Source organism: Heloderma suspectum, chromosome 7 (assembly GCF_057233095.1).
Source record: "Heloderma suspectum isolate Gila_16-S chromosome 7, 16-S_ref, whole genome shotgun sequence".
Taxonomy (NCBI): domain Eukaryota; kingdom Metazoa; phylum Chordata; class Lepidosauria; order Squamata; family Helodermatidae; genus Heloderma; species Heloderma suspectum.
The window spans coordinates 5,171,687-5,312,532 of NC_139464.1; the positions used below are offsets into that span (position 1 = coordinate 5,171,687).

Sequence of the window (140,846 nt, forward strand, 5' to 3'; positions counted from 1 at the left end):
TTCATGCAGATGACGTGGTCATATGTACAGAACAGCTGATAGCAGCCGCAGCTAAACTTAAATTAATTCTGGCTGATTTTGCACAAGCAGCAGGGCCTACGTGTTAATTATTCAAAATCAGAGGCCATGTTTTTCAACACAGCACCAAAAATACAACACCAGTTCTCTGATCTGATGGAGATCCCAGCGGTCCATACTATGCTTCGTTATCTAGAGATACAAGTTACAAAAAATCTAAATGAACTCTACAAAGCAAACTATGGAAAGGTCTGGAAAGAGATCAACAGGGACATACGGCAATGGAGGTTAATGAAGCTCTCTATAATGGACAGACGGACGGCAGTAAAGATGGCAGCCCTCCCTCGCCTTATGTTCCTCTTCCAAACACTCTCAGTTTATATTCTTCAGAAGCATTTAAATAAATGGCAGAAAAATATTATTTCTTTTATCTTTGCCACAAAACACCCAGGGATTAGAGCAGCCCTACTCCTCCTGCAAGCACGGCAGGGGGGTTGGGGGATACAGAACTGGCAACTGTGTTATGATGCTTGTCAACTTCAGCAGGCAATCCCCATGCTTTAAAAGATGAGGGAAAGCAATGGGTTTCAATGGAAAACACAGAGATAAAGGGAATATCGTTAAGCGATCACCTATTGCTAAAAAATAAAACTAACCTTAGGCGCCTAATTGAAAATAGGTTTACACAAACCACTTGCTGGAGCTGGACAAGGTGGGCAGCGAAATTGTCCCTGGGGACGTTGCCACTACTCCCAGTGGAAAATTCCCCTAATTTCCGTACCAAGGCCAGGACACATAATTTCACTGAATGGAAAGAAAGAGGGCTCCATCGGCTGTACCAATTTTATGAGGAGGGTCAACCAATAAAAATGGAGGCTTTAAAAGAAAAGTTGGGCAATGTAACATTGCCCTGGCTTTTGAGTTGCCAACTCCGGTCCTTTTTGAGTTACCCTACAGTGAAAAATTAGCCACCAGAAGCCTAACTCTGTTTGAAAAATTAATGGTAGGGAACTCAGGAGAGACCCGGGGATTTATTTCTGTAACATACAAACAGTTCCTGCACTTCACATTTGATTTAACCACTCCACAAAAAACTTGGTGGGAAACAAACTGGAACTTTAAAGTAGATGACTATGACTGGCAACATCTATGGGATAAGCCTCCGTATAAATCAATATCAGCCCGAACTAGAGAGATGTCACTGAAAACAGTCCATGGGTGGTATCTGACTCCAAGGCATCTCTCGCTTATGACACACTCAACCGCTCCTCAGTGCTGGAGGGGGTGCCAGGAGCCAGGCACGTACCGGCACAGGTGCTGGGATTGTGCAGAAGTCCAGCCATTCTGGCGAGCCACGGCAGCAGAGACTGGCTATATTACAAACCAAAATATCCCACATATGCCAAGTCCAGCAGTATTAAATTTGTTTATAGGGAGGCCAGTATTTAAACAATAAGGAGCTGATTACTCATTTACTTGTAGCTGCCAGATCCACGATAGCTAGGTTTTGGAAGGGATTCACCTTCCAGGGATTAGATTATTGGTATGCCATGGTCTGGCAAATTGCCGTAATGAAAAAAATATTGCACACGTTGAAGGTGGCCAGGGGTCAAAGCAAACTCGATTCATTCCATGTGATATGGTTTGACTTTATCGCATATAGGAACAGAACAGAACATCAATATTTGATTCCCTTGCACTATAAAACCCTATGGCTTCTATAAGGAAGAAAATAGATGAAGGATAATCTAGAGTCCGTCTGATAAAAGGTCTAGTAGCACCTACAAGAATTACCCGTGACCTCTGTTTACCCATTAAGATATAGCTGTATGGTAAGAAGATGTAATTCTGATGGAATTTGTTTTATTTTGGTTTCTATTTTTGTTTCGTTTTGTTTTATTTTCCTTTGTTAATATTACTGACATTCAATAAAAAATTGTATACAAAAAAAAAAAGATAAAAGAAAAGTCCTTCCTTTTATCTGTCCTGAATCTCCCACCAATCAGCTTCATGGGATGACCCCGGGTTCTAGTATTTTGAGAGAGGGAGAAAAATGTCTCTCTCTCCACATTCTCTCCACCACACATAATTCTCTTCTGTACTCCTCTATCATGTCTTCCCTTAGCCTCTTTTTTCCAAGCTAAACAATCTCAGCTGTTGTAACCTTCTCTCATAGGGGAGATACTCCAACCCCTCGATCATTTTAGGGCGCAATCCTATGCATGTTCAGACAGAAAAAAGGTCTACAACTCCCAGCATGCCCCAGTCAGCCATACCAGCTGGGGCATGCTGGGAGTTGTAAGCCTTTTTTCTGTCTGAACATGCATAGGATTGTGCCTTTAGTTGCTCTTTTCTGCACTTTTTCCAGCTCTACAATATCTTTTTTTAGGTGTGGTGACCAGACCTGTACACAGTGTTCCAAGCGTGGTTGCACCTTACATTTGTATAACAAATTGACTAACATTCTGGCTTGGTCTAAGCCTTAGACCAAGCTGGAGACCGTTGGTCAATCTAGTTCAGTCTAGACTCTAAGGCATTTTCATAGATTCCTAGCAAGCCAGGACACAGTGGCTGTGTGGATTTTTTTGTTCACTAGTGCTGTAATTCAAGCAGATTCATGTGACTGCAAACAGATTCTGGGGTTTTCTCCCTTCATCCTGAACTGGGGAGCACAATGCAGAGAGAAAATAAGCCCATGGCACAGGTATTCATTTGGGCCTGCTCCCTCAGTATAATATTTCTACCAATGGGGTGTTCTTTGTTAGCTCCTGTAACTCTTGCCCTTTTCTTTATGGGTTTCTTCCTGTTGCAGCGTGCTGCACGTCCTGAAGACGCTGGCTCTCCAGGTGGAACATACCCTGTGCTGTAACCGTGGCACCTACATGGCTATGAAGGCCTACCTGCACCATCTGCAAGGATGCTACAGCGAGGCTTTGGGAAGTCTCCGAGAAGCAGAGGAGGTTCTGAAACAGGACCACCCAACAAACCTCTCCTGCCAGCTCCTGGTGACGTGAGGGAAATACGCCTGGATTTATTATCACTTGACCAATTATGACCTGGTGGAGCTCTACCTGAGCCAGATTCATGAGATCTGCCAGTCCCTGTCCAGCACCGAGCCATATTCTGTTCTGATCCCTGAAATCCATGCCCAGAAAGGCTGGTCCCTCCTGGCTGAGGGTTTCCGGAATGGGGAGGAGGCTGAGAAGTGCTTCCAAATGGCACTGAATGGAGACCGATCCAAGGAGGATTTCAGGGCAGGTTTGGCAACCTCTGTTTTTGCCTCCTGGAGTCACTCTAGGAGTGGTTATCTTTGGAGAAAGGCCAAGGACTTGCTGGAAGAGATTGTTTCCAGGCAGCCCGAAAATTATGAAGCCAAAATGCATTTGGCCAGTCTGCCTGACAAGATAGACAGGTGGAGAGTAAACAACCTTGTGGAGGATGCTATCCAGAACAGCCTGAACCCGGAAGTCCTGAGAAACACTGCCAGGGTTTGTAGGCCAGAGCACCTCTCCTGAGCCATTTCCATCTTGGAGCGGCCTGTCGCCCTAGATCCCAGCTACCACCTCCTTCACTATGACCTCGGCCTCTGCTACAAGAAACAGATGGAAGGAGCATCACCAAATAAAAGAGCCAAGATGCTGGTGGCTGCTATGGAGAGTTTCAAGCGGGCTGTGGAAACGGATCCTTGGTCAGTGTTTGCCAGGTTGGAGTTGGCTAAAACATATGGAGAAACGTCCCCTGCTTACGAGGAGGAGATTTACCTGAACCTGATGGAGGAGCTGCCGAGCGCCAGCAAGCGGTGCCAGCAGGCTGTCTATCTGCACTGGGGGGACTTCCTCCTCCACAGGAAGGGGCTGAAGCACGAGGTGCTGGAGATGTACGCGGCAGGCCACAGGATCCCAGGGGGCCACTTCAAGGAAAGGGGTCAGCTGGAAACCCGTCTGATTAACCAGGCAAAGGTGTTCCTGAAAGACTCTGAAACTGATCGAGCCGATGCGGTCTACAGCTTCCTCCGTGCAATGGAAGGTCAGGCTCCAGCTGACAGGAGGAGAGGTCTGTGGTGGCATGGCCGCAGAGCCTGGAGATGAAGGATAGCTGTTTCTGGCTGTGGGATTTCTGCAGTCCAGAGATAACGGAAGACGCGACAGTTCACGTTGGCAGGGGAGTTATTACTTTCCTTGCTAGCAGCTTGGAAATCTTTTCTGGCTGTCTTCTTGTAGCCTGTGAACCCTAGATCAAGTTAACCATGTTGGTTTTTTTGCATTGGAAAAGCTGTTTTCTGGGGAGTTGCTCTCCATTTTCTCCAATCAAAAGTTTCTGATTCTCTCTCTCTCTCTCTCTCTCTCTCTCTCTCTCAGAGAGAGCAAGTCGCCTGTGGAAGTTATTGCATATTACCTATACTTATGCCTGACCAAGATAACTAACAGTCAAACTACATGTTACGTTAATTGTGCAGCGTATAGATAGCTAAGCCGATTTTTTACAAATTTAATTTTTTTTTTAAATTTGTGGCTTTGTTTCCAACCAGGACCAGCATGCGCTGGGAGGGGAGCATTAAACCTTTCCCCCCTTATATACTACTTAAATTCGTGCTTCCCCCTTTTCAGTGCAGAGATTTTTAAAAAAGGAAAAACAAACAAAGGAAACATTGGAAATTTGGGGAAGCAAATGGGGTGGCGGGTGGGGAGGTTTAATCCTCTCCCAGTGCTTGCTGGTTCTGATCCAAAATGGGGGCTCAGCAACACGCTGTACAATTAACATACTGTGTCATTCGACCCTTAGAAGCTGTTCCAGTTGTACTGTTTTAGAGGAAAAGAAAAGGGGCAACCCAGCAGAAACCTCCCCTACATACGCGTCATTTCATTGGAACTTGCCTAGGAGAACCATCCAGTGGGTTCTGCCCATAAGCTCCTAGGGTACCTTCTAACTAGTTTAAACTCCTGCCATTTTGTGGGATTCTCTCCTGACCTTCAGGGATAACTGGCTTTGGGGCTGGGGGGGGGGGGGAGATGAAAATGCGGGAAATGTAGTGATGCCAGAGTACAATGTATACAGCGCTTAACTACTATTTCCTCACTCTTCCCTTTGTTTCATTGAAAATGTTAAATAAAACTCTGTGGCAATAAAAACACATGCTCTCTCTGTGTGTTTCTCCCTTTTAATTTTCTTTTTCAAAGCAAGGTCTTTTCAGTTGCCTTTTTGGAAGTGGCATTCTGGAGTCCCTGGGCCTGGGTCATCCTGTTTCATGTTCAGTAAACTCAGCGGCTGCAGCCGAAGGACGGGCTGGGCCGCTGCTCACAGTGGTATGTGAACTCACCCATCACATACGCAGCTCTGGGGCCATAAGTGCCCCCCACCCCCGGTAAGGCCAAACATAGACTTGATAGTATCCAGATAATCAGCAATTGTCTGAATAGTTTCTAAAGTGCAAATGGGCATGGGGTGCAGATCTGGATCTTGGTGGGGGCTTTAATCCTTTGCCCCATATGGATTAGGGCCCCTGAGCCTGCTATATACATTGGGAGGAAAGCTCTCCTTGGTGCCAATGGGAATTTATCTTCCAACACAACTGTTGTGGGGGAGCGGAGCGGGACCACAGTGAGGGGCTCCCTGGCCCTCAGCCCTCCAAACAGCTTCCATTTCTCTGTTTCTTTACTGCCAATACTGCGTGGCTTCCCCTTCCCCTAGGCCTCACGTGAGCTTTTTCCCCAGTCCTGTTTTTGCTTGGACTGGGGAAAAAATCCCACAGTCCTTTACTGCCAACCATGCTGGCTGGGCCTGATGAGACCTGAAGTCCAAAACATTTGGCAGGCACTACAGGTTACCTCCCCCTGCTCTAGTCATCCTCTCTCATCTGGGAACATATGTAATTTCGTGGCAAAATTAGTGAGAAGTGGAGATGCACCAAGATTTCCCATCAACGTGGCCCTGCTCACACATTGATTCAGCGCATGAGCATTTTGTGGCTCAAGAAGCTGATGGGTTTGTTGCAGATCCAGTGTGTCTCTGTTAACTCTCTCGTTTGGATCATAGCTGTGAGGACATAGTCAAGATGGCCGCCCTCGCATCAAGGGCTTCTTCCACGGAGCTTCTATCCTGCTATTGAGATGTCTCTGTTACGGAAGTTTGCCTGCCATTTCTCCCAGCCTATCCCGTGTTTTCCCCAAACACAAAAAAAGTTGTATTTTTTCCAGACCACGGAACAGGAGCGCCATGACCTCCTCGTGAAATTCTCCAATAGTGGAAGAAACCGTCTGTGGGCATTTGTTTTCAGTTGTTGGGGGCGCGGTCAGGATGATGAAGGCATTGAGAAGGGGCTGCGGGCAGATTTATTTATTTAGAACATTTCTATCCCGCCCTATATCATTAAGATCTCAGGGCGGTGTACAGATAAAATCAATTTAAAAAGTATAAAACAATACATAATTTAAACACCTAAAAACATATTAAACTATTAAACAAGGGAATACCAGTTAAAATCTAAAACAATAAAACAGTTAAAACAATGTGCTAGGGAATGCATTTCGCCCTCAAGGCTTTGGTAAAAAGCCATGTTCTTACTTGGCGCGGAAACAAGGCCAATGTCTTCGCCCATCAGGCCTCCAAGGGGAGGGCATTCCACAACCAGGGTGCCACAGCAAAGAAGGCCCTCTCCCACGTCCCACCCTAGTGTATGTCTTGTACTGGTGGGACACAGAGGAGGGCCCCTCCAACAGATCTCAGTTCTCGGGCAGGCATACGTAGGGAGAGGCGCTCCCTCAAATATCGAGGTCCCAAGCTGCTTAGGACTTCAAATGTCATCACCAAAACCTTGAATCCCGACCAGAAGCATATTGGCAGCCTGTGCAATTCCTTTAAAACTGGTGTTATATGGCTTTTATGAGGTGTTCCATTCAGCAGTCCAGATCTGACAGGCGCGAGGGCTTGTGCTCTCTCCCTTCCTTGCAAGGAGGGGAGGTCACGTAGTTTGGGGGTGACTTCCGCCTCCAGTCAAGTCTTGCTGAGGAAGGAAAGATCTGTGCCCAAGCCTCCCCCTCCACCGGCGATTTCCCCCTTTGCTTTAAGGCGATCCGCCTGCCAAGCTGCCCAAATCCGGGCTGCAGCGCAGCGTGCCGCCCGCTCGGCAACAGCAGCATCAGATGGCGCCGAAGTGCACTGCTGTCAAACCAGGGCTCTGCCATGTAAATGCTTGAGCACATTTCTCGATTGGAGGGAGAAGAGGGTAAAATGCCTCCCTGCAACGAAGGGAGACAGATCTGATCCTCTACCCCACCAAGCTCAGAATCAGCGTCCTCTGTGGATTCAGAGTACCCCATTAAGTTCAATGGGGCTTACTCCCAAGTAAGTGTGCGTGTCAGTCCCCATCTGCCAGTAACGTGCAAGGGGAGGGAAGGGGGCAGGAACCAGGGAGGAATTATCGTCTAAAAAGAATGACCCCGTCCTGCCATGATACTGGATGGGGGAAGAACCGGCATTGATGTGGAATTCTCCACCCATGTGATGGAGCTTCAAACAGAGCAGCCCCTCAGTATGTATTGGACTTAATTTGTTGTGATGGCTCTCATAGAGAAGGTCTTTGCATAAGCTACAAAGCATTCTTCCGATTTGCAATGGACTCTTATTTTTTAGGTAACCCCCTGACAAATTAGAATCACCTTTTTTTTTTAAAGAAAAAAGCTTCCATCTTCCACTTTTCACCGGAGGATTTCCATGTGCCAAGAGAAATTCCCCTCTACCTGCAGATGCTGGTGCCCTGAGGATCTGTAGAGGAGCAGGCCAGAGCCCCCTCGGAGCACTTCCTTTAAAGACATGGGCACTGGCTGTGGGTGAGGAGTTGGCATCTTGAGTTACCACCATCATTGCTTCCCTCAGAATCATTTTCACTACTGTTGTAGAGCAATGTGGGGTGACCTGGCAGCTGTACAGAGATCAATTTGTCCTTGCTTGTAGAGTTATTGCAGTGATCAGGTTTTGCCTCATGTCTTTAAAGCAGGGGTGGACAAGTTCCGGGGGTCGCATTGCCTCTCAGGATCCCACCGGGGGCCCAATTCACCCTGTGGGGTAGGTTAGGCTGTGAGGTAGCGATGGGCCCAAGGCCACACCATTCACCTTCATAGCCAAGTAAGGATTTGAAGCTGGGTCTCCCCAGGCCAAGACAGATGCTGTAACCTCTATGCCACACTGATGGGCCACAGAATGATTGGGCCGGTTGGAAGGAGCTAAAAGGGCATGTACAGCCACCATCTGCTTCTGTGCAGGAGCTGCTACACTCCCGTATAGACTGACCTTTCTTGGCACCTGTGACCTTAACTGGAGGGCGACATCACCATTGCAGATGCAAAGCTGTTGGAGGCCTGAAGATTAAAAAGTCTTCCTGGCATGGCAGTAACCTGTCAGCGGCTTATCTTTGGCCTTCACTGGTTCCAACAGCTGCTGGATTACTCACCAGGAAGCAACAAAATGAATTCTGCAGAAGACGTACCATATTCACTCTGACCCAAGAGGCTGTTAAAGAACTCAGATGGGCAGAAGGACTTTGTTGCTGGATTTGCTTGGAGGGTGTACCAAATTTTGTCCAAAAGGTAAACACTGCTAAGCTAGGAACAAGTTCTGTACCCCCGTGGCTGCTGAATTCACACAGGCAGCTACCTCAGAGAGTGGTGTGGTAAGGCTTGCCCCTGGTCTTTCGCAACCACCAAGGGCACATCATCACAAGGGTGCTGCTGTGATCACTTCTCACAGAGCACCCAAGAAAGAGGTTGTGTGGCTTGCATGCTCTGCGTTTCCTGGGTTAAGGGAGACCACTAAGGGAACCTTGTCCAAGCACACACACACCCCAATCCCGGAACTGGCTCTGTACACAAATGTTCTTGAGCATTGTGTGACCACACCACGCTGAAGTGACGTCCACGGATCTTGATGTGCATGTAAAGGGGGCCAAAGTTCAGTAACCCTTGGGCTGCTTGCAGCTTTGGGCAGTGAAAAACCAGAAAGCCACACAGCACAAGTACACGTTATGGATGCCATAGTGCTGCCACCAGAAGTGGCCTCCATTTGCATCATCTCTCAGGTCCTCAAGCATGTGGACTGGCACTGTTCTGTTAGGAACAGAGGAAGTGGCTGTCTCCTGAGTCAGCCCATTGGTCCATCGAGCACAGCCTTCCCAACCCGGTGCGTTCCAGGTGTCTGGCACTAGAGTTCCCATCACCCCAGGTGGGGTCAAGCACATCTGAGACACAACACGCCGCAGCCCCCCATTACCCCAGTTGGAAGCTGCATGTTCAAAACAGCAGCCACACGCACCTCACCTGCACTGCAGCTAACTGAGACTTAATTAACCAAGATTAACTTGCTGTGTTGGTTGAAGCTGGATTACAGATACACTCCTGGGAGTCAAATTTGGAGTTTAAGCTGTCTGTAAAAAAATATATCCTACATCTGTATTTTTATCTAATCTGTCTGTCTGTCTGTCTATCCATCCATCCATCCATCTCTGAAAGATCTATATAATATCTAGATCTAAAGATCTATATATATATATAACTTAAGACTGACAGCATCCGGATCCAGAACTTCCTTGTTGCTTTGCTGTTGTGCCACTTTACACCTCTCTCTCTCTCTCTCTCTCTCTCTATATATATATATATATACACATACAGTTTACTGACCTTCTATTATTTATTTTAAACATTTCTACCCCATCTCTCCAAGGCTTCCAACAGTTGAAGATAAACTAACAATAACACATAATGAAAAAACAAATACAGAAGTAACTGTAGTCAATAAAATACTTTCAACTAACCATAACCACCAAGGAAACAAAACCAGGTATGGGTTGATGAGAGAAATCAAGGGGAGAGAAGGCTCCTATAATTTAACAACCCTGAGAGCTCAAGGCAGATTTAAAAAAACAAACATGGCAGGTGACCTGATAAAACCAGAAATCATTAGTATTTCTTTCTGTTTCCATTTTCTGCAGAGGGAGATGGAACAACCATTGACTGGGGCTATGAAAATGGGGCCAAATATTCCTACATTTTTGAACTATGGGACCAGGGCTACTAAGGCTTTGCCATTCCTGCTGATCAGATCATCCCAACAGTAGAAGACCGGCAGTAGCACCCCTGAAGATTATGGAATACGTCCGGGACCATCCCTATTCACCTTAATGGGTTTTGGGCTGGGGATGATGGGAGATGTAGTCAAACACATATCTGGAGGGGACCAGGCTGAAGAAGCCTGTTGTAGTGGAACTCTTGTTTTAATAACAGACGTTTGGACAGACATCTTTTTCTGTAATAGAAAGTTAAATATTATAATAAATAAGTTTAATTTAATTTGGTGATTGCAAGGAGTAACCTGCACACATTAAATAGCAATAACATTATCACCGTCTTGTGTGTGTGTGTGTGTGTGTGTGTGTGTGCTGCCTTGAACATTGTTGGGTAAGGCAGGATACAAACTTTCCCAATAAACACAATAATAAGCATTCCTCGATAGATCGGGGGACCCCATAGACTGGCGGGCTGGAAGCTGAAATGTGCGTGCAGCTGTTTGATCTCCAGCTCTTGTGCTGAGCCCATTCACAGCCCAAGTTGCAACGTTGCTCCTTGGGCTGTGAATAGACACCCTTGGACAAATGCAGCTCTCTTGTGCTGTGGGGCCACTGATCCACTAGCCCACAGCTGACTATTCCGACTGTCAGCTCCCAGGCAAAGGCCCGGCCCCCTGTGACCGGGGATGTAGAAGGTTCTGCATGCAAAGCAAGTCCTCTGCCCCCTTACCTTGCTGGTCAATAATGGAGGGGGGCTGGAGGAAGAGGACAAAATCTGAGATTGTTTAGCTCCACACCTTGGGTGGCTCTTTTAGAGTTCTGACTGGTTCTGACTGAAACCCGGAGCAGACTCACTGCGAGACTGACAACAGAGCCACCAGCCTCCACAGGCATAACTCCTGCTCTGTTCTAGGGTTAAATAACCCCCGCATGGTGGGTTGTCGTGTCATGCGAAATGGCTCAGTGAGTAAAGCAAGACAGTCCCTGCCTACAGGCGTACAGTCTATAAAGGCATGGCACACGAGGAAAAGGGGACGAGGAGGGAAGAGGAAAAAATGGAACTGTCTTTTAGCAGGGCTGGTGGAAAGAAGGCTCCGCTCCCCTTCTCATCGCCCTCTGCGCTCCCCTGGAAATCCCCCCCCCCAATATGGACTCCTCACGTTGCCGTCTGGTGTAGGCACACAGAGACATCTGAGCTAGCCGCAGGGCAAAACCTCCGACCTCAAAGCCTTTCCTCTCGCTCCCAGGCATGTGCATGGGCGAGTGAGGGTCACTCGCTGGTGCTGGTAACGTTCTCCCCGATCATGGACAAAAGCTCCCTCTTCCTCACCTTTTCCTGGGCGCAGCCATTGCTTTGAAATTGACGGGTCCCCTCCGGGCCCGAGAGGCCTGACGCCCCTTGGCGCCATTTAAGCCCCACGGTGCGGTGTGCCTCTGCTTATCTCCCACCTGCGTGGCGTGGAGGATTTGCTCCTTCCTTTGCAGCGTGCCAAAGCCTGGCGAAGGTGAGAGCAAACATTCCCTCCCCCCATCGAGGCAGGTGGCGTGTTCCCCAGGCATCAGTCACCACAGCGGTGGAAGGGTCAGCACTTTTCCGACAGAGCCGTGGGAAGGAGGACAGCTGGCAGAGGACGGACCGTGCTGCCGGCTGGGTCATGCACGAGCTGCTGCCACTTAGGACGGTATATAAGGAATCCCAAAGAAGTCCCCAGTCCCCAGTAGGCGTCCTGTTCTGCTGAAAATGAAGGGCCTCTTGGTGTTTGCTGCCCTCCTGGCGGTCGCCTTCAGCACTGAGGTCTTTGTGGGGTATGTAGACACAACCTTAGCATGGGAAAATGGCTGTGGCGGGTCTGAGCAGAAGTGCCCCAGCTCTGCTCGCTGTCTCCAGGGAACTTCTCTAGTCTGGGATGACGACAAATATCAGACTCTTGTTTTCAGATCCCAGGATCTAATCCAGAGGGGCTGTAGCTCAGTGATAAGAGTGCCTGCTTTGCAGGCGGAAAAGCCCCTGGCATTTTTTATGGGAAGGAACATGAGTAGCAGCAGAGCAGGATTAGACCCCTTTTGTCCTGAGACCCCCGGTCAGCCACTGGCAGTTAGAGTAGAGACAAAGTTGGGTCAGATCAGCCTCCCCCAACCTGGTGCCCTCCAGCTACTTTGGATTACAAGTCCCATTACAGCCAGGATGATTAGGACCAATGGGGAACTGAAGTCCAAAACATCTGGAGGGCACCAGGCAGGGGAAGGCCGGCCCTACCATGAGGCAGAGTGAGGCGGCTACCTCAGGCAGCAGATGAGGGGGGCAGGCATTATTCACAAACGGGGGCAGACATGCGAATTTATAAAATACAGGTCCGCCTCCCAGTGGTAGAGCACATGCCTCAGTGGTAGAGCTTCACCTTTTGGACTCCATGGTAGAGCCCCTGCTTTGCAAGCAGAAGGTCCTGGGTTCAGTCTCTGGCATCTCCAGGTAGGGATGGAAAAACTGAACCCATGGAAAGCCGCTGCCAGTCAAAAGTGCAGACATTGCTGAGCTGGACCAATGGTTTGACTCAGGAAGGATAAGGCCACTTGCTGCGTTCCTTACTTGAACAGCCTATGGGCCTTTAGTCTCCCCATGAAAAAGGGTGACTAAGGGGAGGCTAAGGGGAGACATGACAGAGGGGTACAAAATTATGCATGGGGTGGAGAATGTGGATAGGGAGGCCTTTTTCTCCCTCTCCCATAACACTAGAACCCACTGGGGTCACCCCATGAAGATGATCAGTGGGAGATTCAGGACAGAGCAAAGGAAGGGCTTCTTCATTCAGCACAGAGTTAAACTATGGCACTCGCTGCCACAGGATGTAGTGATGGCCCCCAGTTTGGATGGCTTTAAAAGCGTATTGGACAAGTTCCTGGAGAAGAATAAGGCTATCCGTGGCTACTAGTCCTGGTGGCTCTATGCTACCTCCAATATCGGAGGCAGTCTGCCTGTGAACACCAGTTGTTGGGGAACATGGGTGGGAGGGTGCTGCTGTGCTCATGCCCTGCTTGTAGGTTTCCTGTGGACAGCTGGTTGGCCACTGTGTGAGCAGAGCGCTGGAACAGATGGACGCATGGTCTGATCCAGCAGGGCGCTTCTGATGTAGTCATTTCTAGGAAAATAACCCATGGTGTAAATGTCTCTAATCACAATTTGGTACAATCCTTTCAAAATCCTAGCGCATGATTACTTTTTTTGTGGTTTTCTTCATGGCTAGTAATTTGTGCATAGTGTATTTCTTGTAGTCTCTTAGAAAGGTTCTCCCACCCTAACGTAGATAATAATGGAAAGAATTGGTTGTTGTTTGTTTGTTCCAGAGATGTCTTGCATTCTTCCACTAAGTCATAGGCCGAAGCACACTGCACTACAGCAGCACCTAGTGACAGAAAAAAGGCATTACAACACAACTTTAGCACAGCAGCAAAACATGTATGGGGGGAGCACACGCATGTGTGTCCCATTCTAGAAACGATGCCTGTTTCAACTAGCAACCACTGAAGTTTGTGCACAAACCCAGCCACAGAAAAACAACTGTGTCTATCATTCATGAAAGTCAACTGTTAGATGTGCCTGCTTGGGGTGATGATAGCAAAAAAAGAGAGAGAACATCCGAACATCAGAAGAGCCCTGCTGGATCAGACCAAGGGTCCATCTACTCTAGCATTCTGCTCACACAGTGGCCAGCCAGCTGTTGACCAGGACCCCACAAGCAGGGCATGAGCGCAACACATTCCCACCCGTGTTCCCCAGCAACTGGTGTACACAGGCTCACTGCCTCTGGTCCTGGAGGTAGCACACAGGCATCTGGAGGACTAGTGGCCATCGATAGCCTTTTCCTCCAGGAATTTGCCCAGCCCCCTTTCAAAGCCGTCCAGAGTGGTGGCCATCATAACGGCTTGTGGTAGCAAATTCCAGAGTTTGACTCTGCGCTGTGTGAAGACGCCCTTCCCTTTATCTGTCCTGAATCTCCCACCAATCAGCTTCATGGGGTGACCCTATTGGGGGTCATGAGAGGGAGAAAAATGTCTCCCTCTCCACATTCTCCACACCATGCATCATTTTGCACACCTCTATCATGTCTCCCCTCACCCTCCTTTTTTCCAGGCTAAACAAGCCCAGCTGTTGTAACCTTCCCTCACAGGGGAGATGCTCCAGCCCCTCGATCATTTTAGTTGCCCCTTTCTGCAATTTTTCCAGTTCTACAATATCCTTTTTTAGGTGTAGTGACCAGAACTGTACACAGTATTCTTATGTGTGGTCGTATCATAGATTTGTATAAGGGGAGTGTGATCTTGACAGTTTTATTCTCAATTCCTTTTCTAATTATGCCTAACATGGAGTTTGCCATGAGTGCTTTGGCTATTGGGTGGTATAGAAATCTAAAAAATAAATACATACATCAGAACAAAACAAAACACCTTCATATAATTTGCCTCTGCAGTCAACAGGTGCTAAGGATCTTTGCTGCTGATGACTTCCAAGTGGAGAAGGTGAAGGAGTTGGACGCATTGGATGATCTTCAGGTAATGTAATGGAACAGAATTGGACCCAGCACTTGATCCTTACTAATGGTTTATTGCTTGAACTGCTGCGGATGTTGTCATAGAATCATGGCACTTGAAGAGAGTAGAACAGGGGTGCAAAGCCTCAGACCTGCAGATCTAATCCAGCCCTCCAGGGGGTCCCAATCCAACTCCCTGGGATTTCTCATATAGCCACACCCTTTCCCTGGCCCCTCCTCCTTTCCCCTGGCCACGAATTGTTTGGTGGGTCCCTGGCTTTTACAGTCCCCCCCCCCTATTCTAAAAGGTTGACTCTGGGATTTTGTGTATTTTTGGCCCTGCCCCTTTTGCCTTTGGCCCCACCCACCACTGGAATGCAGCCCCCTAGAGCTTCTCCACAATGGAATTCGGCCCTCGGGCTGAAAGAGGTTCTGCACCCCGGTGGTAGATTCCCACATCAGTTCCCTTCCTTTGCCACGTGCAGGGCCGCCTACCCGAGGACTAACCCTGGCTGCCCCATGCCATGCCCGATGCTGCCAGCCAAGGGCCTGTCCCCTGCAGGAAAGGTCTAGGAGCAGGCATCTCCTCCTCCTTCTCATGTATGGGAAAAACTTGCTTACCCTGGTGGGTCCCTGTGTGGGGTGGGAGTCCCTCACCCCCCATTCACTCTCTCTCACACTCACACAAAAAACACATCCTGCTGGACTTCCCCTCTGATCTGCCCCAACCAGCTGCGCAAGGCCCCCTCAGGAGAGAGGTTGGGAGCCATTGCTTGCGCTGGCTGTGCAAATGGCTTGGGAGACTCTTTACCTCAGTCACTCCCTCCTTTGGCTTCTTCTGGGGTCAAAACAGACATTGCTTTAAATCCATATCTAGCAGCTATGCCTCCCCCCACCCATTTTTACTTTGCAGTAGATGCAGGACCCCCGATCTAGATCTTAAAAGCCCCCCCCCCTGCCCCTGCAGGATTTCAGTCCCGATCAGGAGCCCTGTGCCTCCTCCAGAGTAACAGTTTAAACAGACGCCGCTAAATACGGATTTAAAGTAATGTGCATTTTGACTCCAAGTATTTCCTCTTCTATCCCGCCAGCTTCATAGAGAGCACCATCACCTCAAGGGGCAGGCCAGTAGGGTTCCTTTAAGGAGAAGTGCTTGAATAGAAGGAGGGACTCATAGAAGCCTAGAATCATAGAATAGTAGGGTTGGAAGGGGCCTACAAGGCCATCGAGTCCAACCCCCTGCTCAGTGCAGGAATCCAAGTTAGAGCATCCCTGACAGATGGCTGTCCAGCCTCGTCTTGAACGCCTCCGGTGTGGGAGAGCCCACCGCCTCCCTAGAGAATGGGTTCCATTGTCGTATTGCTCTAACAGTCAGGAAGTTTCTCCTGATCTTCAGCCGGAATCTGGCTTCCTGTCACTTGAGCACATTCTTCTGTGTCCTGCACTCTGGGATGATCCAGAAGAGATCCTGGCCTTCCTCTCTGGGACAACCTTTCAAGTACTTGAAGAGCGCTGTCCTATCTCCCCTCAGTCTTCTCTTCTCAAGGCTAAACATGACCAGTTCTTCAGTCTCTCTTCATAGGGCTTTGTTTCCAGTCCCCTGATCATCTTTGTTGCCCTCCTCTGAACCCTCTCCAGTTTGTCTGCATCCTTCTTAAAGTGAGGTGCCCAGAACTGGACGCAGTACTCCATATGAGGCCTAACCAGTGCTGAGTAGAGGGGAACTAGTACTTCCCAGGATTTGGAAGCTATGCTTCTATGAATGCAGCCCAAAATAGCATTGGACTTTTTTGCAGCCACATCACATTGTTAGCTCATGTGCAGCTTGTGATCGACAACAATTCCAAGATCCTTCTCACTTGTAGTATTGTTGAGCCAAGTATCCCCCATCTTGTAACCATGCATTTAGTTTCTTTTTTTTAGGTGCAGAACTTGGCATTTAACCCTATTAAATTTCATTCTGTTGTTTTTTGCCCAGCATTCCAGTCTATCAAGATCACTTTGAATTTTGTTTCTGTCTTCCAGGATATTAGCTATTCTGCCCAATTTTGTGTCATCTGCAAATTTGATCAGCATTCCCTGCACCTGCTCCTCCAAGTCATTAATAAAAATGTTGAAGAGCACTGGGCCCAGGACTGAGCCCTGCGGTACCGCACTCGTTACCTCTCCCCAGTTTGGGAAGATCCCATTGAGAAGCACTCTTTGAGTCCAGTTCTGTAGCCAACTGTGGATCCACCGGATCGTTGCTTCATCTAGCCCACTTTAAGCTAGTTTGCTCATCAGGATATCATGGGGCACTTTGCCAAAAGCTTTGCTCACTCCTCAAGAGGAAGGGACTCCTCTGGAGCAAGGCCTGCAACGAACTGCAGCTGAGCCCTGGCTGGGGCTCAGGAAGCTCTGGCAATAAAAGCCTGCAGTATCACTCTACTTATTGCTGGAAACAATGTCTTCTAATAACCCTGGTGCCTTGTTCCTCTGACCTTACTCTGTGATTGAGCCTTTGTGCTATTGACCTTGGACCCCTGCTTGACTCTGCTTCTTGGGCTGTATATTGTATCTGCCTGTTTATCTGTGTTTGGCCCCTGGGTGCTCTTCGAACCTCTCTTTTGGAACTCTTCCTCTTGCCTGGTAAAATGGTGCCTTTGACCATTTCCTGCGTATTGACCTTCTTTGGATCTCCCCTTAGTTCAACCCAATGCTAAGCCTGATCCAGCTGTAGCAGGACAGACTGGTGTAGATAATACTGAACTACATCACCCAATGGTCTGACTTGGTAAAGGTTGCTTCTTCTGTAGAAAGCAGCTTTCCCCAACCTGGTGGTCTCCAGATATCTTGGATGACAACTTCCGGTGTTCCTGGTCGTTGGCCATGCGGGCTGGGGGCAGATGGGAGTTGAAGTCTGGAGGGCACCAGAAGTGGGGAAGGCTGGTGTAAAGTTTTATAGTATTATACATGGCTGGAGGGGGTGGAAACAAATCTTTCTCCTCCTTCCATACTATGACCGCTCATGTCACATCCACAACTGAAAAGGAGATTTCCCAGCAAGGTTAAGCCAAGTTGTTTACAGGTTGTCCTTGGTAGTAGAAGGCTGAGTTCTCTCATTTTGGGGACCAGGTTTCCAAAGAGAAATCAATTTAACCCAGACAAAATAAAGCACTTCTTCAAACAAGATGGAAGGACCTTGTGGTGATGGCTGCCACCTTAGATGACTTTAAAGGGGAGTGGGCCAGTGAATGGAGGAGGAAAGGCTTATCAGTGGCTACTGGCCAATGGGGGTCTCTGAGTTCACAGAGGGAGCATGCTACTGAATACTAATTGCTGGGGACCAATGGGAGGGAAGGGCATGTGAGCTTCCCAGACACATCTGTTCCTTCTGTATGTCTTCCCAAAGGGATCTGTCTGTCTTGCCAAAAGCGTCTGTCTTCCCAAAGGCATATGTCTGTCTTCTGTCTAGCATCTGTCTTTCCAAAGGCATCTGTGGAAAGCAGGTTGCCAGTAAGGGAATGCTTACATCCTTAACTAGAGCACTGTATGAGGTATCACAAAACATCCTCCATGCGTTTATATAAACACAGACATTTCTTACTTTCATGACCAGCTGGATTTCTGGCAAGCTCCAACTCACCCTGAGAAACCCATAGATGTGCGTGTCCCATTCCCCAGCCTCCAAGGGGTCAAAGTCTTCCTGGAGTCCAATGGCATCCAGTACAACGTCATGATTCAGGACCTCCAGGTCAGTGCCCTGCTCAGGTGGAAGAAAAACAGGCACGTGGCTTGTGGAGGGCTGTGTGTTGTGAACCCAGAGGCCAGATGTAGAAACTACCTGCTTGTCTACAGGATGGGATCGTGGTATTGTGGAGCTGGCAGGGCTGGTCCTATCATTTGGCAGAGGGAGGCTGTGGCGGTAGCAGTGGCAAGGTCTTGGAGGACAGAGCTGGGTGTGCCCCACAGCCTGCCCTGCACCCATCTAAACTCGCCAGCTGCAGTTGGGCATGGCGGAAGACACCGGCCTGTAGCCAGTGCTGAAATAAGATGCAGCTGCCAGTCCAGCCGGCTTCTGTGCATGAAATGGGGGGGGGGGCAGCATCCTCTTGTCCTTTCCCCTAGGCAGAGGAATGTCTTGGGTCAGCCCTGGGGCTAAAGATTCTCCAATTCAATACAATAGCCATGGAGGTCTCCATCGTGCACCAGGCTCTCCAACCCCATCCCAGCTGCTGTGCTTCCTTACATTAGAACGGGGTTCTCCAGCATGGTGCTTGTGGCCACCAAGGTGCTGCACGGACATCTCATTTGGTGCATGCCAGGCTCCTGCCTCTCCTGATTTTTGTTTTATTTCTTAAGATTTTCTAAACTTTTTTTTTTCAAGCTTCTCGGAGTAGTTGCTTTTCTTTTAGTCTCACCAGTCTGGCTTCTGGGAAATGAATGTTCTGTGACCAGCTGTGCCCACCATGGTGGCCATTTTATGAATGGGCAAGGTGCCCCATGGCAGCCATTTTGTGAGAACACCCATGGCGCTCTCTCCTGTGCCCATCAACCCCCAAAAGTTGGGGACCCCTGTGTAGCCTGTGCGGAGGCAGGAGGTATTGGGCGTTATACTTCTGAATGGACAGAGGATGAACGATGTGGAGCTTTTGCATGACTTGTGCAACACCCCAGAATCATAAGGCGGCTCTGAAATCCAAGTGAAATTATCTGTCAGAGGGAAACACAAAGCAAGGCGGAGCTTTGCTTCATGCTGCATTTGCATGGCTGATTCTTCCCCTTTCACTTGTCCCTTCTAGTCCTTGATCGACGAGGAAAAGCTTCACATGACACATCAACGCTTTATGCCCCGATCAAGCGAGACCTTTAACTATGGCGCATACCACAACCTGGATGAGGTAGGTGCAATGAGTTCATATTTGGACTTGGTTATGATTGTGCCATGTAGTCTTCCATTTAATTGGGGTGGGGAGGTATGACAATAAGGATTTAGAGGGCAGCAAGTAAAAATATTTCAGAGTTAACATTATGACAATGGGAATATTCACCTTTCTCTGATCCTATTGGGTCATTGCTGCTTTAGTGATGTTTTCCTCTCCTCCTGATTACTGCTTCCTTCCTTTTTCCTGGATGCATGATCCCACCTGAGGAGGGATGATGTGATGGATGGGATGCCATCACAGCACTAGTGCTATATAGTCAATATGATTGGCCTACATGATGTCATCACTGAAGGTACACCAAGCTAATTGAGAATGAGGGCAATGCTTGCTGGATGAGTTACATCAGTGATGCTAGCCAATCAGGGATCACACAGTGAATGAGATGTACTTGGCCAATCAGTTGTACATAGCCAGTTGTACAGTGGAGGTGCATGATAAGATCCACCTTGGGTAAAGCCAACTGAGAAAGAGAGGACATTGTAAACGAAGAGGTGAACACTTTTGCAAGTGTTACTGAAAAATCATCAAAGGAGGCAGGGGTTTATTGGTATTGCTGAAAACATTCCTGAAAAACAGTGAGTGGATCTGGCTCCACTCTCATCTAATTCAATAGCAATGTATTCTGATTTATTTATTTATTCATTCATTCATTTCATTGCTATACCGCCCAATAACCAAAGTTCTCTGGGCAGTTCACAATGATTGAAACTGGCTGGGCCAGTTCCAAAGGACTGGAGAGCCTGTTACAACGGAGGCATCCTAGTGCCACCAGATTTTTCTTAGTTGTCCGTTCTTCATTTCTGGGCATCGCAGCCTCATAGAAATGTCAGGTCCTCAAGAAGTGGTGGTGAGTGCAGGCCACCACACTGTCCCTGCGTCTTCCCCTTCCCGTCCTCTTACCATTGCCCCAGTATCCTTCTCTGTTGGCCACCGTGGTGCCACAATCCTGATTCATGATGATTTTGTCCATGATCTCATAAAGAGAGAAGGCAGTATCACTGATGTGCCGATGGCCTCTCCCCTCCTAACCAGAGGATGTGCAGTGGCCCTTAGGTAAGACATGGCCAGTCAAGTGCCATCCCACAGTTTAATTGACTAATTCTGCCACTTAGAAGGCAAATAAATAAATATTTGCCTTCTAAGTGGCAGATAACTGGAAAATAAATCCCTGGGTAGTATCCAATAGTCTACATAGAGTAGACCCATTGAAATGAATGTGGCTAACTATGTAGGACTAACATTGGATACTAGCTCTGATTCCTTTCTCAGGACAGAATTTCAGAGCACAGACTCTTACAGAGACACACACAATGTGGCCTTACTCAGCTCTTCTCTCTGTCTGCTAGATCTATGCTTATATGGACCTTCTAGTGAGTGAAAGGAGTGACCTGGTTAGTAAAATCCAGATTGGCAAGAGTTACGAGGGCCGCCCAATCAACGTCTTGAAGGTAAGTCACCCCCATATTTGCCAATGTGGAGCCTTCTGTCTTTCTTGATACTGATTTCAGTGGGATGACCCCTGGCTGGGTACTTGCAAAGTGGATGTAGGAGTGGTGGTAATCCCTGGGTGTAGGGTGAGAAGTGAGTGGAGAAAAGTGACTGCATCAAGATGGCACATCTGATAGTGCCAAATAATGGCACATCGTTGGTAAATCAGGGTCCAAATAGACGGTACATGGCAAACACATACAAGAGCCTCTCAATGGGTTTCAAGAGCATTAATGGGAGACCAGAAGTCTAAGTGGAGGAATAATGAGGGGGAGGAGGCTGCTTAACCCTTTCCCTTCCAGCCATTTTCAGCTCAATCCCCCCCCCCCACCAGCTGCATACCTGTCTACAGAGGAAAAATCAGCCAATGAATGGTTAAAGTCAGAACATTTTATATTCCTGCTCAGTTTTTGGTTTTTTTTAGACAAACCTAGCGCTGAAACAGGAAATGGGACAGAGCTAGAAACTTCACAGCTGGCACCAGTGGACAAGGTTTTGGCAGAAACTGTTTATTTTTCGTTATGTAACTTGCTTACACTTTCCGAGCCTTTGAGATTGTAAAAGTCAAGGAAGCAGAAGGTGGGGAGTTGCCCAATTCCCTGCAGTGTCGGCCATGGGCAAAGAAATTACCCAGCAGACTGCTACCACCCTTTACGTCTACCTCAGCTGGAGCCAGGGACTCTCAGACCTTTCACACTTGGGGCACAGAAATAAAGTTTCAAGCCGACACCCTCTATTTCAAGCCCGAAGCCTAAAATTCTAAATAGCAGCAGGACCAAACAGAAGGCTCTGAATTTAGCACTGAGGATTAAGTGGAATAAAGCACACACAAACTTTGAAATAGATGTGAAATGTATTTACAGTAATGAAGGGGAAAAGGGGTACAACGGTGTACAAATAACAAAGAAAATCATAGAAAGCCCAAATAAACCCTTTGGAACAGGCAAAAATAACGAAGCAATACCTAATCCTATCCTATACGTCACCTAAGTAAGGGTCTTCCAATAGGACAGGGCTCAGTTCAGGATCCGAACTCTCATGGGCCCGAAAGCCAATTAGCGTAGGCAGATGTGAGGTGAGCCTCCATAGCAAATCACTGTCAGGCTGAATAACTTCCTCAGCTTTCAGGAGGGGATGTGGGGGGAGTGAAAAGCTCTTGCCACAGCTCAGCTGACATTGTTCAGTCTAATTTGGTAAGAGTTCACCTCTGGCCTTGGCGAGCCTGGAGACTAGAAAAATATGTTAAACCTGCATGTGTTACCATGAGAGCGTTGCAGGCCTCTCGTGAAATGGGGCTTCCTCCCTGGCAGCTAAATCTTAACAAGAAAATGTATTCCTTGACAGTGAGGAATTCTGAGGCCTAGCCAAGTGCTCAGTTTCATGGGATTGTGTTTCTGGAGCTCAAAAGAATTGGGGCCCAAGCCCATAGGTCACAAGTCTGTATTAAATCCACACATGCCTATTTATATATGCGAATTTAGAAATGATTACTAGGATTTATATGTGTTTCACAGAAGGCAAAGCCATCCAAATTAATTTCCCATCCAAGTCACATCCAGTAAAATAAACTCTCTCATTAATTTCCACCCCACCCACAGGTCATCCTAAATCAGCAGTTCTTCGTCAACTACATTTAAGTTGTGATGGTTGTGAAAAAAATCATCACAAAAGAGTGGTTGGTTAATTTTTTCTCGTACCCTTTCACTCCCACCCCACAATGCAACTAAGCTGAGGGGGAAAAGCTTCCGTTGGTACCATTGGCACTCAGGGCTCTGGGGAAAAAATCTGGGGCACTGGTAAATAAGTAATTGCGGGGTTGGGCCCCAGTCTACCAACACTGCTGGGACTGGCAGATGCACAAATAAGGTTTCCCTTCTTTGCTCTCCACACAGTTCAGCACAGGGGGAATCAAGCGGCCAGCGATCTGGATCGACACGGGCATCCACTCTCGTGAATGGGTCACTCAGGCCAGTGGAGTCTGGTTTGCAAAGAAGGTATCGACTGCAAGTTCATCTCAAAATCCTATTTTTCGTAAATGGGAGGGAAAGCACAGGAATGGGTGCATCGTTGGCTACTAGCCCTGACAGTCAAAATAGCTGTGTAAATTCAAGTATGGGTAATGGTCACAGGCAGGACTCATCAGCCTCAGAATCTCAGCATGTATTTATCATTAAAGTTTCTAGTCCTCAAGGCTGCCAATATAAGCTTGAAAGTGTGGAAGAAGATGAAGGGGAGGAGGCTGTCCAGGATTATCTTCACCCTGCATCGTCTTTGCTGCTCCCCTTGGTTATCAAAAGTGAAACACGTTGTCCAAAAATGCAAATATATTCAAATATATTGCTTATTTGGTTTCATCGACTGTAGAATTCAGGGTTTCCAGCCAAGCCAGACTTTGATCTCCAACATGCTTCTCATTATAAATGATGCGCTGTTCACAGCTCTGGCAGAGAAATGAACCTCAGCTACAGATGCATCCCCTGCTCTTTTACCATAAATTCTCCTCTAGAACGGACCTGTGCGCTCTTGAGCAAATACACAATTGATGCTTGCATCTAGGGATGTGTGCTAAGAGTCATCTGAGCCCTTTTTGTTTATCACATTCAGATCGTTGATACTTATGGCAAGGATCCGTCCCTGACCTCCATACTGGATACGTTTGACATCTTCCTCGAAATCGTCACGAACCCTGATGGCTTTGCTTTTACCCACACCAAGGTATCCCACTCCCTTGTTTTGAACTGGGATTGAGGCGGGTAGATCGCACGCACACAGACATACAGCACGAAACGCTTAGCTTCGAGAGCATCTCTGTGGCTTCTGAAATGGGTCGACGGGTTCTTCCTTTTACAGAACCGCATGTGGCGCAAGACCCGGTCTCACAACAGTGGGTCATCCTGTATCGGAGTAGACCCCAACAGGAACTGGGATGCAGGTTTTGGAGGTAAAGGGGCTTTCTTTTTTTCCTGTGGGTGGATTCAGACAAGGGAGTCTCTCCTGTCCCTGTCATCCCCCCACCCTCCTGCACTGGAAAGACTGCAAAGAGGACACCAATTTGCATAACTTTGACACGTGTGCATTTATATGTATAGGTCCATGATTAGCAATAATTAGTATAACTTAACAGAGAAAGAGTACATCTCACCATAATGGACGAGACTGTGATCAGCTGAGCTGTGTGCTCGCCTACTGAGCCTGCTGTCCAGGTGCAAACTGTTGATGGGAAACAGATCTTATGGTTATTTATCTTTAAACTGGAATTGGACAGGAGAATCCTTTCCACAGAGAACACCTTCAAATAGAGGACTGTTCAGCAGAAGCTCTCCAAAACAGAAGACTGTCCTCTGTAAAGTAGGACACCTGGCCACCCTAGTTGGGGAAGCCTGCCTTAAACCATAAGACCATAATGTCTACAGGAATAAAGTACGAGTTTGCGTCTGCTGCCCCAGTGCTAAACACGTTTTGTTGCTGTTCAGTCGCTAAGTCGTGTCCGACTCTTCGTGACCCCATGGACCACAGCACGCCAGGCCTTCCTGTCCTCCACTCTCTCCCGGAGTGTGCTCAAGTCCATATTCATTGCATCGGTGATGCTATCTAGCCATCTCATCCTCTGTCGTCCCCTTCTCCTTTTGCCTTCAGTCTTTCCCAGCATCAGGGTCTTTTCCAGGGAGTTTTCTCTTCGCATTAGTTGGCCAAACTATTTGAGCTTCAGCTTCAGTATCTGTCCTTCCAATGAGCACTCAGGGTTGATTTCCTTTAGGATGGACTGATTTGACCTCCTTGCAGTCCAGGGGACTCGTAAGAGTCTTCTCCAGCACCACAGTTCGAAAGCATCAATTCTTTGGTGCTCAGCCTTCCTTATAGTCCAGCTCTCACAGCCATACATTACCACTGGGAAAACCATAGCTTTGATTAGACGGACCTTTGTTGGCAAGGTGATGTCTCTGCGTCTTACTATGCTGTCTAGGTTTGCTTTCCTCCCAAAGAGCAAGCGTCTTTTAATTTCATGGCTACAGTCACCGTCTGCAGTGATCTTGGAGCCCAAGAAAATACAATCTGTCACTGCTTCCATTTCTTCCCCTTCTATATGCCAGGGAGTGATGGGGCCAGATGCCATGATCTTAGTTTTTTTAATGTTGAGTTTCAAACCAGCTTTTGCACTCTCCTCTTTCACCCTCAACAAGAGGCTCTTGAGATCCTCTTTGCTTTCTGCCATTAGGGTGGTATCATCTGCATATCTGAGGTTGTTGATAATTCTCCCAGCAATCTTAATTCCGACCTGTGATTCATACAGCCCAGTGTTTCTCATGATGTACTCTGCATATAAGTTAAATAAGCAGGGCAACAATATGCAGCCTTGTCGTACTCCTTTCCCAATTTTGAACCACTCGGTTGTTCCATGTCCGGTTCTTACTGTTGCTTCTTGACCCTCATACAGGTTTCTCAGGAGACAGGTAAGGTGGTCTGGTACCCCCATCTCTTTAAGAATTTGCCACAGTTTGTTGTGATCCACACAATCACAGGCTTTAGTGTAGTCAATGAAGCAGAAATAGACGTTTTTCTGGAATTCTCTTGCTTTCTCCATGATCCTGCGAATGTTGGCGGTTTGATCTCTAGTTCCTCTGCCTCTTCGGAACCCAGCTTGTACTTCTGGTAGTTCTCGGTTCACATACTGCTGAAGCCTAGCTTGTAGGATTTTGAGCATCACCTTGCTGGCATGTGAAATGAGCGCAATTGTGTGGTAGTCTGAACACTCTTTGGCATTGCCCTTCTTTGGAACTGGAATGTAAACTGACCTTTTCCAGTCTTGTGGCCATTGTTGAGTGTTCCAAATTTGTTGGCATGTTGAGTGGAGCACTTTAACAGCATCATCTTTTAGGATCTTAAATAGCTCAGCAGGAATACTGTCATCTCCGCTAGCTTTGTTGTTAGTAATGCTTCCTAAGGCCCACTTGAATAATAATCATTTGGTTGTAGAAAACATAAAATAGTTTTAAAGTAAAAATAATAAAATATGCATCTGTAACCATATACATGCCTAGCTGGATGCCCCCCTGACCATAAAATGTTTGTTTTTTAAAATAACAAAAGGCTGATGCAACCAGCGTCCACCACCCCAGTGAGCCCTGGCATGCTCGTGGTGGCCTGGCGTTGACGCTGGACTGTCTTCTGCTGCCCCCATCTCCTGCTGCTCTCTCGGTGGTCTTGGGGGCAGGGGCTGGATGTAATTCCTAGGGTCCAGCTCTAGATGCTTCCCTGGGGCAGCCGTGAGGTTGGTCTCAAATCGACATTTAACTTTAGATCTGCCTTTATAACCAGTGGAGGCTGGGGGCTCCAATGTCAGAGGGGCGGTGAATTTGCTCTGGGTTTCAGTCAGAACCAGTCAGACTTCTAAAGGAGCTGTCCGCACCTTGGAGGGCTCCTTTAGAGGTCTGACTGAAGCCTGGAGTGGATTCACCGCCCCCTGACATCGGAGCCCCCGGCCTCCACTGGTTATGACTCAATGGATCTTAAACAGGTTCGGGAACGGCTGCCCCTCTGCAGCGTTTGACTGGAGTGGTTCCCAATCGGCAGCTATCAGACTGCTGTGCTCTCTCCTTCCCAGGGCCTGGCTCCAGTGGAAACCCCTGCGCTGACACTTACCGTGGCCCCTATGCCAACTCTGAGTCGGAGGTGAAATCCATTGTGGACTTTGTGCAGAGTCACGGCAACATAAAAGCCTTCATCTCCATCCACAGCTACTCCCAACTTCTCCTCTATCCTTACGGCTATACCAAACAGCCGGCTGCTGATCAGAAGGAGCTGGTACGTCTTGGCAGCACAAAACTCTCCTTTTCCAGCTTCTGATCCCCTCCAGTGGGGTACTGCTACACTTTGAAGTGCAGGCGCTCATCGTGGGAGTCCCCAGAGCCACTCCCCCAAGAAGAGTCCAAAAATGCAGATGGCTACAGTGGCCCACATCAGCACACCAGATCTAGCACTTCTCGTCGCCCCCTCCAGCAGGTCTTTCGCAAAGCTAACGGATCTTAATTGCCCATTCAAGACCAAGCCACCCCCAAATACATGGTATTACAACAGGGATCGCTCGCAACTATATACTGTTGCTGGGAAAATCTGTTCCCCCCACCCTGCCCCAGCTACTGGGAGGATTGCCGGTAAGCTCAGTGGGAACAGGGAAGTCTGAGGGGGTTGGCAGGGGATGTCATCGCCCCTGCTAATGAAAACATCCTGGCGCTTCAACCCTGCGAGCCCTGGCTGATCACCCCTCTGCAAAAAGGATGCCATAGAGCTGGAAAAGGTGCAGAAAAGGCCAACCCCGACATATCTCTCCCCCTCTCTCTCTCAGATTTGTATCCTGCATCTTCAATCCCCCTTAGCGGCTTACAAAACTAAAATAACTTAAATTACAGTAGTAAGTAACAAAACCACACTAGAACTGTATTGGTAAACAATATTTAAGCTGCAATCCTATGCATGTTTAGACAGAAGAAAGTCCTACAACTCCAGCATTCCCCAGTCAGCTCTTTCTTCTGTCTAAACATGCACAGGATTGCAGCCTTATTTCCTTTTTCTGACTATCTGAGACCACCCAATAGCCAACGCATTTCATAAAATAGAGGTTAAAACGATAAAATAAAAAGCAGGCAATAAGAATGACAATAACGTTGCTATAAAAATACACCATGGTTTAAAAGGGTTAAAAGTCCCTGGGGGTTGGAGGGAGTTTCTTTGGCACTGAAACCCCCACTTTTAAGTGGGGGATGGAGCCTCCCCTTTCTCAAGGAGGCATTTGTTACTCCTTGGACCTAATCTGACATCCTCACCTTGCTGGATGTAGTCAGTCAAGAAGGGTTAAATATACAGGTCATTAGGGACCCCCCAGCACAACCATTAAAACTCATCGCAAAGATGGAGGAGGAGAACGGACATGACAGGAAAACAAATGGTGGAGACAAATAAAAGCGGGTCCAGCAAGACTGGAGAACATTCAAATTACCCAATGGAATAAAGAGACAAAGTCTCAGGATGTTGAAAAACGTTTTGGAATAAAACTACGTGTATTTTTTCAACGTCCTGAGACTTTGTCTCTTTATTCCGTTAAGAGACAAAAGCCACAGAGTTCAAACTGGACTCGGCCTTTGCCCAAACTAGTGCCCTCCAGATGTTTTGGGCTACAACTCCCAGCATTCCTGATCATTGGCCATGCTACCTAGGATGGATGGGAGTTGAAGTCCAACACATCTGGAAGGCACCAGGTTGAGAAAGGCTGAAATAGGCCTTCACACACCATGTTACACATTCCCCACTTTTCCCGAGAGCTGAGAAGTTCCAGGGTGGTGCTACAAGGTTGAATGTCCTTTGGATGAGAAAGCCAGGGGACTTAATATTATATTTGCAGTTGTTCTTTTATTTACAAAATTTAAACAGTCTACTGGAAGCCAGCAGAGTCCTAAACACAGCCAGCAGATCTCCAGAGGGCAACTTGTGCAGTCTCTTCACAGGCTGTCTCCCCCTGGCCACCTTCCCCAGTTTCAGTCAATTCTAGCTAGAAACTCTGAGCTGCAGTTCAGATTTATTTTAAGATCTTTTCTACACAAGGCTGTGAATTTGCTGTATCTACTTTTGGTTTTGTCACAGAATTGACTTCTGAACAATACACCAAGAGCATTTCCTTTCCTGCTTTTCCACTACATAAGCTCTAGGTGGCACTGCACTATAGCAGAATAGTGCAAATACACAAAAGGAAATTGTGCTTTCTTTTGCTTTCACAATTAAATGCTGCATTTTCCCTGCTCTAAAAAAAAACTCACCAGAAGTTCTGGTTAGATACAGAAGTGCAACTGGAGGGTCATGATATCATCTAAAGGACCTTTGAACAACCGTGAGTAGGGAATGACAAGCTCATGATAAATGCCTTGTGTAGAAAAGCCCTAAGTGCTTTTACCCTGCTGTTCAGCCAAAAAGGTTCCCAGCGTGGATTAGATATGATCAATAATGTGAAATGCTTAGGGATTTTTAAAAGTATTAAGTATTTTAAGTAATTAAGCAATATTAAGTATGGAAGTATTATAAATACATACAGACATACAAGACTGTCATGGCCTCAGGCATACAACCAAAAAAATGCAACACAAAAGGAAAAATGGGATGGGGAAAGAGGGGCAGGAAGGGAAGAGAAAAGCAAAACTCAGGCACCAGTTCTTAAAACTTGTAATTCTTATAACAACCAGCTGGGATGGCATCAATTCTTTGCCCAGCCTCTCAGCTGGATGGATACCACCTTCCACAAGCTTTGATGGGTGTCCCATGCCAAAATCTGGATAGAGATCTCCAGCGAACAGGAGACCATGTCCTGTCATTGACAAAACTTCAGCGAAGCATTCTGGACTATTAACAAGCAATCCGCTTTAACAGGAGGCTTGTAACATCTTTTTGAAGACCCAAATTGATGGAAATATTCTAAACATGGGCAAAGCATTCTAGGGAGGAGATACAGGAGAAAAGGAAACAACTGGGAGATAGCAGAATAAGTGGTGGTGGTGGTGTGTGTGTGTTGCAAGGAAGGTATCACCAGAATAAGAGGGAGTATAAAGTGTCCAGTATATCCTGCTCGAATGTAGTGCTCTGTAGATGTGTGGGCTACGTGGCTGGCTGGGACATGCTGGGAGTTGTAGTCCAACATGTCTGGAGTGCATCAGGTTTGGGAAGGCTGGTCCAGAGCATGGAAACATTTGTATGCAAAAAAATACTAATTTTGAATCGTGTTGGGAAATGTAAGCTGACAATAGGACAGAAAGGAGAAACAGGTAAAGCAGTAAACAAGATAGAGTGGGCAAGTGCTGAATTTAAAATAGAAGCGTGGGGGGAAATATCAGACTACATTCTCTCTCCCCAAGCCTGCATCTCTTGGCTGCACACCCCCTCATCTTCAAATATATTGCAGAGAGATCCTTAGTCTCCCAAACCCCTGTATTTCTGAGCTTTCTAGATCTCATTTTGCCTCCTCTTCCTTTCTTGTTGCCTTCCAGGATGCTCTTGCTAAGAAGGCCATCGATGCCCTTGCTTCTCTGTACGGGACCAAATACAGATATGGGAGCATCACGGCTGCCATCTGTAAGTTACTCAAGTGAGAAAACATTACAAGCATAGTCCTCCAAGCCACAAGGGGGTACTCAACTATTTTGAATTGAACTATGTTAGCACCAAGACGGCTGTGTCCGCAATGTCAGCCTTCCCCACCCTGGTGCTCTTGAGATGTGTCAGACTACAACTCCATCTTCCCTGACCATTGGTCATGTTGGCTGGGATGATGGGACTTGTAGTCCAAGACGCCAGGTTGGTGAAGGCTGCATTACATAGTTTGCTTCTAAGGCTGTGGTGCTGGTCATGTTTTGATGTGCATCCAACCCACAGTGCTCTGTACCATCCCATAGCTTGATTGCACATTGACTATGTCTACAAGAAGTTCTTGTAGATGCCAAGGCATGGAGACAGATTGCTCCTGGGCTGCAGGCTGGTCCAATGTCAGATGGAACAGTAGCTGAGCAACTGGCCCATGGGTTGCCTGTGGATGGGTAGGGGTCAGGGCAGGACTTGTATTTACACAACATGGTTGAATTACACAATTTGGCTTTCCTAGACACAGAATGTCAGTCTTTTTGCACAAATGCTTGGGCCAACTGTAAGAGCATCCACTGAGGTTAAGTGTGCAGCTTGCAAGATCGATGTGGAAGGGTGACTGTAGGAGTGCTTGAGAGATAATTTAACTGGATTTTTCACTGCCCTATAATTGAGATGCCTTGTTGGAGATTCCTCAACAAAAAGTTTAATTTCCTGTCCCAAACATGTTGTTTGGAAAAAATAAAGTGAAAGGAGCATGTGGACGGAACTGGTTGGGGAAGAGATGAATTGCAGAAGAGCTAAGTCCCATCCTGGCCCTTTGGTTTGTAAGGATCTTTTAAAATTTTTACACATGTTCAGGGTTTGCTCTGTGACCAAGAGGATTATAAACCCACTTTTTAAAAAATTTCCAGCTTCTTCAAAATTTGTGTGCCAGGCTTTATAATTTCTGGTGCAAATGAAGCCAAATGTACCTACCTGGACATGATAGTAAACAGTCCAGGGCAGTCTCCCCAACCAGATGCACCCTCCAGATGTGTTAGACTACAAATCCCATTATACCCAATCAATATGGGCATACTGGATGGGGATGATGGGAGTTGTTTCCCAAGACATCTGGAGGGCAACTGTTTTGGGAAGGCTGCTCTAGGCTTATGTCCACCATGGAGTTGCCAAGAGAGATTATGCTGCGTCTCCCCTTTATTTTCAATGAAGCATATTGAGTTTTAGTAGACACAGTGTTTAATTACCATTTTGTGCAAAATTTTCTATATGGGAGAAGGAATGATAGTTGTATACCAGAGAGGCGATATGGCTGTGTTAAAAAAAAAAAAGTGTACCCATTTCCTTTATCTAGACCCAGCAAGTGGTGGAACTATTGACTGGACCTACGACCAAGGCATTAAATATTCTTATACGTTTGAGCTGCGAGACACAGGCCGTAATGGGTTCTTGCTCCCTGCCAACCAAATCATCCCTACTGCTGAGGAGACGTGGTTGGCCCTGATGGTCATCATGGAGCACACACAAGCTCATCCATATTAAAACCAGAGCAGAGGCACTGTTTTCTCGGGAGGCAACCTCACCACCAACACATGCAAGCCTCCTTGGCCATAATAAATGAATGAAGTCACTGTTTTGTTATCTTATTCTTGCAAATAAGTCCTTCACATTTCATTGTTGTTGTTGTTGTTCAGTCGTTAAGTCATGTGTGACTCTTTGTGACCCCATGGACCATAGCACGCCAGGCCTTCCTGTCCTCCGCTCTCTCCCAGAGTGTGCTCAAGTTCATATTCACTGCATCGGTGATGCTATCTGGCCATCTCATCCTCTGCTGTCACCTTCTCCTTTTGCCTTCAATCTTTCCCAGCATCAGGGTCTTTTCCAGGGAGTTTTCTCTTCGCATTAGGTGGCCAAAATATTGGAGCTTCAGTTTCAGTATCTGTCCTTCCAATGAGCACTCAGGGTTGATTTCCTTTAGGATGGACTGACCAGACCTCCTTGCAGTCCAGGGGACTCGTAAGAGTCCTCTCCAGCACCACAGTTCGAAAGCATCAATTCTTCTGTGCTCAGCCTTCCTTATAGTCCAGCTCTCACAGCCATACGTTACTACTGGGAAAACCATAGCTTTGATTAGACGGACCTTTGTCGGCAAGGTGATGTCTCTGCTTCTTACTATGCTGTCTAGGTTTGCCATAGCTTTCCTCCCAAGGAGCAAGCGTCTTTTAATTTCATGGCTGCAGTCACCGTCTGCGGTGATCTTGGAGCCCAAGAAAATAAAATCTGTCACTGCTTACATTTCCTCCCCTTCTATATGCCAGGAAGTGATGGGGCCAGATGCCATGATCTTGGTTTTTTTAATGTTGAGTTTCAAACCAGCTTTTGCATTCTCCACTTTCACCCTCAACAAGAGGCTCTTTTGATCCTCTTCGCTTTCTGCCATTAGGGTGGTATCATCTGCGTTATTCCTCTTTCACTAAAAAGGATTCAAGTGATGGGAGTCCAGAGGAATATAGTCATTTTAAACTCTTCTGTGAAATACTAGAAGAGTCTTCTTGGTACATGGGTAGGAAACAAAGATCCTCGCTTCCCTGTAGTGTTGGGTAACTTTACAAAGGATGTTTCTCTTTTAGGCTGTTGTCTCAGGACTCATTCACATGACCACCTGTGTTTGATCACTGTGGGGAAAACCTGTGTGTGGTTGGCTCTTGTTCACAGGCACCCATCACATGCAGGATTTGGTTATGAGCATGTGCTGATGTGGGAGCCATTCAAGGAAGACTCCCTTTCCATTTTGATATGAAACACAAAAATATTGAATGTCTCAAGAGACATTTAAAACCTCACTTCAAATCAATACAGTTCCTTTGGCCATTAATATCTGGCAATGACCTGACTGATAACCCATGATATTAAAAGGTTCATAGCTGTAGTGAATGGTTATCTTTTTATTGAGCTGGAAACAACATAAAAGCCGAACTATATACAAACAACTAACCCACTCCATTCCAAAGCAGCAGTACCAAACCATTCGACATAATTAACCTACTGAGCAAAATAACCAAAATCTACTAAGCCAATAAGAGCATCAAAGGCATGCTGAGCTCTTCTTCCAGTGTCAAGGATTAAACAGAGGCTCTTCTTCAAAACTGAGGAATTGAGAATGTCCCTGTCTTTTTGTTACACAAGACGGTTTTCACAAACTCATTGTCAAGATAGTTCAAATCTTGGTATAAGAGCTACATATTTGAAACAAACAAAAAAGACAGTGAACCATCCAACGTAAAAGGAAGGAACCTTTGCCTTACGAAATAGGTTCCAATCACACAGAAACACACACAAATGCCTGACATTTGTAAATGGACTTAGTGATGATCTTGTTTGCTACTGATACTGTCATTTGAAGCAGTTGCACAAAATTAAATAGTATTTCAGATTAAGAAAAAAATGAAGACATGGTATCAGACTAGTGCACATCTGTCTTAAACATTAAATTGATTTCAAACCAATGTGCCCTCCTGGGTTTCACCAAGGAATTCTGAAAGTTGTACTTTTGCAAAGCACTGAAAGCTTCTGTTAGATAACCCATTGAGAGAGTTTCCAGGATTTCTTAGGGACATTCCAGATGGGTTTAGCGTACACAGGCCCTCATATATTAAAAAACTTACATTAAAAGATGCACACTTTAAAAAAAGACTAAGTATTGCTAGGCACACCAAAATTCTAGCTTGCAAGAAAAGCTCCACATAGAGCAGTTTACTTTCCATAAATATTAAAACAGTGCATGTACATGCGGGGGTGGGAGGGGAGGAGGGATCATTGCAGACCAGGCGAAAGCACATACACCAAGAACAAATGTCAACCAACCAACAATCAGTCCTGTCATTCATAATAAATGTGACATTTAAATACAACTCATTTCAAACTGTGAAGTCATCATTGCCAGACAAGACAGAGTAGTTGGGTCCATAAGGAACACGGGGGTGGGGTGGAGAGAAGAAACACAGGGAAGCTTCCATGACTTGGCTGTGTTAGGCCGCAACCTCAACTGAAGAACTCCTCATACAGGACAGAACCATCAGTTCCCAAGTCTTGGCTCACTGCAATTAACACCAGCTGTCCCTGGACCATCAATTTTAAAAACTGCTCAAGGTGGTCATTCAAAGAAACCAAATAAAAATCAAATAGGAGAACTGGTTAGCAAAAATTGGGCAACAACGTTACTGCGAAATCAGTCTTTAAGCAGATGCCTTCCAATTGCTGAGGAGTAAGATGTTCTCACAGTCAACCTCCCAGTTCATATCTTAAAATCCTGCTGACCATACAGGAAGAATGACCCGAGGCTAGTGTCCAGCAAAGGCAGGGTGAAAAGAGTCATACGGCTGAGGAGCGCTGATCTTCTCAGACGTCATGGGTAAACCTTGCTTCTCAAATGTTTAGATCCTGCATTATAAGTTCATATAAAAATAGATACCTTTACAAATCTGTATAAAAAGAAACCCCCCAAAGGCTAGTTTATTGGACTGGAGATGGTGGAGAAAAATGCACTGGATTGGAATGCGTCTGTTACATGAAACGCTTTTCAAAGTCATTGCCCTTAAGATTTGACATCCCCTGTCCGAGGCAAAACTGAGGCCCCAGTGTTGCTTCTAGAAGCTTATGAACACCAATGGGAACTCTAATGCCACCAGTGGAATACTAGTGGTGTTCTAACTACTTTGTAGGGTTGACTGAACTCCAGTTGCGACTTGAAGGAGAAAAAAATTCTCTCCTGCTTGATTAGGTTTTGTATCTAGAGTTTGGGAGTCATCCTTCTCAAGGCTGGGTTTCCAAGTGCTGTTAGTGTCTACAGAAATTGTTTTGGAATGAACCCCATGGAGATCCGCACTTGAAGACAGCTGCACCACAATGGGCTCAGTGAATTTCACATATGAAAATCAAACAACACTCATGTGATGGCGAACAGTACAGGCAAAAGAGGCACCTCCTGTTCACATAACATCCCCACTTGCCACCTCTTGGATGCCAGCAGCAGCGTCCACTTTATACCTCAGTCTTTACCATCTCCTAGAAGGAACCAAATGAAAATGTTTAGGGCCACGCTTTATGGAGAAAGTGGAAGTGTGCAAGGTCTTGGAAAACTGTAGCAGGTCAAAGTTTCCAACCTGAAAGCAAACAGCATTCCCTACCTCTATGGGGAAACCAATATATCCCTATAGAATCAGCAGCTGTAACTGAAGTGGCTGAGACAAAAGGGGGCTTTATAAATAAAAAGTACATAACACAGGTAGGGATAGAGCCTGTGCCTCTGAGGACACCTAATGGAATATCTTCTTCCGTGGAAAATGCTTGTGGAATGATCTGCACATAGGAACACACTGGGAAAGCAGTACACTGGAATTGATACTCTTGCAGATTTTCTTCTGGAAAAAATCTGTGAAGAGGGAGCCAGCTAGAGTCCAGCTCTCAGATCTTTCCGCAAAATTGAACATGTTTTTTTGTTCCACGTGGATTCTTCTAATGGAATCATTCCAGTAGCAAAACACTACGCTGGAACTGTCCCTTCAAAACAAGTGGTGCTCATAAGGTTGTGGAGAGCTCTCGGTTACTGGGAACTCTAGAGATCTCCAACTGGCTCACATCTTGGAAATAAGGCAAGGCAGGTCCTATGCTGGGAGCAGGAGAGAGAGGAGAGCGAAGAGGCTAGGCCAGAGCAGGCTGTAAGACCTGACAGTGTTAAGTAGGATCAGAGTTACAGCAATATGCTCTCCTTAAATGACCTCTGGAGAGGAGATGTCCATGACAAGGTCACTGGCATTCTTGTTTAAGCCAAAGGATTATTGCTGCAGTTTCTGTTCGACATGGACAAGAAGCCAGCTTGTCCAGACTGCTGTGTTTGGGAAGCACGGGAACATCTCTGTCACCTGCAACAAGACCCACAGGCAGAAGGGAGGATCTGACACCACCACTGCTCTGACGGCATCTGTGTGCAGATCACAGCAGGGGCAATTCCATTTGTCCCCACAAAACAATTTGCAGAAGAGAACAGCAATGCACTGGCAGAGAGACAATGTGCAAACAACCTGTGGGTCTGTGCCATTGAGGAGAATCCCAGGGCCAAACTAGATGATATGCAGGACATGCATGAAGAGCCTTCCAACTTCTTTCCCTTCCTTTTTTTCTTTCCCTCCCTCTTTTTCCTTTAACTGAAAAGCAGGTGCAGGAGGCTACTAGTTTCAGCGAAGGAATGGTGGGTGGGGAGGGGCTGCTTAACCTCTTTTACCTCCCACCATTTTCCTATTCAAAATCACCCTCTCCAAACTACCTCTCCCCCCCCCCCCCGTCCCCATCTTTCTCCCACAGGTAGGGCAGCAGTTGGGGGAGGGATTTTGAGCAAAACACCAAACAAACAAATAGCGGGAGGGGAAAGGTTAAACAGCACCTCCCCACCCCACCCCTTCTTCTGCTCCTGTTTGCAGCCCGTGATGCTGCTTTTCATTAAAAAAAATGTTGGGAGACTGTGCTGTTTCCTGCATAGAATCCAGTCTGGCCCACAGAAAGGCAACAGTAGCCAGAGGAATAGCTGCATGACCCAAACCAGGCCTGCATACGTGACCACCCACGATGTTGATGGGGAACAGGCAGAAGACCAGCACAAGATAGAATCATCAGCACTTGTGGTCAGCGGAGGACGTATACCCATCTCCCTTCAAAACTGACATTTGATGTACCATTTTCAGCTGTCCTATCTGGAGATAAAGAACTTTTTATGGGGACTGGGAGGAAGGAAGAGAAAAGGGGTCAATGTACTCCCCTTTCTGACAACACAACATGCCAAGCAACTCTGCCAGGAACTCTTCTTGTGTGAAAAGTTGCCCTTTTTCAGCCAGCACCCATCTCAAAACTGCCTTGGGGAGAAGAACACACTAGTCCATCATGGTGTTGGGCATCATCCTGAAAACACAACAGTGCTAAGAGCGAAACTATAAAATTGGACAGACAGGTAGCCTCCCAACACCGTAACTTCTGGCTGCTCTCAAAATTGCAGAGATCTTACTGATGAGAGATTTAAATGAGATTACAGACCGGCTCAGCTAGTAGCTCTGGTCCTCTCCATTCTATAAAACTCTCCTTACACTCAGGAACTTTCATGGTCTGGCTGCCAATGTTGTTCTTCAACCTTACGGAATGAAGCTTTCTCCTTGGTCTACATATTCACAGCATAGCCTGTGATGGTCCCAGTAGGGAAACAGTCAGCCAGTAATGATTTAAGGTTGTGAAAGACCAGGGAGGGAAGTCTTGCATTCTTTCTCCACTATGTACAACTGCAATTTGAAGACTGAACTCTGGGTGGAAGGCCACAAATTAAACACTCAAATTGCTCACTCTTTACCTGACTGTACCACAAACTTGAGTTCAAACTTCTTCAGTTATTAAAACACAAACACTGTACAGGTCTCACTCTCTATCACTTTTGCTACTCCCTTTCTAATTTTATTTGCTATTTCTGTTAAGTCCAATAGTATTTTTTGATACCTCTGGTTTTCATGGTCTCAGGTGCCAGTACAGTTAAAAAATGCCACCTCTTCTGCCTTCTGTGGGGTGGGGAATTACAAACGCCGGCACAAGTCTTAGTTGGGATGTCTTGTTCCGCCAGAAACTTCCCTTCTGTACCAAAAATTACCTGCCTATGGCTAGTCCATACCAGGCCCACAGATGCTCCACCCCAAATGGTGCCCCTCTTTGTCCTTTGCATACCACCTTCCTAAAAGCGAAAGACGGGCTGTAGCGATCAAAGGGCCCCAGAAACGGGGCTCTCTTTTATTCAGTGGAAAAAGACACCGGCTATCTCCATGGCTTGCTTTGCAGACTGCTGCTGCTGAGGGAGCGGGTGGTGAGGGCCATGGCTGAGCTGGCGGTGGGCAGGTTCTGGCTGCTCCTGACGGCAGTGGCCTTGGCGTCTCGAGCTGAAGAACCGCGACTAAGACGGCCTACAAGAGAGGGACCAGACAAGGATGAGTGAGGCAAGGCCAGGTCCTACTGCACAACCCAGGACATTCCATGGTGGGAAGGGCAGCTCCAAGCACAAACACAGCTTGGACTCATCCAGACCTGGCTACTTTTTCTTCTTCTGACCCTTGGCCAGACAATTTCCTGGAGTGCTGCCCATCACAGAACTGGAATAAGAGCAATACTGTATCTATAGCTCAATGGTACAGACAGGCTGTGGGATTTTGGCCAGTACAGCACAGTCTCAATTTGCTAAGAGTGGGGACTTACTGGCAGTATCCAAAGGAAGCTGCTCCTCTCCTAGGTAGTACTGTATCTTTTGTAGATCCTCTGCTGTAAATCTCCATTTATTCTCAGCGGATGGGGGTAGTGGTTGCCTGGGAGTGGGTTTCTTCCGGGCAGTCCCAGGCTGGCTGGCCAACAGGCAAGATGTGGGGAAGGAGCCTGTCACCAGGCCTTCAGGGATCTTCTGAGCAATGACCTTGAGACCTGGGAGGCAAGGAAGGAGATTCTGATAGTGAGACAGGATGGTGGCATGAGCGTTCCTTAGCAATATTACTGTTGAACTCTCTCTAGGTATGGGGTAAATCAAGGGGGACCAATCCTTACTTCTGGTGCTACACTAAACTTATCAAATGGCAAGCATATAAAGCAGGCTTCCCTAACTAAGCTGGGTGGGGATGATGGGAATTGCAGTCCAGCACATCTAGAGGAAGCCACGTTGGGGAAGACTGATATAAAGGCTTGTCCTGTAGAGATGTCAAACTAGCATGACACCCCTATTCACATGAACTGCAGATTTTCTTTAGCACTGAAAGTTGAGGCAGTGCATCGCACTACTTTTTTCTTAGCTCTGTTTGTTGGGGGGTGGGGTGGAGAGGAGATGGGAAAGAAGACGAGTGCTTGTCCGCAGGAGCACTGTGGAACTAGGGGCCGCTTCCAAGATTCCACATAATGCACTGTGCTTTGGAGAAGAGAGAAATCCAAATATATGCAAAATGTGATTTGCATCACTGACATGGGCTGCAGAAGCTGGCTTATCTTGCAGCAGGGTGAGAAGTAACTGGTGTGTGGTTTTGACTGAATTAGCCTAGGCTAATTAAGCTGATTTGATCTTTTCTGGGATTTAGTCCTTTAGCCTTGTCCCTGAGCAAGTACAGCAACAAGAGTCCTCTACGGACCATACCACAAGGTGACCGGGGCCGGGGGATGGCTCTGAATATATTAGCAGGAAATTAGCATGACCATTCCAGGCCTTCCTACCTCCAGAGAGCATGAACAAGTTCTCGAAGCCCCGCTCACACATAGTGGTGGCCGCTTGGCTGGCCACTCTCTCGTCGTCGTCGTAGAGAATGATGATCTTGCCATGAGAGTTTTTCTGGGGAGTGGACATGCTAAGGCTCATGCAGCCACATGAAGTGGGAGCAGAACAAGATGGGAGCACAACCGCCCTCCTGGTGCTGAAGACACAACACCCACCACCTCACTCCATCATGAGAGGCGTGGTGTCCAGTCTTTGAGAAATGAGTCTTGGACACACGCGCCAATCGTTTCTAAAGAGGGAAATGGAGGTGGGCGGGTGCAACATTGGATTGCTGTCATAGACTGGCACACGCTTGCTCTCAAGGGCAGTGAAAAATAGAACAAAACCCAAATGCTTCTGTTCAGAAGTGAATGAACGTAAGCAACATCCCTAGACAATTTAAAGGGGAAGAGAGCATGTATTTCTGATTTGTCTGTTGGGGGTGGAGAGATCATTATTGGGCAAGGAATAGGATGGTGGAGGAAACAGTGGGGAAGCCACAGGAATTGATTACTAATCCTCCCCCCAAATAGTCAAGGGAGGAGGTATTGAAGAGAGACGAGGGGGTAGGGAGTGGGTACGGTAGGAGGAGATGGGTGCAGCAAAAGCTCTACTCTGGACACTTGCTTGTACAAACTGCATGTTGCACTGCAGCCTTGTGACATGGAGCCCCAGGAACCCCTCCCCCTTGCAAAGTGCCCTCACGAGAGACTGGAGCGCTTACCCTTTCCCCTGACAATCACTTTCTCCCTGAAACACCCCCCACCCCCGCCAATCATCTGCTTTTACCCCCATGGGGTTCAAAACCCACATTTGCAAGGTAAACACAGGCCTGGAACACAGGCTGGGGGAAAAGCAGCTAAATATGATCACTAGACCTGAGCATGTTGCAAAGGCTGCCAGCTGGGCTTTCACCACAGTAAATGCTATGGGCCTGCAAGTATCACTTGCCCCGGGTCAATGTGCCCGATCGAGCTTTGCATTTGATGTAGAAATCCTGCCAGAAAACAGAGATGCTTCGTGCTTTTGCATTCAATGAAGGATACGTATTCCAAAATGTTGTTCGTATAGGGATTCATGGTTCTGGATAGAGTGGCAATGGGGTAGGAATAAGCTGAAAGGCAAAAGAAAAGCAAGCTTAGAGAGGAAATATTAATGCTTTAGAAAATGGAGGGGCAGGTAGTCTTGCTAGAGAATGAAAAGCTCAGCTCCCAAGAACAAGAGAGTGACAGACTAAGGCTGTTTGCAATTTCTACAGCTACACAAAGATCCTGGTATTTGAATCATCAGCATTCATTTTGGGACTGGCTCTGACAGGTGCAGAGGTAGGCAAAAGATCTTGGGCAAAGCTGGAGTGCTTGCAGAAGAGGCTTTTATTGTCCTATTGCCCTGCTCCATTCACAGAATTTTATGGTGCTGGTGGTAGTGGGGGTCTTAATCTATTCGGCACCATCCTGTGTTTCCCTACCATTTCTTCTGTCTTTTTTCTTAACGTCCAAAAATCCATCAAGGAAAAAAAAGACAGAATAGCTGCACGGTGCCTTCTGGGAAAGCCCAGACAGAACAAAGCCTCCCCAACCTAGGCACTGGTGGAGGATCATTCCTCCACCTGGTGTGTCAGCTGGGGAATCCTCACTGTTACCTCTGATCTGTGAACGGAGATAACAGCGGGTATTTCTCTCCCTGCGTCCTCCCCAAGCCCCTGGTAGTCTCTGGGGGTAGGGCTTGTGGCGGGGCCCATGGAAGGATGCAGAGGCCCCAAGAGCAGGATGCAGAGCTTCTGCAGGTCAGAGGTTCTGCACCCCTGCCTTATGTCTCTAGCTCTAATCTTAGTACAACTTCTGAATTTGGAACCTGGAGTTTTGATTGTATACCTCTGACAACCCAAGGATCTTTCCCCTGTGTGCCAGACTGGTCTTTCACACTATACACTTTGACCAAGGGGAGGTAAGACGAAAACAGGTTGAACTCATTCAGTGATGACTAGCTGGGGAAGTGGCTGGTAGTCCTCCTGCCCCCGGGTTGGGAATTAACCCCAGCTCTTAGAGCTCCTCTCTTTCAGGAGCTGGGCTGAACTGAGTGGTTGTGGCTGATGTAAGCTGGGATACTGCAGGTTGGCCCCGTCTTCAAGGCACGCTGGGCATCTCTACAGCTATCTCTGGGGTTGGGGGGAATGCTTCCTCCATTCCAATCTTCTGCATGGAGCTCAACATCACCCAGGAGAAAAGAGTACTTGTAACCCGCTTCACAACATTGCATATACTTTTCTGCATGTAATCCATCTCTGTGCACCCCATATGAGGTGACCCTTGGAATCAAGGCAATGAGGCTCCACCACTCATGCAACCCCAAGTCCACCTCACCTCCCACTATGTGGCATTGCTCATATGCATCCCTCTCTCGCACATCCAGCAGCAGGAAGGGGCAGTCAGGATAAGGTCCATCTTTTGTATACGTCTCTGTTTTCTTTGGGGCATCTTTCCCCAGGTCCAATTCGCCCACACCACTGATCACGCTGGGGGGAAAGAATAGCCATTACCTCACAATAAGGGCCTCAACTCTACCGCTAGACCCACTCATTCAGGCTGGTGTGTTTCTTTGGTAACTGTCGTCAGGTGGAAGCTGATCCAATGAGCCAGAAAACAAGAGGGAAAATGATACTGCCCTCAAGGCCACAGGAGTTCAAAATGGAAAGCAATATAACCCATAGTTTTTGGGTTCACACATCATGAAACAATCCAGTTCTTGGGTTGTTAATGAAATTGGAAATGGCTCATGCACAGCACTTGTCCCTAGGAATTGCCACCGTTACATGAGAACTGGGTCTTTATCTTTTTGTGATGCCACTTTTGCAGGTAGTTGAGGGAATCACAGCAGGCGGAGGGAAGGAAGGAAAGACAGACAGACACTGAGCATGGAGATGTGCTATTTATACCTCTGTAAGGTGGAGCGATGTGACTCCCCAGCTCCGGTGTTGTTTATGAACAGGATGGGACTGGCTGGTTTCTCCACAGGGCTGCCTTTGCCATTGGTCTCTGCTGCAATGTCAACGTTGTTATCTGCAGGAGAAGCATCACCCTCTGAAAGGGAGACAGACAATGGACACAAATTACTCGCAGACACTTTTCCAGAGCAAGTGGGCTTGTATGGACAACATTCCAGAGATGAGAAAGCACCTTTCTCCTCTGGTAATGCATAATAACAAACATTTATTTTCCATACTATGCTTTGCTCACTGGAAACCACATTTTCAGGACTTCTCTGGAATAAGTAGCTGCCAAAATCCAAACCCAGAAGTACGACAAGAAATGTTGTGCAGTGTGCACATACTGGACAATGAATGCAACATTATAGATGAGAAGACATAAGCACCGCCATTGCCAACTCTGATGTGCAGTCTGGAGACTGTTTTCAGTATTTCAAAATTTGGTATTCCTTTATCACATAACCACTCAGAGAGCTTTTTAAAATAAGAAAAAGTAGTACAGGGTTATCTGCATGGGGAGAGGCCATAGCTTAGTTGCAGAACACATGTTTTGCATAAAGAAGATCCTAGGGTTGATACTTGGAAATGCTTCTTAAACGGATCTCAAGTAGCAGATCAGGGAAAAACCACAATCAGTCCAAATAGCCAGTGCTGGATAGATCAGGGGTGCAGAAACTCAGGCCTGGGGTCCAAATCCAGCCCTCTTGAATTCCCCAGATGGCCAGGCCCCCTTCCCCTTCCCCTGGCCCCACTCCCTGTCTCTTAACCATCAATTGTTTGGTGGCTTCCCAGGTTTTGTGCAGCCCCCCACCCCACCATTCTAAAAGGTTGAAATGCCTCTTCTAAAGCTCAGTTACTGACACTAAGGGTTTTAAGCTAAAAATATGCTGTTCTTTGGCCTCACTCCTTTTGGCTTTGATCCCACCCACCACTGGAATGCAGCCCCCGAGAGCTTCTCTGAAATTGAATTTGGCCCTCAGGCTGCAAAGGTTAGACACCTCTGGACTAGATGGATGACTGGCCTGAACATACAAGGCACCACCTCATGACTATACGCCTTTCCCTGCAGCAGAGCCCTGCCATTTCAATCAACTTTTTAAAAACATGTATTAACTAAAAGCTCAGGACATTACCGTCTAGCTTCTGAATTTCCTCAGGTGGCACTTCCGAGTTTTCGTCAGACAGAGAAGCAACCTGGATCACCTATGTGTGGAGAAGCAACCTGTTAGAAGCAACTCATCAACAAGGGCACTCGATTGGCTGGGACTCAGTAAGCAGCATCAGCCCAGAGGAAGACCGCCAGTGAGAATTTTCACGTTTACTAATGGCGGTGGGTGGGAACGGAGGTGGTAGTGGTCCTCCATGGAGTCTAAAGCACTCTGCACATATTCAGAGGTATTTTTATTCCTGCTTCACATATTCTGGAATTCAACTGCCAAACCTGCTTTTGATATCTGGGCTGAGTCCTGCTGGTCTTTCACTATGTTAAGTGAAGGAAGTTCTTATTTTCAGAATGATAAACCCACAGATCCTACTGTCTGCTATACAAGAGCTGTGTGCGCGTATGTGTGTGTGTGGAGGGCACATAGCATCTTATGTGCTCTGTGCTCATGAGCAGTGAGAAACTTTAGAACAGGGTCATGGAACCTTTTCTGGTGCAGGGACCAGACTGCCTCCCCAGGTGGGCAGGGTCCATCCCTGAAGCCCCTCCCCTGACATCATCTGCCCCACCCTGCCCATTTTCCCTCCCTCAGTGCAGAGGGAGGCACGTAGAAAGGGGCTCGGATAGCGCTTGGAGGAGGGGTTCACCCCAAGTGCTGGCTGAGCCGGGCGCCTCCTTCATGCATTGTCCTGGCTGGGGTGGTGAGTGGTGTGGGAAGGGGCTCGGCCAGCTCCAAGCAGCAGCTGAGTCCCTTCTTCTGCGCAGAGTACAGCACGGAGGCTTTGAAGTACAAGAAGAGCCATGCCCTGTGTAACGTGAGAGCATAGCCAACAAGAATCGGCACAGCTGATGCAGAGATTTCCAGAATCCAGAGGGAGGGACAGCCTTACATACCAGCTGGGCGAAAGTTGTCACTTTCAGTCTCTTGAAGAGCTCATCTTTCTTGTACCTGTAATCTGGGAAAGAGGAAAGAGGTGCCACCTGTGAGGTAACTCTTGCAGGATCACTACAGAATCTGATCCACAGAAGCCTGAAAGTTCAGGAGAAGGTCCATTCCATGGATTACACTGGTGTCCTGCCCTTCCCCCAAGGCGCTATGAATGGAATCCTAAAGCTTCTGAGATATGTGAATGCTTATGAACAATTCTTAAAATCTAATCTAGATACATTCAGTCCAGCTGGAGACTTGGCCGGCTTCAGGATCGTTAATGGAAGGGTACAGCTTTTATGTCTTCAGGCTTTGGCTTTCAGGAGAATGAATGTTGCTGCCTGTTTCAGGCAGCCTAAGAGAGAAGGGTTGGCTGGTGCCCATCCAGTTCTCAGCAGCTCTCACTGTCATCACAATCTCCTTCAATCAGTTCATTTGCCAGAATATTCAGGAGGGCGCTAGACTAAAGAACAGTTCACAGGCACTAGGGCTGTAGCAGCCTCTTGTAAATCCTGCCTGTGGCCAGCCAGTTGCATGCAGCCATGTGGGATTGGGCTTTATTTGTGCTTTGTCAAACAATCAACTTTAGCAGAAGGCCTTCCCATTTAGCCCCATTCATTTCAGTAGAGCCTGCACTGGAGAAATTCCTAATGGATTCTGCCCTCTGCCTCCTATTCCTGTTTTACAGATGAGGAACAAAGGGCGAGAGAAACCACCTCACTCAAGACCATTTTAAATGAGATGGTGCTTCAGCAGGGAACTGAAGCCAGGTCTCCCAGATCCATCCAACTCAAGAATCACCTGGCCTCCAAGACCAATACTGTATCTGTTGCTGCCCTCACATAGCTGGAAGACGACTTCCTACCCAAAGAAATGGCCTTCCACCCCATTAGCTGCCCGCCCCTGTCCCCGAGTCAGTCTATGTCATCCAGACTGCACCAAGCTATCAGAAGGCTGACACACTGAAGCATGAGGAATGCAAAGCATACAGCTCCAGACAACATGAGCAAGCAAAGCAAGTGTCACTATCCCTCCTTTATTTTCACTGTGTCTACATCCACCATACTTGCAAAGCTAAACAAGACTAGCCCTTACTTAAAACTGCCACCAGCTTAAACCAGACAACTCCTCCCTGAACACTGAGATGTGTTCATTCATTTCCATGTCAGGTCCTGTTCAAGACATTTCACTGCTAAAGGCACCATAAAGAAGAGTGATAATAAATAACAGTATGCTAATCTCTACCCATGTCTATGATCTGCCACCTGAGGGGGTTGCCTCTGCCTGCCTCAACTGGAGGTAATGGCAGTTGCTCTACAGAAACACTTTAGGGAGGATAACTGAACAGTCCACTTTGTTCTGCATCATCAGCACAACATACCTGGAGCTAATCTGGAAGGTCCGTTTAAGTTTTCAGACATCCTGAAGCAAAGACCCAGCGAGACCTAAGTGATGTCTGTTTAAGCGTGTCTATAACACCTCAACAAGCAGCAGTGCAAGATTTACAGAGAGACGAAATCTTGGTTGTTTGTTTCTCACCCTCGTCTGCTCGGAAGGCAAATGAGGGCTGTGTCTGCGGCTCCTCAGTTTTGATTTTGTGAGCCTTGCGGCTGTTTCTCTCATGTTACACAAGAGACAGAAGCAACACTGTACTAGGCATTTAAGGTTGTGTCCAACCGGTGTCATCTATCCATGAGAAATCAAGTCGGTTTGCAAATGACCTGAACCACACAAGGTGCTATTCACCACAGGCCCACTGAGAGCGCTTCCAAATCTAAGCTTCTTGAAGTGGGATTTAGATAGAAGGGTTCAGCACAAAGGAGATACTAGTGTTGCACAACAGAGAGTTCAGACCAAAAAAGACAGAACAAGATGACACCTCTGCTAAGATTTCAGTTCTCAAAAGCAACTGGTTAACAAAAGGAGGTTATGAAACAAAGTAAATTTATTTCTAGTTGACCAAAGCAATCACAATGTTTTTTTTTTAAAAAAAAGAGGGGAGGGGGATAACAAAAACACTTTTCTTAATAAAAGAAGCTACGCTCGAAACTCTTTTGTATTCCAAGTATGTAATCTGATTTGCCATCTGAACTGTACAAAATTTTAAAGGGCACTGTCATCAGGCCTGTTTACATGTGCACACACCAGAATTAAACAGAGAAGCTTAGCGTTAATTTTGGAAGGTTTCTAGTCCTCATTGTTGCACAGGATAATGTGGCCAGATAATCACACAGGGATGCCATGGTATGTAGATGATCCCAAAGCATCACGGTTCCTGTATGGAGATGTACTTAATTTGGCTTGTGAGAAATCAGAAAAAAAAAGAAGGCAGCTCCCTTCTTGTGACTGCTCCAGGCCATCTTGTGCCAGTGAATGAAAAGCTGCCATTGTATGCTACTTGTAACCAGACCCTCTCCCCCTTTGGGTGAGCTGCAATCCCTAGGCATGTGACAGGCCCTCAAAGTTCTGGACCCCTCATAACAGGTTCACCACCATCACCAGCCTGGTCTGTGGCCCTGAGGGAGTAGATTACAAACACCCAAGTTATCATTGTATCATACATTACTCACTTCTCTTGATCTCTTCCAGTTTTTCAGTGTATTTGGTCATACTGCTACCTGTGAGAGAACACATACCTAGTAATGCATCTTTCTCTATGGAGGATGTACAATTAATGAATTCCTCAACAATAAGAATGAGGGCAGAGGGCTGAAGTCTTAACCATAGCCAAGATTTCATTGTATCCCACCTGTTTATACAAAGTCAATCTTGTACTAATAATTACTAAAGTGGATTAGTAAGGCTGGAAAATCATATGCATCCAAAAATAGTTAGTGCTCGCTCTGAGAGGCTTGAAATATATATTTGATTTATTTAATTTTTCTCTTTTTTCTCCAAGGAGCCCAAGGTGGCAGATATGTTTTACCCTGTCGCACTTTATTCTCACAACACTGACCTGGTTTGGCACGGGAGCGAGCAAGCTGACTCCTGACCACTTGCCCACTTCCATGAGGTGTGAACCTGGAACTCTGGGTTGGTGAGGGAGAAACAACCCAGAGTTTTAACCCAAGATCAATCCATGGGTTACTCCCTCAACAACCCGGAGTTCCGGGTCTGCATACCATGGAGAACAACCCAGGAACAGGGGCCATCCCTGGGTTGTTTAGCAAAGCGGAAGCCGGCAAGCAGGCAGGAGCCAGGACGCACGCTCCTTCACAAGAACAACTCATGGTTAACAGACCATGATTTGTCTGATTGTCTGAACTGGGCCTAAATGTGTTTGACACATCAACAGATGACATTGGCTCAAGGCCGCTCAGTGAACTTCAAGGCTGAGGAAGGATTTTAACCCAGGTCTCCCTGGTTCTAGCCCAGCATTCCAGAAACTCCATCTCGAATGAACATACATGGCACGGGTAGGCAGGAATCAAGTTTCAGCATCTTTGAAAAGGGTTGCTAATATGGGTTAAGAGATAACTAGCCCACATTAACTGAACTTGAGTATGCATCAGAAAATCTCTGCTCATCGTACTTCCTTTCTCCATTGACAAGGAAAGATGGTCCCTCGTTGCTGTGAGTAAGAAGTGTAGTGACAACTACATACAAAAGCCAGCAAGATTACCCACGTAATACACTCATGGATTTGTAAACTGACAAGCAAGTAGGTACTTAATGGGTTTTATGACACAATAGTGTTGTGTCACATTACACCAAACATTGGAGCATGTGAGGAAGTCGCTTCTAATTTGCCTTTCTATTCAAGCACAGCAATTTTCTACCAGCAAATAGGTATCACGTGTCCCCTTACAAGGAGAAGTCAACACAAGTCAAACAGTAGAAGAACAATGCAAGGTATGCACACTGGTGGGGCTTTCCCCTTCAACAAGTCCTGCTGTGTGCAGACCCCATGTCCAAGCAACAGTTTTGATTGGACATGGGGCCTGTGCAGAGTGCCATATAATGCTGGCACTATTATTGCCAGCATTATATTATTTGAATGTCTAGCTCTCCTGCTCCCACTTCAAAAGCTGGGATAAATCTACTCTATCCTTGCCTTGCATATATGTCCAGAAAAGTTACTAGCTTTATTTAGTACTAGAAATAGCTCTAGGTCTATGTACTGGAAAGGTTACCCATGTGCCCAAAGAGAATTGTATTAGCGATTTGCAGTCTAAAAGAAATAATACATTTTTCTAACAGTTCCATTCCTGATTGCCCCAGGGTGTTCTTACTCTTCATAGCGACCAGACAAGTGGTTATATTCTCTGTCCCACATTTTAACAATATTGCCAACTTGATAGTGGTCTGTACTAGTTAAGTTCACACTGGGAACTAGGTCACCAATGCACATTAACAGCTCGTGGTCAGACATCAGAGTCCACACAAACTCTTGATAAGGTTACATCCTCTTGTACATACAAAACCCACTCACTGGGGGTAACAAGTGAGAGACTACTGTCTCAAGTACTTTGCTTGGATCCAAACATTCCCCTCCCATCAGAGATACAGATGTTCACTAACCTGTGTCAAGGCGAGTTTTTACATGCTGGTATTTAGGATTCTGCGGGATCCTTTTGGTCAAAAACTGTTTTAAAAGAGAGAGAAGCCCTTCAGTATACACAGCAAATAACCCAAATATGGAGTGGAGAACCAACACTCCAGATGAGGCATGCAAATAATTGTTGAACAAAAGAGTGCAGAAAAAGCAGAGAAGGAGTGGCATGACTCCTAAACTGTAGAGCCAATACACTAAGATCTTCAAAGAACCAAGAGGCACAAGATAACTTTCTATTACAAAACACACACACAATCTATTTCTTCCTCCAGTCCAGCCTCCATCAATTTATTTCGCAGGCCACAGCTTAGCCAAAGGGATCCTTAAGAACGTAAGAAGAGCCATGCTGGATCAGACTAGGGGTCCATCCAGTCCAGCATTCTGTTCATATAGTGGCCAACCAACCGCCCACAGGAAACCACAAGCAGGACAAGGGTGCAACAGCACCCTCCTGCCCAAGTTCCCCAGCAACTGGTGTACATGGGCATACTGCCTCTGATACTGGAGGTAGTATATAGCCATCAGGACTAGTAGCCATTGACAGTCTTCTCCTCCAGGAATTTGTCCAATCCCCAAGTCATCCAAATTGATGGCCATCACTACATCTTGTGGTAGTGAGTTCCATAGTTTGACTATGCAGTGTGTGAAGAAGTCCTTCTTTTTATCTGTCCTGAATCTCCAACCAATCAGTTTCATGGGATGACCCCAGGTTCTAGTATTATGACAGGGGAACAAAAATGTCCTTACTATGAGGACTTACTAATGTTTCCCATTTCTCCTCTCAGATTCCCTTGGCCCAGACATGGGGCTGGGAGAAGTGGAAAGCAAGTCTATTATTGTAACTCTTGTGCCCAATCCACAGTGTCCCTGTGCCACGGAGTACTATAGATGGTGCTCTGTTAATACCACAGAGACCCTAAGACTATCGACAGAACCCAAGCATACACAGGATGAGATGATCTCACAGCCCAGCTGCACTGCTTCTTTCAGCAGTAACAATGCGACAGGGAGAAATTATATTAATAGGCTCTCAGCTAGAAACAACAAGCCCAAGCTACCATATTGTCTGGTTAGGAAATGCTGAGTCTACTTTGACCATGGGTTGTTGGGGCTGCGTGGGACTGAGCGCACTGATTCCCACGTGACATTTCCACTTTGCATCCCCTTTGGGAAACAACCCAGGAATGCCCTGTTTCCGAGTTGTTTGATGTGACGTCCGAACCTGGAATTCTGGGTTGCTGAGAGACAAGCAACCTAGAGTTTAAACCCATGGTTTGTTGTTGGGTTAAAACTCTGGGTTGTTTGTCCTTCAACAACCCAGAGCTCCTGGTTTGGATGTCACATCAAACAACCCAGGAATGGGGCATTCCTGGGTTGTTTCCCAAAGGGGATGCAAAGCAGAAGCAGTGAGGACAGGGGAGGCAGCATGCTCGCTCTAGTGCAGCCCTGCCATTCATGGGTGAACCAACCCATGAACTGATATTACATGCAAACCAGGTCATAAGGGGATCCTTTTTTAAAAATAGGGTTGCCATAGGACTGCTGCTCCCAGCTAGGTGCTATTCAAACTGTTCCTCTCAGTTATAGCAGCTTGACTAGAAGAAATATATTGGCTGGACAGCTTGATTTCGTGACTCCAGTTGTGCCTGGGGCTTACTGGAGCACACAGAAGCTGTAGGCTGCCCCTGGCAATTTTGTGCACTGGAAACTCTTTTCAGTTTGATCCCTGCTGACTTTCAGTAACTTCCCTTCCGAGGGACATATGCCTTGCCCCTTCTAACTCTAGCATTTAGGCAGTCCTAGAGGACCTTCCTCTTCAAGGCTGCCTTTGGCTGATAATATAGCTTATACTGGCAGACCAACTTCACAAAGGAGTTTTGGACATCTGTTCTCATGTGATTGTCATTAAATTGTACCTTGCTTCTCATTTATTTTTTGTAAGTTGCTTTGGGAGGGCATTGCCTTAAAAAGTGGTTTTAAAATACTTGAATAAAATAATTATAAAGTGTGAGGCTGAAAAAAATAATCCAGACTCCTTAGATCCTGCATCAAAGTTCTTGGTGTCTGGACAAAGAGGATCATGACAGCGTTATTCACTTGTCAGTTTGGTAATGGCCTGCTGTATAAACCTGCTTCAAGGATCCATTCTCATGATCCCGTTTAAATGGCAAGGCTTGAGTTGAGTGAATTTGGTTTAAATCTCTCCCCTCCCACTCAGGTTGCTTGGCAAAGTGTTTGTCATTTCTATACACATACACACAGCTTTTTCATCTCATACCAACATTTTATTACTTCACCATTCAACCCCCTTTTCCAAAGCTTCAGAGCTGGGCAATAATTTGGGTTCTGAATGCATAACACATGTTGATTGCTTCAATACAAGCCCAGGAAAGCAAGACTATGTGCATTCCACCCACATCTAAACAACTAAATTCGGTTGTGCAAAATAGGTGTAATTTTAACAACTCCAGAATTCCCTGTTTGGATGAAGTGTGGGTTGATTCAACCTGTGCTAAAGTCAGAATCAAAGGCTAGACATGCTACCAAAATCTTACCCAAGTAGGGTGAACAGCAATGTAAAAACTGGGGTCTGAGTTCACGGAATTGTTCACAAATCAGTTTTTTCCCAAAACAGATTTTGAGCCGGGTGGAAGATGAGCAGTCTTCAGGCAGTTAGCAGCTAGCTATGAGCCCAGATCATGTGAATTAGCTCCAAATCAGTCTTGCGCAAGGTCCAGCAAAGTCACCACAAATTCGGGCTCATATAAAAAATGGGAACCTAGGAAGCTATCATTGGTCCATTTAGCTCAGTACCATCTACACTGACTGGCAGTGGCTCTCCAAGATTTCAGGCAGGAGGTTTTCCCAGCCCTACTTCGAGATGGCGCAAATTGAAACTGGGACCTTCTGCATGCAAGCAGGTCGACCACTGGCTTACAGCCCCTCTCTAGACAAAGAGCCCCCAACTAATTATTCTAGGGGCAGCCTGATAACATAAACAGTGGAAGTGGATGCTTGGCAGTGATGTGGGGTGGAATTTTCTGAATCCCCCCCCCCCATGCTTAACTTTTCCATGAAAAGAATTCTGTTTTATAAGTTCATTAGTTAAAATAGTATGCCAATTGCAAATACAACATTAGGCAAACTTGGCGGTTTCAAAGTGGTAATTAAAGTCCTCTAGGAGATTATAATTAACGTATGTATATGTTGTTGAAATACATATATTTCAAATGAAATGGAACTCAAGAAAATGAAAGTTACAGCAAAACTGAAGGTGCCCAAACAACCTTAGCTGAATTCTGTTGAAATACACGAGTGGTTGTCAGCATATTATGCACATTTCCTTGGGCCGCTAAAATTAATTAGTGTGTCAACAGTTTTCAGTACCTTTCCCCCCCTTACGTTTAAACAATGTAAGAGAAACACATGCTATTGATGTTAAAGTTTTACAAGCATTCTAATAAAAATGTCTACATAATATAACATTTAAATCACATTGTATGCTTCAATTTTCTCCCCTCAAATATTTCAGGTCATATATTTCTGCTGTATTGGGACAAAAAAGGCACCCCTTTTTTTTCCATCAGGCACCTTTTTTTTTAGCATTGTTTATTAAATACAAGTAAACCAAACATATGAATATTAACTTGAGCACACTCCGGGAGAGAGCACAGGACAGGAAGGCCTGGCGTGCTATGGTCCATGGGATCACGAAGAGTCGGACACGACTGAACAACAACAACAAAACCAAACATGTCAAACTATATCTCCTTAGGGCAGGGACAGGCAACTTGTGTACCTCCAGCTGTTTTAGCCTATCTAGCCACTATAGCCAATGGTGAGAGACGATGGGAGTTGTAGGCCAAACCATCTGGAAGACCACAAGTTGCCCACATCTGCCTAGGGCATCAGAACATTTTCTGATACAAACAAAAAAATTGCCTATGCAAATGACCCTATGCAAACCAAGCTAATTTGCACTGGAAATTTCTGGAAACGTTTCCAATTCAAATGCCAGAAAACCCACATCAGTGATGCTTGGGTACAGTAATATTCTTGGAAATCTCTACGACCAACCCTATCATCTCTATCTTGATTCCCAATAAGCTATGGCAGTTAGACAATGTCAACAATGAATCGTAGTGCTTCTCCACACCTGGCTTTTTATCCCACAACTTTACCAGGGCTTCTGCTTCCGGATTCTTTGTGGAATTAGGATTGGCTCCTTCACACACACTTCCTCTCCACCACCTCAGGATTGTCTTTATCCGCAAGTTCTATATGTTTCATTATACAGCCACTAGATGGTGCTGCTGTTATACCACAACTCTGTCATTACACGCTTAAATTCAAATCAATTCAAACTACCATTTTTAAATAGCTCATTATCCCCATTACAAATAAAGCCATGGAAATGGTCACAAAGCATAGGAGAGGCCCTGGAGGGTGATGGCCTCATGTAAAGGATCCACAAACTTCCATGAATAACCAATCTCAATCTCTGGATAAAAGCCCCTGTGTGGAGAAGCCAGTAGAATTGGAAGTCTAGTCTCATCCAACTTCCTGATCCTTGCCCATCTTGGCTCATTATGAGCTGCAGAGAGAGGCTGGGTGAGGGGATCAGGGTGGTGGTGAACGTCTCCCTTGAGGAGGAAGTGATGCCATCAGCTCTCAAGGAGGCAGTGATAAGACCGCTCTTAAAAAAGCCCTCCTTGGATCCCCAAGTCCTGAACAAATTTTGCCCAGTTTCGAATCTGCCATTTTTGGGCAAGGTGATTCAGCGGGTGGTGGCGATGCAGTTGAAGGCACACTTGGAAGAAGCTGATTATCTAGACCCATTTCAGTCAGGCTTCAGGCCTGGGCATAGGACAGAAACGGCCTTGATCGCCTTGGTGGATGATATGAGGAGAGCTCTGGATAGGGGTGAATGCTCCTTCCTTGTTCTCCTTGAACTCTCAGCGGCTTTTGATACCATTGACCACGGTATCCTCCTGGACCGCCTGGAGGGGTTGGGCATTGGAGACACCATATTACGGTGGTTCCGGTCCTTCCTCTCCGGTGAGTACCAGAGGGTAGCACTGGGAGAGGAGGTTTCAGACCTGTGGCTGCTCACTTGTGGGGTGCCACAGGGTTCCATCCTCTCCCCGATGCTATTTAACATCTATGTGAAGCCACTGGGGGCTATCATCAGGAGGTTTGGGGTGCGGTGTCATCAATATGCAGATGACACGCAGCTCTACCTCTCATTCAAATCTTCACCAAGGTTGGCCGTAGAATCCCTGTCCAAATGTCTGGAGACAGCGAGTGGCTGGATGGGGAGGAATAAGCTGAAGTTGAAGAGAACCAGAACCCTAGTTTACAAGACATTTTCTTTAAAAGGCTGAAGATGGGTGGCAGCAGCATAGTCCTTTGGGAGCCAGAGACCTGGTGTGCCTGCAACAACAACCCTGAGTATGGGTTGTCATTGAATCCTGAGTTGTCGTTATGTGCGATTCCTGCACTATGGTTTAACTATGGACTTTTAACCACAAACAACCCAGGAAGAGAACCCATGGTTTGTTGTTAGGTTGTGAACTCTGGGTTGTTCATGGTTAACAACCCATAGTTAAACCATGATGCAGGGGTTGCACGTAACGGCAACCTATGATTCAACAACAACCCATACTCAGGGCTATTGTTATGTGTGAACCAGGTCAGAGACACATAAGAAAGAATGTGTAACAGCAGCCCTGCTGGATCAGAGAAAGGTTGATCACATCTAGCATCCTGCCTCCTGTTCTGGCCAACTAGATACCTCTGAGAAGCAGGGCATGGTGGTAACAGCCCTTTCCTGCTGTTTATCTCCTGGCTGTTGCTACTGGTCGGTATACTGCCTCTGAACAAGGAAGTTCCATAGAGCCATAATGACGCATGGCTATTGACAGACACTTGCCTCTCCCTCGAGGAATATGTCCAGTCCCCCTTTGGGAAGCCTAAATGAAGGGTGGGAAGAATGAACCCGCCACGACCAAGATTAATGAGTAAGAGAAACTATGGGGGGTTCGCTCTTGACCCAAATCCAGGGTTAACTGGGAGCCCTAAAAACAAGGGATGGCAAAGAGAAAAAGCCCCTCCCCCAGATTTTGACAGGGAACCAAGGGAGCCGGGTCAACTGGGGCGGGGGGGCCCGGCAACCTCTTTTGGGAGCCCCTCGAGTCCAGGGCAAGTGTGGGACATTACTGGGGGAGGGGGAATGTATATAGGGCGGCTTGGGATGCACGGGGGAGCCCTAAAGAGAGAGGGCAGAAGGGGGGCTGTTTTGGGGGAGGCCACCAAGTGGGAGCGGCCGGGGGCTTCCGGAGAGGGCGCGGCGGGGCGCCAACATTGGAGGAGGCCCCGTTGGCAAGCGGGGAGCCCGCGCGCCGCCTCGACCGAGGGGTGCCGCGGGAGGCGCCCGCCCCCCAATCCGCGGGGTCTCCCGCCCGCCCCTCCAGGGGCCGAGCGCCCCCTCACCTCAGGGTCCCCGATGCGCCTCCTCGCCGACATCCTGCCCAACTGTCAGCGCCGCATTCCTCCAGCGGATTGCGCGCACCCCCGCCAATCCACACCTCCCCGACCATCGGCCCGGCGCTCTTATTGGCCGGCCTCCGTGCGCAGTAGCCAATCAGCGCTCGCGCGCGCTCTCTCCCACTCAAACCTCCGTGAGGGCTTTTTTCTTTTTCTAATTTAAAGTCCCGGCACGTATTGCAGGCGCGCGCCCGCCCGCCTCTCTTTATGACCAAAGGGCGTCAGTGGTTGCTGGGGAGACGCGGATGCGTCCGCTTCGGCTTATTCTTCCCCAACGGCGCTTGGGCGGCATTGTGACGTAATGGGGCTTCGCGCGGCCGCTGGGTAGCGGTATCCTTGCGACGCGGCTCTTGCCTGGGAGGGAGGGGGCGCGCCCAGCAGCAGGCAAATAGTACCCCCCAATTCTCCCGCGCCCGCATTCTTCAAGCGCTCTTCTGGAAGTGCAAAGATAATAATAAAGATGTTGATAATAATGGCTGCAATCCTACGCAGGCTTCTGTGGAGTAAATCCCATGGAACTCAGTGGGTCTTTTTCTGAGTAAGCAAACATAGGGCTGGCGGGTGCATGTAAAGCTCCTTTTTCTTGATCATCATAGCTTGGCTGTGTGATTGAAGCATCTTCGGCTGTCTAAACAGCCCCAAATCCTGACCTTTCCAGCTTTCTTTTCTTAAGTTTCTAGTCCTCATCACAAATAAAAGTTTGAGAATACAATCCTTTTCTTATGTTTTATTCCTCTTTCAGTTTACCTCCTTGTATTTTTTTCCTGTTTTTTTCACCCTCCCACCTCCCACATAGTTTTAAAAATGTGGCACCTTTTTCTTTTTTCGGTTCTTTGTCTTCTCTCTTTCACTCCAGCCCTAGCTACATCTCAGTCCAGATCCAGTTACGATCCATATTTAAGCCCCATTGAAATCAGTTATGTTAGCATCTAACTATAGGCCTGAGTCTCATGTATTTCAGTGGGCCATAAAATTGTAAATACCTTTAGGCTGCAGTCCTATACACCCTTACCTGGGAGAAAGACCTATTGAACTCAGTGGAGCTTCTGAGTAAGCAGGTGTGTAGGATTGCATTGTTTGATACCTAAAGAAGTTTCATGGATTTCAGTAGAGCCTACGTATTTCTACTTCCCTGATTCCTAAGATTTCTGATGCCTGGTGAACTCAGATAACTTAGGGAACAATCCTATGGCTGATAGTCAGCGGCTAGACGGCCATAGGATATCTGGTTTTCCAGAACCGACCTTCCCCCTCTTCCATGCGCCTTGCAGGCAGTGCAGAACAGACCCATGCACCACACTCGCAAGAGGAGCGTGGAGCTGCCAAAACGGGGCGTTCCAGGCAGCATTTCGGGGCACGGAGAGCGGAAATGCCGGTAGGACACATCCTATGTGTCGTCCAGCAGCCTCCTCCCCCACTTCGCCCTCCCGATCCTCTCCGTGCTTCTCCTGCCCTTCATTGGATAGGCGGTCACCTCCAAGTTTGGAGGCGGCCGCCTATCCGCATAGGATCATGCCCATAGAATTAAAGAATTCTAAGCCCAGGAATTTGTTCTGAGTACCAAAACTGAATGGAAATCCCAGTCCTTCCACACAAAAAACCACTTTTGGTTACGCCAAGCTTTCTTTATTCCCGCAGTATAATTTAGGATTGGAGTGAGTCATTTTGTTGCTGCTATTGTTAAATAATTGGGAGTCAGAAATCTTTGCCGATGTTCTTCAAACCACCCAGATGGCCAACGCAGATCTACTAAAATGAGACAATTTCATGACACCATCTGTATCTCAATTTTTTATTAGCCAGAGCTGAGCTGGCCGAACAGGTAGTTGCGTCACACATTTCACAAGTTAATCATCTAGCTGCAACCGAGCAGTTTTAAAAATACAATCCCGGGTTTCTCTCACACACCCTAGATCAGTGAGAATCTCGCCAGCCAAAATCTATTCAGCTACATACGTGCCTGGCCTGGCCTGGGAGAAGGCAGCTTCTGATGTTCCCGTGCAGTGGTATAGCTAGTTAAATGAAGACCCTGGGCTTAATATATGGGGGTCTCCCTTTAGAAGACAGTTATGTGTATTGTTTTAGTTTTGAAGCACACAATTAACATTGATTTTCTTCTTTCCTCACTGTCATTCCATGCTTTACAACTGTTTCTGTATTCCTGGCACCTTAGAGCAAAACCAAGTACCAAAATCGTTTGCCAACCCTGGTTTTTTATTTATATATATATATTGTTGTTGTTGTTGTTGTTGTTGTTCAGTCGTTCAGTCGTGTCCGACTCTTCGTGACCCCATGGACCATAGCACGCCAGGCCTTCCTGTCCTGCGCTCTCTCCCGGAGCGTGCTCAAGTTCATATTCATTGCATCCGTGATGCTATCTAGCCATCTCATCCTCTGCCGTCCCCTTCTCCTTTTGCCTTCAGTCTTTCCCAGCATCAGGGTCTTTTCCAGGGAGTTTTCTCTTCGCATTAGGTGGCCAAAATATTGGAGCTTCAGCTTCATTATCTGTCCTTCCAATGAGCACTCAGGGTTGATTTCCTTTAGGATGGACTGATTTGACCTCCTTGCAGTCCAGGGGACTCGTAAGAGTCTTCTCCAGCACCACAGTTCGAAAGCATCAATTCTTCGGCGCTCAGCCTTCCTTATAGTCCAGCTCTCACAGCCATACGTTACTACTGGGAACGTATACATATATATATACATATATATATATATATATATATATGAACGTGTACATATATATACACACACACACACGCAGAGCATGTGCAGTTCCACATTTAAAACTTGCTTCAACCATAGCACCATCGAGAGAAACAGGATTAATAGAACGGGAGTTTGCTTCTCCTGCCCTGATACTAAACACATTTACTTGGGAATAAGCATAATTTTGTTGTAATATAGAATAACATAGATTTTTAAGTAAAAAATAAGAAAATGAGCATCTGTACGCATCTACGTGCCCAGTTGGCTGCCCCTTGACTATAAAATATTTGACAAAATCATAATAAAAAGGGTGCCTGCTGTGAGCAGTGCAGGAACTTGGCACACAATGGTGGCTCGAATGCCGGCGCCAGGCTGGTTTGCTGCTGCTGCTGCTTTCTGGGTGGTCATTTGGAGGCCTGTTGGGCTGCAGGGACCCTGGACCTTGCCCTGGGTACTCCCAGGAAGGTGGGAGTGGAGAAGATCCCGGGAAGTACTAGTTCCCCTCTACTCAGCACTGGTTAGGCATCATCTGGAGTACTGTGTCCAGTTCTGGGCACTGCACTTTAAAAAGGATGCAGACAAACTGGAGAGGGTTCAGAGGAGGGCAACGAAGATGATCAGGGGACTGGAAACAAAGCCCTATGAAGAGAGACTGAAAGAACTGGGCATGTTTAGCCTTGAGAAGAGAAGACTGAGGGGAGATATGATAGCGCTCTTCAAGTACTTGAAAGGCTGTCACAGAGAGGGAGGCCAGGATCTCTTCTCGACCATCCCAGAGCGCAGGACACGGAAGAATGGGCTCAAGTGACAGGAAGCCAGGTTCCAGCTGAACATCAGGAGAAACTTCCTGACTGTTAGAGCAATATGACAATGGAACCCATTCCCTAGGGAGGCGGTGGGCTCTCCCACACTGGAGGCCTTCAAGACGAGGCTGGACAGCCACCTGTCAGGGATGCTCTCACTTGGATTCCTGCATTGAGCAGGGCGTTGGACTCGATGGTCTTGTAGGCCCCTTCCAACCCTACTATTCTATGATTCTAAGATCAGCCCCGGAGCTCTCCCTACCAGCTGCTATGGTAGGGAGAGTTATTCTGCTGTTTTTATTTGCCTTTTGCAACTCGTGGTTGTTTTGCAGGGCAATCCTATACCCACTTCTGGATGAGTAAGCCCCATTGAGCTCAGTTGGTTCACACGGAACAACAGCCCAGGGCACAGTTTGAGTATGAGTCATCCTTGCATTGTGGGTTGTCATTGAATCGTGAGTTATTGTTATGTCCCAAATCCTGTATTATGGTTTAATTATGGGTTGTTAACCACAAACAACCCAGAGTTGACAATGCAGCACCAAATCATGGGTTCTTTTCCTGGGTCATTTGTGGTGAATAGTGCAGGGTTAAACCATAATGCAGGGTTTGAACGCAGTGCAGGGTTGGACCATAGTTCAGGATTCGCACGTAACAACAAGCCACAATGTTGTTACTAGGTGTGAACCAGGCCAGTGGGCCTCACCTCTGAGTAGACACACAATCCCAGGTGTGTTAGTATTTTTAATTGCTAACTGCCATAAGGCGGCAATCCTATGCACACTTACCAGGGAGTAAGCCCCATTGCATAATGGGGCTTACTTCTGGATAGATATTCGTAGGACTGTGCTATGAGTTCATTAACAGAAAGGCAGTATATAAATGCAGTAAAATGAATTAAAATAATTTTTAAAAAGCAAGAAAGACCTGCAAAAGAGAGAGGTTTGGAGCACGGCCATTGCTCCAGCAGAATGCAACAAGGTAGCATGGCGTTGTGTACCATGGTATAGACAGGGGTGTACTGGTGGCAGGTCCTGCTGGGGCTTCGCTCCTGCGCTTTTATTGAAGCCGGCTCCCGGCCGGGTCACAGTTTGCTGCGGGAGGAGGAGGGAGCAGAGGAGGGGAGTGTGGGCAGCTGGCGGCTGCCTCTCGCCTAGGCCAGACAAAGGGGGCGAGAGAAGGAGCCTGAGGAAGCGCTGCAGCCTTCTCTCAGCGCCCCTTATTCTCCTCCTCAGCACTCAGCTTCTCTGCCCGCTTCCGCTCTGAGCTGGTGCACCCGACCGTGCCCTCATCATCCTGCAGCACCGGCCAGGCCACCCGTTCAGGGCTGCTACTGCTGCTGCTGGCCATGGCAGGAGCGTGGTGGTGGTGGTGGGGGGCCGCTACCGCCACTGTTTACTTGTGGAGCAGGGCAGGTGGCTGGAAGAGCCCTAGAGCAGTTGCTGCTGCTGCTATTGCTTGCAGCAGCTGCTCTCCCTGAAGCACCGGGCGTGGGATAGGAAGAGTGGCCAGTTCTCCCCCCCCCCATCCTGAGAGCCCGGCAAAGGGTTAATTTGCCCTCTCTTGCAGCCCACCTTCTCTCACTCTGAGATGGAGGAGCTGCCCACCGTGCCTGCACCTGAGACTGCACCACTGCCATCTGGCTTCGGAGAGGGACGGGAGCACGTGGGCCAGGCTAAGGTGCTTGCAGGAGACACTGACCCTGATCGTCAATCCTGTGCCCCCAGCAAGCCCAGCCAGTTGTAGAGGACGGCAACCCAGCAGGCATGGGCTGCTGCAGCGAGAGACACAACATGCCCCGCACCCCAGAACACGCTGGCCGACATCAGACTCAGATAGGGCAGCTCAGTCAACCTGTTGGGTGGTGGTGGTGGCAGCCAAAAAGGGCAGCGGGGTGTGGGGTTGGGGCATGGGTTGGGCAGAGAGAAGAAAGAGGAAATCTATATGAGTGAAAAATAAATGAAAATAAATTAAAAAAATTAAATTAAAACAATAAGAAATACCTGGGAATAAACCCCATTGAAATCTATATTCTTACTCCCAAGAAGACATGTACATGGATATCAGCCGCCTCGCCTGCCTTCGCACAGCCTGCACATCTCTGGGCAGGGGCCACAGAACTTCTCATTGCATCTCTAACCCAGCCTTTCCCAGCCTTGTGCCCTCCAGATGTGTTGGACTGCAAATCCTATCATTCCCACTCCCAGCCAGCATAGCCAATATGCTGCCTGGAGCTGATGGGAGTTGTCGTTCAGCAAATCTGGAAGGCGCCAGGTTGGGGAAGGCTGCAGCCTGCTGCATTTCTTCTTGGCTGTTCCTGCAGAGGGTGAGGGCCTAAAGTGCACGTTACCAGCAACCCAAATGGTCTTTAAATAAATTTAAGTAAAGCAGCTTTTTTCTTGTTCTCCCTCTCCACACACACAGTCATTTCTTCCATATATTTGCTTTGTGCTTACTTGAGAATAAGCCCCCATGCTTGAGCGTAAGCCCCATGGCCATGAGGCTTTATTCTATCCATATGATAGGATTACTATTTTATCTGAGGTAGAAAAAAGGCCGCGGTGGCTTAGTGGTTAAGAAGCTGAATTGCAGACTGGAAGGTCAGCAGGACAGCAGTTCGAGACCCGAGTGCTGCGTGACGGAGTGAGCTCCTGTCTTCAGTCCCAGCTTCTGCCAACCTAGCAGTTCGAAAGCAAGAAATTGCAAGTAGATAAATAGGTCCCGCTTTGGCGGGAAAGGTAACAGCATTCCGTGCACCTCGGTGTTCAGTCATGCTGGCCACATGACCACGGAAGCATCTTCGGACAGCGCTGGCTCTTTGGCTTAGAAATGGAGATGAGCACCACACCCTAGAGTCGGACACGACTGGCTGGGGACACCTTTACCTTTAAGAAAAAAATACATCATCATTGTTGTCCATATCTGATGTATTATTTATTTAATTAGGGCACAATCCTATGCATGTTTAGATGGAAAAAAGGCATTTAATTCCCAACATTCCCCAGCCAGCTTAGCTGGGAGTTGTAGGACTTTTTTCTGTCTAAACATGCATAGGATTGCACCCTTAATTTATTGGGTGTATGGTTTACTTCATCCCAAAGGCTCAGGGCTGGTAACAATATGCTAATCAATCTTTATCTTTCCCTGTTGCTGGTCACCAAAAGACAGTTTGAATAAAATATGTCTTCAGCTGCTTCTAGAAGATGCACAGACTTTGGTTTTTACAATATATGTGGTACTTTACAAAGAATCATAAGGAAAAATGTCAGGTCTCTGCCCCTAGAAGCTTACGATCTACATTTAAATTTAATTTGTAATCTTGTTGCAGAACCCAGAGTCAGAGAGACCACGGAGTGAAGGAAAAAGAGATTCTTTATTTAACGCGCGGGCTTAAGGCTGGAATCGTTTCCAAAGAGCCAGAAGCCCCGATTTACATTAGCACATTGGTTTTATAGACATTGTGACATATATGAAATGGCTCCTCCTCTCCCTCCCGCATGGGGTTGCAATCCTCAACATTTTTCCTCCTAGCACCATTGTTTATAATACAAGAACTGGGTTATAGGGTAGCCATGATAAGGAGAGAACAGCAGAGAACAAGATATACAATTGTATGACCTTTGACAAGATAAGGAATTCCTGTGTCTCGTCAGCTTACAACAATATATTCAAGGGAGAAAGAGCTCAGCAAGAACATGAAGCATGAGACTGCATGAGGCTACTTAGTCTGACCCCCGATATGGCTGCTACATTCCCCCCTTAAATGCATAATTTCATTACAATTATAGCATTTTTGATAACCATACAAAGCTTTTTGTGACATACATATTACTTAGCCTCTTGTTGGGCTATTAGAGCATAGAGGGCAGCAGTTTTACTAGCTGAGACATAAAACAGATTGGTTAAACAGCGCATAAGACAAGGAACGCAGAGACATAACAGAACTTTTATGAACAATACTGGTAGAATTAGGATGAACAATGCTTTTAAGCTAGCTAAGATCTGGAAGCCAAGGGGTTAACTGATTGAGCTAATTGTTTTGTCTTATTGTTTTGTTAGCTACTATATTGTGCAGCTTGTTGATCTGTTCATCTACAGCATTGCCATTATCAGTTAAGTTAAAACAACAGAGCTTTTGGTGTGTCTCACAACTTAAATGATGAAGAAGGAAGAGGTAATCTATACCAGCTCTATTTTCTAGAACTGCACCTCTTAGATCACGCAACTCTTTATTTAACAATGACAATGCTCGTGAGGTGGCATTTATGCTTTTGGCTAAGCTGCAAGCTAACCGGTTGATTTCCAGACCATCAGCCAAGGCTAAACCTGGAACCTTAACCAGTGACATTGCTAAGGCCAATTTTTCTGAGTCAGAATATAACTGCACATGACTATTACAATTTTTAGTTAGTTGGAGTGCTCGAGGCTGCCGTTGACGGATTTTTTCAGGCTACAGGGGAAGAATTGGCACCAGTTCAATTAGCGGCTGAGGCAACATGGGTGGTTATCAGACAAGTTGGCAGGAATGAATGACCAAGTGCGGGAATTACATGTCTAAAACCATCCATGAGGCAAAAGTATGTGGGCATCATTAAAAGATATGTTTTGAATTTTATTACAGTGGAAGGGGGCCAGGGATAGCTTTGTATTTTCTGGAAAAAATTTTGACAATTAAGCATTTGTGCACACGTAGCATTTGTTTCAGCAATGATGGGGGTGCGTAGAGTGAACTCTGTAGGGGGTAGGATCTTTGCAACCACGCCCCAATTAGCATTTTGGGAATAAGTTAAACTTACACCATAAACTTTTAACATGGTATCTTTTTGAATTTTCTCAGGATGTCTACAGACAGGTATTAGGCAAGAGCTAATAAGCCTGTTTGCAGGTATACCTCTTGGCAAACAAAAATGTTTTATTTTCATGATGTTAGCCAGGTGAAGCCAGTAATTATCAGCAAATCACTGGGACAAACTTCTCCTTCCAGGGGCAGACCCCCCTTTTTGCACCTTATTAAGGAAACACAATGCAGCACTACTAACACTACAACACGCATGTTTGATCTTCTTTGGGATCTGACCGTACGCTGGGCAGCTATTCACCTGGCAAGCTGCAGTAGGGTCTAGTCCCCTTCTTCAATTCTCCAGTTGCAGGTCTGACCGTACGCAGGGGGACAGTTTCCCGGTGTGTCCACAGTAAGGTCTAGCCTGAGTCTTCTTACTGCTTTTTCAGAATGATTTTTAAAGGATTTTCAGGATTTCTGTTTATGGTCTACTTTCCCCCTCTCGCTCTCTTGACTCGTGTCCAATGTATCCAGGGTTTAACTCCAGCTGCTTTCATAGCTGTGGGGGTGGAAAGTATGACAGTTTTCAGTCCTCTCTATCTGGGAGTCAAAGGGTTATTTTTTTCTCTTTAACTCATACTTTAACTCTTGGTTGGAAAGGATGAACTTCTGTGATGGGAATGGCTTATTTTCTAAGACAAAGCGACGCTGGGCTTGAAGAACTTTGCTCAGTGTTTGGACTTCTTGTTGCTTGCTTTTGATGCTGCTCCAGTGTCAATTATGAAGTCAATGTCACGGCCCCTCTCAAGCTGTCTCCCTCTTCGCCCATTCTGGCCCCTTTGGTTTTCTCTTTTGTGTATTTGATTTATTTTATTTGAGCATTCATGCCACTAATGTCCATCTTGTCCACACTGGGCACACTGGTTCTTTTTTAAGAATCTTCTGCCTCTGCTGGGTCTTCTTCTTTTTTCTTTCGTCCACGTCTTTTTGGGCCTCTGGGCTGAGGGAGGGGGGTATACTGGCGATAGGCATTTGAAAGACGCTCCAAGTACGCTCTGGGGCCTCGGTGGCACCTTGCAGCACTTTAGACACTTTGGTCATATTAACTGACTTCTTCATACCTGCTTTCATGGCTTTTAACAGCAGGGTTTGATACTGGGTGAGGCGCTCTAGCCGCACTTGTGTTTTGGGATTCCAGCAGGGGGGGGTTACTTACAAGGAGACTTTATTGGGTAACTTACAGCACACAGGCGTACTTAATTTTTGGATCAGACAGCTTCTCTGAACCACGAGCTATTGCGCTAAATGGGTTTTTATACTATACATGTTACCCATGAGGCAGCACAACACTAGCAAGCATTTTCAGCATAGGCTAGAAGTGCTTGGTTCTCAGGCACAGCTTCCTGTAAACAACTTCGCTTCCCAAAGTGCTTGATAACACTTTTTATTTATTAGTATGGGAAGACAAATTTTTTCTCTTTCTTTTGCTTTCTTTTTCTTTGCTGATCTGCCTGTATTGCAGATCATGTTTCAAACTTTTTATATAAAACTTTCTGCTCCATGCACCAGCCTTGTCTCTTTATTTGTCTTTTTCAAGTTAAACTTACTTAAACTTTTCTGCCTTACACTAGTCCCACTGACACACATTTGGGATAGGCTCTTCTTCTCCTTCTAGTTAGATTTTCTTTATCTTAAAGAACTATTACATTATTGTGGCTACTTTACCCCAGGTAATAAGCTCCAGGCACAATCAGCTGCTTTTAATTTATCATGGGGGCAACTATGGCCACGCTTCTTTTTTATAAATGTTTTTTCTTTGCCTTTTGCCTTTTCTTTCTTTTTTCTTCTCTATCTGTCTTCTACTTTCTCTATTCCTTCTTTTCTACTTGCTTTTGTCTTTCTTTCCTTGTCATCCATTGGGAACCACACTTAGTATCATTTGGAGTTGCAACTAACACTAATCTGCAAATATCACATATATTTTATGATATTTAAGAAATCATAAAATATACACAACAAACTTTTTCTGCAATTTAACACAATGAATGGAAAACACTTCTTGCATGGTAAGGCATGATGGAGCAGATCCAGCAATCATACTGCTCTTCTGGCTGAAAGCTCAGGGCTCATTAAAATCAAGGGACGGGCATACCCACACACGCAGAGTTCTAGGTCACCATTTTTGCATCGGCAACTCTATGCTGCATGAGTTCTGGCAGAAGGAAATCTAAAAGTCACAGATCAAACTCAGCCTGCTGTACACTGAGCTGACTACAAACACAGACACATGGTCTACAGCGATGAGAGTTCAAGTTTATCCAAAGCTTCACAGCACTGTCCATGGCAAGTCTTTGACAATTTAAAATTTTAGTTCATGTGCAGAGTGTCTCTAAAAAGCCCAGACATTGATGGAAGCAAACAGAGACGGCTCTGGGCAATGAAGATGTGATGTTTCCAGCAAAGGCTCTCTACTTTTGCATGAGTTTAAAAAGGGAAAGTGTGGCCCTACACCCCTTTTGACAGACAAGGGCCTTTAACTTTTTAGCAAGGCCTCTGTCTAAACAGAGCGGCACAGCTCAGCTCTCTAGCCGTGACGCTTTAACCTGGGCAACTCCTCTGTAAATTTTATTCTACTTCTGTCAGGTTCTCACAGACATTTTAAAAACTTACTCTTTTTTTTTTTTTTCTTCTAACCTGGTACACGAAAGCACTGAAACACTGAGTGCCGAAACTCAGGACGCTGGGGGGTGATGGGCATCGCTTTATACTTGCATTTTTCAGGCAGCCATTAATCTTCGGGGAGGCGGTGGGGTGATTTGCAGGACTTCAAAGGCAAGCTTCTCAGTTTGTTTGTATTTGTAAATCCCAAGCTCAAAACAGGACACGATGAGGTACAGGGCCACCAAATTCTTGCTTTGGCACGGGCAACAAATAACTCGGGTCAGCTTTCTTCGCTGGGGTCTCAAACAGGAAAACAGTCTTAATTTAAAGTTGTAACATCACTGACAGCGTCAGCCAGCCAGCTACACAGATCTCATTGTTTTTTAAGACAGTTGCTCCAATATTTTCTTTTCTTCTCAATCAGGTTGGGTCTCCCAGCTTACACAGTTTATTGCAGCTTTCAGGAGCATGGTAGTAGCGCGATTTTGGCTTGGCCAGGAACATGCTGTCTGGTTTCTCGGTCTCTTTAGCACACACACTTAGGCAGTGTAACACTGGACACTCGAATCAGTGAGATTTCTTCATTGCAGGGAATCCCACGGCAAAAGCTTAATGGTTACGCTCTTCAGAAATCATATAGCTGATGGTCAGTAGCTACAGGCTCTATGCAATTTTAACACAGTTCAAAGCTAAACACGGTTACCTTGACAGAGATCTTCAACGTGGTCTTTCCGCTTCATTCTGCTTTGGGACAGTCTTATGGCACACTTTTCACTCGAAGAGGGGTCTAGCCTGTGCTCTGGGGGCTGATTCTTCACCTTTATTTTCTATTTTGCCTTCATCTTCTGGGTCTTCATTTTCAGTTTCCATTTCTTAGGGATTTTATCTCAATTAGGCGAGGTGATGATGTTGCACAACTCAGAACGTTGTGGGCAATTTTCCTGCCCCCCCCCTCTCGGCACGCTAGGCTAACAGCTACTTCTTTGGCCTTACACTCTCACGCTCCCACGCTTTGTTAAAAGCCAGACTGTCCTGCAACATTTTTCTAATTAACAGCCTCAGATCTTGTTTTTTTTCCTCTCAGCTCGACCTTGAGCTTTTTGCTGTTTTCTCTCTCTATTCTGAATCTTTTAAAAAAACCTTTTTCCTTCTTTGTTTGACATACATCTCAAGGGGGTGCAAGGTTTGCTTCCCCCACCACCCATAGCCTCCCTCCTAAATTGAAGACAGACACAATTAGGGAATGGGAATTGGTCAGTGAGTAAGGGGTCTCACTGGCCGACACAAGAGGATTTTTCACACCACGCACTTTGCTACTGGCCTGGGCACCCGGACGGTCAACGGTATGCTTCAGAAACCGCAGTAGCCACTCACACAATCATCAATCTCTCCACTACATCCATATGTCCCTGCCACCCACTTTTCCCACTTTTTACCAGAGCGGAAAACGGCTTCCCCAGCTTCCTCAGCTTCCTACTGAGTACTGGCGTGCTAGGTACTGGCGCCCACTCGGGGGTGTGATCAGGCCCCCCTTCTACCCGCAAGGAGTAGGTTCTTTTGTATACGTATACCACCAACACTGACCTTCTTCATAAGGCGGGGCCCTCTTTTTTTCTGCCCAGTGGCCTTTCTCCCTAAAGGCGGGGCCCTCTTTTTCCCATATACTTGCCTTTCTCCTGAAGGCTTCCAATGTGGGTTTCAACTCAATTGCAGCTGCGATATAGGCAGGGCTCAAGTTCCTTCCTCCGCTTCCCAAGGTTCTCTTGCCGCTCGCTGCCGTTTGGGCGATCCCGGTGCAGGCTTTCTCCCATTCACTCGACAAAAAGGTCGGTGGCGCCAAGAAAGGGAGGCATGCGCCGAGCTCGTCTTCCCGGTGCGGCGATCAAGAGCAGGCAACTGCCACCTGTCTGGCTCAGAGCCTGCCACATCCGAGTCACGGCACCATTTATGTTGCAGAACCCAGAGTCAGAGAGACCACGGAGTGAAGGAAAAAGAGATTCTTTATTTAACGCGCGGGCTTAAGGCTGGAATCGTTTCCAAAGAGCCAGAAGCCCCGATTTACATTAGCACATTGGTTTTATAGACATTGTGACATATATGAAATGGCTCCTCCTCTCCCTCCCGCATGGGGTTGCAATCCTCAACATTTTTCCTCCTAGCACCATTGTTTATAATACAAGAACTGGGTTATAGGGTAGCCATGATAAGGAGAGAACAGCAGAGAACAAGATATACAATTGTATGACCTTTGACAAGATAAGGAATTCCTGTGTCTCGTCAGCTTACAACAATATATTCAAGGGAGAAAGAGCTCAGCAAGAACATGAAGCATGAGACTGCATGAGGCTACTTAGTCTGACCCCCGATATGGCTGCTACAATCTAAAGTTACATAGCTGTTTGAAACTTATTTTTTGATTATACAAATTGTTGTTGCTGTTATCATTATTAAGTTCTCCTTTTTCCTCACTCCATTTAGATATAATGTGCCTTTAGGAAGTAAGGGTGTGGAGATGTGAATGGCCTAGAGCCGTGTCCTCCTCTTGAAAATATGCTCCCATTGTTTAGTACCTAACAATGTAAACTCTGGGGGAGAGTGACCATGTTATACTGGAGTTCTTGGTTCTAAGGGAAGCAAAAGCCGAGTATAGCCAAACACATACCCTGGATTTTAGGAAAGATGGTTTTAATAAACTCAGAACAATGATCAGTAAGGTCCCATGGCAAGCAACTCTAATGAGAAAAGGAGTCCAAGATGGGTGGGAGCTTTTAAAAAAGGAAATTCTCAAGGCACAATTACAAACAATTCCAACAAGAAGAAAAGGTGGAAGACAACAGAAGAAGCCAACGTGGTTTCACAAAAAGCTTAGAGATGACCTGAAAACAAAAAAAGACACATATAGGAAGTGGAAGGAAGGCCAAGCAACAAAGGAAGAGTACAGGCAGGTAGCACAGAATTGCAGGGATGGCGTCAGGAAGGCTAAAGCTGAGAACAAGCTGAGGTTAGCGAGGGAGGCTCAAACCAACAAAAAGGCTTTGTTCAGATACATGCATAGTAAAAGACAGAGGAAAGAAATGGTGGTTCAGCTATTCAATAAGAATGGAAAAATGATAACAGATGACAAAGAAAAGGCAGAGGTGCTCAATTCCTACTTTGGCTCAGTCTTCTCCCAAAAGAGGGTCTATGACCCCCCTGGCAAAGGCAAAGTACAAGCTGAAGGGGCAGGATTGCAGCTTGAGATCGATAGGCATGTGGTCAAGGAACACCTAATTACTTTGAATGAGTTCAAATCTCCAGGGCCAGATGAACTGCATCCTAGAGTAATAAAGGAACTGGCAGAAGAACTCTCAGAACCGCTGTCTATTCTCTTTGAGAAATCATGGAGGATGGGGGAAGTGCCAGATGACTGGAGGAGGGCTAATGTTGTCCCTATCTTCCAAAAGGGCAAAAAGGGGGAACCTGGGAACTACACACCAGTCAGACATCAATCCCTGGGAAAATTCTGGAGCAGATGATAAAGCAATCCATCTGTAAGGACCTTAAAAACAATGCAGTGATTACTCAAAGCCAACATGGATTTGTCAAGAACAAATCCTGCCAGATGAATCTGATCTCATTTTTTTGATCAAGTAACCTCCCTTGTAGACCGTGGGAATGCCGTAGACATCATATACCTCGACTTCAGCAAAGCTTTCAACAAAATGCCCCATGATATCCTGATGAGCAAACTAGCTCAAAGTGGGCTAGGTGAAACAACGATCCAGTGGATCCACAGTGGGCTACAGAATCGGACACAAAGAGTGCTTATCAATGGTATCTTCTCCAACTGGGGAGAGGTAACAAGTGGGGTACCGCAGGGCTCAGTCCTGGGCCCAGTGCTCTTCAACATTTGTATTAATGACTTGGAGGAGGAAGTGCAGGGAAAGCTGATAAAATTTGCAAATGACACCAAACTGGGTGGGATAGCTAATACTTTGGAAGACAGAAACAAAATTCAAAGTGATCTTGATAGACTGGACCACTGCGCAGAAAGCAACAGAATTAAATTTAATAGGGATAAATGCAGTGTTCTGCACCTAGGAAAAAGAAACCAAATGCACAGTTACAAGATGGGGGATATGTGGCTCAACAACACTACAAGCGAGAAGGATCTTGGAATTGTTGTAGATCACATGCTGAATATAAGCATATTCATATGAATATTTGTCTGCATTTTAAGAAGGATGCAGACAAACTGGAGAGGGTTCAGAGGAGGGCAACAAAGATGATCAGGGGACTGGAAACAAAGCCCTATGAAGAGGGACTGAAAGAACTGGGCATGTTTAGCCTTGAGAAGACTGAGAGGAGATAGGATAGCGCTCTTCAAGTACTTGAAAGGTTGTCACAGAGAGGAAGGCCAGGATCTCTTCTCGATCATCCCAGAGTGCAAGACACGGAAGAATGGGCTCAAGTGACAGGAAGCCAGATTCCAGCTGAACATCAGGAAAAACTTCCTGACTGTTAGAGCAATACGACAATGGAACCCATTACCTAGGGAGGCGGTGGGCTCTCCCACACTGGAGGCCTTCAAGAGGGGGCTGGACAGCCATCTGTCAGGGATGCTCTGACTTGGATTCCTGCATTGAGCAGGGGGTTGGACTCGATGGCCTTCTAGGTCCCTTCCAACCCTACTATTCTATGATTCTACCTTTTATTTAAAAACATACATAAAGCTGATTTACATACCCTTAACTGAGGTTCGTGGGGGGGGGGAGTCATTACTGCATCACCCTTAAAACTCCTTAAACTTGTTCTTGACATTTCTCCAAACTATACCCCAGTACTAGCAGCCAGAGCACCATCCTATCCCACTCCCACAATTACAGGGTAGGAAAGGAGAACAGGGCCCTAGCGATACACCAGCTCCCTCAGTAAGTGCATTTAGGATTGGTGCCTTTTTGTGCTTTACGGGGGGGGGGGTGGTGGTGGTCTGGAGAAATGTTATGGAAAAGTTTCTTTCACATCTTGATGAACATGGAAAAGATGGACGCAGATGGGTGGTGCAAATGAGAAGCAAGATGATGCCTTGTTCAGCTATTGAAGTATTAATATTCATTGTAAGAGCTGGTTTGTGCCAGTGTTTAGGATTTATCACACAATCCCATGCATGTTTACTCAGAAGTCAGTCCCACTATGTTCAATGGCCAATTGGGCTTTCTCCCAGGTAAGTGCGCCTAGGTCTGCAGCCTTAGCTGCCTTCCCAAGCTCTCTGTGAATTTAATTCAAAACAAACACCCATCGGATTGCACTGTTAATTCTTGAACGTTGATTTCTACAGTAAGCAGAGTTGCCAAATGCAACCTGCTCTGTCAGCTACACTTTTTGGCACAAGGCTGGCCTGTACCTGGGCAAACAAACCCTGGTGGAGGGGAGGGAAACAGGGGAAAACCAGGGGGTGGGGGGAGCGGAGAAAGGAGGTGTGTGTGTGTGTGTGTGGTTCAGTCCAGCTGAGTGTGTGGACGTTTCTGTTGCGGGACGGGAGAGATGTAACGAAGGCACTCAGGGTAGGCTGGGTTGCAGTTAAACCTCAAAAAAACCACGATTATGGCAACCACCTTGATTGATAACTGGCAAATAGAGGGAGAAAACGTGGAGGCAGTGACAGACTTTGTCTTTCTAGGTGCAAAGATTACTGCAGATGCTGACTGCAGCCAGGAAATCAGAAGACGTTTACTTCTTGGGAGGACAGCAATGACAAATCTTGATAAAATAGTGAAGAGCAGAGACATCACACTGACGACAAAGGTCCGCATAGTTAAAGCAATGGTATTCCCCGTAGTAACCTATGGCTGCGAGAGCTGGACCATAAGGAAAGCTGAGCGAAGGAAGATAGATGCTTTTGAACTGTGGTGCTGGAGGAAAATTCTGAGAGTGCCTTGGACTGCAAGAAGATCAAACCAGCCCATACTCCAGGAGATAAAGCCAGACTGCTCACTCGAGGGAAGGATATTAAAGGCAAAACTGAAGTACTTTGGCCACATAATGAGAAGACAGGACACCCTGGAGAAGATGCTGATGCTAGGGAAAGTGGAAGGCCAAAGGAAGAGGGGCCGACCAAGGGCAAGATGGATGGAGGATATTCTGGAGGTGACGGGCTCGACCGTGGGGGAGCTGGGGGTGGCGACGGCCGAGGGGAAGCTCTGGCGCGGGCTGGTCCACGAAGTCAGGAAGAGTCGGAAGCGACTGAGCGGATAAACAAAAGGGCAGGCTGATGGGCAACGCTGGGGCGCTACGGGCGTGCAGGGGGCTGTTTGACTGAGAAGGGCTCTGTCCATGAGAGCTGTGTTGAGAGGGTGGCACGTCCATAGAGGCTCATATTTTGGAAACCTAAAACGTTTGCGAGCGAGTGAGTGGGTGGAAAAGATTTTGACACCGGAGGTCCGATGGGCCCCCTGCCCCACTCTCAGCGGCGCTGTTTTGGACGCCCGTCGAAGGCCGCGCAGCTTGCGAGGTTGGGCAGCCTGAGAAGGGCGCGGCTGCGGCGCCAGGGAGGCCCTGCACTTCTGGATGTGCCGCCGCACTGCTGCGGACAGAGGCCCACAACCGCCGCGGCCGAGGCAAATCCTGCACATCACAGCGCGCCGCGGCTCCTCCGCGGGCTGCAGCCCCTCCTCGCCAGGGGGCGCCGCGGGCGAGGTTCCCCGCGCCACGAGAGGCGCCGGCAGAGGGCGCGCGGCCGCCCAGCGGCGCCGCGACGCGCATGCGCCTCCCCGTCCGAGCCTTTTCCGAGGAGCAGCGTGGGACGCGCCCGCCTGCAGCCCCCAGGTGAGCGAGCGCGCATGCGCGCCCTCCCCAGGGAAGCGGGGAGGGCCGCATTCTTCTCAGTGAGCGAATGTGGCGGGGGAGGGGCCATTTTGAGATGCCCCCCTTTTCTCGAGGGGGGGGAGGAGAAAGAGAAGAAGTGTGGGCTTCTTTCTTTGCAGCCGTGGGGGTGGGTGCACTTCCAGGAGGGGGGGGGGCTCTCCTCAGGCGGCGCAGGAGAATTATTTTGCTCCTGGGGGGGAGGCCTTATTGGGGGGGGGACAAAAAAAGGAGGAAGCGCTGCTTACTAGAAGGGGTGCCTTGTGGGGGGGAGGAAGGAGAGGCTTATTCCTTCGAGTTTGGCTGGGTGGGGGTCTCACCCCGGGGAAATAGGGGCGGGGGATTTCTCCTTGGGAGGCTCTTGTTCGCAAGGGGTAGCATGAGAGACGCTTGGTGTGGGGAGGAGGGAGAGGAAGGGGCCTGTTTCCCCCGTTATTGGGGTCGGGGGAGAGCAAAGAGAGGTTTATTCCCTAGAATTTGGGTAGGTGAGTGGGGGTCTCACGCCTGGTAACTGTTGGGGGGATTTCTCCTTGGGAGGCTCTTGTTCGCAAGGGGTAGCATGAGAGACATTTGTTGCCGGGGTGTGTGTGAGTGAGAAGAAAGGGCTGTGCTTCCGCGTTTATGGGAGCGGGAATCAGAATCGTAGAACAGTAGGGCTGGAAGGGGCCTACAAGGCCATGTAGTCCAACCCCCTGCTCAATGCAGGAATCCAAGTCAGAGCATCCCTGACAGGTGGCTGTCCAGCCTCGTCTTGAACGCCTCCGGTGTGGGAGAGCCCACCACCTCCCTAAGGGATGGGTTCCATTGTCGTATTGCTCTAACAGTCAGGAAGTTTCTCCTGATGTTCAGCTGGAATCTGGCTTCCTGTCACTTGAGCCCATTCTTCCGTGTCCTGCACTCTGGGATGGTCAAGAAGAGATTCTGGCCTTCCTCTCTGTGACAACCTTTCAAGTACTTGAAGAGCACTATCATCTCTCACCTCAGTCTTCTCTTCTCAAGAATAAACATGCCCAGTTCTTTCAGTCTCTCTTCATAGGGCTTTGTTTCCAGTCCCCTGATCATCTTTGTTGCCCTCCTCTGAACCCTCTCCAGCTTGTCTGCATCTTTCTTAAAAGTGTGGTGCCCAGAACTGGACACAGTACTCCAGGTGAGGCCTAACCAGTGCTGAGTAGAGGGGAACTAGTACTTCCCGGGATTTGGAAGCTATGCTTATATTAATGCAGCCCAAAATAGCATTGGCCTTTTTTGCAGCCACATCACATTGTTGGCTCATATTCAGCTTGTGATCGACAACTATTCCAAGATCCTTCTTGCTTGTAGTGTTGTTGAGCCACATATCCCCCATCTTGTAACTGTGCATTTGGTTTCTTTTTCCTAGGTGCAGAACTTGGGATTTATCCCTATTAAATGTCATTCTGTTGTTTTCTGCACAGCGCTCCAGCCTATCCAGATCACTTTGAATTTTGTTTCTGTCTTCCACAGTATTAGCTATCCCTCCCAATTTTGTGTCATCTGCAAATTTGATCAGCATTCCTTGCACCTGCTCCTCCAAGTCATTAATAAAAATGTTGAAGAGCACTGGGCCCAGGACTGAGCCCTGCGGTACCCCACTTGTTACCTCTCCCCAGTTTGAGAAGGTCCCATTGATAAGCACTCTTTGAGTCCGATTCTGTAGCCAACTGTGGATCCACCGGAAAGTAAGCCTCACTGAGTTCAATGAGACTCATTCCATTGCAGCTGTGTATAGGATTGCAGCCTTAGTTGGTGGGTGGATGGGTGATGTGGGAGGATCTGGAATGATTTTGTTGTTGTTCCCATGGGAAAAATGTGACCCTTGGTTTTTGCCACGCTCCACTGTGTGTTGAGGATGGGAGGGGGTGCAGTCAATTCTGAAGTGTAGAATTTTTATTTCTAAATAGAAAGTGGAAATCATTCATTTTAAAGAAAACTGGGAAGGGGTGTTCTCTCTCTCTCTTGCCCTGCTCAAGTAATAGATGTTTTATTCCTTGTTAAAAATCCAAGCATAGGAGGCCCCTGGACTTCAGAAGTGGGAAATTGTACTTATGGCTGCGTGCAGCCTTGAATACATTCACTAAGAAGTCCCATTTGGTACGCTTGCCTCTTCCACTTTTACCCCACAGCCCAGGACTCCTGGATTGTTCAGGGGCTAAGCAACCCACCAGTTAACCCATTGTTAGTTGTTGGGTTAACCACTGGGTTGTTTAGCCCCTACACAACCCAGTGGTCTAGGTTTGGATGTCATGCTCCACAGCCTACAAAGGAGCTCATCATGGGTTGTAGGGTAAAAGTGGAAGAGGCAGGTGTGTTGCAGGGAGTGTGCCCGCTTATGCACGACAGCCTGTTGGTTGACCTTATGTGTGAACCGGCCCAATGTCAGATTTGTGGGTCTTTAAGTGGTTTTCTTGAATGGAGTTGAATCATTTAGCTTTTATAATGTTGGAAGGCAAACTTACTGTTAAGTGTACAACATGGTCTATAAACCATACATTATGTGTGCTTTATAATGTTCTCTGCACCTCAGAGAACATTAGAACAAGGAATAAAGACCAGGACTGTGGATTTCTCTGCTAGTTATGGACCCGTGTTTGATTTTTGTTTGTCTTTCTCTTCTAGAATGAGAGAGTGGTGGATTCAAGTGGGCCTCTTGACTGTGCCACTCATTGCTGTATACTTGCATATCCCACCCCCGAAGTTATCACCAGCTTTGCACTCATGGAGGTCATCGGGAAGTTACTTCACATACAAAAACCAGAACATATTTTACAGAGGTTCTATTAATTTTCTTAATTCTGAAATTTCTACCCCACCTTCCTATGAGGCAGCTTACAATAGAAGAGCTACGAAAACAACACAATCATGAACAATACAACACCAGTGACTAAAAACTGTCAAAAGGCAACAGCAGTCAAAGGTTTACGGAGAACAATATTCTGTGGGTGCCCATTGAAATAAAGCAGCCTTTGCCCTTCTAAAAGTGAGCACTATTTGGCCGTGTGTGCCTTTCCTGGGGTGTGGTTGGGAAAGGAGCCAAAATCTGCCCAAGACACTGATGACTCTGCTAGCCACAGATGGGAAGGCTTTGCCCCCAGCGCAACGGGGTGTCTGAGTGCACCTCTTTACTTCCTTCCATAAAAGTGGGTGGCAGTTGATAGGGCCGTCCTGCTGAGGTGGGGACAAAATCTACCGCAGCCTTGACTTTGGATAGTCTGACCTCTCATGTTTGTCTGGGTATGTGCGTGCGCATGGACACATACAATGCATAGCGCACAGGTGCATGGTTTTCCCCTGGCTGCTCAGTCCCTGCCTCCGCTTATATAACAATGAGCATTTTGCTGGTTAACATTAATAAATTACACATAATAATGTTTTCAGTGTCGTAATGAGAGCCAGTGTAGCGCAGTAGTTAGAGTGCTGGACTGGGACTGGAGAGACCCGGGTTCAAGTCCCCACTTGGCCATGAAGCTCACTGGGAGGCTTTGGGCCAGTCACTGACTCTTGGCCTAGCCTACCTTACAGGGTTGTTGTGAGGATAAAACGGAGAGGAGGAGGAGGACTGTGTATGCCCCTTGGGCTCCTTGGAGGAAAAGGTGGAATATAAATGTAACAAATTGCATTTCGTTCTGTTCTTTCTTCTAATCAGATTCCTCTGGTGCAGTTGGTAGTTCAGACATCGTGGTTCTCTTGCACGGCTTTCCAACCTCCAGTTATGACTGGTATAAGGTGAGGGGATCCAAATAAATGTTACATTGGAAGTAAGCTACAGAGACCTTCCTATTAACTGATAGGTGCCTTCTCCCTTTTTTCTTCTTTTTCCCCTCTCTACAGATTTGGGAAGGGCTGACCCAGCGATTTCACCGGGTGATCGCTTTAGATTTTGTAGGATTTGGCTTCAGCGACAAACCTGTAAGCAAATCTTGAAAGATGATGTGCTGTTTAATTCCTCCTTTTTTTAAAAGCAAAAACAAACAGGGTGCAAGCCTAGAGAAAAAAAATCCCAGTACAGTACAGTAGGACCAAGCACTAACTTCCCCCTGATTGCCAGGCCTTTGTGCAGTTTTTTCCCCATTCTAAATGGTTGAGATGCCTCTCAGGTTTCATTATTGGCTGTACAAGCTTTAACCTAAAATATGCTGGTATTTTTTGCTTTTTGCCCTGCTCCCTTTTGCCTTTGGCCACACCCACCACTAGAATTCAGCCCCTAAGAGCGTCTCCGAAATGGAATTTGACTCTTGGGCTTATCCCAAACTGTGCCAGTTGAGACTGCAGCTGGAACTGGGCCAACTTGAGCCCTGCCAAAAAGAATGCCTTGTGTGTGGAAAGCTAGCATATTGGGAGAGGGGTTTTGCCTGGCATACCATTTTTCTGTGGCAATGGAGCAGTCTCATGGGGCAGCATTGAAGCATCGAGTGTTGCAGTCCATGTAAGGCATTGCTAGTTGTATAAGCTGGGCCTAAGTGGCTGAGGTGTGTGTACATCTTGGTGCTCTCACTGCAGCTATGCTCTCCCTTTGCTTTCCAAACAGAGGCCCCATCAGTATTCCATCTTTGAGCAAGCCAGCATCGTGGAAGGGCTGCTGAGCCACCTGGGCCTCCTGAACCAACGGATCAACCTTCTGTCTCACGACTATGGGGACACAGTTGCACAGGAGCTGCTCCACAGGTTACTGCAAAGTACTACAGCTCTGAATTGTCATTGACATCCTCCACCAGTTGCCGAATAGCCAAAAAGCCTTCCAAGTTTGTGCTGGGTTTGAGATGGGCATCAGCCTTTCCCAACCTGCAGATGTGTTGGATTATGGGAGTTGTAGACCAATGCATCTGGAGGGCTCCAGGTTGGGGAAGGCTTATCTATCTATCTATCTATCTATCTATCTATCCATCCATCCATCCATCCATCCATCTATCCATCTACCTACCTACCTACCTCTGTTCAAGGTTCTTGCCATTTTCTGCAGCATTTGGTATCTGTGCAAAAGCTTGAGTGCATGCAGGGTTTATCTCGGTGCCTGTGCTGCAAAGTAGTCTTTGTTTCTATAGCCATGGTGCTTTGTTGTGTAACACTGCCATTCATGTTACTGTTTGTGGGTGATTGTAGAGTTAGGGTGTGTCTGGTGTTGCAAGTGAGGCCTCTTAGTCCATAGAGGTGAAGCCTGGAAAAGAGGAACAAGAAGCCAAAGAGCCTTCTGGAGGACAGGTAAAGTGCCAGATGATTGGAGGAGGGTTAATGTTGTCCCTATCTTCAAAAAGGGCAAAAAGGAGGAACCTCGAAACTACAGACCAGTCAGTCTGAGATCAATTCCTGGAAAAATTCTGGAGCAGATGATAAAGCAATCCATCTGGAAGCACCTTGAAAACAATGCAGTGATGACTCGAAGCCAACATGGATTTGTCAAGAACAAATCCTGCCAGACGAATCATTTTTTGATCAGGTCACCTCCCTTGTGGACTGTGGGAATGCTGTGGACATCATATACCTCGACTTCAGCAAAGCTTTCGACAAAGTGCCCCATGATATCCTGATGAGCAAACTAGCTCCAAGTGGGCTAGATGAAACAACGATCCGGTGGATCCACAGTTGGCTACAGCATCGGACTCAAAGAGTGCTTATCAATGGGATCTTCTCCAACTGGGGAGAGGTAACGAGCGGCGTACCGTAAGGCTCAGTCCTGGGCCTGGTGCTCTTCAACGTTTTTATTAATGACTTGGAGGAGCAGGTGCAGGGAATGCTCATCAAATTTGCAGATGACACAAAATTGGGCAGGAAAGCTAATACCTTGGAAGACAGAAACAGAATTCAAAGTGATTATGATAGGCTGGAGCGCTGGGCAGAAAACAACAGAATGACATTTAACAGGGATAAATCCCAAGTTCTGCACCTAGGAAAAAGAAACCAAATGCACAGTTACAAGTTGGGTGATACTTGGCTCAACAACACTACAACCGAGAAGGATCTTGGAATTGTTGTCGATCACAAGCTGAGTATGAGCTAACAATGTGATGTGGCTGCAAAAAAGGCCAATGCTATTTTGGGCTGCATTAATAGAAGCATAGCTTCCAAATCCCGGGAAGTACTAGTTCCCCTCTACTCAGCACTAGTTAGGCCTCATCTGGAGTCCTGTGTCCAGTTCTGGGCACCACACTTTTAAGAAAGATGCAGACAAACTGGAGAGGGTTCAGAGGAGGGCAACGAAGATGATCGGGGGGCTGGAAACAAAGCCCTATGAGGAAAGACTGAAGGAACTAGGCATGTTTAGCCTGGAGAAGAGAAGACTGAGGGGAGACAGGATAGCGCTCTTCAAGTACTTGAAAGGTTGTCACAGAGAGGAAGGCCAGGATCTCCTGTCGATCATCCCAGAGTGCAGGACACGGAAGAATGGGCTCAAGTGACAGGAAGCCAGATTCTGGCTGAACATCAGGAAAACATTCCTAACTGTTAGACTAATATTACAATGGAACCCATTACCTAGGGAGGTAGTGGGCTCCCCCACACTGGAGGCATTCGAGATGAAGCTGGTCAGCCACCTGTCAGGGATGCTCTGACTTGGATTCCTGCACTGAGCAGGGGGTTGGACTCGATGGTCTTGTAGGCCCCTTCCAACCCTACTATTCTGTGATTCTATGAGGCTGCTCCAGGGTAGAGGGGATGTACACTGTCCTGCAGTTTTGCCCTGAAAATTCTCTGCATTTTTTGCTGCTGGAGTTTGTAAGTGAATAACCTGTATCTGTTTTATCAGCTGAGCAAACTGCTTATTCAAAGGGGCAGACCCAGAAAATTGGAGGAGTATCCCCAGTTCATAGTGTCTTTGTATGTGCTATAGGCTTAAAAACTGGCTACTGCTTGTTAGCTTGCCTGCCTCCCTCCTCCTCTTTTGTTCTCTTTTGTTACTGGCTGAGCTACTGTGATGTCAGATAGCTGTTTCAGAATAAGAATATTGTCAAACTGATGCAACTAACTGCTAACTGACTGATGCAACCTAACTGCTCTGACTTGGTATCTGCCAGGTCCATAAAAGTGATATGGTAATTTATATTGGCATTATATTTTTATAGCTGGACTGCATAGATTGGCATCCTCCTTTGATTGTTATATGTTCAGAAGTGGCCCATTTCTGCATTTACACCTACACTATTCTTTATTCTAGGATGCTACAAATGGAATGCAGGAAATACAAAGTTTTACCATCTTAGAAATCCCTGTAAAAACTTGGAGAGGACTAAAAGGCCACTTGGTTTAGGACAGGGGTGCAGAACGTCAGGCTCAGGGGCTAAATCCAGCCTTCCAAGGTTTCCCAGATGGCCAGACTCCTTTCCCTCAACCACCAATTGTGAAACCCATCTTTTGTGAAGCTTTTCCCCCATTCTAAAAGATGGGCATGCATCTCCTAAGGCTTGGGAACTGGCAGCAAGACCTTAAGGGAGCAATCCTATCGGGATAGGCGTCTGCCTTCGAACTCAGAGGCAACCGCCTATCTAGTGCAGGGCAGGCAGAGCTTGGAGGGGATCTTCTCCTCTGTGCTCCGGCTGCCCTGCATTTGCAGCTAGATGGCCGTTTTCAGCTGTCTAGCTGTGGGACTTTGAAGTGAGGGGGGAGGCCAGACAACGCATAAGAAGCGTCATACCGGCACTTCTGCACTCCCTGTCCCTGGGAACACCCCCTTTTGCCCCGCCCCATGCTGCTGTTCAAAGTCTGGAGCCTGCCTATGAGGTGGCAGGGGAGGGGTTTTTCCGGGAACCAGCCTCGGAGCATGAGGTCGGCTCCGAGGTTGGTTCCTGAAAACCGATCGATCCTATGGCTGTCTAGTGGCCATAGGATTGCACCCTAAAGCTAAAATAGGCTGGTAATTTTGGCCTTGTCCCCTTTTTCCTTTGGCCTCGCCCCATTGTCCCTGCCCTCCACTGGAGAGCACCCCATGAGAGTTCTCCGAAATGGAATTCAGCCCTCGGGCTGAAAGAGGCTCCACACCCTTGGTTTAGAACCTGGGCAGGCCCATTTAATAGAGATGGGTAAGAAAATTGCAAACTGGCCTTGGAGCTACTATTCCGGTTCTGATGAAAGGTTCATGTCATAGTCTTATTATTCAACAGTGTCTAGCCAGGTGCCATTGAGAGGTCACAAGCAGGACATGATGGCAGTGGCCCTTCCGTGTTCTGTGTCTCCAGTACGTGGTTCTCAACTGCCTCTGAATGTGGAAGGCCCATTCAGCCATATCCATACCAGAAGTTCAGCTCCATCCTCCACCCCCGACTCTGCAATCCTCTGCCGTTTGATTTAGCTGTTGATAAAGAGGATACATGTGGTGGTGAGCAGTTGTAGAAAAAAAGAAAACTCTGCCTTCCCACAGGTGTAAAGAACAGCCCAGTCATTACAGCTGGCTTCACAGGGACAACAGTGAAATTATACATTTGAGGATTGTAATGGAAGTGTGTAGTCGCTGCAGACCCAAGCCTAAATCACATTGGTCGGTGCAAATTAGTTCTGTGTGTTGTTAGTTTAGCTCTGTCTCATGCTGTTCTCTGTTCTCAGGTATGAGCACAACAAAACGGGATGTGTTCTCATCAATAGTCTGTGTCTGTCAAATGGAGGTAAGGAGTTTACTGCCAAGAGCTTTCACACCTTTTTCTTTTAAAAAATGCATACAAACATAAGAAGGGCACTGCTGGGTCAGACTAAAAAGTTCGTCTAGTCTACAAATACTTAACGCTGTGATGCATTTGTCAGTCTTTAAGGTTCCACAAGGCTCTGTTATGTCTTTGCTGTAACAGACTTAACATGGCCACCCCTCTGGAAACCTTTCCAAGAACAGCCAGCCAGATGCCCCTGAGAAGCCCACAAGCAGGGCAGGAAGGCAATACCTGTTCCCCGTTGTTTATCCTCAGCACCTAATCTTCAGAGATGTACTGGCCCCATACATGGAAACTCCAGCAAACTACTATTGTTAGTAGCTGCTGATAGGTCTGTCCACTGTGAATTTATTTCACCTGTTATAAGAAGATATGGAGGGCTATTGGTGGATGAGACTAAAATTCCATCTAGTCCAGCACCATGATTCCAACAGGGGTCAGGTGGATGCGTCTGGGGCAACTCACAAGCAGGGCATGAAGGCAGCAGCTTTGTCCTGCTGTTCCCCCAGTAACTGAGATTTACAGGTAAACTGCCTCTGTACATGGAGGTTCCATGTAGCCATATCACATAGCCTATCCCACTCCATGAATTTGTCTCATCCGCTTCGGAAGCCACCTCTGATAGTTGGCCATCACTGCAACTTGTGACAGTGAATTCCATAAATTAATTACGCAGTGTGCGAAGAAGTATTTTCTCTTGTCTGTCCTCTGTCTCCTGTTCATCATTTTCATTTGCTGGACCCCATGTTCTAATATTATAAGGAGAAAAACTCCCACTGCCTTTTCTACAGCACGTGTAGCTGTATCAACCTCTGTCTTGTCCTGACCCATCCCAGTGGCCTTTTCCCCAAACTAAAGAGCCCCAAACTCTTTTAACCTTTCCTTGCGGGGTAGGTGCTCCCAACAAGGGAGCATCTACCTTAATCTCCTTAATCACTTAAATCACTTTGGTGCAGCCATCCAATTGCAGTTTTTTTCCCTTGGTACAGAATTTTAGGCACAGCATAAATGCTGACATAGGTACAAAGGAAGCTGCCTCACACTGCATCAGGACACTGGTCCATCTAGGCCAGTACTGCTTATGTTAATCTGACTGGTAGCTGGTCTCCAGCCTGGAGGTGCCAGGGATTGAACTTGGGACTTCTGGAATGAAAAGCAAGTGCTCTGCTACTGAGCTATGACCTTTCCACTGTCTTGGGTTTGAACATGTCTGCTCAAATTTGGTATGTGACTCCTTGGATAAAAGTTGCTTTGGTGGCATGGAGAAGAGCTGCAATGAAACCGTTACTTATACCGCCCCCCTTTGACATCACTTCCAGGTATTTTCCCAGAAACTCACCATCCCAGATTCATCCAGAAGGTGAGTGGCTTTCCTCTTGGAGAAATACATCAAACGTATTTTAAGAACAGAGCTGTTCTAGTCAGGTATCCGGTGGGAACATACATTCTCCTCTGTTCTTCTCATTTTGGGGTTGTCAAATAGCAAAAATAAAAACCCAACTGTCTGGATTATGCCTGGAAACTTTGGCGCAGAATGTTATTGCCTCCAGCAATCAGTGTTTATTTTTTTAAAAGCAAATTTATGGGAAGTGCTAGGAAAAAAATATTGGTGGTGGAAGAGGTTGAACTAGATTCTGAGGTTACAAGCTCCGTTTCACATATTAAACCTCCCACCCCCACAGTGAAATATCTTTTCACATTAAGGCTCCAGTCTTGAACATATTTACTCATAAGTAAGTTACAGTGACTTCAGGTATGTATGTTTAGGCTTGCAGCCTTAATTAACATTCTGATTAGATTCTGGTCTGAATTTTTAATAAAGTTGTAGTTTGTAGGTACTGCTAAAAATGCAAGTCTTTTTTTCCTAAAGAAAGACAATAACGGGAGGCCTTCCTGATTTGTCTCATAAAAGTAGGTCTTGTTCAAGTGGGTTTTGTTTTCACAGCTTCATGATAGAAATTCAGCGGGGATCTTCCCAGCATTGTGGAAAGCTTGACCTGTTGAATTTCATGCCTGTTGTGTAGTTGTCAATGGTACAGGATCCATGACAGAATAAAAGTGGCAACCAGAAAAACCCAAATTGTCCTGAGAAAAGGTTCAGTAAAACCTTTTCAAGTAAGTGAGCCAGTTAACACGACTTTGTTGTTGTTCAGTCATTCAGTCGTGTCCGACTCTTCGTGACCCCATGGACCATAGCACGCCAGGCCTTCCTGTCCTGCGCTCTCTCCCGGAATGTGCTCAAGTTCATATTCATTGCATCAGTGATGCTATCTAGCCATCTCATCCTCTGCCGTCCCCTTCTCCTTTTGCCTTCAGTCTTTCCCAGCATCAGGGTCTTTTCCAGAGAGTTTTCTCTTAGCATTAGGTGGCCAAAATATTTGAGCTTCAGCTTCAGTATCTGTCCTTCCAATGAGCACTCAGGGTTGATTTCCTTTAGGATGGACTGATTTGACCTCCTTGCAGTCCAGGGGACTCGTAAGAGTCTTCTCCAGCACCACAGTTCGAAAGCATCAATTCTTTGGTGCTCAGCCTTCCTTATAGTCCAGCTCTCACAGCCATACATTACCACTGGGAAAACCATAGCTTTGATTAGATGGACCTTTGTTGGCAAGGTGATGTCTCTGCTTCTTATTATGCTGTCTAGGTTTGCCATAGCTTTCCTCCCAAGGAGCAAGCGTCTTTTAATTTCATGGCTACAGTCACCGTCTGCAGTGATCTTGGAGCCCAAGAAAGTAAAATCTTTCACTGCTTCCATTTCTTCCCCTTCTATATGCCAGGAAGTGATGGGGCCAGATGCCATGATCTTCGTTTTTTTAATGTTGAGTTTCAAACCAGCTTTTGCACTCTCCTCTTTCACCCTCAACAAGAGGCTCTTGAGATCCTCTTCGCTTTCTGCCATTAGGGTGGTATCGTCTGCATATCGGAGGTTGTTGATAATTCTCCCGGCAATCTTAATTCCGACCTGTGATTCATCCAACCTGGCATTTCTCATGATGTACTCTGCGTATAAGTTAAATAAGCAGGGCGACAATATGCAGCCTTGTCGTACTCCTTTCCCAATTTTGAACCAATCGGTTGTTCCATGTATGGTTCTTACTGTTGCTTCTTGACCCTCGTACAGGTTTCTCAGGAGACAGGTAAGGTGGTCTGGTACTCCCATCACTTTAAGAATTTGCCACAGTTTGTTGTGATCCACACAATCAAAGGCTTTAGCGTAGTCAATGAAGCAGAAGTAGACGTTTTTCTGGAATTCTCTTGCTTTCTCCATGATCCAGTGAACGTTGCCTCTTCGGAACCCAGCTTGTACTTCTGGTAGTTCTCGGTTCGCATACTGCTGAAGCCTAGCTTGTAGGATTTTGAGCATCACCTTGCTGGCGTGTGAAATGAGCGCAATTGTGCAGTAGTTTGAACCCTCTTTGGCGTTGCCCTTCTTTGGAATTGGAATGTAAACTGACCTTTTCCATTCTTGCGGCCATTGCTGAGTGTTCCAAATTTGTTGGCATATGGACTGCAGCACTTTAACAGCATCATCTTTTAGGATCTTAAATAGCTCAGCTGGAATACTGTCATCTCCGCTTGCTTTGTTGTTACTAATGCTTCCTAAGGCCCACTTGACTTCACTCTCGAGGATGTCCGGCTCAATTTCAGTGACCGCACTAACATGGCTATCAGGGACATTCAGATCTTTCCTGTATAGTTGTTCTGTGTATTCTTGCCACCTCTTCTTAATCTCATCTGCTTCTGTTAGGTCCCTGCCTTCTTTGTCCTTTATCATGCCCGTCTTTGCACAAAATGTTCCCTTGAGATCTCCAGTTTTCTTGGAAGAGATCTCTAGTCTTTCCCATTCTGTTGTTTTCCTCGATTTCTTTGCATTGTTCATTTAAGAAGGCCTTCTTGTCTCTCCTTGCTATTCTCTGGAACTCTGCATTCAGTTGGATATATCTTCCCCTTTCTCCCTTGCTTTTCGCTTCCCTTCTTTCTTCAGCTATTTGTAAAGCCTCATCAGACAGCCACTTGGCTTTCTTGCATTTCTTTGGGATGGATTGAGTTGCTGCCTCCTGAACAATGTTACGGACCTCCGTCCATAGTTCCTCAGGCACTCTGTCTATCAGGTCTAATCCCTGAAATCTATTCCTCACCTCCACTGTATATTCATAAGGGATATGATTTAGGTCATACCTGACTGGTTTAGTGGTTTTCCCTACGTTCTTGAATTTAAGCTGACATTTTGCAACAAGAAGCTCATGATCTGAGCCACAGTCAGCTCCAGGTCTTGTTTTTACTGACTGTATAGACATATATATATATAACATATATATATAACACGACTTGGCATACCACTAAGGGAACTCTTAACACAAGATATCCAGAGAGAGAAAAGGAGGCAGTGTTGAGGTGAAGAGAAAACATTAGGCAAAGGAGTGAAAAGTGAGGGCTAAAGATGCATTGAAAAGCTCCCCTTGTATGCAAGATCACATCTTTTCTATATTCCAGGGATGAGCAGAAGGTAGATCTGGATCTACTGGCACATGATCTATGGGTGATTTACAATAGATCAGCAAGGAGTTTGACCCCCAGTTTCTTAACAATAGAAGCAACAAAATGCCTCCTCCCCCTTCTGAAATGAAGAAAGCTTGGGGTGACTAGTTGTGGATTGTTGTGTGGATGGGCTATGAGCTCCATTCAGTTCTGGTACTGAAAATGAATTCCTGGGCTCAAAATTCTTTCATATTAAGTGTGTGTGTTTTGCCCCTGGCTGCAGTTAGTGGATGTCAGGATTCTAGTAAAAAACCAAGTAGATTCCTGAAATCTGTCCACCCTTGCTGTATTCGACTCCTCAACCTTGTTAGAGGGGTGTTTGCTTTTTAGTCCTTCTGCATTCGGACTTCTTTTGGAGACCCTGAGTTGCCCTGAGTTAAATGCTCCAGAACATCCAAGCCTCTAGAAGGCAGACGATTAAGACGACCTGAAGCTGGTGGAGGAAATCTTGAACTGCAACTGCTGTGAGAATCTGAAACTGGGATATCACTTCATTAGCAGCTGAAATTTCCCCCTCCACCTTTGCTGCCTCAGAACTCATATATTCATCTTTCTCTTCCTCCCTCCTCAGGCAAAGTGTAACAAGCGGCTTGTAAGAAAATGGTTTGCCTAGACAAGTCATTTCTCCCCTTTCTTTTCTTTAAAGATTCTCAAAGATGGCGGCTTGCTATCACCCATTATTACTAGGTTATCGAACTACTTCTTCTTTGCCAGAGGGTGAGTTGGCATTTTAGAGTCTTGAATTCATACCATTCCAGAACTGGAGGTTTCCAATTTATTATTTATTAATTAAATTTATTAATTGCCCATCTGGCTGGTCACCCAGCCACTCTGGGCGATGTACAACAATAAAAACAGTTCATACAATAAGATTCAACATTAAAAACATCACATTTCTAAAATTACCCTAGCCTGTCCCAAATGGTGTTATAGGTCTCCCTGAGATGAGGAAAAGGGAATATTTAAGCAACAAAGGATACAATCCAGTTTTGAGAACCCCACCTCTAGAGCATCCATAACGCTAACCTTGTGGGTACGAGTGGATGCCCTTCTGTAGTGATCCTTCCATCTCTTCTTGGAATCTTCTAGGCTTGCGGCTGTCTTTGGCCCTTACACTCAGCCCTCGGAGGCGGAGTACTGGGACATGTGGACAGCAGTCCGGACAAATGATGGAAACCTGGTGATTGACAGGTAAGGCCCCCAGATCAAAAATGTCAAGATAATGGATTCATGGATGCTTTGGGTCTGCGTCTTATGGATTGTTGCAGAGCGAAGCAAGCTGTAAGCATTATATTCCATGAATGAGCTTTGGGGTTGTATCCAACGTTAGTCTAACTTAAGTCCTGTTCATTTCAGTGGACCTACTCTCAGTAGGACTAACATTGGAAGCAACCATCAGTCTCTGGAGTGGAAGTTGTTTCCTTTTTGAATAAGGGACATCTTGATAGTTACACAGTGCAGTCAGATGTTTCTTGGGCTGCATTAAGTGCTTCTTTTTTCAAGAGGGGAGTTCTCAAAAGGACGGGTAAACCTGGCTTCGGTAGTTTATGCTCTGGTAACCTCCAAGTTAGATTTCTGCAATGTGCTCTACATGGCGCTGCCTTTGAAGACTGTTCAAAGGCGGCAGCTTGTGCAAACCAGATCAGCAGTGGGGGTCTGAATATTTAACACCAATTCTGGCCCACTGTACTGGCTGCCTGTAAGTTTTTGAGCGCAAGTCAAGGTGCTGGTTTTGACCTATAAAGCCTTACACAGCTTGGGACCGCAATACCTGATGGAGTGCCCCTCCCAGTGTGAACCTACCTGTATTCATCATCTGAGACCCTCCTCAAAGCACCTCTTCCAAGGGAGTCTCCTCGGAGATGGGAGCAAGGGAAAGGGCCTTCTCAGAGGTGGCCTCCATTTATGGTGTTCTCTGTGGTGCCAACATCGTCATCTTTTTGGCACCAGTTTAACTTTCCTCTGCTTCCAGGCATTTGACAGTATATGATAAGGTTTTTAATGGATCCTGGAATTTATTGTTGATTGTTTTAAAACTGTTATATTTTTGTGCATTGGTTTTATATAATGTATTTTTAGGGTTTTAATCTTTATAAACTGTCTGGAGAACTTTGGCTGTCAGGCAGTATAGAAATGGAATGAATGAATAAAAAATGACAAGTACTCTCCAAGTTAAGAAAGCAGCCATTCAGATCTAAGGAAAGGAGAGGTGGGGTGATGTGAGGAATAGGAGCTCTACGTAAGTGAGCATGGTTTTAGGATCTTTGGGGCATGGCCAACCTGCTCTAATCACCCAAGCATAGAGGTGTACTTGGGCTTTTTAAAACATTATTTTATCTCATTTTTGACAAGTTATCACATACTACAACATTTATTAAGAGAAAAAGCAGTTTTCTGTTTTCCAATCCTTGTTAGATGCCATTTTTCCTTGGCTGATGCTGCTTCCTCCTTCCTGGACTCATCACTCAAATCAGGCATCGCATAGCCAGTTAGATCTGACTATGTGATGATGTCATTGAGGGTAATTAGAGTAAATAAGCAACCCTTTTTCACAATGCTGATTGCAAGCGACCTGTACTTCTGCACCACTTGTATATATTTTTAAATATAAAACTATTTGGCAGAATAGTTGTGTATTTAGAAAATATGTAAGTGGTGCAGGAGTATAGATTTCAAGAGCATTTTTACACTGCCAGCCCATCTGTATATATACATGACTGCTTTCAAAACTCTTTATGTTGTTAAATATTATTTCTTCATGTGACAATGAGTTCCATGGTTTCTGAGCTTGTGCTTTCATTAAACTGGCTGCACAATTTATATTTATGCCCTTTTTACTCAGCCATCTTGAGAGAAACACAGAAGTTCGTGTTGCTTGTGCAATTAGAGTGTTAAGGGTGTCGTATGTTCCAGCCTGTGACTCGCCTTTCTGTAGACTCAGGTCCTCCTTTCAGAGCACTGTAGGCAACCTGGCACCTGGGCTATCCTGTTTCAGTGATCAGGCTTTGCTTTGTGTTGGAGGCTGGAAATGAGCAGTTCTGCTGGGTTCTGTTACTGTTACCTGGAATAACCTGGTGAGTTCAGTTAAATAATCAGATGAAAAGCTGGTCCTGGTGGAATGTTAAGAGACACCAATGAAGAGGTCCACTAAGTACCTCCCAGAAATATGGGGAGTGTCTCAGCTGAGCCTTGGCTCCCCCTCCCCTTCCAAACATACTTATTCAGGATGCTCTGACCCCTATCACTTACCTGGCCCCAAAGCTATGCATGTTGTGGGCTCAATGGTCACTTCTCAGTACTGCGCTTGGTCCCAGGATCAGTCCCTAACCTGGGAAAAAATGCCATCTGGATCCCGGGCACACCACTGCCTGTTGGTGTAACTGTAGATAATACTGAGCTCAGTGGTCAGACTTTGTTAGGAAACTTCCTACGTTCCATTTCACTCATGCAGGTTGTGGGCACGTAGGAACCAATTGTGCCTTACATGCTCCACACTGAATGAGGAGAGGCCAAGGCAGGCAGGGAACTCCCCCCCCCCCATGCCCCAGAAAAAAGGCAGTTTTGGAGATGCCTATGTACGCCAGTTGCTGGGGAAGATGGGCGGGAGGGTGCTGTTGCACTTCTGTTGTGCTTGTGGGTTCCCAGTCGACAGCTGGTTGGCCACTGTGTGAACAGAATGCTGACTGGATGGACCCTGGTCTGATGCAGCCGGGCTCTTCTTCGGCTCTAGATGCTCAGCATTAATCGTCAGACTGTCTTGATATGGAGGCTCTGCTTTTGTCTGTTCTGACTAGTGGCGACTGATACTTTACTTTCCAGGTGATATTTTCCCAAATGTGCAACTCTGAGTGGCTTTGAAAGCACAGGCTTGCTCTCAACTTCCCCAACCTGGTGCCCTCCCAATGTTTTGGGCGGCAGCTGTCAGGGATGATGGGAATTGGAGTCTAAAATATCCAGAGGGCACCAGGCTGGGGAAAGGCAATTGTATGGGATATGACTAGATGGCCACGACTGAAAAACAAGCTTTGAGTGTGCATGTGTGCGCGCACGCATCTCAGAGCCTGAGGCATTTCTGAAGGCGGGTCCTGGGCAGATGGGAATGGGCTGCTGCAGAGCAGGCCTGTTAGGATGACTGGTGCTTCTGCCCTGGGCTCCGAACAGGTTTTCATTAACAAACTTTGTTCTTCAGCATTTTACAGTTCATCAACCAACGGAAAAAACACAGAGACCGCTGGGTTGGAGCTCTGACATCTACTTCTGTTCCCTGTGAGTAGGAAATAGCTCCCTTCTGAGTGAGACTCTGAGGGGTTATAGTTACATCTCTGGATGGAGGGAAGAGCCTGGAAGCATCTTGCAGCTTAGTAGGCAGGTGTTTGTGTGGAATAGCTTTGGAACCTGTGTCCTGGAAACTAATGAGGACTCTCCATTTCACTGCCACATGTGTTGATGCTGTTCTTTCCTCTTACAGTGCATCTGATTTATGGGCCTCTGGACCCAGTGAATCCATACCCAGAGTTTCTTCAGCTCTACAAGTAAGCTTGTTGTGGCCAGAAGGTCACCAAATGATGCTTCAGGGCTCCACAGATAAATGCTACTTCATCTCTTCCTCTATTGATCTGAAGCAAAACAGCCTTTGCACATCAGGAAGGATCTCTAAATACACAGTAGGGTGGGCTGTTGTTCATCTGTCTGTCTCCCCTCTAAGATGCTCCTTACCTTTAACAGCTACATGAGGCAGAAATTTAGCAGGTGCAGCTTCTACCCTCACTACATTGCATGCTGGGGAAAGCAGCCCCTCTTTAACTCCTGCTTGCGAGAAGCACAAAGCCTTGCCACTTCTTTGCAAGACAAGCTAATATTTAGGTGTAGGAGAACACTTACATCACTGCTTTTCTTCCAGCCAATGAGGGACAGAGCAACAGCTGAGGCCTGATTCAGAGGCCTGGGCGACAAGGAGTTGTTGCCTAGGGGTTGGACTCGATGGTCTTCTAGGCCCCTTCCATTCCTACTATTCTATGATTCTATGAAGGAGAGCCACTTAAAAGACAGTGGTCAAATGCACCAGTACTTGCTACCCTTCCCTGTGTGACCTCCCCCTTTTAGTGAGGACACAGCTTTGGTAGCAGCCAAGTTGCATGGTATCAAAGATCTAGTTTGGTGCTATGGAAAATGACATAGATAAGCCTGTCATAATGTAGACTACTGTGTGCCACAAGCAAGGAGTGGGTACGCTGTAGTAAGGGGCTTCCAGAACAAACAACTTGGAAGGACTCCAGCCAGAGATCCAGGCCATGCAGTTCGGAGGGACAGCTGGACAAGCCCTCCAGCGTCTTTTGCCAGCTTGACCTGGAGTGAAGTTCCCCAATATGGTGAGCCTATCCAGTGAGGGCCGATTTAGATGTAGAGAAATAGCGCGTAGCGCACTCCTTCTCGGAGAGGGGCCCTGATGGAAGTTTGTTCTCAACTTGAATGTCCAAAGAGAATAATTTTGGGTTGTATCCAGTATTAGTCCTACTGAGAGTGGATCCAGTGAAATGAATGGGACAGAAATTAGACTAACACTGGATACAACCCTTTATTTTAGCCTTGTCGCTGTTGCGTGGTTTTCCCACAGGGAGCAATCAAACGGGCAATATTCCTCCCGCAATCTGAAGTAGTCCAGGAAGGACTATACCATATGCAGTTGCCCATTTAAATAGGAGAGGGGTCCTCTTAAAAGGAAATTCTACCTGGGACAGTTCTGTGTGATCCAACATGTAGACTAGAAATAGCTGTTCCTGTCTTAGATCAGTTGCAGCCTGAGGTGTCAGGAGAGAAGCTACAACGTTCTTCGTGCAGTTTGGCCTTGAGCCAGCACTCGCTGCCTTTGTCCCCCCCAACAATTGTGGGGTGTCCTAAGAGTCGTTGCTGTCTTTCCACAGGCAAGTGCTTCCAATGTCGACTGTGTCTGTGCTGGATGACCACATCAGCCACTATCCACAGCTGGAGGACCCCATGGGTTTCTTGAATGCCTACTTGAACTTCATCAACTCATTCTGAGCCACAAGCAGGATGGGGGACAGACAGTACTCCAGCTCCAAGACATTTTTGCACTCAAGAGGGCTAGACTGGGGACTTGGAACTCCTGACAAAAACTGCTCTATGCAACAAGTGAGGAACAATTCCAGTGTCTGCCTTGGTGTGCAAACCTACAGAATCCTGGTTAGCGGCTCTCTTGTAAGAAGAGGCTGAACCATGCAAGCAAGTAGAAGAGCATACTGGGGCAAAAGGGAAGAGGGCAAAAGTAACAGAATAATAAACTTCTTGTCCCTGCCCGCCCTTGCAGTGTTGATACCTGAACCAACCCTCAAAGCCTGGAAGTTTGTGCTGGCAATGCAAAGGTCACCCACCCCTTGCTGGCTTCTGTGGGTGAGACAGGCTCATCTGCATCTAGGGAAAGGGTCACATGAAATACTGAAGTATTGTTCAGGCAGCTACTACAGAATGTGTTTTATTCATCACACCAGTTAAAACAGATGTCAGTGCTGGAAACAACTCCTGTTTATTTTCTGCTAATAAAAATCAATTCAAAAAAAGTTTAGCTCTTTTTTTTTTTTTAAAGGAAAGACAACCCTCTACCCACTGCCCCAGTTCTGCTGGCAGCAGAGACAATAATTTATACAGGAATGTAGAGGTGGAGCTGGTGTGGGGGTGAGCGGCTGACTGGCTGTGGCATGGAAGAAAAGCCCGGGCAGCGGCCGTCCCCATCACCACAGGAATCCACTGGCCAAGAGAAAGGGCAGGGGAGGGGGGACAAACATGCAGTACTGTAGATCCCTGGAGTCCCTTCCAGAAAGGAAACAGGTAGTGTAGCTTCCAGCTTGAACTGTTACAACTCTCAACCGACAGAAGCCAAGATGACGTCCACCGGCGTTTCTATTATGCTCCGGACAGTCACCTGCATAGTCACACCATCTCCCAGAGCAAGCCTGGACCTCACCAACACATCTAAGCCGCCTCTGTATACACCTGGGGGCAAACAATGAAAGTCACTGCTGTGGCGCTCAGCTGCCCTGAGAGAACTGCCCCCATCACAGCACACAGAATGTCAAAGCTACAGTCATCCAGGCAAGGAATAAGGCATACTGCGGGATGATTAGAAAAAATGGTGTGCCCTACAGGAGCAGCATCAGAGGGCATGAAGTTACTCAGTAGGTTATCTGCAACCCCTGAAATTATCTAGGTGCTTACAGAGATTAAAAAACAGGACAGTCTCTGAACACAGGAATGGGGAGCAGAGGAAAACAAACCAATTCAGGTATCACTTCTTAAAGTTACAAGGGGGTACACAGTTCTAGTGACCAGAAGTCAGATTTGAGACTGAATCTACATTTAAGAGGAGTCAATTCTCTGTGCCTACTGTAGCCAAGACAATAAATAATGGGCTCAGACTGCAGCCAAAAATACGGTGCAATCCTACTGAGATAGTTGGTAGCCTCTAAAATCAGAGGCTACTAACCATCCAAGGCACAGAGGATGGAGAAGATCCTCTCTGTGTCTTGCCTGCCCCGCATTTGTGGCTAGCTGTGCATTTTCAAGCATCTAAGTGTGGCTTCGGGGAGGGGCCTGGCGGCCAGATAGGAAGCTGCCTAAAACAGGTCCTGCGGTCTCCTCCCCACCCACGGGAATGCCCTGTGTTTGCACTCTCCGTGCTCCATTTACAAATGCGGAGACAGCAGCAATGCGGAAAGAACCGTGCCGGCTATGAGGGGGCAGGGAGCGTGGTTTCTGGAGGTCGGACAACAAGAAGAACTTTGTAACTAGTTCTAACCCTGAGGGCATTGGTTCTTCATCACTCAAAGCCATTAGGAGCAGATGGGGCAAAGATTTGGATAGATGTGATCCCTGGTTCAGAAGGAGTAGCTAGATCTTAAAAGTTACCTTCAGCTCTATACTGAAGGATATCTGTTCCTGGAGATGGGAATGAATGCATTTCCCTCCTAACAAGGGAGCTCCCACTATGTTCTCAGGACAAGATTTTCGGGGTCAACTACAACTCCGTTCTCAGGATTCCCTCACGGAGGCATCGTTTCAGTGACAGGAAGCTCAGATATCATCGCTAAACTGTCTCCATGACAGATTCTTACCAGCCAGGTAGAGGGTGTGGGAATTCTTGTTCTCTGGCACTTTATCTGATCTCTCGCACGGCTGCATGCCCAGGAACTTCACAATGTTGTTGACGGCTTCTACATTCAGAGAGGATTTCAAAAAGAGCCGGGGTTAGTCCTGCATTGTCTCAAGTGCACAGTCAGATCCAAAGTGGTCAGAAGGGTTATCATGGGATTTAGGAGACAGCAGCCAGTTGCCTTGGTAAAGGGGGATGTCTGGGTTGCTACTGGCAAATGGTGATGTCGGGTTCCCCTTTCCCTACTTTGGCTAAAAGATAGTCTTTATTTTTCTGTTCCTTAGCTATCAGAAGGTACATCAGCGCTTGGAAGAGACACTAGGAAGTCTTAACCCCAAAACCTTGAGAAGACACTTGGGAGCCCGATGGTATTTTTAAGAATTAATTTGACATGCAAACTTGAGTCATCTTCCTCGGAACGCATCCTGACTAAAAAAAAAAGTTGCCATCATCTCACCATCCAGGGTCTTAATGGTGCTGAGAGCAAAGGTCTCCTCTTTCTCATAGTCATCCCCCACTTCCTCCCAGGCAGCGGCAAAGTTGGGCTTCAGAACCTTCTGGATGTGGTCAGAGAGAGTTAGCTCCAGGTCTTCCAGCTGAAAGGGAAAAGGATGTTGGCACGTCAGGTGTATAAGCACTCTTGAGGTGCTAGCTGGGTTGCCAAGGAAGGCAGCACACCTGAACCCCGATGTGCCACATCACTTGCACAGTACACACCAGTGGCTTGCAACCAGCAGCCCTCCGCCCCAAATAAAGCACCAGCCGGCCCAGCAGCCAAGGAAGCAACTCCCTACCTCACGTGTCTGCCCATCCCCTTGCCTCCAACATGTGTTCTACTCCAAGGGGTAACTGGAGGAAGCCATACCACAGAATCATAGAATAGTAGGGTTGGAAGGGGCCTACAAGGCCATCGAGTCCAACCCCCTGCTCAGTGCAGGAATCCAAGTCAGAGCAATCCTGACAGGTGGCTGTCCAGCCTCGTCTTGAATGCCTCCAGTGTGGGAGAGCCCACCACCTCCCTAGGGAATGGGTTCCACTGTTGTACTGCTCTAACAGATGTTTCTCCTGATGTTCAGCCAGAATCTGGCTTCCTGTCACTTGAGCCCATTCTTCCGTGTCCTGCACTCTGTGATGATGGAGAAGAGATCCGGGCCTTCCTCTCTGTGACAACCTTTCAAGTACTTGAAGAGCGCTGTCCTATCTCCCCTCAGTCTTCTCTTCTCAAGGCTAAACATGCCCAGTTCTTTCAGTCTCTCTTCATAGGGCTTTGTTTCCAGTCCCCTGATCATCTTTGTTGCCCTCCTCTGAACCCTCTCCAGCTTGTCTGCATCTTTCTTAAAAATGTGGTGCCCAGAACTGGACACAGGACTCCAGATGAGGCCTAACCAGTGCTGAGTAGAGGGGAACTAGTACTTCCCGGGATTTGGAAGCTAAACTTCTATGAATGCAGCCCAAAATAGCATTTGCCTTTTTTGCAGCCATATCACATTGTTGGCTCATGTTCAGCTTGTGATCTACAACAATTCCAAGATCGTTCTCGCTTGTAGTGTTGTTGAGCCACGTATCCCCCATCTTGTAACCATGCATTTGGTTTCTTTTTCCTAGGTGCAGAACTTGGCATTTATCCCTATGAAATGTCATTCTGTTGTTTTCTGCCCAGTGCTTTAGCCTATCAAGATCACTTTGCATTCTGTTTCTGTCTTCCAGGGTGTTAGCTATCCCACCCAATTTTGTGTCATTTGCAAATTTGATCAGCATTCCCTGCACCTGCTCCTCTAAGTCATTAATAAAAATGTTGAAGAGCACTGGGCCCAGGACTGAGCCCTGCAGGAGTCATAATGGGAGCAGGGGAGATTGGCTTGCCTCCATATTTGTTCACTGCCCACAGATGTAGCTAAAATTCAAGTTATCAGAAACGTTGAAGTTTGTTTAACAGAAAATATCACATGCATTTCAAGTTAAGGTGCTTTACATTATTTATGGAATTTTATGTCGCCTTTCTGCATTGTACTACCGAGGTAGCCTACAATTCAACTATTAAATTTTTTTAAAAGAAAAACCAGCATTTGCCACAACAAAACAAACTCTTCAAATCAGAATAAAAAACCCATCAGCAAAAAATAAGCACGAACAACCATGAGCAAAACACAACAAAGTATGATAGCTCCCAAAGGCAGAAGGAAACAGAATGCCATGGCTTGTTTATGGAACGGAGAACAGCCCTCCAAAGGCCAATCCAGAGCTACAACCATACAGAACTGCATCTTGGGAGGGCCAACCAGTCTTCCAAATAAGTTAGAACTTGAAGCAGGGCTTTGCTGGCTGATCTTAAACTTTGGGAAAAGGTGCTCATCCCTGACATATTTTGAAGGAGGAAAGTCAGTCTCCACAATGCACAGGATTCTAAAGAAATAGCCTGATCAGGTTGACAGTAGATTTAGGACTTACCCGAAACCATTGTTAACACAGTTTGGGGGTAAAGCTTTTTTCCTTATATATAGATGGTATTACCACTATGTATTACCTCTGGATTACCGTAATGCTTTTTGTTTTGTAAAAAGAGTTTGAGGTTTTAAACAGTTTTTTATGCAACTCTCCAGTGTGGCGATAAAGCCATGCCTGCTTGCTACTCAGGCCTGCTGGGAGAATAACTGCACCAGGCTTACCACATATTCATCATCATAGCCGTCATCATCTGGCACTCCAGTGTTGGGGTCACAGTCTCGGACAGTGAACTTCATTGTGCAGCTAAAAGTGCAGGCAACTGGGGTGGGAGAAATAAGGCACAAAGTGCGTCTAGTGAAGAGGGAGTTAAGCTGGCCCAAACAATGCCCACCCCTCCTGCACAAGAACAAAGTCAGAAAGGAAAACAGCCACACCTCTTGATACAGTGGACAGCTGAGGAACTCAAATTCTGAGGCACTGTGAGCAGGAGAGACCAAAGTTTGTTACGTAGTACGTTATGTAATTACATCCCTAGTAACCTACAGGGAATCGGCTTTGTGCCAAGCTACAAATATGCGGTCGCTACTCCTGAGCATGGATCTTCACAACTCAGTCTTACTGAGACAAGCACCTTGGCAGTGAGTGCTTTGATCCTTTCAACCAGATATTTGTATGTGTTGAAAAGCATCACTACCATGGCAAGAGACCCAAGTGAGGATGATAACAGCCCTGGGCATACCATGGCAAGATATACCATCTGACGTTGAACCGAACTACGATTATTCATGCTCTGGTAACCTCTTGTCTGGATCACTGCAATGCATTATAGGTGGGGCTGCTTTTGGAAACAGTCTGGGAACTTCTGCTGGTCCAAAATAGGGCAGTGAGATTATTAAAGGGGACTGGACAATATGATCATATTATGCCAGTGCTTCATGATCTGCACTGCCTGCCAGGCTGTTTTCAGACCCAAGTCGAAGTGCTGGTATTAACCTAAATGACTTGGGGGACCATCTCCTTCCATATATACCTGCCTGCATCCTAAGATCATCATCAGAGGCCCTTCACTGGGTGCCCCCACCAAATGTGGTGAGGTGGAAAGCTACTACAGAAAGGGCCTTTTCAGTGGTGGCACCCCGGCTGTGGAAGGCCAGAGAAGGCTGTGGAAGGTGAACCCAGAGAAGTTCACCTGGTACTACGTTGTAGTCTTTTTGGTGCCAGGTGAATTGTGTTTTCAGGACTTCGCACTGCTGCTGGCTTTTCTCTTGCTTCTTTCTTGGGTTTTACTCTGTTTTATTACATTTTCCTATGTTGTTGTAACCTAAGGTTTTAGGTTTGTTTTGTGAACCGCACAGAGACAGCTTTGGCTAATGGGCAGTACTGAGATGTAATAGACAGACAGACAAATAAAAGATGCTTTAAAACACACAGAGACGCCGCCTGAAATGGCTGCTCTATGAGGTAGCGGAAGCAAACTGAGCGGCTGGCTGCCAGACTCAACAGGGGAAGACCTGGCGTGTCGTGGCTCTCTTGCGGAAGTGCAGGCTGGCTCTTCGTGTCAAGAGCCAAAGAAAAACGTGTTTCCCCTTAATTTTCTTGTTGATTTCTTGTAGGCCCTTTACAAATCTACGTGAACAACAAAGCAGAAAGGAAAAGAGGAGAGCGGGGAGAATACAGTGACATGCTGCAATCGCTCCTGACTCCCGAGCAGCTGGCAGGCCCGCTCCGAGGGCTCCTCTGAACAGCTGTGGAGAGAGGAAGCCCTGCCCCTTTCGCGCCGTACCTGCAGTAGGGTCCTCCAGGGGCAGCCGGACCAGCGTGTAGCACATGCCTGGTTGGTTATAGGAGAGACTGGGGGCTGGGATGCAGCGCAGCATGTCATACGCTTCCGACGGCTCCATCTGCACAGTCACCTTTTCCAGTAATTGGTCATTGAGCGTGTTTGTACAGTCAAACTAGAAGAAAGACAGCGTGACAGAGCGAGAGAGAGAGCATGTGACAGAGAGCGAGCAAGAGAGCAAACACTAAACAGCTGTGGATTTTCTTCTTGGTTTGGATTTCTACCCTGCGCTTTCTCCAGGGTTTAGGCAGGACAAATTACACTCTTTTAAAAACAATAACCACTCACAACACATACCATATAACTCAGATATCAGCCTGAATTAAAATCAGAACTAAAGCTCTACCCTGGCAACCTCCCTGTGAACAGACCGGCCAAAAAGCCAATAGCCGCCTGGCTTCCACACAGTACCGCAAAAGCAAGGCTGAAAGGGGACCAGCGAAAGCAGCAGCGACGCTGTATCGCCGCCAGCCAGGGGACGCGAGTCTGTTCTTGCTGGCAGGGCACAACGTGGTGGAGTCCCGCCATTCCTCAGGTGCCCGGGGCCTAGATCCGTGACATGGGCTTGGCAGAAGTGCTGCGTTTGGAGAACACAGCGCCCTCTCCAGATCCCTCAGTAATGGCTCCCTGGAGACCAACATCTCCACTCTGCACGCCGAACACCACTTTCACTACATGGACAAGCTCGCACCCATACAGAACCATCATCCCCCCAATTTCCCCCTCACAATCACCAGTGTGAACCGTCATTTCACTCCTCACCCATGCAATGAACGGGTCAGTGAAAAGAACCATCCTGGCGAAAAGGACCTCATGGTTAGGAGGTGCAAAGAAGCGACTCATCTACAGCAGGTGATCTTTGACTACGTGCCCTCGGACTGAACTGGATCATGACAAGTTTTCATGAGCCCATCAGATTTATAGTCAAAGAACTCAAGGGGACGTACATTCTTTTGTCCTCACAACCCTGTGCAGTAGGGTTGGGCTGAGAGAAAGTGACAGCCCAAGGTCATTTGCTGAGAGCTTCATTGCTGAGCAAGGATTTGAACTGGGGCTGTCTTAGTTCAACACTCTGGCTTATGAAAATGGGGAAGGAGAGAGCACAGCGGAGGAGACCGGAGGCACAGGCTGGTTTTGCCTGGCTTGGTGCTCTGCTCCTAACATCTCCCTCATCATTCTGGCAACAACTCTGATGCTTATTTTACCTGGAAGACGACGTGATTTGAGAACACATGCTTGATACACCGAACAAAATACTCCGTCTCTGCCTCGGTTAGCTGCACTGGCTCGGAGGACTTGAAGAGTGGGCCTAAATTCTTGAACTCTGGAATAGCCGCCAGTTGTTCTACATGGGGAAACAAGGGCCCAGAGTCAGCCTTGCAGGCAGGCCACATGCATCTCCACGGCAGCCTGCCCCAGCCTGGTATCCTCCAGCCATGCTTGACTGTAACTCCCATAATTCCACAGCTGGCTGGGGGATTATAGGAGTTGCAATCCAACACATCTGGAGGGCACCAGGCTGGGGCAGGCTGCTCTATGGAGAATGGCGTAAAAACCCAGCTTTCTGCGGCTCTCCAGGCATCAAGCATGTGGCGCTGGAGTAACTCAGTTACCTTGGAAGATGTCCTGCCGTGAAGGAGCCAGTTTCTCAGGCTTGCTGGCCACCAGGGCGATCTCTGAAATGAGACACACAAGCAGCCATTAACATTTCCAACCAAGAGGGGTCCAGGACAACCTCGGATGTAGAGAAAACCTCGCAAAGACCCAGACTTGCGTAAAAGTTCCAAGTTGTGCCTGTCACAGGCAGGCAAGCAACCAGTTCACACACAGGAACTATCAAAGGGAACATTAATCACACACACACACACACACACACACACACACACAGAGTGTACCCCTCTACACTGGATGGCTCCCTCAAGACGAGGGAGCCACGCTGGTCCTGCAGTTTCAGAGAATTATGGAGGCAGCCAAGTGGTGACGGCTTCTGCTCCCCCACCCCGCCCTCGCGGGCGCTCTCACTGCAGCTACAACTCCCTGCTCGCTCGGCCTTAGTGCCATGAGAGGGGTGGGGGTCTTAAGGGGACCCACTGCAGCTGGAGTCGGTGGCCTTCGGTCTCTTCAAACACCTGTCTCAACCATACTGCAGCTCAGCCCAAGCAATCCAAACAGCGTGTGAAATGTACTTGGTCTTTTTAAAAATTCACCCCACCTGACGTAACCCAGCAGAATAAAATGCACAGCAAATAGGATTGCCAGAAGCTGAACATTACCCATTCGATTAAACATGGCCACTCAAACAACCGTCTTGCACAGCTTCCAAGCAATGCTCAGACGGGGAAAGCTCGCAGCTTCCGCCAAGGATGCTGCTCTTCTGTGTCCTTGCCTCGGGCTTGGCGCAGGCGTGGTGGTGCTCCAGATTAGGAGCAGAGGATCCCCCTTAGCCAGACAATGTGCTTCCCTCAAAGGCATCTGGACCATTACCTGCTTTCTGCTCAAAGGTGGGGGCAGTGGCTAGCGGCACAGACCTCATGTCGAAAGGCTTGTCCGAAGGCTCCAGCGTATATTGGTGCAGTGCCTTTTCCATCCCAGGAATGGAGACTGTCAAACCTGCAAAATACGGAAGGGATTACCATGTGACGGACCAAGAATCACTTGGAGCTGAGAGGCAGAAGCCACTTGCAATACAGTGAGACGAGGATGTTCCTGACTGTGACCACGCTGTGGAACACAGCATATGGTCTCCCGAGTGCCCAGAGCAGCCTCCCCCACCCTGGTGCCCTCCAGATGTGCTGGACCACACATCTGGAGGGCACCAGGTTGAGGAAAGCTGGCCCAGAGAGAAACAGGAGCGGACCCCCAGAGAAGAGCTTTGGGTCACCATCCTTTACACCGGGGCTGTTGAACCTCAGGCTAGTGGGTTGAATCCGGCCCTCTGAGGATCCCCCCATGGCCCCTCCTCTTCTTCTTGCCCTGCCCCTTTCCCTTGGCTGCTGATGGTTTGGTGGTTTCCCAGCCTTTGTGAAGTTTTTGTCTCTCCTAAGGCTTAGTTACTGGTGTGGTGAGAACCAGTGTGGTGCAGTGGTTAGAGCGTTGGACTGGGACTCGGGAGACCCAGGTTCTATTCCCCAGTTGGCCATGAAGCTCACTGGGTGACTCTGGCCCAGTCACTGACTCTCAGCCTAGCCTACCTCACAGGGTTGTTGTGAGGATAAAATGGAAAGGAGGAGGATCGTGTGCGCTGCCTGGGGTTCCTTGCAAGAGGGGAAAAGGAGGGATACAAATGTAATAAGGAATAACTTCAGCTTAAAGCACACTGGCATTTCTGGTGTCTTGGCCCTGCCGCCACTAGAATCCAGCCCCCGAGAGCTTCTGCAAAATGGAATTTGGCCCGCAGGCTGAAAGATGTTTCAGAACCCCAGCTTTGGACAACTGAGAGAACCCAGATGCTTCCCGTTGGCAGAAGGGCTGACAGGCAAAGCCCACAGAGTGTCACGCATCATACAGAGCAGCCCCAAGCGGTGGCACAGCGCCACACTGATGCTCCCGCCTCAGCACCCCCCTTGCCCGGGAGAGCGCCCCGCTGCACGGCCCCTCCCTGTCCCCTGCCAAGGGCTCCCAGGCACAGCCCGCCCTTCCTGGCCAGCGCCAACCGTTGAAGATGTAGGCGGCGTTCAGCGCCAGCTGCCTCTGCTGCAGCACGTTCAGGTAGAAGGTGGCTCGGTCCCGGACCTCGTCGTCACTGTCCATCATGCACCTGCAGGGCCAGGGAGGAGAGCGCAGCCGTCAGCAAGGAGCGGGAGCAGAGGGAGGACCGGCAACAGGGAGCAGCGACAGCCAGGGGAGCAGCACCAGCAGTGGGTTAATGGCGGCCCAAAAGTACAGCCACAAACTTTGCACGCGCCAGAAGTTCCTAAACCGCACTTTTGAATGGTGTTCTCAGAAGGGCTTGGGGGGCTTCTGCGGGGGGTAGTCTGAGGTAGTCCTCTGGTTTCTTAAGAGAGGTGGGGGCAGAGGCTGGGCCTACATGGAGAGCCCTGGAGACCGTGCTCTGCAGTTTAAAGCGTGTGGAAGGGCAGGCTGTAGTTTCTCAGGAATGAGGGGAAGGTGCTCTCCACACGCGTGGCCGTGCTGTTTTGCATTACTTCGGATCTTTAGAGAAGGGGCGTGGCTGGGAGCGGGCGGTGCTAAATGGGTGTCATTAGAAGAGAAAGGGTGGTGTCATGTTCCCTTGGCCCCCGCCTTACACACACACACACACACACACACACACACACACGAGAAGAGAGGCTTCAGTCTCGCATCTTTAATTCACCATCAGCAGGTTCATTACAGATGCAAATCCCCGAAGACTCCCAGGCTACAAAGGAGTAACAGCACGGGAGACAAATGGGGGCTACAATGTTGCTAGCAGTTTGAACAGGGACTTGCTGGCTAGAATGACTTAGGGAGGGAAACCCCTCCCATCCAGTGATGCTCCCCTCCGTTGACCCTCACGCATCGCCAACTGGGTCAGCCGTCTGAGCGCCACCTCTAACTTTTCCCACTTCGCTCTGAACCACAGTCTAGCATCCCTCAGACTGCACTCTCCTCCTCCTGGATTCTCAGGGGGGGGCGGGGCTTCAGGCCCAGCCATCTGGGCGCTAGCCTCCCGAGAAGCATGCCTATCCATATCTGAACTAGCTGGGGAAGATGCCTCCCCCGGTTCTGGCTGTTCCCCTTCTGAATCTGAACTGCTAACTATCTCCATACACTCAGAATCAATCCTGACAGGTGGGATTACACAGCAAACCCACCAGCACTTCCTGAAATATATGTATTTTTTGCTTATATCTCTAGCTAAAAGAGTCTTTCTTGCTTTCTTACTGGCTTTATAAACTGCTACTTTTAGCTTTGCAATATTATGGCAACACTCACTACGTTTACCTTTAGGGCTGTTGATTTTTGTTCCAAAAATCCCACACAGAATTCAGATGTATGCTTTCTACCATTGTTCCATTCACCCCCCACCCCCCAGCCAAATGCCAGGAAGGGCAAACAGCAAACATTCCAAGATATTTCAGCAGAACCCACCCCAAAGGGTTAATTTTGGAAGTTATCAGGTTTGAAATGTTTTGCCTTGGGTCACTCACCTCTGCAAGAGCACCAGGACACTCGGCAGCAGGTTCTCGTTCTGGGCCCCAAACTTTGCCAGCGCACTGACGGCAGCTGTAGAAGAAGACAGAGTCTGTAGCCAGAGGCAACCAAAACCATCTTTAAAATAGCCTGGGATCAGGTTACCACACGGAACCACACAAACCTTCCTGTCTGAGGCCCCGATCTCTAGCTGGTCTCCAGTGGAGATATGGTTAGCAGGCAAAAGGGACAAGGCCTTCTCAGTGATGGTGCCATAGTTCTGGCACACCCTCAGAAGAGATCCAACAAGCTCCCTCTTTTCCCATTTTTAGATGGGCTTTCAAAATACCTTTCAAAAATTAAGTCAGGCATTTCATGAATGATTTATGCTGCTTTTATATTGTTTTCACGCTGTTTATAAGGTTTCCATTTAATACTTGTGTCCTTACTGTACACCACTTTGACGGGTTCCTACGAGTGCACTCTGGTGTAGAAAAGTAAGACGGAAATAAAAATACATAAATGAAGGCAGGATGAAGTGAGCAGCTTCTTCCATGAGAAGGCCAAAACAAAAAGCTCCTTGCAAAAGCCCTGAAGCCCAGAAGAGAGAAAGACCCTTCCTGCTGCTCCACTTGCCAGCCTCCACCAAAGCTTTCCCTTTCCATTCGTTTCCAGAATAGTGTGGTACTGCTGAGCCTGAACTGGACCACTTTTGACTGCAGACGGGAGACTGCATCTTTCAGTGTTCCCCTAGAAAAGAAAACTTCCTGAACATGGATGGCTAGAATCTCAGGGTGAAGGGCTCTATGCTGGTCTTCTCCATAAAAGGAACGCTTTTTCAGACGTGCCTGGCCTCTCAATGCCCTGCTTTGCTACTGCCAAACCATTTTATCTCTTGGCCAAATCCCCTCTTCTCATTCCCTTATTCCCCCCGTCACAGCTTCCTCTTTCCACGTATCCTCATTCTCTTTGTATGCCACACTGATGCTTAACCAGATAAAGACATATTCAGCGATTGCTTTCAGCCTCTCCACATCTGCTTGCATATCAAAAACTCTGAAAGGCAGCACTGGCAAGAAACGCACGTGTACCTTCACAACTGATCCTGGGCTGCCTGCTACTGCAGGCTCACCCTTCACGAGAAAAAGCTAACCCTAACTTTACACCACAGGCCCTGGGGCTCCTACAAACATCCTTGCTGGGCAGAAAGATCCAGGGCATTCATACCAGCTATGGTATAAAGACAGACGGAGGTGCCATCCAAGGGTCCAATACCCAAGGACCTTCTCCTGGAAGGCCTGCTCCCTTCCCGCTCCTTGGACTCCAGGCACACAAGTCAAGCCGTCCCACAGCTGAGGTGGCCCCACTCACCAGCCCTCACGGCTTCATTTTCCAGCACTACCCTGTTGAAGATGAAGCGGATGTACTTGGAAGGGGCGGGGGTCCTGGGCCCTTCCTTGCCAAGCAGGTGGAGAATCTTGGTAGCCAGGACCGTGTGCTCACAGTCCTCGATGAACTCGCAGAGGTGAGCCAGGCCGGATTCCTTGCTCTCGGGGTTCTCCTCGATGATGCTGATGATGCAGTCAACAATGGCACGCTTGTACTCAAAGCCACCCTGGGGGAGGATGGGGAGGGAAAAAGAGGTCCAAGCCAAAGGATGCTCAGAGCGCAGGCTGAGCCCAGACGCTCGGCCTGGGTTGGGTGCACCGACCTGCCTAGCTGTCGCTTCTAAATGCACAGAATCAACGGACGGTCACACCTAATGGGCACCCTCCGCAGTGCTGCCACAGCTGCAAGAGCACGATCGCATTGTTCCTGAACTATTTTTATGAGAGCAGTGGATAGAATTCTACTTCCACGTAAAAATGATTAAACTACATCTAGGTAATTGTTTTAGTGCAGTCTACCCAAGTAGGGCAACTTCCAGGTATGTCAGACTACAACTCCCAGGATGCCCCAGCCAGCATGACTGGCTGGGGCATGCTGGGAGTTGTAGTCCAACACATCTGGAGTGCATCAGGCTGGGGAAGGGTGTTTTAAAGGCTCTTAGAAATGCAAAAAATGAAATCAGCAAGTTTCTTACAGAGGAAGTGGCTCCTTTTGCTTTGGTGGCAGAAAGACTGACAAAATTTATATGGACACCCATGTAGCTGATTGTTTTCAGGATACATGATGTTTTTTAATTAGCTGTGCTTTGTATGTTTGCTCATTTTGCCTTTCATGTCCTGTTTTGTTATAGCCACCTGTGGTCAAGACAATAATATATCCAATGGGGCCCTTCTTCCTTCCTGAACCACTTGGCCCACCCAATTCAGAAATCACAAATGTTATCTGTCCCACGCACCTAAGGAACAAGAATGTATGTAGCCAGGAACCACGGCTTCCTTTTAGAGGTTCTAGCTAAATACGATCCCTGGGGAAGGAAACGGCAACCCACCCCAGGATTCTTGCCATGAAAACTAAATGGATCAGTACAACCAGAGATATGTCGGTATACCATCCGAAGATGGGACTCCCAGGTCGGAAGATGGTCAAAATGCTACTGGGGAGGAACAGAGGATAAGTTCAACTAGCCCCAGATGTGATGACGCAGCTAGCTCAAAGCCGAAAGGACGGCTAGCAGCCGATGGTGCTGGTGGTGAACGACGAATCCGATGTTCTAAAGATCAACACACCATAGGAACCTGGAATGTAAGATCTATGAGCCAGGGCAAATTGGATGTGGTTATTTGAGAGATGTCAAGATTAAATATAGATATTTTGGGTGTCAGTGAACTGAAATGGACTGGAATGGGCCACTTCACATCAAATGACCACCAGATCTACTACTGTGGACAAGAGGACCACAGAAGAAATGCCTTCATAATTAATAATAAAGTGGCTAAAGCAGTGCTTGGATACAATCCAAAAAATGACAGAATGATCTCAATTCGAATTCAGGGTAAGCCATTTAACATCACAGTGATCCAAATATATGCCCCAACCACAGATGCTGAAGAAGCAGAAGTAGATCAGTTCTATGAGGATCTGCAGCACCTACTGGATAGTATGCCAAACAAAGATGTTATTTTCATTACAGGAGACTGGAATGCTAAGGTGGGTAGTCAAACAACACCTGGAATTACAGGCAAGCATGGTCTGGGAGAACAAAATGAAGCAGGACATAGGCTGATAGAATTTTGCCAAGACAACTCACTGTGCACTTTCTTCCAACAACCTAAGAGACGACTTTATACATGGACTTCACCAGACGGTCGACACTGAAATCAGACTGACTACATCCTTTGTAGCCAAAGGTGGCGGACATCTATGCAGTTGGTAAAAACAAGACCTGGAGCTGACTGTAGTTCAGATTACGAACTTCTTATTGCACCATTTAGAATCAGACTAAAGAGAATAGGGAAGCCCCACAGATCAGTTAGATATGAGCTCACGAATATGCCTCATGAATATGCAGTGGAGGTGAAGAATAGATTTAAGGGACTAGATTTAGTAGATAGGGTCCCGGAAGAACTATGGACAGAAGTTTGCAACATTGTTCAGGAGGCGGCAACAAAAAACGTCCCAAAGAAAAAGAAAACCAAGAAGGCAAGATGGCTGTCTGCTGAGACACTGGAAGCAGCCCAAGAAAGAAGGAAAGCAAAAGGCAACAGTGATACGGGGAGATATGCCCAATTAAACGCAAAATTCCAGAGGTTAGCCAGAAGAGATCAGGAATTATTTTTAAACAAGCAATGTGCAGAAGCGGAAGAAGATAGGAATAGGAAGGACAAGAGACCTCTTCCAGAAAATTAGAAACATCGGAGGTAAATTCCAGGCAAAAACGGGTATGATCAAAAACAAAGATGGCAAGGACCTAACAGAAGCAGAAGAGATCAAGAAAAGGTGGCAAGAATATACAGAAGATCTGTATAGGAAGGATAATAATATCGGGGATAGATTTGACGGTGTGGTTAGTGAGCTAGAGCCAGACATCCTGAAGAGTGAAGCTGAATGGGCCTTAAGAAGCATTACTAATAACAAGGCACCAGGAGATGACGGTATCCCAGCTGAACTGTTTAAAATCTTGCAAGATGATGCTGTCAAGGTGATGCATGCCATATGCCAGCAAATTTGGAAAACACAAGAATGGCCAACAGATTGGAAAAGATCAACTTATATCCCCATACCAAAAAAGGGAAGCACCAAAGAATGTTCAAACTATCGAACGGTGGCACTTATTTCACATGCCAGTAAGGTAATGCTCAAGATCTTGCAAGGTAGACTCCAGCAATTCATGGAACGAGAATTGCCAGATGTACAAGCTGGGTTTAGAAAAGGCAGAGGAACTAGAGACCAAATTGCCAATATCCGCTGGATAATGGAGAAAGCCAGGGAGTTTCAGAAAAACATCTATTTCTGTTTTATGGACTATTCTAAAGCCTTTGACTGTGTGGATCATAACAAATTGTGGCAAGTTCTTGGTGGTATGGGGATACCAAGTCATCTTGTCTGCCTCCTGAGGAATCTGTATAACGACCAAGTAGCAACGGTAAGAACAGACCACGGAACAACGGAGTGGTTTAAGATTGGGAAAGGAGTACGGCAGGGTTGTATACTCTCACCCTACCTATTCAACCTGTACGCAGAACACATCATGCGACGTGCTGGGCTTGATGAAGCCAAGGCTGGAGTTAAAATCGCTGGAAGAAACATTAACAATCTCAGATATGCAGATGATATCACTTTGATGGCTGAAAGCGAGGAGGAGCTGAGGAACCTCATGACGAAGGTGAAAGAAGAAAGTACAAAAGCTGGGTTGCAGTTAAACCTCAAAAAAACCAAGATTATGGCAACCAGCTTGATTGAGAACTGGCAAATAGAGGGAGAAAACATGGAGGCAGTGACAGACTTTGTCTTTCCAGGTGCAAAGATTATTGCAGATGCTGACTGCAGCCAGGAAATCAGAAGACGTTTACTTCTTGGGAGGAGAGCAATGACAAATCTTGATAAAATAGTGAAGAGCAGAGACATCACACTGACAACAAAGGTCCGCATAGTTAAAGCAATGGTATTCCCCGTAGTAACCTATGGCTGCGAGAGCTGGACCATAAGGAAAGCTGAGCGAAGGAAGATAGATGCTTTTGAACTGTGGTGCTGGAGTAAAATTCTGAGAGTGCCTTGGACTGCAAGAAGGTCAAACCAGTCCATACACCAGGAAATAAAGCCAGACTGCTCACTTGAGGGAATGATATTAAAGGCAAAACTGAAGTATTTTGGCCACATAATGAGAAGACAGGACACCCTGGAGAAGATGCTGATGCTAGGGAAAGTGGAAGGCAAAAGGAAGAGGGGCCGACCAAGGGCAAGATGGATGGATGATATTCTGGAGGTGACGGACTCGACCTTGGGGGAGCTGGGGGCGGCGACAGCCGACAGGAAGCTCTGGCTTGGGCTGGTCCATGAAGTCATGAAGAGTCGGAAGCAACTGACCGAATAAACAACAAGCACCCCTTTTGGTGGCAGAGACATTTGGAAATAGGACATAATATTAAAGGCTCAAAGCAAAGATCTCGCAAGGACAGTATCCATGAAGGCCATGGAAATCCAACCACCCTCCCTTTGGAAAACTGGCGCCCACCCTGGCCATTCACAAGTGCCACAAACAGCAGGAACTGTCTCGGTAAGAAGTGGTGCCTGAAATGTCCAATTCTCGGAGTCGTATTTATCACCAAAAAAATGCTACTAGCCATGATTTCTGCACTGAGGACACTCCCGAAGGAACTCCTCCATAGAAAGACTGGAAATTTACCATGCCCCAAAGCGGAGTACTTTTCTGTCCCAGTTACCTGGGGGCCAAGAGCAATGAGTTTCTGCTTGCTAGCAAAAATAGCGGGGATGGACATATAACCAGAGGCTGTAGAAAAACAGTATGAAGATTACCTTGACCCTCTTCTGGTTTTTACCATTTTTGTTTGATTTTAGGGCTTTTGTGATAGTTCACATTTATTTTTCTTGGCCATAAGCCACAAGAGCATATTACCCCCCACCCCCAATATCCTAGACTTTTGCCAAAAGCTCAAGTTCTCCTCGATCCTCACTGTGGAGGCCTGTCTCAGAGGAGGAGTATTCACGATGGAGACATGCACAGGCAAACTCATTCTGTGGCAACTCCACCACATCAGAGGACCAGGATCCAAATCTAAGCCACAAAAAGGGACTTCACAAGCACAATGCCAGCACAACCAAAACCCAGTACACACACACAACTGCATTTTCTCCAAGTATCTTAGAATACACGTTTACAAACATATGTATCACCATACTGAGTAACATACACAATTACAAACATGCATGTCGATATGCTATGGCGTACATTGGGTTTCAGTTGTGGTGGTATCAAACCTAAGGACTAGGGCCTTTGGCGGAGCCCATCAGGGTCATACTGCTTATAACAGCATCACCTCTAGATCCATTTCTTTATTCAGGGACTGATGAGGAGTTTCTACAATGGTAGCCAAGTGCTGGAGAATATAATCCAAGCGCAGCACACCCTGTAACTGGGCTTGCATGAAAATATGTGCTGGCTACGCTACATCACCAAAATACAAGCATTAGCGGCTTTTGACCCAATGAATTGTTTTCAACCATCCATGTTTGACAAGGCATGACCCCCAGTGAGAAGCGAGGGGGCCCTGGATATCGGCTCCCCGCAGGATGGCCCCACATGCACACGAGGCAGGCGAGGCAAAACCTACATCATCCCTGAGCATGTTGGAGAGGAAGGTCATCATCACGCTGTGCTTCCGCGGGTACTTCTGGCACAGGGCGCTGATAGCCTGGACCACCACAACCTGCAAGGGAACAGCAGCACAAGCCCTGAGTGAAGCGTGGGGGCAGTCTGATAAATCTGCAGACGGCAGATGCAACAGACAGTCCGTTAACCCTTATCGTCAAGATGAAACAGAAGAAGGATAAAAAACAAACTTTATTCAAGGTAAAAAAAAGGAACATACAGCGTCTTCTCAGCTGCCAGAAAATAAAACAGCACCTCATTGCAGACAGAGGAGAGAAAAGGAAGGAGGCGAGATAAGAAGGGAAGGGGTCAAGATACAGGAGCAGAAAAAGGGCAATGAAAGACAGGTTAAGCAAGTTAACCCCCTACTTACCACAGAGAGGATTAGTCAGCAAGGACAGAAGATTCTCACAACTATCACCACCCACTGGCCCAAACAATTAACTAACAAGCGCTGTTGCCCATTTCTAACATGAAGAGCATCGCCATCTCTACACCAGGAGGCTGGGAGAACTGCCCAGCAAAGAGCAGTCTTGATACAGGGGAGGGCAAGAGGCAGCAGGGTGTGTGTGTGTCTCATTGGAAGGAGCATTACTGGCAAGCCACATGGCACAGCATTATCCTCTGGGGCACCCGGGGAAGGTTCTATCCCATCTTGGCGCCACAGGGATGCTTATAAAAGGACAGAAGCTTGCCAGCCATCACTGGTCTCCACGGTCTTGCTTCCCTACACCCATCTTCACTTCTTTCTCTAGTTGCTCCTCCTCAGATCCTTCACTCTTCAGCAGGGATGTGGTACCTCCAGCCTGTGGGCCAAATCTGGCCCATGAGGCTGGTCCATCTGGCCCATGGGGCCTTAGGCAAGATCACCTCTTCCTTCACACGCCACCCTGTCCCCAACCAGCTTCTTTACATGGTGACTCTGGTACAGTCACTCTTTCACGCCAGGGGCAAAAGCATTCACTGTTGCGTTGCTTTGGAAGTAAAACCTCCCATATTAGCCCTCCAGTCTGAAGCCCAGCCTACAACTCACAACCCTTGGTCCTCTCTGGGCTACCCACATCGGCGTGGCCTTTCCCTACCTGCAAAAAGTCTCACCTTAAACTCGTCGGATATCTCAGACACAAAGGAAGAGATTTGCTTCATGAGCCTGTCCACACTGCTCTCGCTCCCTGTCTTCAGGAGAGTGGTGATGGCTAGGGTGGCGATGCTGCGGTTTGAGTCGGTGATCAGGTTCTCAAGGTCCAGATTGCAGGCGGTGACGGCCGAGGGGTGCTTCATTGCCACCTGAAAGGCCAGCCAGACGTTGGCAGGCAAGAGCAACTTACTGAATGGAAGAATCCTGCAGGGCAGCAGCAGGCAACTTGTGGCCCTCTAGATGTTTTGGCTTACAACTCTCATCATCCCTCACCATTGGCTATGCGGGCAAGGGCTGATGGGAACTGTAGGCCAAAACATCAGGAGGGCCTCAAGTTCCCCACCCCTGCTGTAACGACAGCCTGACCACTCAATCATTGTAACAGAGGCTGTACAAGCGACATGCTGTTATTGCCAAGGGCCCGCTCTAGAGGATGTTGGCTCAAGCACTTGCTGGGCCCCTGAGACCAGCGACAAGCCCACTGCCCCAACAGGGGCACCGTTCATATTTTGCAGGGTCTGTCCAAGCTGGCCAGAGAATCCTATAACTGTAGGGCTGGCCCCTTCCAGGTTAAGGGGTTCACCATGACGGACAGCCAAATCCTGGAGCTGACACCATTGTTACTCACCTCCAGGCCTCGGATGGGTTGGGCTAGAAATCAAGAACTGGAGCAAAAAGGTTGGGAATGGGTGCTTAAGGCACCATTACTCAAATTGCAGTATATGTTGGACTACAACTCCCACCCATGCTAGCTTGGCATAATGGTTTCTGTGGTCCAACACATCTGGGGAGCACCAGGCTGAGGAAGGCAGGTATACAATAACTCAGTTCCTGGGACTGGGGCACCAGCGACCCCGGTGAGAAACAGACTCAAAGGTGAGGGTGGTGCCCACAGGAGGAGCCAGAGAGGAAGAGGCAGAGAACTTGCTGGAGACTCTTGAACAGACATATGGGAATGGCGTCCTGCCCCCTGCCCCCCGATGTGCGAGGGGCTTCGGCAATCCTCACCTTATTAAGGGTCCTTACTGCGGCGTATCTCAGGACGGGCTTGGGAGAACTACAGAACAGCTGAAGCACTGAAACAAAAGGGAATCTCACTTGGGGCTATTTTACACAACAAGAGAGGGGAAGAGGCCAGGGCTCGGTAGCAGTGCACACGTTTTGCATGCAGCAGGTCCCAGGCCCAGGTGGTCTGGAGGCATCAGGCCTAGGAGCGACTTCTCTCCCTGCCGGTCAGAGCAGACAGTCCTGGGACAGGAGGACAAACAGTTTGTTCATGCTGGCTGGGAATGATGGGAGTTGCAGTCCAACGCCTCTGGAGGGTGCCAAGTTGGGGAAGCCTTGCCTAAGGGGTTCAAACTGACTATACCTAGAAGAACAAGCTGGAAGGCGCTTGGGGTGAAATTCTCCATCAGGCATGCCCACCAGCCCCTTCTGCCAGTCTGAAAGGCCCTCTTAGTCAAGGGGGAACCTTCCCGCAGCTCACCTGAGACTGCTGGCGCCAGTTCCCTGGCCGTGCAGTTTGGGAGATGGATGATCGCGGAGGCAGCCTCGTAAATGACCATCTCGTGCTTGTTCCGCAGGCAGCTCTCAATGAAGTCAAACAGCGGGTTGTCGTGCCTGCCAGCAAGAGACAAAAAGCTGCCGTTACGGAGCTGTCAGAGCCCAGCGCCGCCATGCTCAGAACTGGCAGCCAAAATCCCAGCACATCTGTCTCGTAGCCCCGCTATGTCACTACCACACAGCTTCAGTGTGCCTGCTTCTGGGGGACCCTGGCGCCTCCTTGTCAGACAGCCATGAACAGAAAGTCTACAATGGGCAACACAGATCTGTGAAAATTCCTTTTCCAATGTTCACCTACCGACCCTTTCTTTCTATTCTACTTTCTTCCTATCATATGTCTTATTATACTTTGTTACCCTTACTTTATGAAAGCGACCACAGATTACCTATCATTTAAAGCAGGGGGGCAGAACCTCAGGCCCATGGGCCGAATCTAGTGCTCCAGAGCTCCCCAGATAACCATGCCCCACCCTCTTCTCCCTGACTGTTGGGTAATTTCCAAGCTTTTGTACAATTCTCCCCCCCCCCCCATTCTGAAAGGCTGAAATGCTTCTTCTAAGGCTTAGCTAAAATATGCTGGTATTTTTGGCCCTGCCCCTTTCGCCTTCAGCCCCACTCACCACTGGAATGCGGACCCCAAGAACTTCTCCAAAATGGAATTCGGCCCTCGGGCTGAGAGGGGTTCAACACCCCTGGTTTAGAGAGATGTCATTACTGCCCTCTAACTCTGCTTTAAAGATGAGTTGTGTGAATGAAGGCGAAGTTTGGATTTTGTAAAATCTGATGAAGCAAAAGGGCTTGCAGCTTTATGACACTGCCAAAAGAAACCCTTCCCTGACAGGGAAGCAAGATGTGGCCACTTGCAGCTAGAGGAGATCCGCAGAACTTATGACCTACCTGCCAGGGGCTCAAATAAGCTTCCAACGTTTGCTGCCTGGCTGGGACTGCCAAAACGGGGAACACCAAACACCTGGGAGGCCACCACCCTTGGGCCACATTTGGCATTGTGACTCACAAACCGCACAGGCCTGACTCCGAGAAAACCTCGTTCACCATTCCCAGCCAGGGGGAAAGACAGTGGAGTGTCTCTTGTAGGGCAGATTTCCTTGGCTACTGCAGATTCTCAAGGACTTTTGGGAAAGCGAGGAAACTTAAAAGGTATGCCAATTCCTCCGCACCTTTTAGGGCTTAATAATGCAACGAGGGAAAAAGCTTGGATACTTAAGCAAAATGCAGAAGATTATTTAGAGGGAGCTGTATCCAGTGCTGGTCCTACTCACAGCAGATCTGCTGAAATTAATGGAACTTACATTAGACCAAAACTGGATATATCCCTAAGCATGTTTCATACACTAGCTACTGTGATGTCTATTTCAATGACCCCAATTTTGCTAATGTGGTGTATTTTCCTTTTTACTGCACCTCACCATTCATGTATTACACTCGCTACCTTCCGTATTTCACATGCATCATAGGAAGTAGGCGACTTCGCTAGAAATGCTCCTGTTGCTACAGGCAAGGTTGTCTGTATGGCGCTGCAGGAATCAAGCTTGGCTGCTTTTCTGCAACCCCTGCCAAAGCCCCTTACCCCTCCTCAGACTCCTTCAGGAGCCGGCTGGCAATCCGAATCAGCATGCAGTACGCAAACTGGGATTTCAATCCAGATTTCGTGAATTTGTTCAGCATCTTGGAAACGGCAAGGCGGTCATTCTTCCGAAGGTGGTAGAGTAGCCCTAAAGCATGGTACTGGCACACCAGAGGGAAGAGGGTGGGAAAGCAAATAAGTCCACTGTTATCGCTGTGCTACAGACGAGGTTTGGTTGCACTTTCTCAAGCTAAGTTGAGAGCCATCTGTGGTGTCGTGGTTAGAGGGTTGGCCTGGGACTCAGGAGATCCGGGTTCTAGTCCCTGCTCAGCCATGAAGCTCACTGGGTGACTTTGGGCCAGTCATGGACTCTCAGTCTAACCACCTCACAGGGTTGTTGTGAGGCTAAAATGGAGAGGAGGATCATGTTAGCTGCCTTGGGTAAGAGGAAAAAGGCGGGATGCAAACGTATTAATTAATAACTTGCTCACAGATACTTAGGTTAACAGGCCATTGGTAAAAAAAAACTCGGCTTCCATCTCCAATTGAGCCATGATGGTTTCCCAAAATATCCAACAGCTGCAATACAACAGGTGTCCTGATGTCTGACCTCATTGAACCCCCTCAGTTATCAAGGTCTCCCAGAGAGTAGCTAAGAACCAGTGGGCCGGAATGCTCCTGTTCCCCGTTTGCGGCACGCTGCGGTCTGCAATAAGGTGCATTAAGGAGGAGCGGGGCACACACGGAGAGGACTTGGACAAAGAAGTGGTCCAGCTGTCCCCTGGTCCCTCAACGCCGCAGGACCCTCAGGCAAAAGCAAGGGCAGCTGCTCAGCCTCCACCAGTCTGCCCAGTGGCAGGAAGATCAAAGCAAAGGAGGAAAGGTGCAGAGCTACTTGAGCCTGCAAGGGAGGCAGGCAAAGGGAGAGAGGGCCCTTGCTCAGGTCAGCAAGTGCAGAGCCACATAATCCACACATTTGCTTTGTTCCTGGGCTGAGGAGGTGGAGGCAGCTCAAGACCAGGGAAGGGCTGACTGGCACCTTGCCGGCACGTGCCTCCTTAGGGAGACCCGCCTTGCATTCTTTCGGACCGTTGGTCTATGGCAGGGCTGTTGAACCTCAGACTTGCAGGCAAAACCTGGCATGCCTGGGTGCCAATCCAGCCCTCCAGGGTTCCGCAGGTGGCCCCACTCCCTTTCCCCAATCACCAATAGTTTGGTGGTCTCCCAGCTTTTGTGAACTGGGACGCACCCACACCATCCTTGGTTATGCACCTGCACCATGACGTTGTCACTAGAAGCAGCTTCCTGGGCTTCATTGATCCACCGTTTGACCACATCATAGTTGATCTTCATCATGTGCTGGAAATAATTGTCCAGAATCAATAACAGGAACAGAGGAAGCTTCCTTATACCGAGTCAGGCCCCTGGTCCATCTAGCCCAGTACTGTCAATGCTGATTGGTGGCGGCGGTGGCAGCTCTCCGGGGTTTCAGGCAGGAATATTTCCATCCCTACCCAGAGATGCTGGGAATTGAATTGGGGGCCTTCTGCATGCAAAGTCTGGGCTCTACCACTGAGCTACGGCCCCTTCTCTAAACATTGGCTGAGGCCCTGGCTAAACCGCCCTTGGCTAGTGCACAGGCTCGGTGGTGGAAACCAAGGAGTACGCTACCATGGCTGAAGAGACCAGAAGGACAACACAGGTGACCATGCCTCAGGAAGAACCCATACAGAACTGGTCACAGATGGACCCTTGGTCTGATCCAGCATGGCTTTTCTTATGTCGCCATCCCAAAAGCAGGGGGTGCGCCCACAGGTAGCATCCAAACTGGCAGCTGTGCGTGCATGTTTTGCTGCTAGTAATTATGCACAGTGGTGGGGAAGTCCAGGCCTGGCGCCAAGGTTAGGCATGGCTGGGCACCTGTCACAGGCACACAGCCCAAGGGGGGCCCGCGGGCAAGAGCCCCCTGCAGTTGCTCCACCACTGCAACCTGCTTGTTCACGTGCCTCTTGCTCTGGCCTAGACAGTGGGGGGGGGGGAGAAGGAGGAGCAGGAGACGCCGCGGCCTCCTGACTGTCCGCCTGCCAAGCAAGCAAGCGGGAGCCATGATTGGAAAGAAGAGGAGGAGGAGAGGGAGCCTCTGGTAACAATGGTTTTAATGCTTTTATGTTGTTTTACTGTGTGCTTTTTGGTTTTAATTTTTGTGAACCACCCAGAGAGCTTTGGCTATTGGGCGGTATAGAAATAAATAAATAAAATGGCAGAGAGAAGGCAGGCTCAGTTGGGGGGGGGCACTGAAGGTGCCTTGCCCAAGGGCCCTCCAAAACCCAGAGCTGGCCCTGGGGATGCCTACACCACATCCCAAAATGTACCAGTTTTCTCTAGTTAGCGACGGGTACATCCCATCTTCCATTTTTTCCCCTCCCACAAAAGAAACTTGGACTATGTGCAAGAAGTGCAAGTCTTCCGGGAACTGGTCTCAGCAACTGTTCAGGCCTTCCGTCTCCATTAGCAGAGCCTCCTTCTTTGTTATGCCGAATTTGCGCTGGGACATGCTTTACTATTTTCCCTCGGCACAAACTCAAACAGTTCCTTCACAATCTCAACCTCCAGTTCCTTCAAAATTCCAGCTCAAAATGTTGTGAGTCTGTTCCCCACCCCAACCCCCAAAACTGAAAATGCATTTATTGTTGGGAGGGGGAGTTGCATGGGCGCAATTGCACAAATGCAGCATCATCTTAAGTGGGGGGGGGCGATTAAACTTCCCAGTCTACCATTGCAGGAGAAGGGAATGCATATGAGCACATGGAAACGAATACAGGGGCACAAAGCAAAATAGGAAGAGTGGCTTGAACACACCCAGCGTTCTCCTCTAGCTTTTCAATGTCTGGCCAGCAGGTGGAGCCTTGGCAGGGACGATATATCAGTACTGGAGGTGGGGAGGGAATCACTCGAATTTTCTGCTCCGCTGAGAGCCAAAGCTTTCACCTGTCTAGGGGAACAATGGAAAGGGTAGGGATATGGATGGAGGAGCAGAAATGAGGGAATGTCAAGGGCCCCTGAGCCGCAGGGATTCAGGTGCACTGCCTAATCAGCATCCATTTCCTTTCAGGGTTTGCTTCTCTTGCATTTGCGAAGCCCGAGCACAGAGGGGAGTTTGTACTACAGCTGGAACGGGGGGGGGGAATCCTTAATAGGCATTAACAGTGTCTGTGACTCCAACAAAACACTAACTTGTGGGACTGGACTACGTGAAGGGCTAGAAAAAGCATGAGAATGTGGCCACACTGACTGGATGACAGGAAAAGATACAGACAGAGAAGCAGTTGCCAAGGAATCAACAAGGTGGAGCTGTTCAGGGTCACACGCACATCCTCCACCCAGAATTAATCCAGCCAGGTGACAGCCGCGATACTTCTTCACTTACTAAGGAAGACACCAGCGCTGAACTGGATACACTGGCAACTTTATCCACAATGGCTTGTTTCATGTACCTCTCAATGGCTTGCAGCATTGTTCCCTAGAAACCAGGGAGAAAACAACAGCGATGGTTCTCCGGACAGCACATTTGCCGGAAATACAAAAACACGGAATTACATCATCTCAGGATTGTTTGTGTTCTGCAAGTTCAGACAGAACCTGATTATCTTAACACTGATTCCTAAGGGGCTCACATTCCCTTTTAAAAATAAAAGCTTCTAGTCCTCACACTTATGGAAATAACCACACAAATAGTGCTTGCAAACAGCTCTGGCATTCAGTGGGTCCAGATTTGGGGTCCTGCCTTGCTTCTTTCCATCACCGTCATGCAGCCCCTTTAATCATCTCCAGTCATTCTTCCCCAAACACCACAGACCTTTTCCTATCATTTATTTTATTTTAAATGTGTGTTCTTTTAAATTAGGCAAGATTTTTAAAAAAGTTTTACACTTTAATTTTACTAACACTGGAGAACTACATTTGGATGGAAGTACAGAACTGGGAGATTGGGGCAGACAACCTATTAGCAAGCCATTCACACAATCGTTTAAGCTCTAAAGCTCTCTCCTGCCAGCTACAGTCTGAAGAGGTGATCACTGGGGGAGCCCAACAGCCAAGGAAAGGTCAAACAGCCAGACCCCCATAGGATAACTCTTAACCTATGCTTACAGTGACCATTTCCTTAAGGCCATGGACAGAATGACCCAGAAGGTAGGGGAAAGGGAAAAGAGAGAAATATTCCTGGATGACACATGAGAAAAAGCATGTCTGGGGTCAAAACTGGAATTTCATGACCAGCTCTTTGGGCAAACTGTTCCAAGTGCAGCTTTTCTTTTTGGCGGTCCCTTTCACAATGGGAAGATTCTGTACTTACATCTGTGATCCTACAGAGTGCTCTAATGGCCGGGCCTCGGTACACGTCTTCTTTCCCCGTCATATCTTTGGTCAAGCTAGAACAGTGAAGGCAGGGGTCTGTTTAACATAGAGGTCTTTGTGGAAAACAGGCAGAATTGATCTCAGCCACCCATGCTTCAATTACCTCCACACTAGATTCCTGTAATGCCCTCAACATGGGACTGCCTTCAAAGATGGCCGGAAGCACCAATTGCCCCAAACGTGGCAGCCAGACCTTTTTCTGGCGCTTGCAGATCAGAGCACAGAACTCCAATCTTACGCCAGCCCCACTGGCTCCCTTCTGCTTCCAGGCTCAATTCAAAGTGTTGCTTCTGGCCTTTAAAGTTCTTAAGGGTGGTGTGCTCCTGAGTAGGCCTACCTGGGAAATAAGATCGCCACCAGAGGCTTTACTCTTGGTGCCATCTCAGCAGACTCCGCGTATCAGCACAAGACACAAGCCTATCTCTGCGGGCGTGGTGCTCTCCCGAGTGACATTTGTCAGGCTTCCTTCTTTGGGTCACTTTCATCAGAAATTAAAGGCACTTCTATTTCAAGGGGCTTTTAATGTGGAATACCTGCTTTTATTGTTGCTGGTTTTAATGTACAAGGTATTTTATCCTTGTTGCTGTTAGGTTTTTGTTTTGTTTTTATGTGCTGGGCTGGCCATAGGATAGGTTGGTTCCTGGGAATCAACCTTGGAGCCTGCGCTCCAAGGTTGGTTCCCCGAGACCGGCACTGGTTAGGCCTCAATAGAGTCCTGTGTCTAGTTCTGGGCACATTTTAAGAAGGATGCAGACAAACTGGAGAGGGTTCAGAGGAGGGCAACGAAGATGATCAGGGGACTGGGAACAAAGCCCTATGAAGAGAGACTGAAAGAACTGGGCATGTTTAGCCTTGAGAAGAGAAGACTGAGGGGAGATAGGATAGTGCTCTTAAAGTACTTGGATGGTTGTCACAGAGAGGAAAGCCAGGATCTCTTCTCCATCATCCCAGAGTGCAGGACACGGAAGAATGGAAGTGACAGGAAGCCAGATTCCGGCTGAACATCAGGCAAACCTTCCTGACTGTAAGAGCAATACGACAATGGAACCAATGACCTAGGGAGGGGGTGGGCTCTGCCACACCGGAGGCGTTCAAGACGAGGCTGGACAGCCATCTGTCAGGGATGCTCCGACAGGGATTCCTGCATTGAGCAGGGGGTTGGGCTCGATGGCCTTGTAGGCCCCTTCCAACCCTACTATTCTATGATTCTATGACTTCCACCTGCTCCCGAACTGCCTCATAGGGAGTGCGGAACGGCCCTGGACTCAGAAGAGGAACACAGAGAGGCAAAAACAGGGCGTTCCTGGGGGCGTGTCGTGCAGGGAAGTTGGAAATGCTGGTACAACACGTCCTACGTGTTGTCCGGCTGCCGCTTCCCGCGCTCCGAGGTCCCATGGCTGGACAGCTGAAATCGGCTGTCCAGCCGTAAATGCAGGGTGGCTGAAGCGTAGAAGGGATGATCTCCGCATTTCTCCTGCCCTGCATTGGAAAGGTGGTCTCCTCTGAGTTGGGAGGCAGCTGCCTATCCTGATAGGATTGTGCCCTCCAAAAGTAAAAAGAGCTGTGCAGGATCGGCCAGCTAGTCCAGCATTCAGTGCACATGGTGGCAAACCTGCTGCCTGTGGGAAGGACGCAAGCAGGACACAAGTGCAACAGTGCCCTCCTGCCCATGTTCCCCAGGAACTCGTGTACATAGCTTACTGCCTCTGGTACTGGAGCTAGCACAGAGTTCCATAAGGGTCCCTTAAGGAGGAAAAAAGGCGGGATATAAATGTAATAAATGGAAATAAATAAATAAATAGCCTTCTCCTCCTCCCAGTGAAGGCTGGTGGTCCCAATTTTGGTGGGGCTGTATATCCATTCTGGAATTCAGTCAGAACCAGCCAGAACTCTAAAGAACTCTATCCCCAAACTGAGTTCAGCATCTTTGATAGCTCATTTAGAGTTCTGGCTGGTTCTGACTAAAACCCAGAATGAAATCACTGCCCCACTGAAATCACAGCCACCAGCCTCTGCTGCCTCCTCCATGATTTTGTCTAACCCTTTTAAAGTCACCCAAATTAGTGACCATCACGACATCTTGTGGAAGTGAATTGCATAGTTTAACTCTGCGCTACGTGAAGAAGCCCTCCCTTCTATCAGTCCTGAATCTCCCTCCAATCCACTTCATCATGGATTTTGAAAAGAACATTGAAAACATTGGACTTTGAAAAGAACATTGCTAATGGTGATATGCGAAAGACATGTAAACTCATCAGAAAAAGCGTCACCATTTTCACTGAGGGTTACGGCCACCTACAGTTTTAGGTGTACACCTCAGATCATAGAATCATAGAATAGTAGGGTTGGAAGGGGCCTACAAGGCCATCGAGTCCAGCCCCCTGCTCAATGCAGGAATCCAAGTCAAAGCATCCCTGACAAGTGGCTGTCCAGCTTCATCTTGAAGGCCTCCAGTGTGGAACAGCCCACTACCTCCCTAGGTCATTGGTTCCATGGTCATATTGCTCTAATAGTCAGGAAGTTTTCCCTGATGTTCAGCCGGAATCTGGCTTCCTGTCAGTTGAGCCCATGATTCTGTGTCCTGCACTCTGGGATGATCGAGAAGAGATCCTGGCCTTCCTCTCTGTGATAACCTTTCAAGTACTTGAAGAGCGCTATCCTATCCCAGCTCAGTCTTCTCTTCTCAAGGCTAAACATGCCCAGTTCTTTCAGTCTCTCCTCATAGGGCTTTGTTTTGCTTTAGGTGCATGCTTTAAAAATGTAAAGCGTACATTTGACAAAGACGCAGTTGCAAATATGTATTAGTCGACTCCTCAGGGAGCAAGCACATGTTTGCCTTTGTGTCATGTGTGAAACATCCCTTAGATGACAGAAAAGACTTCATAACATATCAAAACAACAGCACAGGAGGAACAGGAAGGTTGAATAGCTCAACCCTACAACTGAAGCCAGGTCCTCCATACCCAACTGAATGACAGAAGAAAGACTTGGGAGTCACCAGTCACTGAGAGAAAACACCGGTACCTGCTGGTGACGATGATAACATCCTCTGAAATGTTGGCCATCTCTTTGATAGTGAGGTAACACATTCTCCTTAAGGTTTGCTGTAGAAAGAACAAGGTTAAGTTAAAATGCTTCACAAAGTCAACCGTGGAAACACTAATTATTATTAAAGGTATGTGAGCGAGAGGACAAAGTCTGCTCTCTGTTCTGGAGTGATATTCAGGAGTGATATTCAAACGCTCAGAATGCTTCGGCTATTGGGCGGTATAGAAATGAAATGAAATAAATAAATATTCAAGGACAGCTTTGCGTTACATTTCTCAAGATGGGAGGTGGACCTTTCTAAGGGGGAAGGGCTATGATAAAAACCACGCGCATCCTGCCTTTCTGTTCCTAAAACAGGTGGCTAACAACCATGTTTAAAACATCCAATAAAAACACATGTGAAAAGACGACGCCCTGGCTGAATCCAATGTTAGACCAACTTCGCCTCCCCCATCTGGTGCCCTCCAGATGTTGGGGGGTTATGCGAGTTGAAGCCCCAACACATGTGGAAGACATCCAATTGGGGAAGGCTAGTCTAACTTAAGTCCCACCCATTTCAGTGGGTCTACTCTAAGTAGGATTAACACTGGATACAACCCAACAGTTGTAATATTAGGTTTCCAGCAGGGATGTAGACACATCCAAGCTAACTCATGGATTGCCCAGGCCAAACGCATAGCTGAACAGTAGTGTTCTGCCTGTATTCTAAAGGCAGAGAAAGAGAGAGAGAGAGAAAAGACATCAGCTGGGTCTCCTGGGGCAAAGAGATCCAGAGCCAGGTATCAGAACCAAGACAGCATTATTTCACATTCCCACTTGGCTAACCTTGGATGGTGGTGGAATGAAAAGCAGGGCCTCCACCGAAGACCTAAACCAGCCTTCCCGAACCTGGTGCCCTTCCGATGTGTTGGACTACCATTGGCCTTGCTGGCTGGAAGATGCTGAGAGTTGTAGTCCAATACAACTGGGGAGCACCAGGTTGGGGAAGGCTCTGACTGTGCAGGCAGCGCCATGCAGGAGGAGGTGGAACTTCAAGCTCCTCCCATCAGTCCTCCCAATTTGCACACGTCTTGACCAGCTCATAAGCAGCAGTGCCAACCCACTCACCCACCTCCTCCCCGTCAGCCCCATGCGAATAACCAGACAGGCCCGTCTCCCCTCCCTGCCTGTTGTGTTGGCCCCATTCTACTAGCGCTGCTCTTTCAGGCTTCACTGAAATGGACACCTGCAGGGGCCCTTAAAGGTAGGGATGGTGGAGAATTCTGCCACGGATTTCAGTGAGGCCGAATGCGCTGGCATTCGGCCCCCCGAAATCCGTGGCAGAACAGCCTGCTACCCCCCTGCCCCCCCCGCGGATCCCCCCTGGGACGAGACTTACCTGGGGCGGACGTTCTGGACGGCGGCGGCTCCAGCGGCGGCTTCGGCTGGTCTTCCGACCGGTTGCCGCCGCCGCCATTTGCAGTCTGGTCTTTTGTTGTTGTTGTTGTTTTTTACCCAGACGTGATAGGCTATGTAAAGACTTACGTAGCCTATCATGTCTGGGTAAAAAAACAAAAACAAAAAAGTGTACGCAAATGGCGGCTATGGCGGCCACCATTTGCTTTCCTTATTTTTCGCCGTTTTAGTCTACGTAAATATTTACGTAGACTAAAACGGCGAAAAATAAGGAAAACAAATGGCGGCCACCGTAGCTGCTGCCATTTGCGTACGCCTTTTTTTTTACTTTGCCGTGATAGGCTACGTAAATATTTACGTAGCCTATCATGGTTACATACAGGGACCCAATGGCGGCGGCTACAGCAGCCGCCATTTGCGTCCCTGCTGCCCAGCGGCCGGATGTCCGGCTGCTGGCGGAGCCGGCCGGTGGCTCCGCGGAATCCCCGCGGAGCGGAGCCGGCCGGGCAGGACTCCGGGGGGAAGGACGGAACGCCTCCCCCACCGTCGAGGATTCCGGGGGGAGGGACGGAGCGCCCCCCCCCACAACGAAGTAGATCCGTGAAACGTTAAGTAGGGATGTCAGAGAATTCCGCCACGGATCTCGGTGAGGCCGAATGCCAGTGCATTCAGCCCCCCGAAATCCGTGGTGGAACGGCCTGCCACCCCCCCCGCCCCCTGCGGATCCCCCCCGGGACAAGACTTACCTGGGGCGGATGTCCCGGACAGCAGTGGCTCCAGCAGCGGCTGGTCTTCCGAAGAGCCGCCACCGCCATTTGCAGTCTGTTTTTTTCCCCCCCATTCGTGATAGGCTACATAAGTCTTTACGTAGCCTATCACAGCTGAATACAGGGACGCCCCAGGTAAACCGCCATTTGCGTCCCTGCTAGCCAGCCAGCGGCTCCACAGAATCCCCGCGGAGTGGAGCCGGCCGGCCAGGATTCCGGGGGGAGGGACGGAACGCCTCCCCCCCTCCCCCAGCGGAACCCGGCGGAGCCAGGTAAGCGGGGTTTCGTACACCCCTAACGGTAAGTGACTTTCGTACATCCCTACTTAAAGGACACGGGAAGTCCACCCAGCCTCGCTCCTTTTCTTTTTGGCCGCCTAGTTCTAGACTTGGGACAAAAGAAAGCACTACAAACCAAGCTGTGAGGCTTTGCCAACGCCCTCAGGAAAGCTTAAGCATTTGCTGGTCACCTTCTAGGAAAAGCCTGCATGACATAGGTCGAGGATCCCTGTGCTGGCTGGAGTGGTTATGACCCATCTCTTTTATCGGATATGACAGTGAGAATTTAATTCTGCAGAAAAGGAGCACAGCGTTCTCGAGGAAAAGAAAAACGGAAAAGGAACAGACTCCACCCTGCAATCACAGAGGCAGCCTAATCTATAATCTAATATCTTTTATATTTTGCACTTTTAAATTCAAACAGATTTGGTTGTGAAAATCCCACACAGAAAACTTTAAAAAACCAGCACAAGGGCTCTTCATGCAATCAAGAGGCACAGGAAGAGGAAATCGCCTGTCCTGGAGAATTAGCAACTTACGTCATTTGACTGAAATAACCTTGTCATTGCAAAGAAGGCCTCTGTGGCTTCTGTTGTTCCGAAATGTTCACCCTAAAGAGAAGGAGCAATTAAATCACGTCAAATATTAAGCTAACGTGTATTAAAAACCAACAATGTTCAGTAAAGATCGGGTTTTAGCTCCAAAAATCTCTTTCAGCTCTATTCAGGTGGCCCAACTACCTAGAACCTGTCCTGACTGTAGACTGCTGCCACATCACCCATACTCCTGCTCCAAAGGACGGGGAATACCAGCCCATAATACAAACTATCACAGGGATGGATATTTCACTCATCATACACCATGGCTGTTTGCATGACACGACAACCCACCAGTGAGGCTGCAGTGCGTGCAACCACCATTTTGAATAGGCAACTCCCACTCGGGGACTGTCGTGTCTTCAGAACCCAGCATGCGTGGGTTATGCAAGGGTTAGGTTTGCACAACATGACAACCCTGAGGTGGGGCTCCGTATGCAATTTAGCGGCCATAGGCACCGCACCTCGTCGTGAGTTAAACAACCCACGACGAGCTGTGGTGTGTTGTCCAAACCCGGTCATAGTTTCTGCAGCCTGTCTATGGTGCAATTAACTATCCTGTTCTCACAACTCTGCAAGGTGAGATTTTAAGTTGGTCCCAGGGCATCGACTGAAGGCTCATGATGCAGCCAACTTGCTGAAGCTAAGCAAATCTGGGTCTGTTTAGTGCCTGGATGGGAGATTACCTGGGAATCTCATGCCTGTCACCTTGATCTCCATGGAGGAAAGGTGCCATGTAAATATTCCCATTTTACAGAGCAAGAACTGAGGCTGAGAATGTATCACTGAGCAGAAATGTGAATCTTATCCCAGTCCAAATCAAACACCATCCCTTAGCACACTATACCAATCTAAGCTCCTTGGTGACTTACAGAATCTCCCCTCCATCCCCCCCAAGCTCCTTGTCATTCCCAGACTAGGAAGGGATTAAGAACGGAGGCAGACCTGCTTAGGTCAAGACACCAGTGTGCTCTCCATTAGTTTTTCTTCTGTTTTGATTACTTTGGTGGTTTTAATCATCTGCATTTGATTTTATCGACTATTGTTGCTGCTCTAGAAGTCCTTGGGCTGAAGGCTGGGTATGAAATACTTGCAATAAATAAATACATACACATACATGCATAAATGTTGCAGCAAGGAATAAAGCCACTACTTTTCATTCCTATTTTATCTCCTTAAGAATGTACCTGTAGCATTTGTCGATGCTAAACAAGTCAGCACATTCATCAGCCAGACCAGGAGATCACCAATAATAACAGAAAGTACTCGCTGCTTTTAGCATTCCTTGGGTCAGACTAGCTGAGTATTTGATCACATGGGGGGCAGGGAGAGATGAGGCCCAATTTCAATAGCAAAAGGGGTTTGTGGGTGGGGAGAGGATTCTGCACTCCTCACCCACACACCCCTTTTGCTTTTAAAACTGGGCCCCATCCCTGCAGTCCCTCTCTCCAGGCATTTGTCACCGAGCCAGAAGTGACCCCTGCTAAAAGAATCATAGAATAGTAGGGTTGGAAGGGGCCTATAAGACCATTGAGTCCAACCCCCAAGAAAAGGATGTGAGGAAAAGAGCCACGAGAAAGAAAGCTATAGGAGAGAAGGGGAAGGTTCAGTCCTCCCCCACGCCTGACCAGCTCTGGCTTTTAAGATCAGACCCCCTGCCCCACACCACAGTTTCTATGAGACTGGGACAGTTCCACGACACAGAGCTGCCACCATCACTTCTGGATTGGCCTTTACTCATAAGCCAACAGCTGCAACTGAATTGCGTGAAAGCACCTGCATTTACCTGGTTCAGCAAGTAAAGGATCTTGGTAAGTATGTGCAGACATCTTCTTGGATTTATGGGGGTCTCGTTAAAGATACGTGCCTGCATGAAAAAACAGAGATACTGTAGAAAGCAAAGCAGTTAAGACAGCCTTCTCCAACCTGGTGCTCTCCAGAGAAGTTGGACGACAGCTCCCAGCATCCTCCAGCCAGCATGGCCAATGGTCAGGAATGCTGAGAACTGCAGTCCAGAACATCTGAGAGTACCAGGCTGGAGAAGGCTGCCTAACAGAGTCCCCTTTGCTCCCCTCCTCCAACACTATTCTTCTCCTAGAGCTCACCAGCTGCAGCTAACTGAGTCTCCACTCCTCACCCCAAGAAAATATTCATTCCAAATACCTCCCAGTCAACAAGCTCCAGAGACACTTTATTTTTATCTGTCGTATATTTTTTTAAAGAACAAGTTCTTGTAAAGTACTGAAAAGAGATACTTAGATCTCCGACACCCATACAGCGCTCAGAAGACCCTTCCAGCTGATGGCCTCATGGAATACACAAAGCCAAAGCCAGGGTTAGCTACTTCAAGCTGGGTATACATCTACTCTAGGGGTAGGCAAATGGTTGCCTTCCAGATGTTTTGGCCTACAATTCCCATTATCCCTAACCATTGGCTATGCTAGCTAGGGCTGATGGGAGTTGTGGCCCTCCAGAAGCTTTGGCGTACAAGTTGCCCCCCCCCCCCAATCTCTTACCCATCCTATGTACTCATTTATCCCAGTTCTCCAGTCCAAGGTATCATCCTTCTTTGTGGAACCCTGGTCCTTTGGGTGGAGATGTCAGTGGCTGCCCAACACATACAAAGGCAGGCCCAAGGGAAGCAGTCATAGAAAGAGGTGGCAGAGACTTGGTGGGCCTACAGTGCCCATTAGGGAAGAGATTCTTAGATGGCCATCAGCCCTGGTCTACACATCCCAAATTGATTACAAAAAAAGGCTGTTGCCTATGACTAGAAGAAGTGATGTAAAGAAAGATTCAGCCATACCTCCTGGAGAATGGCACTCTTTTCCAAATGCTGGAAGGGGTTGGAGCCACTGCCTGAAAAATAAAATAGTGTTGGCAGACATCCAGACGCTAACAAGGAACAGAACCGAACCCTCCAGCGACACTTCTGCAAACCAGTCGTTTTCAAACTGTGCTCAGAAGAAATGTGGACACTTACCAGGGTTACTCCGTAAGAAGATTAGTGATGGCGGGCGAGCTCACCTGAAAGGCAGCTTGCCCCATCACTAGGGATCTTCTCTGCAATCGCTGGAGGTGTTTCAAGCGGGTTCATTGGTCATGCACAAGAGCGGCAAGGCATCACAGGCCTGCCCAGCACGCCACACTCTAAAACAGCCTTCCCCAACCTGGTGCCCTCCAGGATGGTTGGACTGCAATGCCCATCACTGCAGCTTCCATCATCCCCAGCCAGACCCTCCCAAGCCAAAAAGAGATTAGAACCAGGATGGCCCAACTCACACTGTTCGCTACTATCCATAGTTCACAGCAGAGAACTGGCATATCGACAGCTATTCTGCACAATAGCTAAACAGAGACAGTAACCAGCCCTCCCCAACCGTTGGCCATGCTGGCTGGGGATGATGGGAGTTGCAGTCCAACCCCTCTGGTAAGCACCAAGTTGGGGGAAGGCTGCAGTAAGCCTACGTGGCAGAAGCAAGGACAGCCATCAAGAGCAGGGGAGGGATCTTTTTACTTACTTACTATTTTATTTAATACATGTCTATACCGCCTTTCTACCAAAGCAACCAAGGAGGCATACAATTTTCCCTGCTTTCATGCCCTTCCAGTACACTTCTTGGAAGCATCCCAGTGCCCAAATTTAGGCTGGGCAGACCCTCTGGTCCACCCTGCAGGGCTCTTCTCCGGAGTCTGCTCCCCTTGGGACCTTGCTCTGGCATGAAATGGCAGAGAGGGCTATCAGATTGTATGGATGGATGTCCCTCTGTGAGGGGAAAAATCCGCACAATCAGACGGGTAAAATCCTACTACAGCGTTCCCCATCCTGGATGGGATTTGTAGTCTAACATCTCTGGAGGGCTATGCTGGCTGCAGCTAGCGAGGCTCGTAGCCCAACACAGCATGCTGGAGAAGGGCGACCTAGCACATCAGGGCGAGAGGACCTAGCCCAGCTCGTTCCCTGTGGCGCTACCTTTCTCCTTGCGGGGCGTTCTAAATTTTATTTGTCAACGCAGGGGAGCCTCCCCCCCCCTGTCTATTTATCGGAATGACTAGCATCCCGCTTTGTCTTACAAGTCAAAGCGGCTAACAAAGCACCGAGGCAGGAAAAACAGACAGCAACGGAAGGGCAACAATATACAAGCGACGCCCCCCATCCGCGGTCCGAAATGGTATCGCCCACCCCACCCGCCTGCTTCGGGAGTGGGAGCGGGACCGTGACCGTTTGGGCCCGTCCTGAGAGCGCTCCGCCCAGGACACGCCCAAAGGAGGCGTGGCAATCGGCCGCCCTCAGGGGGCGCTACGGGGCTTCCAACCCTGGCTAGAAACGAGGCTCGGCGGCCGACCCGTCACCCCCGCGGCCCGCCCCGGCCAGGCTCCTACCGGCCTCCTCATCCTTCTTATCGAACTTCTTGATCATGGCGGCGGCGGCGGCGGCCGGCTGGGTTCCGGCCGCTTACCTCAGCCTCCACCGCATCCAGCCCGGGCAGGAAGTCCCGCCCTAGCCGCGTCCTCTTGTCTCTCACGCCATTCGCTCGCGGGGACGCCGCTCAGGGTGGGGCCGCCCCCACTCCGCCTCATCCTCCGACGTCTGCCGCTGCCTGTGAGCAGGCGGAAGAACGCCCTTGTCCTCATTTGCATGCGCGCGCCCCGACGCCTGCTGCGCTGGCCACGCCCCTCCCGCAGCCGACCGAAGCGCGGCGCGGCGCGGGAGCCGCCGGCCGTTTAAAGGGGCAGCGGCCCCGATGGGCGGCGGCGCGGGGTTCTTCCGCCCGCCCAGCCGTCCGGGCCGGCTGGGGATGATGGGGGCTGCAGTCCAACCGACCTGGAGGGCACCCAGTTCGGGGAGGCTGTTACAGCATGCCCGAAGTAGCATTGGCCTATTTGGCCGCTATTCACTTTAGCACCCGAAATTGATCTCCGGCTCTGCTACGATAAGGGGCGTCTCTGCAGCAGCCTTCAGTCCTGAAGGAAACCAACCCTGAGTGCTCCTTGGAAGGACGGATGCTGGAGCTGAAGCTCAAATATTGTGGCCACCTAATGCGAAGACAAAACTCCCTGGAAAAGACCCTGATGCTGGGAAAGATTGAAGGCAAAAGGAGAAGGCAGAGGATGAGATGGCTAGATAGCAACAGCGATGCAATGAATATGGACTTGCGCACGCTCCGGGAGAGGGCGCAGGGCAGGAGGGCCTGGCGTGCTCTGGTCCGTGGGGTCGCGAAGAGTCGCACGCGACTGAACAACAGCTACAGCAGCCCAGCATCCTGCATTTAAAACGGGGCTTTCCGCTTCAGTTTTAAACGCAGGATCGCCGCCGACGCCCTTCGCACGCGCGTCCTTCCCCCGCCCCTGCTCCCCGTATCCGAGTCCTCCATTATCTTTCAGTGATCTCGCTCCTCCTCTTGCCGCTTTAAGTCTTTTCACGGAGGAAACCGAAGCGGAACACACCTGGGTGCTTTGACAGCTCATTATCTGCGATCTATTTAAAAACGGAACAAAGGGCGTTGAGTACAGGATGGTCACGGCCTCGTGGAAAGAGCCTGCAAACTTCCAGGAAGGAGTAATCCCAATCGCAGGATAAAAGCTCCGAGGGATGAAGCCCAAGGACAGGCATGTTTTCCGTTACTTCCCGCTCTTTGCCGGTCAATTTCCAAAGGAGCAGCAAAAACAAAGACTTCTGGGGTGCGTGTTATCATGAAATAAGCTACAACCTTTTCTTTGCAGCCTTGTGTCTACATATACAGAAGGGCCACGCTGAATACGTCTGATGAAGCGGGCTCAAGCCCACAAATGCTTATTGCATAATAACAATTCAGGAGCACAGGAAGCTGCCTCGCACTGAGTCGGACCACAGTAGCCCAGCGTTGTGGAGGGTGGCCGGCAGTGGCTTTTTAAAAGCGGGACTTTTGGGGATTGAACTTGGGGCCTTATGCATGCAAAACATGTGCTGTGCTACTCTGCCATGGCCTAGAGGAGGAGTCCTTAGTCTTTAAGGGCACAATCCTATGCATGTTTAGACAGAGGAAAGGCCCACAACTCCCAGCATTCCCCAGCCAGCTTTGTGCCCTAAGTTGCCGCAAGACTCTTTGCTGCTGCTGCTGGAGGCAAAGCTGAGTAACCACTGGATTTTTTTAAAGGAGAAGCTCCCAGAAGCTCTCCATACAACCTCAGATCTGTTTAGCACCTAGCACTGGTTAGTCTAAGTGCAACTGCATAACTCCTTCAGCACACTATGTTAAGATTGTTACAACCATTGCAAAGTTTAATACCAGGCCAGTTTCTCCCACCATCACACTCAGTGCTTAACATCCGGCCTGATGAAGAGTTTTGGAGAACTTGAAAGCTTGCTCATTTTGAATTATCTCTGCTGCACAATCACTAGGCAAACAGGTCCCATTGAGTTCAATAGGATTTATACCCATATAAACATGCATTGTACTGAAGCCCTAATTTAATGGGCTGATCTGAGTCCTGTGGAATTATTCTTCCTGCCCCACCCTGCCACAATCAGACTTTCCACGGCCCATCAGTACATTTTAAGTTTACAAAGCAAGAGCTGCATCCCCAGGATCTCTGAACTATTAAATCTATCACTGCACATTTGCCGAGGAAACATTTTATGCACAGTTTAAGTGACCCAGCAAAGCAGGAGAACAGTATTGCTACAGTTTCTCAAATCATCTCCAGCACAATGTATCCCACGTTGCAAATGCATCTGTGCTTAATTCTCCAGGGGTAGTATCCAATGTTGGTCCTATGTAGAGTAGACCCATTGAAATGAATGGGACTTTTAGTTGTGACTAACTTAAATCCCATTCATTTCAATGGGCCTACTCTACATAGAACTAACACTGGATGCTACCCCAGCGAACATGCCAAAAATATTCTATTTCTAAATTATGATGAAGAGAATCATGATTTACGCAGCATGCAGTGGGAATAAACATTTTCATCTCTAGAAGTATATCCCCATTGGGGCTGTAGGTAGCTCAGTGGCAGACTACACGTAGAAGGTCCACCGTTCCCAGCATCTCCAGGTATGGCCAGGAAAAGCACCTGCCTGAAATTCTGGAGAGTGCTGGTTGTCAGTGTAGACAAACACTGGGCTGGATGGACCAGGGGCCTAGGATTCTCCCCCACCAGCTCAGCATCATGATTTAGGAACAAAAAAGCAGGAATGCCCTTCAGAAATCTTTCCCCAGGAAATGGTTTATAAAGGGCTATGCAATGCAGAGCCCGCAATGTGTTCCCCTTGGCCCAGAAATGCATAAATTATAGCTCACAAGGACTTTGGTACATCTCCTCTAAATATCCTTAAGGCATTCTTTGAAAGGCATCATGACTCTAGGTCAAGTCCTTTAGGGCATGCACTCTGCCTTAAGTATAACAGATACCCATCCTAGCCCCAAATTGGGCAAGTGTGCAAAATGGGCAAAAATCATTCCATAGGGACAATACAAAAATAATACTGAATGAAACTTTTGGCATTTTTCAAGTGCTCCCTCAGATGCTTGGTGTGGGCAGCACGCCAGGCAGAGTGACATTGTTGTAGCTTTTCACTGGGGTTGTCTCAGCATTACCATAATAAAGTGAGTTTAGCGATTGCCAGTGGAAGAGGAGAAATCAGAAATGGAAGGCATAGGAGCCAGCCAGCAGGGTGTTTGCTTTGTTTTGAGGCAAACTGCTTTTTGAGCAGAAGGCAGAACAATGAGAACTTCCGGGTTTCAGCAACAGCGGCCTTCTAAAGAGCCCCAGGCACTCTTAACTTGCCCTTTCCCCGGCTGGGAGGGGGACATACACAAGCCAGCCAGCTGCCAGATGTGACTCCCTAGGACATGGGGTGCGAGTGTGAAAAATCCAGACCAGGTTCAAGTTCCTTACAACACCTGAGATACTGGCAGTTGGCCTGGAGGCCAGGAGCCGGGCTGGCATTGAGGGCACGCATGGCCGGCAGTGGCTGAGTGCCCACAGACCAGAGCCCCCTGCACTCGCTCCTCCTGGTCACCACTGCAACCTGCTTGTTCCCCTGCCTCTTGCTCTCGCCCAGGCGACTGTGGTGGTGAGGGGCAGGAGCAGGAGATTCCCCCCCCCCCGTTTGCTCCCTGGCTCGCCGCCTGCCAAGCAAGCAAGCGGGAGCCACGATGGGGAAGAGGAGGAGGAGTAATGGCAGCGGGTGACCATGGCGGCGAGAAGGCAGGCTCACTGAGGGAGGGGCCCACGGAGGGCGCCTTGTTCCAGGGCCCTCCAAAACCTGGACCTGGAACTGGCAACTTGGAAAGGCCCGGTTACCTGTGCACGTGCCACCCTAAGCGTCTCGTTCCCCAAGAATACTGAATTCAGCTTTCTTTTTGTTTTTTAAACAAAGCAAGTTTCTAGGTCCCAAGACATGGTCTGAAGGCACAGGAGGCAGCCACTTTGCTGAAGCTAAGCAGGGCTGGGTCTGGTCAGTACTTGGAGGGCAGACCCCCTGGGAACCGCATGTGTTCCATAATGGAAGAAAGGTGGGATATAAGTGTAATAATATAATACACACACACACACACACACACACACACACTCCTAGGGCCTGCAGAACTCTCAGTACACCAACCAGTAGCTGAATAAGATTGGGATTGGGGCTCCACTGGCCTAGAGAACCCCTTTCCAAGTCTAGCAAAACAAAAATTATGCCACAGAAAATTTGCAGAATTGCACACAAAGACTGTCCAGAACATTACATTCTTTCACGGACTATCCACCTCCTGCCTGTGGTTTTTGGGATCTCACTGCTGTATTGGAAGAAAGCTATGTTGGAGTAGTTCAACTTTTTATTAAAGTACAAAGAAGCAGATTATTGCATCCCGTTATAATACAGGGTACTCCCCCCTCACCCCCTACCCCCGTCGCGCAGTGCTGTGAATAGTTACACCACAGCCAGATACAAAGCCTTCTTCACCCCCCTCCCCAGATCCACACTCAAGCGCTACTTCGTGTAATTCTAAAAGGCAGGAAGTCAAGATAAAAAGGCTACAGGGAGTGCATTCTAGACAAAGTACAGCGTGTTAAGAGTCCTGATACTACAGAAGTCTGTTAAAGGATTTTTAAAAAAATGAAACGAGAATCCTGATGTTAAACAATTAATACTTTTGATAGAACCTCACGGTTTTGCCTTCCCACCGTAGCCTGGTTACATGCAGATTTGGCACAGATACACACTTGCTCTAATACTCTTCTTCAGCATCTTCTTCCTCCCCGTCAGCCGAATCCCGCCCAACTTCTTCATAATCCTTCTCCAGGGCAGCCAGGTCCTCCCGGGCTTCGGAGAACTCCCCCTCCTCCATGCCCTCCCCAACGTACCAATGCACAAAGGCCCGCTTGGCGTACATCAGGTCAAACTTGTGGTCCAGGCGGGCCCAGGCCTCAGCTATGGCCGTGGTGTTGCTCAGCATGCAGACGGCCCGCTGCACCTTCGCCAGGTCTCCCCCGGGCACCACTGTGGGGGGCTGGTAGTTGATGCCCACCTTGAAGCCAGTTGGGCACCAGTCCACAAACTGGATGGACCTCCTGGTTTTAATGGCTGCGATAGCCGCATTGACGTCCTTGGGCACAACGTCCCCCCGGTACAACAAGCAGCAAGCCATGTATTTGCCTCGGCGAGGGTCGCATTTCACCATCTGGTTGGAGAACTCAAAACAGGCATTGGTGATCTCCGGCACAGAGAGCTGCTCGTGGTAGGCCTTCTCTGCTGAGATGATGGGGGCGTAGGTGGTCAAAGGGAAGTGGATCCGGGGGTAAGGCACCAAGTTGGTCTGGAATTCTATCAGGTCGACATTCAAGGCACCGTTAAACCTCAGGGAAGCTGTTACAGAGGAGACAATTTGCCCGATCAGCCGGTTGAGGTTGGTGTAGGTTGGACGCTCGATGTCAAGGTTGCGGTTGCAGATGTCGTAGATGGCCTCGTTGTCCACCATGAAGGAGCAGTCCGAGTGCTCCAGGGTAGTGTGGGTGGTCAGGATGGAGTTGTAGGGCTCCACCACTGCAGTGGAGACCTGTGGGGCAGGGTACACCGAGAACTCCAGTTTCGACTTCTTGCTGTATTCTACTGAGAGTCGCTCCATCAGAAGAGAAGTGAAGCCTGACCCTGTACCTCCACCAAAGCTGTGGAAGACCAAGAAACCTTGGAGGCCACTGCACTGGTCAGCCTGTGTTAGCAAGAGGAATTTGGTTATTAGCATTGACTGCCAGCATGCCAAGAGTTGGGTGAGTAACTAAGGATGTTGCTAGTCTGTTCCTGGAGCTCTCCTTGAGACCTTTTGTGGACAAACAACAGATTGAAAGAGATACTCTGGGACAGTATCTTCCAAGCTTTTGCTAGCCAAGCTTCTGATTGTGTCAGCCACCTGGTCACCTTCCTATTCCACAGTTCAGCCAGAGCTTCAAGAGGATCACCAGTTCTAGCAGCTGGAAAATTCCCCTGAGCATTCAGGAATCCTCCTAGATCCATTAGACGCCAGAGTGGACCATCATAATAAATTCCGCAGCTCTGTAGAAGTTCAGAGCCCCAGCAAATCCAGACCTTATTACAGCCTTCCCAACCTGATGCCTTCCAGATGTTTTGAACTACCAATCAGCATTCCTGACCATTGGCCATGCTGGCAGGGGCTGAAGGAAGTTGAAATCCAAACCTTCTGGAGGGCACCAGACTGAACAAAGTGGCCTCATTAGCTAGCGACCTCTCAGTGACAAAAGAGTTCTGAGAACACCTCTTCCCACAGACCACCTTCATTCTGGTCAGCAAAAAACGCATGGAAAGCATGCCCTGCCACATATGTGGGGTCAGATTTTAACAGAAGGGCCACAGTTGCCATGGAAGCCATAAAATCCTAACGAGGGGACCTCAGTGTGAGCGTTGACATTCCCCAACAAACTCACCTCTGTCTGCTCAGGAAGAGAGGCTGTTGGGCAGCAGGATGGGTGATACACCAACAGAATCCCAATCTGATCTCGATGCTTCATCACCAGGTGCATATACGAAATCAGCCTTCTTCAACCTGGTGCGCCTGCCAGATGCGTCAGACTACAACTCCTAGCATCCCCCAAACTGCCAAACAGAGTACCTCAGTAGGGGGATAGGCCACTGCAACTCCTCCTTCCCACCCAACAGATCTAACCGGCTGTCACACTCAAAAGCCTGGTGGGTCACGTTGACGCCACCCTCCTCGCCCAACCAGGTTTCAACCACAAATGCTAAGTAAGCTTGTTCAGCTTTACTAATCTATTTTTTAATGAATTTCGGAGACCAGGTGCCATCACATCATCCCCATTCACCAAGCTTTCCCCTGCCGCTGACGAGCCTCGGGGAAAACTGCTTAGCCACTTACCATTTTGCGAATCCTGCCCAGGACCGTGTCAATGATTTCCTTCCCGATGGTGTAGTGGCCCCGGGCGTAGTTGTTCGCAGCGTCTTCTTTGCCACTGATCAGCTGCTCAGGATGGAAGAGGGAGTGATATGCACCTGTGCGGATCTCATCTAGAGGGAGAAATAAGAGGCAGCTGACAAGCTTGATAAACAGGAATTGCCCCTTGGCTATCCTTATATTTATCATTGCTTACCTACATGAGAAGCCCAAAGAGGCAAGTTTAGGTTATTTCCACACTAGCCCTTTTCTTTGGACTCATCAGCCTACATTCACACACATATCATGTTGTTACATCACTGCAGTCCAGTGTTCCATTGCCTTCCTGCATCTTTTCAGAACAGATTTGTGGTGATTTGGGGGCAGGGGAGAGGGCAATAAAACAGAAGGGCAGAACCAGCCTGTCCAGCGGGAACCGCTTATGTCCTTCCAGGGCTCCTACGCATTCAACCTTTCCTGTTTGCTGGTCCTGCCCATTTTACTGCTTCCTGTTGATCAAGGCTGAGGAATTAGTGATAACAGCTTGTTAATTGCCCCAGTGTCAGTTTCTGTTCTCACAGTGGGGGAAGCCTTTAGTTACAGATTTCCTTATTTTCCTTTATTTTTAAATAGCAAAAGAATGCTATTGCACTATAAGATGTTAAGAAAAATAATGCAGGGAAACTAGTAATTAAAGCCCACTGGGAACTGTTGCACCTGTTCTATTTCTATCGGATATACAGCTCTTGAAGACACAGGAGGCTTCCCAGGCATAAAGTGGCAAGGAAGGCCATAGCTCAGTGGCAGAACATCTGTCTTGCATACAGACTGTCCCAGGTTCAGTCCCCAGCATCTCCAGCTAGGGCTGAAGTAAAGGAACCAGAGGGCCAACTTCAGATAAGACAGCTTCCTATGTACTAACACTAGCCAAGGATGGGGAACTGCTAGCAGCATCCACTATTAAGCAGGAATGGATGAAACTGTCAGTTCTCTCACTTCCTAATTTTTCCAGTCTTACATTTGGTTCATCCCAAAGTTTGAGAATTTTTTTTAAAGTACTTGAAAATTCATATACATTTCTTCTAATATGTGCATTTTCCCTTGCAATTTTGTCCTATACGTTTCTGCGAGCAATTTCCTCAGTATAACGCATTTTTTAATACTCTTTTGAGTAATGTACACATTTGCGTCTGCACTTTCCCCTCATAGATGCCTGCTTGTACACATTTTGTGCCTGGAAAACTCCACTGCAAAATTCAGAGAAATGCGAAGTTTGAAGAATAACAGAATTTGAGTTTGTGCAATGCAGGAGCAGGAGTACCGAAGGGGGGGGGCAGTCACTGTGGGCCAGATGATGTCAGGGGGCGTGGCCCCATTCCAGACAACAAGTCAGGGGGCATAGCCTGTCACCCTTATTTTTCTTTTTTTCTTTGCGCTGAAAGGAGGCATGGAACTGTGCTTCCTCCCAGCACGGAGAAAGAGATCCAGGCCACCCTCCAACCCTACAGCTCTCCCTAATCTTACATTGAAGAGAACAATGGAACATAACAATCTTACAATGGGAAGGGGGGCACGGACTTACCTGTATGGGACATAGCGGCTGCTCTCCCTGGCGTGGCCAAGTCCTGTTTCCTAACGCCCATGCTTCTATCTCCGATCTGAGAGTAGAGTTAAGAGCAGAGGTTCTGCTCCTGGCACATACCAGCCGGGGAACCTCTGCTGTTATCTCTGATCTTGGATCAGAGATAACAGCCGGGGGACACCCTCCGAGGGGATTCCTCCGGGGATGGGGCTCACAGCCGAGACCTCACCCCCTGGAGGAACCCCAAGATGCTGCGTGGTCGGGGTGCCACACAGGCTGGAGGTTTTAAAACCCTGACGCATTGGTTTTAAGGAGCAAAATGTGAATCAACAACTCTCGTCTGTCCCTACTTTCCAGACACCAAACAGAAGAACCAGAAGACCTTTCTGCTGCTCCCAATAGATCTGTGCAGATTTCATTACCTATAACAGTAGGCTCCAAGTCAATGAACACTGCCCTGGGTACGTGCTTCCCGGATGCAGTTTCACAGAAGAACGTCTCAAATGAGGAATCCACTTGCTCGGCTTCTGGCAGGATTTTCTGAGCAGCCTGATTTCCGGGGATGGTTCCGTCCACCTGAATTCCATGTTCCAGACAGTAGAGCTCCCAACAGGCATTGCCCATTTGAACTCCAGCTTGGCCAATGTGGATTGACAGGCACTCCCTCTGGAAAGGAAGAGGCAGATCCAGATGTTTTGACAGGCGCAATCAGCTCGTCTTCGCTTGACAAGCTCAATCAGCAACTGCAGGGGGCTCTTGTCAGTGGGCCCCTGCTGGGGTGCGGGCCCTCAGCAGGTGCCCAGCCATGCCTAACCTTGGCGCCAGGCCTGGACTTCCCCACCACTGTGCATGATTACTAGCAGCAAAACATGCACGCACAGCTGCCAGTTTGGATGCTACCTGTGGGTGCACCCCCTGCTTCTGGTATGGCGACATAAGAAGAGCCATGCCGGATCAGTCCAAGGGTCCATCTGTGACCCGTTCCAAATGGGCCCTTCCTGACACTTGGTCACCTGCGTTGTCCTTCTGGTCTCTTCAGACATGGTAGCGTACTCCTTGTTTCCCACCACCGAGCCCATGCACTAAGCAAGGGCGGTTTAGCCAGGGCCTCAGCCAATGTTTAGAGAAGGGGCCGTAGCTCAGTGGTAGAGCCCCTGCTTTGCAGGCAGAAGGCCCCCAATTAGATTTCTGGCATCTCCGGGTAGGGCTGGAAATATTCCTGCCTGAAACCCCGGAGAGCTGCTGCTGCCAATCAGCACTGACAGTGCTGGGCTAGATGGACCAGGGGCCTGACTCGGTACAAGGCGGCTCCCTCTGTTCCTGTGTACACTTCCCACTCCAAGATTAGGCTACACAACAATTAATATCACCCTCTCTCCCTTTATTACTGGGAATTTCTCCATGCACGGAGTACGCAGGGTGGAGTAGGCAGATTAGGGCTACTCCATGCTATCCCCACAACAACCCCTGAGGAAGGTTAGACCAGCCTTCCCCATCCTGGTACCCTCTGGATGTGTTGGAGCTGGCTGGGGGACTCTAAGAGTTGTAGCCCAACTCATCTGGAGGGTGCCAGGTGGGGGGAAAGCCGAGAGAATTAGGCCAAGAGAATTGGACTAGCTTAAGACCACCCAACAAGAGCTCCATGGCTAAGTGGGCATTTGAGTCTTTCTATTCCAGTCTTCCCCAGCCTGGTGCCCTCTGGATGTGCTGAACTACAGCTCCCACCATCCCTAGCAAGCATGGCCAATGGCCCTGTCCACTGGGGTGATGGGAAATGTAGTCCGACACATCTGGAGGGCACCAAGCTGGATAAGGCTGCTCTAACCCACTACACCACACTGGCTCCAAAGACGCATGACTTGTATGCAAGTTAAAATGACTCCGAGGACAATCTCTGGAGGAGAATCCAAGGTGAAGGAACCACTAAACCCAAGGCTCTGCCAGGCTCACGCTGGCAGAATGGGAGGAGGGAGCTGAACATTTCCCAGGTGTCTCTCTTCTTCAGCTGTGCCCCCCCCCCCCGGATTTTCCCTTCTATTGATCCCACTGGGCGAGAATAGGGCCGGTGTCATGGGTGGGCGGGGCACTGGGCGAGGCCCCACGCCCCAGCAGCAGCCCACTGGCAAGAGCTCCCTGGAGTTGCTCCTCTTCTTCCCCACCGCAGCGGCTCCTTCA

The 140,846-nt window shown here is 47.9% G+C and overlaps 5 protein-coding genes and 1 pseudogene across 21 annotated transcripts in view; 3 read left to right on the plus strand and 3 right to left on the minus strand.

Moving 5' to 3' along the window:
* Positions 1-1,589: 1,589 nt before the first annotated feature.
* Positions 1,590-7,211, plus strand: LOC146339283 (interferon-induced protein with tetratricopeptide repeats 5-like; annotated as a pseudogene).
* Positions 7,212-11,785: 4,574 nt separating this feature from the next.
* Positions 11,786-33,056, plus strand: LOC146339284 (carboxypeptidase A1-like). The gene is made up of 11 exons (XM_084808975.1): positions 11,786-11,878; positions 14,539-14,620; positions 18,197-18,331; positions 19,380-19,478; positions 20,870-20,971; positions 22,904-23,005; positions 23,616-23,726; positions 23,862-23,952; positions 26,614-26,813; positions 30,038-30,122; positions 31,486-33,056. The coding sequence occupies exons 1-11, from the start codon at positions 11,814-11,816 to the stop codon at positions 31,671-31,673; spliced, it is 1,260 nt and encodes a 419-aa protein (XP_084665101.1). The 5' UTR covers positions 11,786-11,813; the 3' UTR covers positions 31,674-33,056.
* A 1-nt stretch (position 33,057) lies between these two features.
* On the minus strand, positions 33,058-62,012 carry CEP41 (centrosomal protein 41). Of its 4 annotated transcripts, none has more exons than XR_014784218.1 (12): positions 55,565-55,627; positions 49,039-49,102; positions 47,088-47,135; positions 44,484-44,545; positions 43,561-43,630; positions 42,377-42,521; positions 41,805-41,956; positions 40,488-40,555; positions 39,402-39,516; positions 38,409-38,627; positions 37,665-38,119; positions 33,058-34,571 (listed from the first exon to the last, which is right to left on the minus strand). XR_014784218.1 is itself a non-coding variant. In XM_084808976.1 (11 exons), the coding sequence occupies exons 1-11, from the start codon at positions 55,595-55,597 to the stop codon at positions 37,974-37,976; spliced, it is 1,122 nt and encodes a 373-aa protein (XP_084665102.1). In that variant the 5' UTR covers positions 55,598-55,627; the 3' UTR covers positions 33,060-37,973. The 4 variants fall into 4 exon arrangements, 2 of the variants coding, with proteins under 2 accessions (XP_084665102.1, XP_084665103.1); XR_014784217.1 differs by having other exon boundaries at positions 33,058-35,195; XM_084808976.1 differs by having other exon boundaries at positions 33,060-38,119.
* An 11,313-nt stretch (positions 62,013-73,325) lies between these two features.
* MEST (mesoderm specific transcript) lies at positions 73,326-93,168 on the plus strand. Of its 9 annotated transcripts, none has more exons than XM_084808991.1 (13): positions 73,326-73,538; positions 74,891-75,105; positions 76,043-76,197; positions 77,070-77,149; positions 77,255-77,332; positions 77,952-78,088; positions 81,953-82,011; positions 83,370-83,410; positions 87,236-87,306; positions 87,679-87,780; positions 90,779-90,855; positions 91,058-91,121; positions 92,511-93,168. In XM_084808991.1, exons 3-13 carry the CDS (start codon positions 76,044-76,046, stop codon positions 92,626-92,628), a joined length of 981 nt encoding a protein of 326 aa, XP_084665117.1. In that variant the 5' UTR covers positions 73,326-73,538; positions 74,891-75,105; position 76,043; the 3' UTR covers positions 92,629-93,168. The 9 variants fall into 9 exon arrangements, with proteins under 9 accessions (XP_084665117.1, XP_084665119.1, XP_084665118.1 ...); XM_084808993.1 differs by having other exon boundaries at positions 73,326-73,510; XM_084808992.1 differs by having other exon boundaries at positions 73,326-73,431.
* On the minus strand, positions 93,142-130,221 carry COPG2 (coat protein complex I subunit gamma 2). 2 transcript variants are annotated; one of them, XM_084808979.1, is made up of 24 exons: positions 130,175-130,221; positions 128,521-128,573; positions 127,501-127,581; positions 125,658-125,729; positions 122,655-122,734; positions 119,569-119,644; positions 118,642-118,734; positions 116,487-116,573; positions 115,218-115,375; positions 113,553-113,686; positions 113,075-113,142; positions 112,027-112,215; positions 110,891-110,986; positions 105,525-105,768; positions 104,171-104,246; positions 102,692-102,795; positions 101,523-101,648; positions 100,652-100,714; positions 100,244-100,383; positions 98,982-99,153; positions 97,420-97,517; positions 95,211-95,349; positions 94,716-94,814; positions 93,142-93,597 (listed from the first exon to the last, which is right to left on the minus strand). In XM_084808979.1, the coding sequence occupies exons 4-24, from the start codon at positions 125,682-125,684 to the stop codon at positions 93,467-93,469; spliced, it is 2,400 nt and encodes a 799-aa protein (XP_084665105.1). In that variant the 5' UTR covers positions 125,685-125,729; positions 127,501-127,581; positions 128,521-128,573; positions 130,175-130,221; the 3' UTR covers positions 93,142-93,466. The 2 variants fall into 2 exon arrangements, with proteins under 2 accessions (XP_084665105.1, XP_084665104.1); XM_084808978.1 differs by having other exon boundaries at positions 130,098-130,193.
* Positions 130,222-134,500: 4,279 nt separating this feature from the next.
* Positions 134,501-140,846, minus strand: part of LOC146339288 (tubulin alpha-1A chain-like) — a 10,176-nt gene continuing 3,830 nt past the window's right edge. For 3 of the 5 annotated variants that reach the window (XM_084808982.1, XM_084808981.1, XM_084808983.1), the window contains 3 exons: positions 139,094-139,337; positions 137,075-137,223; positions 134,506-135,895 (listed from right to left, as the gene is read on the minus strand). In XM_084808982.1, coding sequence (XP_084665108.1) covers positions 134,915-135,895; positions 137,075-137,223; positions 139,094-139,295 — 1,332 coding nt within the window. In that variant the 5' untranslated portion in view covers positions 139,296-139,337 and the 3' untranslated portion in view covers positions 134,506-134,914. Of the gene's footprint in view, positions 135,896-137,074; positions 137,224-139,093; positions 139,338-140,846 lie in introns of all 5 variants that reach the window. The other 2 variants (XM_084808984.1, XM_084808980.1) reach the window with 2 other exon arrangements.

What these genes read in the sequence shown, in the direction of transcription:
- MEST (XM_084808985.1), top strand. Translation starts at nt 73,387, where the DNA reads ATGCGCGCCCTCCCCAGGGAAGCGGGGAGGGCCGCATTCTTCTCAGTG. An exon ending in CTTTCTTTGCAGCCGTGGGG is followed by an intron (nt 73,539 to 76,042) that starts GTGGGTGCACTT and finishes TTTCTCTTCTAG; the next exon opens with AATGAGAGAGTGGTGGATTC. An exon ending in GAGTTTCTTCAGCTCTACAA is followed by an intron (nt 91,122 to 92,510) that starts GTAAGCTTGTTG and finishes GTCTTTCCACAG; the next exon opens with GCAAGTGCTTCCAATGTCGA.
- CEP41 (XM_084808976.1), bottom strand. Translation starts at nt 55,597, where the DNA reads ATGTCGGCGAGGAGGCGCATCGGGGACCCTGAG. An exon ending in GGCGCATCGGGGACCCTGAG is followed by an intron (nt 49,103 to 55,564) that starts GTGAGGGGGCGC and finishes CTTTTAAAACAG; the next exon opens with TTTTTGACCAAAAGGATCCC. An exon ending in ACTGGAAGAGATCAAGAGAA is followed by an intron (nt 44,546 to 47,087) that starts GTGAGTAATGTA and finishes CCTCTTTCCCAG; the next exon opens with ATTACAGGTACAAGAAAGAT.
- COPG2 (XM_084808978.1), bottom strand. Translation starts at nt 130,134, where the DNA reads ATGATCAAGAAGTTCGATAAGAAGGATGAGGAGGCCG. An exon ending in CCAACATGCTCAGGGATGAT is followed by an intron (nt 105,769 to 110,890) that starts GTAGGTTTTGCC and finishes ATCCTCCCCCAG; the next exon opens with GGTGGCTTTGAGTACAAGCG. An exon ending in CCACACCCTCTACCTGGCTG is followed by an intron (nt 93,598 to 94,715) that starts GTAAGAATCTGT and finishes GTTTGCCCCCAG; the next exon opens with GTGTATACAGAGGCGGCTTA.
- LOC146339284 (XM_084808975.1), top strand. Translation starts at nt 11,814, where the DNA reads ATGAAGGGCCTCTTGGTGTTTGCTGCCCTCCTGGCGGTCGCCTTCAGC. An exon ending in TCATGATTCAGGACCTCCAG is followed by an intron (nt 18,332 to 19,379) that starts GTCAGTGCCCTG and finishes TGTCCCTTCTAG; the next exon opens with TCCTTGATCGACGAGGAAAA. An exon ending in TTGCTTTTACCCACACCAAG is followed by an intron (nt 23,727 to 23,861) that starts GTATCCCACTCC and finishes TTCCTTTTACAG; the next exon opens with AACCGCATGTGGCGCAAGAC.